Raw genomic sequence first — 140743 nt, forward strand, 5'->3', positions numbered from 1 at the left:
AACCGCGTAAGCTTGGGCAAGCTTCTTAACCTCCCCATGCCTCGATTTCCCCTTCTATGAAATAGAGATAATAATAGTACTCAACACATTGTGAGAATTAAATGGTGAGTGTATGTAAAACTCTCAATACCTGGTGAATAGTGCCCATAGTAAGTGGTATACAAATGTTAACTAGCATACTTAGTATTATTACCTCCGTCAGTGAACCAAGTACACAAAAAAGACTATGCACAGTCAGATTCATTATATAATACTGAAAAACAGAAAACAATTGAGTTAAAAACTTATGTACATCTACATGATGGAATACGCTGGAGCGGTTGTTAACAGCACTATCGATTAATCTGTATCATGATGGGGAAAAGAAAAACCGTTTAAGGTACAATGTCTTGTAACTAACAAGAGTATGTATAGTGTGACACCATTGGTATAAATAATGATGATGATGGCAGTGTTACAGTTGGATAGAGGAATGTTGAATGAATATGCATGAAGAAAAGGCTATAGGAATCAACTTGAAACTATTTAAATGTATTTATCTGGGTATAGAATTGGGGAAGATATTTTCATTTTAACATGTTTATCTTGGGGTGCCTGGGCGGCTCAGTTGGTTAAGAGTCTGACTCTTGTTTTTGGCTCAGGTCACAATCTCGTGGTTTGTGAGTTCAAGTCCCACATCAGCTCCGTGCTGACAATGCAGAGCCTGCTTGGGATTCTCTCTCTCCTTCTCTCTTCCCCTCCCCCACTCACTCCCTCTGTCTCTTTCTTTAAAATAAATAAACTTAAACATAAAAAAATATTTAAAAAAACATGTTTATCATTTTCCAATGAGCATTAAAAATGGTAAAGACAGAAATTATAAACCAGTGACTGGCCATGGCCAGGGGAGGGGACAGAGAAGGACCCTGGCAGTGGGTCCCTTGCCTCAGGACAGATGATCAGACTGCATCCATCACAGTGGTCAGGGTAGCCTAAGGGGCGCTGCAGGGGTCTCCAGGATGGGACTTGTGTTCTGCAGAGGTGGCAGTTGGAGACATACTTCATCCCTGCTGTAGTCTCACTGGCCTTGTTCCTTGTTAGGCTGATGGCTGGATCCTGCCTCTGTCCCTGCTTTTAACTAAATCTTTTAAGAAGGGAAAAAGAGAGGAAGTGGAGAGGGAAGGTGGGGAGAGAAGAAAGGAGAGGAAGGAGGGAGAGGGGAGGGGCAGAGAGGAAAGAGAAGGGTGAGAGATGCTGTGTCCCTGCATCACCATGGCCCCAGGAAGTGGGCCGAGAAGCTGCTCCTCAGCTCTGTCAGGAGTCGCCATGGAGACTGAGTGCTGGCCTCTTCATGATTAATACTCTGAGGCAGCTGTCTTCTTGGAGTCTTTTTAAATATATACACTATTATTTGAACACAATGATATTTAGAGCAGAAAGATCAAGGTGGGGGGTGGAGGAGGGGGCAGTAGCATTACCAGAATGATGACAGGGGCTGGGCCCTTCTTAGAAGAGAGAAGAGGGAGGCTCACGCCTCCCCCTTCTCCTCCTCCTCCCTCCTCCCACCCTGGATCCAGAGCTTCCAGTCTTATCCACCGCAGCATCAGTAACAGTGTCCCAGGAGCCTGCGCAGTGCCTGGCACAAGGCTGTACTCAATGAACATTTGATGAATGAATTTTTTCATTCATTAATTCATTCAGTAATTGTCTGTTCCATGCTTGTCCAGAAGGTAAACTCTGCTTCCCCAACCTTTTCCCATGGAAATCCCATGGAAATTTCCTCTCACTCTCCCCAAGGCCACACACACACACACACACACACACACACACACACACACACTACCACCAATGACAACTTCCACACTGGTTCCCAAGGACCTTGCGTTGCTTCTCCTCAGCACATGTCTGATGTGACCCACAGTGCTCCTATCCATCCTATCCATGGCAGTCACTCCATGGAACCTTTGCAGGGATGGACACCAGCCAGATCAAGTTTGTACATCATACCCTACTTGAAAAGCTAGAGGGATGTCATCCATCTAGGCAATCCTAGAGTGAATCCTTTTGTAAAATGAATAATCTTTTCCTAAATTATCTTGTGGAGTAGGCTAGCTAGTCCATCCTATCACTGAATAGAAGTGTGGTCTTGAGCAAGTTATTTAACCTTATCTAGTCTGTTCCTTTTTAAAAAAAAAAATATTGGGGCGCCTGGGTGGCGCAGTCGGTTAGGCGTCCGACTTCAGCCAGGTCACGATCTCGTGGTCCGTGAGTTCGAGCCCCGCGTCGGGCTCTGGGCTGATGGCTCAGAGCCTGGAGCCTGTTTCCGATTCTGTGTCTCCCTCTCTCTCTGCCCCTCCCCCGTTCATGCTCTGTCTCTCTCTGTCTCAAAAATAAAATAAACGTTGAAAAAAAAAATTAAAAAAAAAATATTTATTTATTTTGAGAGAGAGAGAGAGAAAGAGAAAGCACACCCAGGAGAGAGTGGGGGAGGGGCAGAGAGAAAGAGAGAGAGAGACAGAGAGACAGAGAGAGAATCTCAAGCAGGTTCTGGACTGTCAGTGCAGAGCCCACACAGGGCTCGATCTCATGAACTATGAGATCATGACCTGAGCTGAAATCAAGAGTCAGATGCTTAACCAACTGAGCCACCCAGGCACGCCTAGTCTGTTTCTTCATCTGTGAAATAGGTCTCCAATTCCTTATTCCATAGAGCTTTGGGATGATTAAATGATATGTTTACAAGATGCTCAAAGTGTGTGATTTCCCTTTTTCCCTTCCAGTTTGTGTTTTTATATTTAAAGTGCTGAATTAAAGTAGAACTCATAGGTCTAAGCTCCTCTTTCTTCCCCTCTCAAAGACCTTTATTCTATCTAGGCCCAGAATCTCTTTTAGAGCTGTTAAAATTTAGAGGTAAGAGGGGCTGAGCTGGGAAGGGCTATAAAATGCCCATTCTCTTTATAGTCCCCCCTTCTTCTCCTCAAGGAACCAAATACAGATGCAATTACCCTCCAGAGGTAATCATCCCATATGTGAGAGTGTGTGTATGCGTGTCCACTGAAGGTGAGTGGGTCAGAGATGGGTGTGTGGGCCAGCCCACACCCAGAATGCAAGCTGTGTTCCTCATTTCCTCTCCTATTCAGTCTTCCCTCCGCAGCCCTACTCCCAGGCCTGACCTGTAACAAGAAGTTGGAGTGACTTGGACCCTTATCAACACAGACCTAGCCCAACAGCCCTTGGCAGAGAGCAGCAAAGGTCTGGAAACTTGCCAAAGGAGTAGGGGAATTATCCATGACTAAGAAGGAGGAGGAATGCTGTGGCAGAGGGAAGAACAACAGAAGGGACGGGGAACCTGGGGCTGGCCAATCTGGCCCGACGGGGCAGCCTGGGGAGCCCTGGACACCGGCCTAGCCAAACCCCTCCATTCCTCCTCCCTCCCAGGCAGTAAGATGCCAGAATGGATTTGAGACATGTGTGCCCTGTGTGTCTGGTGTGGGCTCACCTGGCCTTGGCAATGCATTTGGATTACAATCAATCCCCTGGTCTGAAATAGTGTATAATGGAAGTAGTGATCTGTGTGTTTCATCCTTACAGATCTGTGCTGGGTTTCTGCATTTCCGACATGCAAACATGTGTGTAGCTAACATAGAATTATATCTGTGGCGTTTGTTAGGACATGCTGCTCATACATGACTCTTGAAAACCTTTGTATGATTTCCAGACATGGGGAGAAGGTGAGTGCAAGTGTGTCAGCATAGATTTTGCAAGTGATTATGTGATGGCATATTCTGTGACCATACTTGTGGGGTCATAGTAGAGTGGGGTTGGGGCAGTTAGGGATGGAGAAGGGTCTCAGGGTCCTGGTGGACTCAAAACCAAAATCTACCTCTGGCCCTTAGTAAGCACTTAAGGAAGGAATACTGTGTGAATGAACATTGAGAAAATGAACTCATGAATGAATGTTTGGATGATGGACATAGGGTGAAAGGCCTGAGAATTTGGTGAGGTTGGGGCATTTTTTGGCATTCTCTCAAAAATGAGAATACCAGTGGGCGAGAGAGGCTGGGAGATATACTGCAAATCATTCTGTAGCCCATCACCCCTGAATGGCTTTGTTCCTATTCCTAGGAAAGCAGAGAAAGAAGAGGGAACCCCAGCCCTGCCCTCCCCACTTCCAACTCCTAGAGTCCCAAGAACAGATGCTCTTTGTAAAGAAAAACATGCTATCCTGTGTATTGATTTAATCTCCTAATTTGGTTCCAGAAAGGAGTTAAGTGAACTATACAACAAAATAAAACCACAACTATTTAAAGAAAATAAGACAGAGGGAAAACCACAGCGGAAGATAGAAGAGATCAGGAGAGTAGGCAGGCTTCTTTGCTGGAACTGACTGACCTTCTGCAGCCAAGATTCACAGCCACCTTAAGATAAGGGTTTTTTTTTTTTTTTTTTTCCCCAGAAGAAAAAAATTCTTCTGGAAACAAAATTTTCCAATTAGTCCAGGTGCTGATTTCAGGGAAATATATCCTGTGGATTATCGGTGTGTTGCTGGGAACAGCATCCTTAGAGTAAAAGTCTAGGCAGAAAAAAAGTCTACAAAAGCATTTCATACCCTGTAGGTGAAGGAGGAGGGAGCAGGAATAGGCCCTACTTCTTTGGAAGACAATTTGCCAATTGTCTATCAAAATTCCACATACCCTGGACCCAGAATTACATTCATTGGAATTTATCCCACAGATATATTCGCATTTATATAGTCAAGAACGTTTAGTACAACAAGGTTGGTAAAAACCAAAGGTTGTAAGCTTCTACGTGCTCATGGATAGGGGACAAACAGACTTCCCTCATAATGGAGTACTAAGCAGCCTTAGAAAAGAATGACAAAGCTCTTTATGTTCAGACATGGAGCAATCTCTCAACTATTATAAATGGAAAAAAATTATATTGCAAGACAGTGAGTATGCCAGCATATGCATATTTTTTTCTGAAAGAATACACTAGACACTTAGATGTTGCTACTTCAGGAGGTATATGGGGAGGGAAGAGACTTTTACTTTTCAATTTAGAATATACCCTTTTGTACTAATTGATTTTTCCTCTCATCGGTAGCAAGCGTTATGGTCCTTTTTAATTGAATTGTTATTTTTCCTAGAACAAACTAAAGGAAAAAAAACTATTAAGAAAATGAAAAAACACACAGGTGGAAGCAAATAATGAATAATGGCAAACATCTCTGTAGTTTACTGTGTGCCCATGCGTAGCATTTAATATGCTCTAACCCAATTACTGTTTACAGTAAATTTATGAAGTAGGTACACATAGCTCCATTTCACAGGTGAGGAAACTGACATTCAGGGAGATTAAGTGACACAGGTTGTACGTAGCACAGAGTGGATTCAAATCCCCAACTGTGGAATCCAAAGCCCAGGCAGCTTTTCCTCGCCGACCCCCGGCCTCTGCCTGCAGGCGGGAAGTGCACTAACTGAACGCCGGGCCCCACGTGGCGCAGCGCCCCAGTCAGGCGCACCCGCGGCCTCGGCGCGCACGGGGCTCCACGCTCGGGGAGCGCGCGCGCACGCAGCGGCGCGGGCTCGGCGGCGGCGGCGGCGGCGACGTCACAGCCCGAGCTTTCCTTTTCGGGAGTCCCCGGCACACATCCTGTGTCCATGTTTGGGCATTTACGTCACGGCGGCAGGGCCGGGGCCTCCCGAAATGGCAGTGGCCCGGGGAGTCGGAAGCCCGGAGCCAGCGCGGCCGCTGCTATATAAGTGGGGGGGCCGCGGATCGGGGGAGCCCGGCTGCGCTTTGGAGAGGCGAGGAGCCGCCGCCCGAGGCGGGTCCCGGCTAGCAAGGGAGCCTCGACCCCGGGACCTCTTTCCCAGAGGTGAGCGCCTGGAGCCAGGAGCCCGGCCGCCTGGGTCTGTGAGGCGCAGGGCACCCCAACTACTGGCCTCCCCGTCACCCGCGCGCCAAGCCCAGCGGGCGAGGCCCCCGGCGCCCCGCAGCCGCCGCCGCGCCATGCTCCACCTTAGCGAGTTTTCCGGCCCCGACGCGCTCCTGGTCAAGTCCACCGAGGGCTGTTGCGCGGAACCCAGTACCGACTTGTCCCGGTTGCCCGGCAGAGACGCGCCGGCGGCAGCCGGCTACCCCGGAGGTAAGGAGAACGGCCGAGGGTGCTCAGACGGCGGCGCAGCGCGGGGGCGCATGGTGCCTGAAAACGGGCAGGGACGGAAACGCTAGAGCTGTGGGGGTAGGGGTGCTAGGAGGCTCGGGAGTCCTGGGGTGCTCACCCCCATTCCCTGCCCCACTGTGCCTCCAGCGCCTCCGCAGGAACCTGTGGGTGTATCAAGGCGTCCTTTTGCCCGTGCACGTGTGTTTTGCGTGTGCATGTTTGTGTGTGCGTCTTGGGGCGTATGCGGGCTCAGGCTGGATCAGAATGTGGAAAAGGCACCTTTTATGTGTCAGTGCGCCCCAAGGGCCCAATGGGTGGGGGCTTGCAGACTCCGGAGGCGCACCCTTTGATGTGCCCGGAGCTGATTCCTGCTCCCTCCTCAGCAGGCGACTTCTTGAGCTGGGCTTTGAGCAGCTGCGGCGCCGGGGGGGACTTAGCCGATTCCTGCTTCCTGGAGGGGCCTGCACCCACGCCCCCTCCTGGCCTCAGCTACAGCGGTAGCTTCTTCATCCAAGCAGTACCCGAACACCCGCACGACCCGGAGGCACTCTTCAACCTCATGTCGGGCATCCTAGGTCTGGCACCTTTCCCCGGCCCTGAGGCGGCAGCATCTCGGTCTCCGCTGGACGCCTCTTTTCCCGCAGGCCCCGACGCCTTGCTGCCGGGTCCAGCGGACCTTTACTCCCCGGATCTGGGCGCTGCCACCTTCCCAGAGGCGTTCTGGGAGGTCTCTCCCTCAGCAGGCGCCCCCTCACAGTGCCTGTATGAGCCTCAGCTCTCCCCACCCGACGTCAAGCCAGGCCTTCGGGCGCCTCCGGCCTCTCCAGCGCTGGACACTGCCTCGGCCTTCAAAGGCCCCTATGCTCCCTGGGAGCTACTTTCAGCTGGAGCCCCAGGGAGCTGTGGGTCACAAGGAGGTTACCAGGCGGCCCCCGACGCCCGCTTCCCCTCGATGGGGGCCAAGATTGAAGACCTGCTATCGATCAGCTGCCCGGCGGAGCTGCCAGCCGGCCCCGCCAACAGACTCTACCCCACGGGGGCTTACGACGCTTTCCCGCTGGCCCCGGGTGACTTAGGGGAGGTGGCCGAAGGCCTCCCAGGTCTCCTGACCCCTCCTAGCGGGGAGGGAGGGAGTAGCGGTGACAGTGGAGAGTTTCTGACCGCTACTCAGCCTCAGGTTTCCCCCCTAGGCCTCCGCAGCGCCGCGGCGGACTTCCCGAAACCTCTGGTGGCAGACATCCCTGGGAGCAGTGGGGTGCCTGAGCCTCCTGGGCCACCGCCGTCGGTCCCATTCCCCCCTACCAAGGCGCGGCGTAAGGGGCGCAGGGGCGGCAAGTGCAGCGCGCGCTGCTTCTGCCCGCGGCCGCATGCCAAGGCCTTTGCTTGCCCAGTGGAGAGCTGTGTGCGCAGCTTTGCGCGCTCCGACGAGCTCAACCGCCACCTGCGCATCCACACGGGCCACAAGCCCTTCCAGTGCCGCATCTGCCTACGCAACTTCAGCAGAAGCGACCACCTTACCACACACGTGCGCACTCACACGGGTGAGAAGCCTTTCGCCTGCGACGTGTGCGGCCGCCGCTTCGCGCGCAGTGATGAGAAGAAACGGCACAGCAAGGTGCACCTCAAGCAGAAGGCGCGCGCCGAGGAACGGCTCAAGGGCCTTGGCTTTTACTCTTTGGGCCTCTCTTTCGCCGCCCTGTGAGGGAGAAATGGGTTTGTAGGTTGGGGCGCCGCCTCCTGGCACGAAAGAGGCGACCTGGTCTGCCCCCCTCCCCTCTCCTCTTTCCGGCACGTCCCGGGGCCGGCCTCTGGTCCCCCTTCCAGTTCCCTTGAAGCGCCCGTCGTTCACGCCTCGTTCAGCACCAGCTCCGTGGACAGCTCCCGCGGTCCGGGCTCCAACTCCCGCGTTAGCCGCGCTATGAGGGAAGCCCTCTCACGCACTGAGCGGGCACTTCCTTGGGACTTAAGACAGTGTTTTGTAACTGGCTTGGCGCACGCCCCACGCCCCCCATTAGACACCCCCCCCCCCCAGAGGCAGGCTGGGGCAGCGCCGAGCCGGTCTCGCGCGGGATTTTGTACAGCAATGTCGTTTCCAGCAGCCATTGGATGTAACGTTTTGCTTTGGGGTTATTTCCTTTTGTTGTTGTTAATTTTTGTAAAGCAGACGCTACTCTCGAGCAGTTGACAAAACTGTTTATTTTTGCAATTAAAATTATTGTGCTAAAAGCTTACCGAATCTGCCATCCAAGCTTCTGACCCATTCCCCAACCACTCCCCCAGGAGAATATGTGCCAGAAGAGAAGGGAGATATGACGCCAATGGAATCATTATGCAGCTTCTGTCAGGCACTGTGGAACACAGTAGGCATTCAATAAATATGTACTGAATTAACAGATGCATTTAATCACAACTGACCTAAGGGCTCAAGGTGTTTCTGAAACTTGAGAGTGATTGAGAGGCTTAGGTGTTAAACATTGATCATATATTATCCTTAATCCTCACAATCCTGAAATTCCATTTCAAAGATGAGGCAGGAAAGTAGGTAACTTGCTGGGTAACCCAGCTAGGAACAAACAAGGTCAAACTCAGATCTATCTGGCTCCAGAGCCAGTGCTTTTTTACCAACCCCAGAATGGTGGCACCTCAGCTTAAGAGCAGTGTTTGGAAAGGCTTTCCTGCCAAGTGAAATAGGTTCCGCAACTAGAGGGAGCCCCAAGCAGTAGCGACAGCAACAGAAGACTGCAATATGTCAGTGCTGTTTGTGAACACCCAGAGTCTTGGGTATCACAGAGGCTCCAGCCAGTGCCTGTGCATCTGTATGAGAAGCACATGCTGTCATGGCCAAAAGGGATTCAGCGTTCAGCTAGACCATGGATGGGCAGAGCCAAGCCCAGCAAGGAGAGGGTGCTTTCCAGATTCTCACAGGCTAGTTGCTCACAAAGGATCTTTTCCAGGTGGCAGCAGCCCATTTACCATCCAGCCATGCACCTGCCACAGTCCCTTTTCCCTAGCTCTTCTTCCAGGTGAATCCTTCATGGCTTGAGGAGGGGGTTTGGAGCAAGAAGAGGGGAAAACATGATTTTGTGATGGAGAAGATGGGGAATGCATGCAACTTGCTCCCCCTTTACTCCCTGAGCTTACAACTCAAAAGCTTTTATACTCTTTCTGGCCACCTTGGGCACAACCTGGAACATTAAAAGCCTGCTCTGCCACCCTATCTCTCCTCCCCAGTAACTCCTCTCTGCTAAGGAAAGGATAGGGCCTGTCTTCAGGCTTTATTCTTTTCTCTTTTGCACTGAGCTATTCCTGAGTTAAGAATGCCTTACAGCCCTCTGATGCCAGATCAAGCCGGCTTCTGATCCTTTGGCTTCTTTGTCTCTTCACTGTCAGACATGCTCACCCTCCACCCCACAGTCAAGTGGACCAGAGACAAAACGATCAAGTCCGAGAATTCCACCCATTTGTTTCCCCAGGTATTAAGTACTTCCACATGGTTGAATATCTTGTATCTAATAGACCAATTTGTGGTAAAGGACTCCACTCCACATTACCTCTTCTAGAAGAGTTAGCATTTTTAAAAGTAGCCTGCAGAGGGCAATGTTTAACCCTGTAGAGAGGCTCAAATGGTGGACCATCAGGTATTGTAATAGGTAAGTGGCAGATTCGCAAAGACGTAAGATGATGATTTTCATTAGCTTACTATTGAAGTGACCATACCTTTCACTTATAGGTATGGACCACCTGACTTCATTTCCCATGCAATGTAAGGAAGAGCACAGAGGCTCAGATTTCAAGTAACTGATTGCAAACCATACAACCTAAGCAAAGAGAGAAGGGCAGACAGACTGTGGGTGGGTAGTGTCTAACCACCCCACCCTTACCCCCTTCATAGCATTCTGTCAGGTACCGTCACCTCTATCGCGCCCCTCTCTTGTCCTCACGCACACCTAGGCCAAAAAGCACGGATGAGAAAATTGAACCCCCACAGAAGTGACTTGATAGTGGTGCTGGTATCAGAGCCCTGCTTGACTCTAGAACTCCCAGCTGAAAAGCCCCTCCTGTCACTCCCAAGAGAAATTGTTCCATTTAGTGGACCTTCCTCTAGGGATTCTGAGGGAAGAGAATATTAGGCCAGGCCCACACAGAACTAGGGACTAACAGAGAGCTCTTTCCTTACTTGAGCCTCTTTTTCATCTGGCCCTCAAAATATGGGTGTTTTTCCAGACTTGGTTCCTAGCTCTCACCTTCCCTATTTCAGCAGTGTTTTTGGAAAGCACATTCACTTCAAGGCCTTTAGCTATCACTACTGCATAAATGACTTCTAAGCCAGCCAGCCCTGGTCTCTACCCCAGCTGTAGCCACTTGGTTGGACTAATGAACACTTCCATATGGGTGTCCCACTGCCATTTCAAATACTATCTGTCTAAAACCAAATCATTCTTCCATATACCCAATTTCTGCTAATGGTGACTATCATTTGTTTGGGTCCCTGGTCTCATCCAAATAACTTAACAGTTCTGTGGGATTCACCTTTGATCCCTCCTCCTGTATCCAGGCTGTCACTCAGACCTGTTGGACCTTCCTGGAGTTCTTCAGGGTCTTATCTACTCTCATTTATGGTACATATTTCCTTTTGTCTATTGTAATGTTTAGCTTGTGAGTTCATCTTCAGTGGGGATTTACCTGGGCAAAAATACTCCGTGGCCTGGCTTGAGGGTATGCTTTTCCTGAGCAGTTTTGTGTGTGCTTGTGCCATGCATCCTAAGAGTACCAACTGGTGGACATCAGTCTTTATGTTAATTTTCAGCCCACGGTTCCTATATCACACAGGAGTTGTGAGTTCAAACTCTAACCCATATTGTTATACATTCTCATAGGCAACTCCCCCAGTCAGAGCCCAGGTCAGAGCACATAAGCAATAAGCCTCCCTCCCCATATCTCCTGGGGTTAGTCATAGCACATCCCTTGCTTACATTTCTTGGTCTCATTTCTCTTCCCAGTTTTGGCCCATATAGATTTTCTTTCCTTTACTGCAATCTTGGTTAAGCGTTTCAGAGGTTTGTTATGTTTTGTGAATCAGTCCACATATTCTGTAGCAGGAGGGTCTTTGGCTTATCCATTCGACAATATTGATTAACACTGAAGCCAGAACATATTGGTTCCTCTATTAAAATGTTTCCCATGTTTATCTTCTCTTTGCCTGTTGCCAGTACCTCAGTCCATGCCACTCCCTGCACATACACAAATACTGTGGCTATGACAAGCACATAGAAGCACATTGATAATAACATGTAGTTGGACGGAACTTAGAAGAACAGAATTTCTGACCTCTCAATGTGTAGAGAAAGAAACTGAGGCCCAAGAGATTTAGGGATTTTCTTCAGGGCACACAGATGGTGGGAGACTGAAATGGGCCTTGAACCTGGGCCATCCAGTTCCAAGACCAGTGTATATCCCTGTATCTACTCGTTCCACAAGTATTATTGAGTGCCTACCATAGGCCAGGCCAGTGGCCCCTAACTTGTCTCCTTTCCAGTATACTTGAAGAACTCAACACAGACATTAGTAACAGTGGTCACTCTAATCCCCATTTTCACCGTGGAGAGACAGGGAAGAGTAATGAGAATCTTGATGAGGTGGGATATGGGGGAAGAGAGTGACAAAGCAACCTAGAATGCCTGCTATTTCTTCCCTCATCCCCCCACCCCCTGTGCCCTGTTTGAGACAAGCCTGCACTGTACCAAACTGCTCCCTGTGGTCCATCTTCCTCCATTCCACATTGCACATCACTACTGATGTAATTTCCCTAAACCATTGTTCATGGTGTTTTATCCCAACTGACCACAACTTCCCCCTTCCTACAAAAAATACACTGCAGTTAAAGCCTTACATGTCTGAGCCAAATTCATCTTCTACCCTCCTCTGTCATCCCTACTTTTGCTCTTTCCTCCCCCCCCCCGACCATGAATTATCCAAATCCTCCCACCCTGAGCTCCTTCAAGAGCAGAGACCATGTCTGATCCACATGTGTGGGCTCCATATCACCATGCCTACTGCCCAGCACATTCAAGGGCCTAATTATTGTGTGGATTCGTTGGCCAAAAAAAGGCCTAAAGTGCTAAAAGGGGAAAGGAAAAGAGAAGGGGGAAAGAGCAAGGAAGGAAGGTGGTTGGAGAGCATGAAGCTGAGAAAAGATCAGGAGGGAGAGTTGGGCAGAAGTAGGACTGAGGTCCTGATCCAAGTCATGGGGGTCTTATGAGTGGGACCACACTTTTGGCTGCTCTGTGCCTGTCCAGGTCTTGCTAAGCCCGTGATTCTCTACCTTAGCTCTGGGCCCCCAGATATGTCTGTCACTCAGCTCTTTCTCTTTTGGTTTTTCTGGCCCACATGGAGTGGGATTCAGTTTAACATTTTTAGAACTGTGGTTCCCATAACAACCAAGCAGGAATTGTTGTCTGTGAAATGTAGCACGAGCACACATGCGCACATGCACACATGCATACACACATATGCGCATGTGCACATACACATGCACAGCCCCCCATATATTCAAATGCATGCACACCCACATACATCCACATGAGCATTCACTAATAGACATTCACAACATGCAATGTACACCCACATGTATGCACATGCACACACTCACCTGTGCACATGCACACATGTGCATATGCACAGATATATACCTGCATGCATACATATATGCACAAAAGTGCATGCATACATACACAAGCATGTCCTGTATTATTTTTGCATATTCATAAGAAACATAGAATGAGGACGAACAAACATTACGAGAACAAAGATAGAACCAGACAATATATGGACATTTTTGGTTCTCTGCAAAAGCAGGTGGATTTAGGGAATCTGTACTTTAGAAGAGGAGGGTTCAGTAAGCCTAATACAGCAAAAGGGTTGCAGGAGGGCACTGTGTTTAAGCACAGACATTGGAGTTTATTGACTTGAGTTCAAATCCTGACTGTGCCATTCTTTGGGCTCTGAATTTTAGCTCCCCTGTCTGTAAAGTAGGAATAATAATATGCACTTGATAGATTTGTTAGGACAATTGAATGATATGCATAAAAATGCTTAGTATGATGCTTGGCACTTGGCCAAGAGGAGCTGTTATCATTTAGGTCTTAGAGGAAGTGATTTCCCACTTGCACTAAGAAGACTTTCTGAAGGAGGAAAAAAATTCAGCTAGGGGAAGGAAGAGAAAAGTGGGGAGGGGTGGGGGGGGTGGTAGTTTGACCTGATTGGCCACTATTCAGCCTGTCTTTCTTAAATTTGCCTATCCCCAAAAGCCACCAGGCAAGTTTACAAATTATCTTTCCTGATACTAAATGCCCAATGCCTTTGCCAGAGCAGGAGTAGGAGGGGGTCAAGGAAAGTCCCCATCAGCCTCTATTGGAGAATCCTGGGGCTATGCTGGATTCCTAGGCTGTTGCAGCCAGACTGCCCCTCTTAGCCCTGGTGCTCAACCCTGCCCAAGCTCGGCTCTGTGCCTTTGCCCAAGTACTGCCCCTAGCCTGAAATTCCATCTGTCCTTCTCCTCTTCTAAAGCCCAGCTCGCCCTGGGCTCGATAGCCCCAGCACCATGTCTGATTTCTCAGGCCCCACTGCAGCCCTGTGGACTTCCTCCAAGCCTGGAACAGCCAGATTGTTTCTACTTTGGCTGGATAGGCCTTAAGCCAAGGGCCAGGCCCTCCAGATGCTCCAGGCCTAGGGAGTTGGGCTTCTCTCCTAACCAAGTTCGAAGCGGGGGTGGGAGGTGGGGGGGGTGGGTAGGGAGATGGGGTGGAGTGGGTGGGAAGGAACCAGGGCTACAGACCACCGCCTCTTTTTTCCTCCTCTAGGTCCGGGATGGGATTTGTGAGGGGGACAGGTGCTCCTCGATGGCATCCTCAAGGGCAAAATTGGGTCCTGGGAAAGCAGCCACTCGAAGCTTTCCTGGTTCCCTAGGGATGCCCAGAGGAGATTGACTCAAGCAATCGCCGCCGAGACCACGCATCTGGCCGGAGGTCGCCGGGTGCACAACCTAGGGCGCGGCCCACGAGGCTGCTTAGTGACCGTGGCGCATATCCTAGGAGCATTGCAGCGCACCCGCCCTCTTCCTGACCCACAGAACCGCCCCCCTACGCCCGGGATCTGCCCCGGGTGGGAGCAGGCCCAAGCCGGAGTGGTAGGGCTAGGGCGGAGCGGTTTGAATTAAAGGTGGGCAGAAGAGGTGCCTGGGGTAGGGAGAGTGCACTGGGCGGTGCCGGGAGCCTGGAAGACCGGGACCAAGGAAGGGCTCGGCCAAGCGGTCCCTGCACCCCCAGGGCGGCGCCGCGGACCCCTCCCCCATCGAAGCCACCTTCAGCGGAAAACGTGGGGTCCCGGCGCAGCCGCTTCTGGCGGCATCTGCCGCTCCCCATCTCGCAGGAGAGCCCGCCCCGAAGGAGGGGCCGACTCCGCCCCACCTCCTCGCTGCCTCCCTCCCCCTTCTGTTCCTTTCCTCCGGCCGCGAGCCCCCTCCTCCTCCCACCTCCTCCTCCATCCTTCCCCCACCCGGTTTGTGTGCCCCTCCCGCTGCGACTGGCTGGGAGGCTCGGCCGCCCCCGCCCCGGGAGGGAGGCGGGGGCGCAAGCCGCGGCGGCCACCCGAGGCTGCGGAGGGGAACGAGATCCGAGGCCCCAGGGCGGCCCTGCATCTGGACACGGCACGCGGGGGCTGCCTGTGCACCCCCAGCCGAGGGCCGCGGGGCCTGGCCTCGCCGCGGGGTGGAGGAGGTAAGGGCGAGTCATGGGCGCGCTGCGGGACCGCTCCTGGAGAGAGAAGGCAGGGAGGACCCCAGTCGCTGCCTCCTCCTCCTCTTCCTTCTCCCCCACAGCCCTCGGGAGGCCCCCGAGGCTGCCGGACAGGGAGGGATTCTGGGCAGGCCAGGCCAGAGGCAAGGAAGGGGTTAATTTAAGGAATTAAAATCAGAACGTTTTGAGACCAGGCTTCCCATCCCCCCGGCTTCTCTCCAGTTGCTCCCCGCGCCAGGTTGGGGGGCGGGGGCGGGCTCCAGACCCCTCTGGGACTCTGGACCTTGGAGAGCAGGGCCAGAGGGAGGGAGGAAGGGGAGCGCCCTCAAACCCAGCCCTCTTCACCTGCTTCTCAAAAAGAGTGGGGGAGGGGCTTGGTGTTGAGGCCTGGCTGGGCACCTGTGCGGGTGTCTGAGGGTGGGAGGCTTTGGGTGTCTGTGTGCGTGCCGGCGTGCACGTGTGATAGTCAGGATGATCTGGAGGTGTGCATGTGTGTGCACGCATGTTTCTGTCTCCTCATATCCCAGTGCCTCCGCTGGTGACTACCCACAGTGATCTGGATGTGCGCGCCCCACTGCATTGCTTTGCATGTGAGTGTGTGGCACGGCGCCTGTGTGCACTTGCCATGGTGTGCCTGGGAGCGGGAGTGGGGCCTGCTCTCCTTAGGTCGAGTGTGCTGTGAGGGGCCCCAATGGTTTTCCGGGTGTGGGATCCAGGTGCTGGAGCCATGTGTGTGTGACCTTGGGAGGTGTGTGCATGTTTGCAGGAGCACAAGAGGGAAGGGGAGCTTAGGACAGAAAAGGCAGTGTCAGGGCTGCCGGGAAGCAGGGGACTGGATGCATTGACCCCTGTGGGTCTTCACTAGACTATAGTGATTGCCCTGGGAGGTACACAAGTGGGGACCACAGCCCCAGGTGTGGAGAGTCACAACCCCCTCCTTCTTGGGGATTTGGAGGGGGGGCATTCCTTTATTCTCCATCCACAGGAACACTTCCAGCTGCCTCCCCATCCTTAGAACACCTCCTCCACCTGCTGGCAGATGTCTCCTGAAAGCACTGAACTTAGGGCTTCATTTCTTTGGCCTGTAAAGCCATCTATTAACATCCAAATCCTCTTCCCCTCCTCTGCATGTGGATTTTAGATGGAAAGAGGGAGAAAGAGCTCTTGGGCCTAGAGGGCCAAGTGAGAGGGTAGAGGAGGTGCCAGAGACATGTTGGGGGAGTCGAGGGCAGGGTGGGTGACCATCAAAAACCAAACTCTGCTAACTTCTCGATTTTGCCTGATCTGAATTTAACAGAAAAAGAGAGAGGAAGTTTGGTGATGTCCACACAAATGTTTCTAGATTTAGGGATGCCTAGTATATTTTTGTTTTTGGAATATTTGTAGCTGGAAGGGGGTGGTAGTTGTTGAAAGGTAATTGCCATCCTGCCTTTGAATTCCCTGGACTTTCCTGCCTCTATGGAAGTGCCCCCACTCCCTTCATTCAATCAACAAATATTTACTGTGAATATTGTAGAGTTGGTGCAACATTCCCCTCCCAATTAGAAGTAACATACGTTGATATACTCTTAGTATGGGTTTTTTTTTTTTAATTTTTTTTTTAACGTTTATTTATTTTTGAGACAGAGAGAGACAGAGCATGAACGGGGGAGGGTCAGAGAGAGAGGGAGACACAGAATCTGAAACAGGCTCCAGGCTCTGAGCAGTCAGCACAGAGCCCGACGCGGGGCTCGAACTCACGGACCGCGAGATCGTGACCTGAGCCGAAGTCGGCCACTTAACCGACTGAGCCACCCAGGTGCCCCGTTAGTATGGGTTTTGAAATCAGGTAGTACTTGATCAGGTAGACTTACAAGTCAAATCCTGACTTGTAACTGTTTCAATTATTCAGTGGTGCAACAAACCACCTCAGAATGTAGGGGCTTAAAACAATAATGCTTTATTATTTTTCATGGTCTGTGTGTTGGCCATGACTATGGCCATGGCTGTGGGTTCACTTGGCACCTCTCAGCAGCATTCAGTTGAGGGACTGGCTGGAAAGGAACATCAAGGTGGTCTTTCATCCTTCAGGGTCTCTCTACATACAATATCTAATCATTCAGTAATTCAGCCGGAGTTTTTTTTTTTGTTTTTTTTTTTTTATGGCAGCTGTATCCCTAGAGAAATACTGTAAGAGGTTGTAAGCTCTAAGGTACAATTGCTTATCAAACCTCTGCTACTACATGGCCAACTTTTGAGTCAGTGTGGGAGGGCACAACATAAGGGCAAGAATCCTGGAAGCATGGTTCCAGGGAGGCCATCAGAGCAAAGTCTATTACAGTCACTTCCTGGCCTTGGGCAAATGATTTGGCCACTCTGAGCCTCATTTTCCTCCTAAAATAGAGACAATACCACCTATGTGGCAGCACTGTCATGAAGACTAAATGAGAAGCATGGTATCTGATCAGAATAATTAGTAGGTAAATGTTCACTGTTTAGATTATTAGACTGTAAGCGTCTTGAGGGCTTGACTGTCTTATTCATCCCTGTGTCTCCCAGTGGCTGGCATGGACCTTGTGTTTGATATCTTTTTGTCGGGTGGATAAAACAGAATGAAGCACAGAAGCCCTAAGCCTTGGAGCTCTGTTAGAGTGACAGAGGCAAGAAGACACAGCAAGTTCTTACTTCCCAGTGGGTGGGACGTAAGCCGAACCAGGGAAGCACTTGTAATTCCAGGTGATTCTTAGGTGGACTTAATTATAACCAGATTCATCCAGTTCCATGATAATGAGTGATAGAAATCACTTTGGTTACATGAAATCAATCAGTTCATCCATTATTCAGTGTGATTCCTCCAAGAATGATATACTGATGTCTGCTGTGGGTGAGAAAGGTGTGAGGGTGAATCATTTGCATTGTCCTTGCCTTCCAGTGTACGAATAGGGTGGGATCTGATGTGCAAACAAGTCCATGACCATCCAGCATGTGACACCTGTTACCGTATGTGAAGAGCTGTGGTAAGGAGTGATTCACGCTGTGATGTGATTTGAGCTGAAGGAGGGGGTCAAGGAAGGCTTCATGGAAAGGGTAGCATTTGAGGTGGCCCTGCAGAATTCACCATTTGGTGCAGGGAGTCCCAGGAAGAGGGACCAGCATGAGCCAAGATTTGAGGGTGTGACAGCACATGGTACTTCTCAGTGAAACTGAGCCCTGCAGGGCTCATTAAGGATGTACATGGGAAGCAGGACACAAAAGCTAGGCTGGCAAGGCTGTCTGGTGGTCTGGTCCTGGCCAGGCTTGAGGGCAGTCAAAGCAGGGTGGACTTTACCTCCCAGAAAATGGCCTGCCCTCAGAGATTTATTTTGGAAGAAGAGTGACACGACTGGATTGGCATTTTCAGAAAAAGCAGGAGGAGTTAGAGACTTCAGTTAGAAACAGTATCAACAGACCAGATAGAAGCGGATAATTATGGTCTGGGGGAGGGACTAGAGGAAATAAGAATCAAATATCTAGAAGGCAGTAGAACAAAAACCAGTGATTGATGAGGTCTGAAGAGGACTTTGAGAATGCAGAGGTGCCTTGGGGGTTGCATCCAGGGTGCTGAGTAGATAATGAAGATGTTGGTCAAGATGGGAAACAGGAGAAAGATGCGGGCTTGAAGGAATCATGTATTATGAGTACACTGTTAGCCACATTAAGCTCTGAGCCACCTACATTAAAATACCACCTTTTCATCGTCTCCCTCTCTACAGGCTGCTTCTAAGGAGCACTTAAAAAAAAAAAGATTGCTATAAATGTCAGGTCTAAGGCATGGGTTATGTATGCCTCATGCTAGTGGAAGTGATAGTAGAGATTAGAATTAGGTTATCTCTAAGAAGCATTTAAATATGTTCTGGTGTCTCTCACCTTAAAAATTCCTTCTGGAATCTCCCATGCTGCCTCTTCCCCTTCATAGTTGAGCTTCCTGTATGTACTCACTGTCTCCACCTCACTCTCCCCTCAGCCCCCATCAGCTGGGCTCATCAAAGAGGTCTTCCCTGAGGTCCCCAGTGGACCCTTGCCACCTCTGCTCTGACTGTGTCATCAACTCCTGTTGTTTACACTGTCATTTACACTACTGCCACTTCTTCCCTCCTTGACATCCTCTCTTCCAAAAGGTTTGCTGCCAGAATTCCCATTGCTGCTTCTGGTTCTTAGAAACTTCTTGGTTCTTCTCCCTCCCCTGCTTTTCTGAGGGTCCATCTTTATTACTCTGCTCTCCTCTCTCTGCACCCTCTCCCTGGTCCTACTCATCCACTTTTATGCTGAAGTTGCCAGACCTATATTTTTGGCTCCATATTGCAAACTATGTATCAACGACTATCTCTATTTCCAAGGCCCTCTGGAAACTCAAACTCATGGAATTTACAACCAGGCTCGTCTCTCCCCCAAACCTGCTTTCCTTCACTTTCCCTCCTACCTTAACCACAGCCCCATTTATCTACATGCTCAAAACCCAAACCTGAGCTTGATCTTCGACTCTTCCCTTTAGTATGAGCCACAATCATTCTGTCACCAAGCCTTCTTGACTCTCCTTCCTATGTTGCTCCCGTATCCATCCTTGTCCTCATTGCACTCCTGCTACCTTGGCTAACAATTTCTGCCTCCAACTGCCTTCTGCTTGACCTTGGCCCTCAGTAGTCCATTTTCTAAACTGTATATCTGATTAAGTCCTTGCCCTTCCTTCATTCCACAAACACTTACCCAAGCACCTGCCCCATGCCAGGCAGTGTTGGAAGTGCTGGGGAAGTAGCAGTGGTTGAGACAGAGCTTAGGGTTTAGTTCCCAGAGAGAGATGTTTTTTTTTTGCCTTTGCGCATCCTGTTTCCACTACTCAGAATGCCTTCCTTCTCTTCCCCCGATCTCATAATTACACTTCCTCACCTGACTCTACTCTTCCAGTCATTTAGATGCTACTGCCTCTGGGGGTTCCCCAATTCCTCAAGCTAAGTTGAGTGTAGAATCCCATGCTAGCCTCTTGCCCAGCATTTATTTTATTGCTGTATCATCTAATACCTTACTTAGTCTGTCCCAGGGAACCCCAAGCTGTTTGAAGGCAAGATCTCAAGATGTCCTCAGCATACCTAGCACAGCACCTGATAAAATTCATGGCCCAGAGCAGTGTATGTAAACATACACTGAATGAATTCATGTTTTAATAGAGCTCAGTAGAGAATGCTAGGCTAGAAATACAGATTTGTGAGATTATTAGGACTTTTGATTACAAGTGACAGAAATCCCACTCAAATTATTTTTTTGCAAAAAGGGATATGTACCAACTCATGTAACTGGAAAGAAGGGGGATGGGTGTGTTTGGGGTATGACTGTACCTGGGTTCTCAAAAATGTGGTGAGGACTCTTTCTAGCTTTTATTTTTTTTTATTTTATTTTATTTTTTTTTAAATTTTTTTTTCAACGTTTATTTATTTTTGGGACAGAGAGAGACAGAGCATGAACGGGGGAGGGGCAGAGAGAGAGGGAGACACAGAATCGGAAACAGGCTCCAGGCTCTGAGCCATCAGCCCAGAGCCTGACGCGGGGCTCGAACTCACGGACCGTGAGATCGTGACCTGGCTGAAGTCGGACGCTTAACCGACTGCGCCACCCAGGCGCCCCCTCTTTCTAGCTTTTAGCTCAGCTGCGCTCTGAGTGTGGCCATATTTTTCCCCCGCCATGCATGGGCTTTCTCCATGTAGTAGGTGGGGGTTACACAAGGCCATAGATAGCTTTAGCATCCTAATATGTAATTCCAGAGGAATAAGAGACTCCTCAGTCTTTCATTTATATTCCCAGTGAATGGCTCTGTTGGCTCAGCTTGAGGAATGTGTCCATTCCTGGGTCGTTCATTGTGGCCAAGGAGATGGGGGCACCATGGTTGACATGATTGGCTAGGCCTGGGTCATGCAGCCCTGTCAGAACCACATGGAATGGGGAGGGCCAGCTTACCAAAGAAAGAATGAGATGTATTACCGGAAGGTGAAGAAGACTTGCTGAGCAGATAAAAATACTAATATCCACTGCAGGAATTCTCAATGATTACATGGTAGTGGAAGCCATGAAAATGCAAGATAATCTGTGTTTCTGTCAGAGTCAGTGAGAATGTGACAGTAGACGGGAGCCAGAGAAGACACACATCTTGAAATGGTTGGTCTTGTTTGAGGAGATGAGATTCACACACCTGAAAGCCTTACAAAAAAAAAAAAAAGATCCTGTGGTTCATCCTGTAGAATCCTTCTACCTAATGCAAACCTTCAGCTGGATTTGAAAGAAAGTAGACTTGAGATAGGCATTTCAGAAAGATGGCAGGAGCATAACAGGTCCTGGGGATGGGGGCAAGGGGCAGGGCCAGGCTGAAAAAGGAGGCAGGTCTTAGGAACGCAGAGGTTGCTGATTTGAAGAGACTAGAATGCAAAGGAAAATCTCCAACTGTTCTGTCATGATACTCCTAATACAGGACTGTGATAGAATTTGAACGGGCAACACTTCTATTTTTCTTTTTCTTCCTCTTCTACCTCCCCCTGCCTCCATCACCTTCTTGCCTGCATCCAGGCAAAGCTTATGCTCATGCTGAGGGAGTACATACATCTAGGCAAAAATATTCCTAAGAATGATTCATAGTCCTTCCTCAGCTCCAGCATATGGAGGGAAACTGTGGGGCAGAAGTCCCTTCCTACTTCTACCTTGCACATCCACACATAGGCCTGCACCCCCAGACTTTCCCCTTTGTCAGAGCCTGGCTAGCAGGGTGCTGTGTAGGAAAAGGATGCTTCAAAAGTATATGGGGAGGGGACGGAACAGGTTGGCCAGTTCTGATCCCTGAAAGTGCCCCCACTGGAGGGCTCAGCACTTAGTTGGGATGGGCAGGTACCCACGGGTGCCCTGATACCAAGCTGACCATACATCACAGAATAACCCTGTTCCTGAACAGTTGTGTGTGTGTGTGAACTGAATTCTATTTATAACATCTCTGTCACTTTGCCAACTTCTTCAATTTTATCTATACTTATTAATCCATTCAGGTTTTCTACTTCTTCTTGAGTCAATTTTGATAATTTATATTTTCCTAGAAAAATATTCAGTTCATCCAGATTTTCAACAATTTGGGCCAAGAATTGTACCTGGTGGCATTTTAGTAATTAAAAAAAAAAATCTCTGTGTCAGTGGTTATATCCCTTTTCTCATTCACAGTGTTATGTATTTGTTTTCTTTCTTTCTTTTTTGCACTTTGAATAGATTTGCCACAAGACTATTTATTTTGTTGGTCTGTTCAGAGAACTCTCTTCTGGATTTCCCTCTCAAGGCTACTTTTTTGGTGTTAATATACCTAATGATAATGGTGATGGATGATAATGATTTTGATGTTAATATACCTAAACGATGGTGATGTTAGAACAGTGACTAAGTATTTAAAAAAATTTTTTTTAATGTTTATTTATTTTTAAGAGAGAGAGAGAGAGACAGAGCGTGAGTGGGGGAGGGGCAGAGAGAGAGAGGGAGACACAGAATCTGAAGCAGGCTCCAGGCTTTGAGCTGTCAGCACAGAGCCTGATGCGGGGCTCGAACCTGTGAACCATAAGATCATGACCTGAGCCAAAGTAGGATGCTTAACTGACTGAGCCACCCAGGCACCTGCTAAGTTGTTTTGTTTTGTTTTTTTTTTTAATTTAAGTCCTTGGCTTATAGATAACTAAGTTGTTTTTGGGTAAAATAAAACTTGGATTTGCTCAAAATTATCTAGTGGTGGGGGTGGGGGAAGTACAAAGCAGGGGAGCAGGTATAAAGATAAAACAGAAGCGTCATGAGTTGGTAACTGTTGAAGTTGGTTGATGGGGATATAACATAGTTTATCTTCATATTGTATTTTTTTTTAATTTTTTTTTTCAACATTTATTTATTTTTTGGGACAGAGAGAGACAGAGCATGAACGGGGGAGGGGCAGAGAGAGAGGGAGACACAGAATCGGAAACAGGCTCCAGGCTCTGAGCCATCAGCCCAGAGCCCGACGCGGGGCTCGAACTCATGGACCGCGAGATCGTGACCTGGCTGAAGTCGGACGCTTAACCGACTGCGCCACCCAGGCGCCCCTTCATATTGTATTTTTGAATATATGTGAAGATGTCCATAACAAAAAGTTGTGTCTTTTTAAAATTTTTTAATGTTTTATTGATTTTTTGAGAGAAAGACAGAGTACAAGCTGGGGAGGGGCAGAGAGAGAGGGAGTGTTTTGTTTTGTTTTGTTTTAATCCTTGTCTCACCATGCATACCAAAAATTTTTAGATGGATTTAAAACTCCATTGTATAAAAAGGAAACCATACAGCCTGAAGTATGTGTATGCTACCAAGTCATTGTCAGTTTATGGATGATTATTTGTTTAAGGCCCTTAATTAAAAACAATTTTTTTTAACATTTTTTATTTATTTTTGAGAGAGACAGAGACAGAGTGTGAGCGGGGGAGGGGCAGAGAGTGAGGGAGTCACAGAATCTGAAGCAGGCTCCAGGTTCCAAGCTGTCAGCACAGAGCCCGATGTGGGGCTCGAACTCACGAGCCATGAGATCGTGACCTGAGCTGAAGTCAGATGCTTAACCTACAGAGCCACCCAGGCGCCCCTAAGGCCCTTAATTTTAAAAAATTGTTATAGACTTTAAAAAAAAAGGTAATTACACAAAGTATGAAAGGAAAACATATATAACTGTTTATAAAATCTTCAGTAAGGCTGGACTTCCTAAGCATGATAACAAAATCAGAAATGCTAAAGATTTTTACTGAAGCCAACTATAAGCTTTATTATATCAGTAAAGACTGTAAACGAGCCAATTGACAGACTTGAGTAAAACATTCGTAGTATATAAATGACAAGGGATCAACATTATAAAAAGCCTTTGCAAATCAGTAAGAAAATATGAACGTTCAGTATAAAAATTAGCAAAGAATAGTACATAAGCAAGTCACCAAAGAAATATAAATGACTGCTCAATATGTGGGAAAAAAAATATCCAGCCATAATAATCAGAGAAATGCAAGCAAAACAGCCAGGCCACTTTTCGCTCTCAAATTGGCAAGAGTAAAGTGAGGCCAGGGGGCGCCTGGGTGGCTCAGTAGGTTAAACCTCTGACTCTTGATTTCTGCTCAGGTCACAATCTCGTGGTTCGCGAGTTCGAACCCCATATCGGGCTCCGCAGTGCGGAGCCTGCTTTGGATTCTCTCTCTCCCCCTCTCTCCCTCAAAATGAATAAATAAACTTAAAAAAGAGAGAGTACAGCGAGGCCAAAGGTGAAGCTGAGTTTGGCTGCAGTTGGTAGATGCTGGGAGCCATTGAAGGAGCATGAGTTCTCGGTAGACAGAGGAATCTGGTGCCTAATATGGGACGAGATAGAGCTCTGAGCTGAAGCCTGGGCCAGCAGTCTGGGTGTGAGGAAGAGCACAGAGCAGAAGAGAACTGATGGAGAAAATGAGCAGGTCTTGATGGTTAGCAGAGAGCAAAGTCAAGATGGCCAGTGGTGTGGTATGACTGGGAGGACAGTGGCACTGTTGAAGAGAACAGGGATGGACGCTGGGGAGCGGGTGAGGGGAAGTCCAAGGTTTGCTTTTTACACTGTGGGTCACTGTGTTAGTCTAGAGCTTCATTACTAGTGACTGGCCACTGACTCAGATGATTTAGGCTACAAAAATATTTGTTGCCTCACACAATTGACAAGTCCTGGATTAAAGTTTTAGGCAGATCTGGATCTGGATGCTCAAGGGAGGTCATCAGGAGCCTTGTTGTTCTTCTTGCCCAAGGAGGATAGAAGTGGCCACAAGCAGGGGCACCTGGGTGGCTCAGTCAGTTAAGCACCCAAGTTCGGCTCAGGTCATGATCTCACAGTGTGTGGGTTTGAGCCTCGTGTCAGGCCCTGTGCTGACAGCTCAGCACAGCTTTGAATTCTGTGTGTGTCTCTCTCTCTGCCCCTTCCCCCGCTCACACTCTGTCTCTCTCTAAAAATAAATAAACATTAAAAAAAAAAAAAAAAAAAAAAAAAAAAAGAAGTGGCCACAAGCAGCTCCAGGCTCACATTCTACCAGCTGAGCACAGGTCCTGGAGTGGCTATATTGGCCTGGAGTTTCGCGCTGTGACTGATGAACAGGCTAAGGTCATATGTGCTCCCCCAGAGCCCCACCCAAAGTGGGGGCAATGGTTCTCAAGGGAAAACTGGGGGTCCATCCACAAAGCAGGGCTGGAGCTGAACAGCAAAAACAATAAACGTCCTCTACATTCCATGTCTGAACAAGATCTACACAGACCCCCCCCACTTGTACAATTTTTTTAAATGTTTCTGTTTATGATAATGCAGCTATCCCTCACAAAACGTTAAACACACTTGTCCCATCTCCAGAAGGAGATGTTCCAAGTTCTCATCCACTTACCACATCTAGACCCAATTCAAGATCTTGGTGATGGGCTGTTTGGCAAGGTACTGAGCTAGCCACTCATGGTCTTTCAATTTACGGCCAGACTATGATGGAGGAAAGATCGGATAGCTGAAAGAACAAAACCCTCCCAGCTCAAGAGGGGAGATGAGGAAAAATGCTCAGTGGTCACAGACCCATAGCATGGTCCACATGCTTGACCAGTTGGCAAGGATGAGGTTCCCTGGCTCATCTATTTGGCTGCTATGGTTCTGCCATCTCGAGGAGCCTTCGTTGTTCTTCATGCTCTGTGCCACACACAAAAAGGGGCATTGTGGCGGGGCGGGGTGGGGGGGAGTCACCTCCCACTGACGGCAAGTTTAAGGAGTGAGGAACATTAGTAGCTGAGTAATCCCTGGCCTTTGTTTTCCAGGTTTGTGGGTTTTTCTGGCAATACAATCCCCTTAATCATTAGGAAGCTTTCAGTCAGTTTGCATTCAGTTGTCCCCAGAGCCATTAACCAAACTAGAGACCTCATTGGAAGTTGTAATTCGTGAATCAAGTCCCGGGTGATAGTGTTGGGGGAGGAGCAGGAGTTGTCTCTTAGCAACAGTTCTTGGTGCTCTGCCCTTCCCAGGAGCCATGGCTCTGTTGCCTCTAGCTAGGCCTCTGCAAAGGGCAATGCAAACCCCTAGTCTAGAGTTCATTTGTCCTCTCTCACTCAAGCTGTATCCCAGTGGAAGGCTCTTTTGATGAAAGCAACGATAACCTCTGTCGAGCTGGGAGGGCACAGCAGGAGGGGTTCTTGGAGAGCCTGAGGAGTCAAGAGCCTGTGAGGGCCCAGGTTTGTCTCTGTCTGTTTCCAGCCTCCCTGTCTTTGCTTGAGTTGACTTTAGCTAGAAGCAGAGAACTGGCTCTTAATTATCTGACTCTCAGCCATATTGGATTACTGGCCTCAGGCAGAAAGGGCCTCTCTAGGCAAAGCAGCATTTGCTTCCTGTCTGCTTTCAGATGTGCCCCTTTCAGCCAGAGTGTGTCTCTTTCTTGTCGGACCTTACTGAGGCCATGGGAAAGGCCACACCCCATATGGTGACATTTTTCTACAGGTCCCCTAAAGTTCCAGGTAGGAACATCAGCTGAGCTCGGGAGATAGTGCAAGAGTTTAATTAGCTGCTTTGCTGCTATGTAGTAGGGCTCACCAGCTTCTGAGGAGGGATCTGGTACTATCTTACTTCCCCACTTAATTCAGCTAATTCTTCCTTAGGGCCTATTCCTTTAAAACATTCAGTTTCTCACTCTAATTTCTGGCTTCGGACTTCTTTCTAGTGCAAGTGCCACAGACCCAACTCCAAATGGTCAAGAAAAAAGGGGAACTGATTGGCTCACCCAACTGAACAGACCAGAATCTCAAACAGTATCTGTGAGAAATCTGTCCATCTCAGCTCTGCTTCTCTGTATTGGCTTCATTCCCAGGAGGTTCCTCCCCAAAGAGACAAAGATAGCCCTTGCAGCTCTAGCCTTCCCCATCAGCTTAGAAACCTGAATGCAAAGAGGATGCTTTTCCCCAGTAGTTCCAGAAAAGTCCTGGAGGAATGACTCATTGACTCAACTTGGGCGATCTCTGCCCATCCCAGGACTCTGTTTGGCCAGGTCTATATTACTTTCTTACCCCTGGAGTCGGGGGTGGACCATCAACCCCCACTCAGACCACAGGGACTGAGAAAGTGGGGAAGGAAGGATGGTTCCCCAAGGGCAAAGCAGAATGATTTTACCAGGAGGACTGGGTTCTGGGCTGGTAAAGGGAACAGATGTTCACCCATATATCCATGTGGAAATGCCTGAAGGCAAAGGGAAGTCAAGAGCAAGTCAGGATAGAGAGGCAGAGCTGAGAGTTAGTGGCTTAAAGCTGGGAGTGAATGGGAGCAAACCAGACTGCTGGGGAGAGGGTAGGTATGAAGGTGGACCTCCCATCAGGAGACAGGAAGATTCAGAAGGCAGTAAGAAGAGGAGGTCAGAGAACCCAAATGGGGCAGCTTCATGGCAGCCTGTAAAGACAGACTGGTCATTAGTATGAGCGGTGGGACCAGTGGGGGAAGATCCTTGATGACAACTGGATTGATAAGCAGTGGTCTGTGACCCGGAGGAGCACAGGACAGCAGAGGGTGGTTGAAGGCAGTTAGGAAGAGGAGAGCAGTGACGAATAGGGTAGAGATTCCACAAGGCAGGAGTGGTGTGACCAGAAGCCAGAGATGAGGGAGGATGGGCAGCAGGAGTTGAGAGTGAGCAGGGTTAGGATGCCAGGAAGGGTGGTGTCTTGTGCTAGAAGCCTGAAGAGGACAAATACGGTGGCCCTTGGAGTAAAGGGCAGGGCAGGGGCACTTACTGGAGACCAACCTAGCAAAGAAATTTGAAAAAGGAGCTACGTGCCTAGCATGGCAGGGATGGGAGTATGTGGTACAGAAACAGGACAGGAACAAACAGGGACACACACACAGGTATCATCAGGTGAGGTGACAATTTGGTCACTGCAACATGGTACCAATAGTTTGTCTTGATGGGTATTTCCATCAAGGTGGAAATAACACCTTCTTTTAAGGATTTCTTAAAGTGTATTTATTTATTTGGAGAGACAGAGAGCGAGAGAGCAGTGTGTGTGCGTGAGCAGGGGAGGAACAGAGAGAGAGAGGTAAGGGAGAGAGAATCCCAAGCAGGCTGTGTGCTGTTAGCACTGAGCCCGATGTGGGGTTTGATCTCAAGAACCAGGAGATCATGACCTGAGCTGAAATCAAGAGTTGGGATGCTCAACCAACTGAGCCACCCAGATGCCCCAAAGATTTGTTTTCAGAGGTAACATACATACAGCCAAATACATACAGTACACTAACCTTATGTATACAGCTTGATTGTTTACGTATACACGTACTCACATGTAAAACCACCACTCATATCAAGATCTAGAGCATTTTCAGCATCACATGTGGTTCCCTCCTGCCCCTTCTCAGTTTATCGTCCCCAGGAGTAACTTCTATTCTGACTTCTGTCATGATCAATTTAGTCTGTTCTTGAATTCCATATGTATGGAATCCTCCAGTATGCACGCCCTCTGGCTCCTTTCATGCAACATAATATTGAATGGATTCATCCACGTTGTTGAATGTACCCGTGCTTCCTTTTCTTATTGCTGGATAAAATTCCATTATGAATATATTACAATTTATCCATTCTACCGGTGTTGGGCATTTGGGTTGTTCAAGTTGGAATATAGCTTGGAAGTGTTATACATAATAATAATGCCTTTCTCTCCCCTTCCTCCCCCCTTAAAGAATCCTCATTCTTTCTCACTCTCATACATGTACAGGCCCTCCCACCAGTACCGGAGCAGGCCAGCCTCCTCCAGGAGGTCAAGCCATTGGTATCCCCTCGCCCCTCCATTATGGGCATGGGTTTCCTGGGGAAGCACATTTCCTTACAGGTGGGGATACCACCCTCCTAAGTCTTACTCCCTCTCTTCTAGCCTCCTCGCCCCTGGCCGTGAGCGCCCTGGGCCTTCCTGACCTCGCAGGGGGGCTCGCCCGCAGCCCCCCATGAGCGCGCCCGGCTGACCGGCGGGCCGGCCGCGGTGGAGCCCAGGCCCCGCGGGGGCGGCGGGGCCATGGCCTCGCTGGACCTGCCGTACCGCTGCCCCCGCTGCGGGGAGCACAAGCGCTTCCGGAGCCTGTCGTCGCTGCGCGCGCACCTGGAGTACAGCCACACGTACGAGACGCTCTACATCCTCTCCAAGACCAACAGCATCTGCGACGGCGCCGCGGCCGCTGCAGCCGCCGCTGCCGCCGCCTCGGGCTTCCCGCTGACGCCCGAGCCCGCCGCCCTGCTGGCGGTGCCCGGCGCCCGGCGCGAGGTCTTCGAGAGCACGTCCTTCCAGGGCAAGGAGCAGGCGGCCGGGCCGTCGCCCGCTACGCCGCACCTGCTGCACCACCATCACCATCACGCGCCCCTCGCCCACTTTGCCGGCGACCTGGTTCCCGCCAGCCTGCCCTGCGAGGAGCTGGCTGAGCCCGGCCTCGTGCCCGCAGCCGCCGCGCGCTACGCGCTGAGAGAGATCGAAATCCCGCTGGGGGAGCTGTTCGCCCGCAAGTCCGTGGCCTCCTCGGCTTGCTCGACGCCGCCGCCCGGGCCGGGACCCGGGCCCGCCTCCGCCTCCCCCGCGTCCCCCTCACCCGCTGATGTGGCTTACGAGGAGGGCCTGGCGCGCCTCAAGATCCGTGCGCTGGAGAAGCTGGAGGTCGACCGGCGGCTGGAGCGGCTGAGCGAAGAGGTGGAGCAGAAGATCGCAGGCCAGGTGGGTCGGCTGCAAGCCGAGCTGGAACGCAAGGCGGCAGAGCTGGAGACGGCGCGACAGGAGAGTGCGCGGCTGGGGCGCGAGAAGGAGGAGCTGGAGGAGCGTGCTTCCGAGCTCTCGCGCCAGGTGGACGTGAGTGTGGAGCTGCTCGCCTCACTCAAGCAGGACCTGGTGCACAAGGAACAGGAGCTGAGCCGCAAGCAGCAGTGAGTGGCCCGCAGGGCCCTGTGGGCGGGTGTGCCCGTGTGTGTCACTGCCGCTGCCACCACTGTGACTGGGCCTGAGTGTGTCTGTGTTTGTGTCTGTGTGGCCATGGCTTTGTAATATGGCATCTATAGCCACAAGCCTGTAATGACGGTGTGGGTGGGGCCAAGAGTGTCATGAAGGTATGTGTTTGGGACTGTGAGTACATGTAAGTGTGACCACCGGCCTGCTGTGAAAATTGTTTCTCTCCCTTTCTGTCTCTCTAGCGAAGGCCAGCTCCTACATTGTGGCACCAGACCCTCTTCCTACTTTTGCCTACTCAAAGACATAGCGCAGTTCTGCTCTCCCCCTTTGCCATCACCAGACTTTCCTCGTCAACTGTATCATTCCTAAAAGCATCCAGACATAAGATCATTACTCCCATCTGCCCTAACCCCATTGCCCCCCTTAAGCTACAGCCCCTTTTCTCTCCTTCCAGAACAACTCCTTGAAAGTATTGTTTATATTCCTTGTCTCCAGTTTCCTTCCCCACTTTCCGTCTTCAATGCACTCTGATCAGATGTCCACCTCCACCACTGTCCTCTGTGTCACCAACGACTTTCATGTTGCCAAGGCCACTAGTCATCATCTCAGTGTCTCAGCCGCGTTGACACAGTGATAACCTTGAAACCCCTTTTTCACTTGGCATCCAGGACACTCTCCTGGAATGTCCTTCTTTTTTCCTGTCTGCTCCTCCTCGGTTTTCTTTGCTGGCTTCTTCTTATTTCCCTGGTCTTTAAATGTAGAATTTCGAAGTAGATGGAAGTTATTTATCTGTCCCCATTGTGACGTAAGCTCCACAGGGGCAGGGATTTTTCTCAGGCTTGTCCACTGCTGTGTCCCTAATACAGTGCCAAACACCTAGAAGGTGCCCAGTAAATGTTGAGTGGATGCATGACCAACTGTGAATCCTGAAGTCACTCTGAAGCATGCTGTGTGTACATGCACTTCCCGGAGGCTTCTGCGTCTGAGAATGGTTCTGAAAATGTGTGTGTGTGTGTGTGTGTGTGTGTTGGAATGTGTCGTTGGGACTGTGCCTGCCTCAGACTGCGTGTGTGCCTGCAAGTGAACTTGACACGTACATGAGTGTGCGTGGCTGTGTGCCCGTGAGCATTGCTGGAGGGAGGGGGTGGCTCTGAGTGTCACTGAGTATGACTGACTGTTTCGGTGGGGAGGAGGGGTGTCTGGCAGGAGTGTTGGGGCTGGGTCAGCGGGGTGTGAGTGTGTGACTCGGGGTGGATGTTCGCATTTCTGTATGTGCTGTCCTATGGGGCATTGTGCCTGGGCCTGTTCCGTGTGCACCCATGTGACCACAGGCAGCTGTGCCCGTGTCTCTCCCCACTGCTCGGGGTCCCCTCCGGAGGGTGGGTGGGCGGCCAGGCCGAGGCATGGGGGTAAGAGACTGCTCCGGGCCCAGGGAGGTGGTACAGATCGACCAGTTCCTGAAGGAGACGGCGGCGCGGGAGGCCAGTGCCAAGCTGCGGCTGCAGCAGTTCATCGAGGAGCTGCTCGAGCGGGCTGACCGGGCCGAGAGGCAGCTGCAGGTCATCAGCAGCAGCTGTGGCAGCACGCCCAGCGCCAGCCTGGGCCGTGGAGCGGGGGGAAGCGGTGCCGGGCCCGGACCCCGGGGTCCAGGCAGAATGGTGAGTGCCTGCCTGCCTTCCCCACTCCGCTTGCGCCCCTGCCCCGTGCAGCCTCACCTCACACACTGCCTGGCATCCCCCCCCCCCCCGCCCCCGTCATGCTCCATGCTTCCCTTCTTTGGCTCTTCCCCACGAGCAGACTGGAGGCCTGAAGTAGGGGCCCCTCTGATTGGGCAGACGTGCTGGCCCCTGATGCTGCGATCCAGTGAGGTGTGATCCAGCTGCTCCGGTTCTCAGGGGCCCGTCTCCACTCAAATGAGAGCCCGGGAGCCACAAGTCGGGGTCTGGGGTGCTGGGTGGGTGTGGGGAGGGGGCCGGGGAGCCTGCCTCTCTGGGCTGTCTGTCTGTCTATTTGTCCATCTTTCCCAACTTTTTTCCTTCTCTCTCCTCTCCCTCCTCTCTTCTCTCCATCTTGTGCCCTGTTTCTCCCGTTCCTTCTCACCCTTTTGCCTCCTCTGCCCCCTGCCTCTCCCTCCCGCTCTGGGGGCCCACAGCGAGAACACCACGCGGGCCCGGCCATGCCTAGTACATACGCCGTGTCAAGGCATGGCTCCTCTCCCAGCACAGGGTAAGCCTCGGGCCTGGCCCGCCCCACAGCCCACCCTCACCCTGGAAAGATCCACTGGCCCACTGGATGGCTGGCCCATCTGAGGCCTTGGCTCCTTGTCCTTTCCCCATATTCCTTGGGTCACCTATGTCTGCCTTTCCACACTGTTGGAAGGGGGCTCTTGGAAAGTAGGGGGAGTGGGTTGCCCTTGGCCGGTGGTAGGGGTGGCATGGGGAGTTTGGGCAGTCCTGGTGCCCCTCGCTCCTCACCGTCTGGTCCACCCCACCCCAGGGCCTCCAGCCGTGTCCCTGCTGCATCCCAGAGCTCAGGCTGCTATGACAGTGACAGTCTGGAGCTACCCCGGCCAGAAGAGGGGGCCCCCGAGGACAGTGGCCCTGGGGGCTTGAGCACACGGGCCCAGGCTGCCAACGGCGGCTCGGAGCGTACCCAGCCCCCTCGCAGCTCAGGCCTGCGGCGCCAGGCCATCCAGAACTGGCAGCGCAGACCCCGCCGACACAGCACGGAGGGGGAGGAGGGTGATGTCTCGGACGTGGGCTCCCGAACCACGGAGTCAGAGGCTGAGGGCCCCTCAGATGCCCCCCGCTCTGGGCCTGCTATGGCCGGGCCACTGAGCAGCTGCCGGCTCTCAGGTGAGTCCTGGGGAGGGTAGGCCAGAGAGGCCAGTCTTTCCTTGGTGCTGGGCCCTCTCAGGGGACACAGGGCTGAGGCGGTAAATCCCTTGGGCTCCCACACCTGTTTTCCCCCCTGTCCCAGACTCCCCACAGTGAGAATGACAAACTGTCCTACAAGTGCCCTGTGAGCTTGGGCAAGGAACTCACGTGACAGAGCAGGGCTGCAGCACAGGGGCGCTCAGGTTGGGTATTGCACAAGGATGCCACATCTCAGGGGTCCATTCACGTGGTGGGCTCGTTGACATTTACAGGAGAGTAGTTGAGTGTTAACTGCAGGCTGAAGTCCCAGAGCAGCAGGGAGAGCCCCCTTCTGTATATGGACAAGGCCATGTGCATATGTGGGTGGGTCAGGGTCGGGAGGTTAGAGGGCCGAGATCAGGTGCATGACTGCTGTAGAGTGAGTGCTCTGGGCAGCCTCACCCTGGCCTTCTGTTCACAGAGGCTGGGTTTCTAACCATCTGTACCCTCACCCTCCAAACCCTTCCCTACTCTTGACTCAGTTGCTACATCTAAGGGGTGAGTTTGGACTCTGTGATGATATAGGATCTTAAAAAGACAGTTTGCTTGAGGAAGGGTCACCTTTTTCTAATTTGTATAGAGATAGGGTGTTGCAGAGGAGGGGGAAGCAGAGGCCCCTTGTCCTTCCTCCCAAGTCACTGGCCCTCCAGCATGAGTCTTTCGTGACTATTCCTTCGGCAGCTCCTAGCCCCCTCCCCCCATCTCCCCACCCGCACCTCCACACTGGCCTTTGACCCTCCACACTGACTTTTGACCCTCTGGTACTGTGCAGCCCGCCCCGAGGGAGGCAGTGGGCGGGGTCGGCGAGCTGAGAGGGGCAGCCCCTCACGCTCCAACGAGGTCATCAGCCCAGAGATCCTCAAGATGCGAGCCGCCCTGTTCTGCATCTTCACCTATCTGGACACACGCACACTGCTGCACGCTGCCGAGGTCTGCCGGGACTGGCGCTTTGTGGCTCGTCACCCCGCGGTCTGGACACGGGTGCTGCTGGAGAATGCCCGCGTCTGTTCCAAGGTGCCTGTCCCTGTCCACTGCCCCTGCTGTGAACCCACCTTTCTCTCAGCAGAATCTGGCCCCTCAAGGTCAGGTCCTTGAAATGCTTACAATACCACAGCTTCAGCCTGACTCCCCACAATGCTCTCATGGGGCCTCCTGTCTAGGGGCTGGTCTGCCTCTAGGCAGGCAAGCACAGACCCCTTCATCCCCAGGTAACCCTTGTCTCCCTGCAGTTCCTGGCGATGCTGGCTCAGTGGTGCACCCAGGCCCACTCGCTGACGCTGCAGAACCTGAAGCCCCGGCAGCGGGGCAAGAAGGAGAGCAAGGAAGAATATGCCCGGAGTACCCGGTGAGCCCATGGCGGGTGGGCGGGTGGGTGTTGCAGGCTGCAGACCCAGAATTCCATTGGGGGTTGCTTCCCAGAGGGGGAGGTGGCCACAGGCAGTGCCCTGACCTCTTGGCCATCCCCAGAGGCTGCCTGGAAGCAGGGCTGGAGTCCCTGTTGAAGGCCGCTGGGGGGAACCTGCTGATCCTGCGCATCTCCCACTGTCCCAACATCCTCACTGACCGCTCACTCTGGCTGGCCAGCTGCTACTGCCGTGCCCTGCAGGCCGTCACCTACAGGTAGGTGCACACCACTAGACTCAAGGTCCACACCCTCTTGGCCTCGGGCCAAAGGGATCCCTGGGGTCTGCATACTCTTTCCCCAGGGGTCTTAGGCAAAGGGACTCAAGAGTTCTATGGTCCAAGGGAAGGGAGCAAAGGCCACTAGGGTGGGTGGTCTCACCTTTGTCTTTTCAACAGGAGTGCCACAGACCCCGTGGGCCACGAGGTCATTTGGGCTCTGGGTGCAGGCTGCAGAGAGATTGTCTCCCTCCAGGTGGCGCCACTTCACCCTTGGTGAGCCCTGGCAGGGGTCAGGTGGGGACAGGGTGGGGCTGGGGCTGGGGCTGAGGACTGAGCAGATCTGAGCCATTCCAAAAGCTGAATGGGGAGACAGATTCGCATTCATTAGTCGGTGTAAGTAAGTGTTGGGAGCAGGGCTTCCAAATCAGACAGGGGGTGATGCCCTGGCTTACTGGCAGTGAGATTTTGGGCAATCCAGTCATGTCTTAGTTTCTCAAGTGCAGAGTGAAGATGGTATTAGAGATCTTTCAGTTTTGGGAGGACTGTAGATGGCTCCAGTGAGATGTGTACATAAGGCCTGCAGGGGCCACAGTAGGTGTTCAGGCAACGCTAGCTAGAAATAGCCACATTTGTTTGAGCTGGTTTTTAGAGAATCCAGATCATTCACCGCTCTACTTGGAGTTCCTCAGACCAGGCGTTTTTGTCCCTGCGCTTTGTCCACCAAGCCCTCTCTCCACAGAACAACTCCTCCCAGGGCATCCAGTGTCCTTCGTGAACACCTGGCAGAACTTGGCACTGCTCCCCGCCTCCAGTCCTACTGCACCCTGTCCCAACCCCTGCTGTCATTTGCTTTGCGATAATTTCTCTATGTTTCAGTCCACACTGTACTCGCAGTTCTCAGTGTAGGGGCTATGAATGCCCATTTCCATATCTCTGGTTCGAAGTGCAAGCAGACGCCAGAGAACCTGCTGCCAGGGCGAAGATTGAGGGATGAAGTGTTCAGGGAAATAGAGAGTTTGATGTGGGTGGTGGGCAGAGGGGAGCAATGAGTGTGGAAAGGAAGGTTGGGGCAAGGTTAGGCAGGTCTGGCCTAAGGGGTTTAGATTTTTGCATTTCATCTAGAGAGTGCTTGGGAAGCCACTGGGGTATCTTAGATCTTAAAAACAGGATTATATCAGATTGGTTACCTTCTGTGTCCCTCCCTCCCCCAACTCCTTGAGGGAAGGGACCATGTTTATATTGTCCTGATGTATCCCCAGGGGCTAGTTCAGTTGTTGGCTGGAGTGGACACTTGAGGCCCATTTGTTGAATGACTGAGAGAATGTAGGAATGAATGACTCACTGTCAGCAGTGTGTAGGATTCTTCTAGATGAATCCAGATGAATGTGGATGGTGGCCTGAATTGAGAGGTCGAAGAGTTATCCAGGAATCAAAATCTGTAGGTCTTGGCAGGAGGTGAGGGAGGAAGAGTCAGGGATGATTCCAGGTTTCTAACTGGAGCAGCTGGGTGGTTGGCGGGGGCCCCAGCCTAAGGCGGGGCATGAAAGAGGAGCCGGCTTGGGGTGTCATGCAACCAGAAACTTCCTTGACAGCCTTCTCTCCGCCCCATTCTCCAGCCAGCAGCCCACGCGCTTCAGTAACCGCTGCCTGCAGATGATCGGCCGCTGTTGGCCCCACCTTCGGGCCCTGGGGGTTGGGGGTGCTGGCTGTGGGGTGCAGGGCCTGGCATCACTCGGTGAGTCCTTCCTTGGGACTGGGGTGGAGGGTGGTGGGAAGCAGGTGTGGGTGCAACACTGAAATCCCAGGGGGTTTGGGGCTGCAGCCTGGGTGGTGGCAGGAGCACCAAGGCACTGGGCGGGAGGCAGCCTGGGGAGTTTGTCAGCAGGACCTCCCCTCTTCCTCCCCCTTCCTAGCAAGAAACTGCATGCGGCTGCAGGTCCTGGAGCTGGACCATGTGTCGGAGATCACCCAGGAGGTGGCAGCTGAGGTCTGCCGGGAAGGCCTGAAGGGACTGGAGATGTTGGTGCTCACGGCCACCCCCGTCACCCCCAAGGCCCTGCTGCATTTCAACAGTGAGCGATGGGAATGCAGGAGGGGGGCTACCACTGTCACCACTTACTGTGCCACATCAGCAAGTAGCATAGCCAGCTCCCTGTCTGTCGCTCCTAGTCAGCAAGCCAGCACTGGGGGCAGACCAACCGGGACGCTAATCCTGGCTTTGCCACAAGTGTCTTCTGCGGGCAGTGTGGTGTTCAAGTCTTGCCAGCATCTGGTCCAAATGGTTTGGTTCAACATTTATTGCCCTATGCTCTACGTACGTTGGAGACATGAGCTGTACAATGCCATCTGCCCCACATGAGCCTCTGGCCAAGGGCAGAGGCAGAACAGACAGGTTAGGAGCACAGGTTCTGGAGCTGGACTGACCTAGGTCTCAATTTTGGCTCTACTGCTTATTAGCTGTGTGACTGGGCAAGTTACTGTACTTCTCTGGATTCTGTATCCCCTTCTTCTAAGCTGACCCTCTGGAGTGGGTGGGAGGGTGAGGACCATTCTCAGGGTGAAGACTCCTTTCTCCATGGTGTAGACTCCATGCCTCCTCTGAGCCCACCTCCCTCTAGCCACCTACTTCACTCCTGGCCACTCCTCCACCTTCACTGAGGACATGGGTGTCCAGCTCAGGCTGCTCACACTCCTTCAGGGCAATGTCTTGGACAGGAGCTGCCCTCCGACCCCCCCCCCCCACCCCCACAACTGGAGCAGCCTTCTGGGCACAGCCAGCACAGTTGAGTCACCACCGGCACCCAGTGTCATCGCCCTGAGGATCTGCAGTAACCACCGAGTGGCTCCTCAGCTCCTCAGGCTGCTGGGGCAGGCCTCCCCTTCCTGAGGCCCTGGTCACACCTACATCGTCAGCACTGAAGGCTCCCTGACTTTCTTATTATTTCTAGGATCCTCTTCTTCCTTCCCCATCAGCCTCATGGCCTGGCCCTGGACTGACCACCAGAACTGCTCAACCTCTAAAATCATGACCTCCAGAACCTTCTCAGCCACCTGATTTTCTTCTTCCTCCTCCACTGACTTCATGGCAACATCTAGTCCCTTAAGCCCTCTGCTCCCAACTTGTTTGCTGCCTGTCCCCTCCTCCATGCTCCAGAGAAGAGCCATCAGCCTCACCTCAGCCACTCTGTCCTTTTAATTCATTTCCAGATGCCCAGGCCATGGCACAGCTGTCCCCTCTGCCAGGGAAGTTCCTAGAGCCCCTGCACAATTGGCTGCTTCCCACTCATCCTCCCAGAGTTCACTGCAGCCTCTGCTCTATGACCTTGCCCTCCTCCTCCCCTGCATTCCCGTGTGGTTGATCCCCTGGGTGCCACCAGTGTGCTCTCCTCTAGGTGGTTCCCAATGCCTGGCACGTGACCATCTCTGTAGGGTTTTGATTTCATGAATTAGCGATAGAAGAGCAGCCCCATTGTCCAAGCCAAACATGAGCCATCACCTTATTACCCACCTTTTCCCAGGCATTTGCCGGAACCTCAAGTCCATCGTGGTCCAGATTGGGATTGCTGATTATTTCAAAGAGCCCAGCAGTCCTGAGGCCCAGAAGCTGTTTGAGGACATGGTGACAAAACTCCAGGTAAGGAGTTGGCTCTTAGGCCAACCAAAACCCCAGGTGGCATCCCTGGGCTGGGGTTGGTGACCTGGGTGTGTGATGGGAGGGCCCCACTTGCCTCGACCTGAGGGGAACTAACCAGGGTTCGGTCTACAGGCCCTACGACGGAGGCCCGGCTTCTCTAAGATCCTGCACATCAAGGTGGACGGCGGCTGCTAACCCGGGGTGGGGGGCGGCAGGGCCCCTGCCGGCCCCACACCAGGGCACTCTCTTTGGACCTCCAGAGGGACCCTGATTTGGACTAGACCTTCGGAGGCCTTGTGTTATCCCTAGCTTCCAGGGAGGGGTTGACAGTTTCCTGTCCTCCTCTTGGGACAGCGGAGCAACGGGCCTGATGTCGGGCACTGGCTCTTCAGGGCAGGGGCTTGGACAGAAGCTGCCCTCCGACCCCCACTCCACCCCCAACTGGAGCAGCCTTCTGGGCACAGCCAGGAAGGAGCTGAGTCACCACCAGCACCCGGTGTCATCGCCCCGAGGATGTGCCATAATCACTGAGTGGCTCCTCGGCTGCTTGGGTTGCTGGGGCAGGCCTCCCCTTGTCAGGGGCCTCTGCTAGTCCCCAGGCCAGACGGGGCTCCCCAAAGCAGCTCAGACTTGGCAAGAAGGGCTCTTTTCCTCCCCCTGCCCTGTTCCAGCCCTCTGTGGGGCACCCCCATCAGACAGCCTGCCGAGGCTCTGGGTCCACATTCTCCAGGGATAACACAGACAGGCCTTGGGGGTCTGGGAATGTGGTCAGCCAAAAGTGGGGGGCAGGGGGCAGTGAGGTAGTGGAATGGGCTTGGAATGGCAAAACATTCATCTAGAACTTTTCCCCAGGATACTGAAACTACCACTCCCAAAGTGGGGAAATTGCCAAGTAGAGAAAACTTAGTTTTTATTGCTGTAGAAACAAGACCCCTCCTCCCAACCACCACATACCCCCATGGCACACCAGAGCTAAATTCAGAGCTAAAAGGTGCATGTTTCTATACCTTCCACCAATCCTGAGCCTCTGGCGAGGCAAGGAACCAGCTCTGGAAATTTTATCAGCAGTGAGAAGCAGTTCCTGTCCTCAAGAAACAACTTCTATTCCAGGTGCTTGGGCAGCAATGGAATGGCCTTTGGATCTCCAGTGCTGTGGTGGGAGGGAGTCACTGGGCTGCCTTCTGTGCTGGGGTCCGGAGGAGGCCAGGAGGGTGGTTTGGGCTGCTTCCTTTTCTGGCTAGCTTGCTTGAAGATGTAGCCTTGGTAGGGAACCAGACGCATGAGGCCAAGAATGAGGAAGAGCACCCTCATCAGACTTGCCTCCCTCCCCAGTCTCCACTGGCCCTATGGACTGGGGGCTATGCTGGAGTTCTTTAGCCTAGGGGCAGTGCTGGGGCCTGAGCCACAGCCATTTGGCTTAGAAGTCACAGAACGCAAGCAGGTTTTCACAGACTTGCACGGTTCCAGCAAGACCAGGTTCTGGCACTAAGGCTCCAAAGACTCAGGTCTCCCCGGTTCCTACTCTCAGAACCCTCACGGTGGTGTAGAGGCCACGGGTCCTGCCAACATTCATTTGGAAAGTTCTTTCAAACATTAGCCTCAATCCATCTTAGGGTTTCCTTCTCTCCTATACAGGACCAGCTTTGCCCTAACCATTAGGTTGCTGGTCCTGGCTGGGGCTGGACTCCTCTAGTTCCTCAGCCCTTTGCAGTGACCCAACTTTCTGCCACAGCCTGGCTTAGACATCAAGACCCAGCCTGGGTTACCCTGTAATGAGTCCTCCAGAGCAGGGACCCCACAGGCTCAGCATCCAGCTCCCCTGGCTCCACACCCAGCTCTGTCCCAGCTCTTGTTGATGACTTTTCCTCCCGTGGCTTATTCTGGCCTTGCCCTTTGAAGACCCCAAATACCAAGGGTGTCATGTTGGCAATTCCCTGTCCAGTCGTGCACAAAGCCTTGGCTGTGTGGCATCCCCCACTCCAGAGCGGCTGGCTCCACTGGCTCCCACCTCCCCGGCCTTGTCCCCCGGAGTCACAGGAAGAAGCACAACTTTTCTGTGTCCTCCAGGGACCTGGAAAAGATATGAGGGTACCCTGGGTGCATCTGTCCTGCCTTGCCAACTGCACCCTTTACAGCTCCCGCTTGAGACCTTAGGACCGGAGGTGCTGCCCACCCATGCCCCCGTTCCCCACCCCCCCCCCCCCCCCAATCTCCTGGACAAAGCACAAAGGGATGCCCTGCTTGGCCTGAGCTTGCCTTACTGAGGGATTTTTCTGCCCCAGGAAGCTTCCATCCCTGAATAGAAGGCTTTGGGTAATTTCTCCCAGGGTGGGCAGCCACTGGAATGTCAGGAAAGGAGGTCAGGGTGCATGGGCAGTGAGCTAGAGTGGGAGAAAGTGCTGAAAGAACTGATTCCAGGAGTAGGTTCATTCACCCACTCCACCCACCCATCCACCCATCCTTGCAACAGCCCTGACCACCACCAGCACTGGGGGCAGAAGAGTGAACAGGGCCTCCCCTCTCCTGGCTGGCAGGAAGTTTGGCCAGCAAGTCCCCACCTTGTATTTGCCAGCTTAGTGTGTGTGTAAAGGATGTGTGGGAGTACGTATTGCACAGGCTCCTGCCGACGGGAACGATGGGTCACAGCGTGTTCTACCGCACAGCTGCCCCTGGGGCTGACAGACTCCTGCACCCTGGACTTCACGTGTGCTGAGAACCAGAAAGTTGCAGGCCCCCTGTCCCCCAGCTCAGCTATTTTTTGACTCTCGGCGGGATGAGCCCTGCTGCTGTGCGGGGAGCTCGTCTGCAGGCCTGTTCCATTTGTTCACTTCTTTGGCAACCACGCAGCAGGCTGAGGATGGAAAACAGGGACGGAGGGCCTGGCCATCCCTGAGGCACTTATCCCTCACTCACTCAAAGGAGAATCCTCCTCCTCCATCTCACACCTAGTAAGATGCAAGGGAGAGGAGTACCTGAGAGACCCAATCAAGGCAGGCCCTGCTCGGGGGTCCCAGGCACACGCAGAGGTCCCATGGGCCCCAGCACTTGGTGTCCCTACCACCTCTCCCTGTTATATAGCCTGCAATGGTAGGCTAACTCCTCAGGCTTTGCTTGGGCTGCTTCCCCATGGCACCAGCAGGGAACAAAGGAGATGCTGTGTATGTCTGACCCCCCGGGGAGAGGAAATGTGCTGCCCAGAACCATGGCTTTTCACTGGCCGAGAAACCACCTAAGGAGCAAGGCAGTCCAGGATTTCCTGGTCCTGTGAGTGGTTTGAGCCGGCCTCTCATGGGAAGTCCTTCAACAACGAAAAAGCCACCTCCTTCCCAACGCCTGCTGCTCCAAGGTTTGGCTCCATCCTTTCCCTTTGGGTTCTGCTTGTTCCCCTGGTCCTTTGGGCCATGGGTGGGAAGCTGCCCAGTCAGTCCCTAAGTCCCTCTAAGGCACTAAGCTGAAGACCTTTCCAGAGTGACTATTGGTGCCAAAGACCCAATTCTTGGTGGACTTGGGTTGAAGACGGGAGATGGTGAGCGGGTGCCGGGCCCACGTGCCCAGAGGAGTTAACTCAAACTGATGGGATCTGTCTAGCCCATCAGTCCTTGAGGAGTAGAATTCCCTCCCCCAGGGGCCTGGCGGCACTTCTCCTTAACCCTGGTGGTCATGCTTTCTCACCCAGCCTTGTTCCAGGCCCGCATTTCTGTATATACTGCTGTGTATCGTGTGTATGTATTTATTCCTGGACAAGTGTATTCATCTGCAGCCTTTGCCTGAGGATAAGGTTTAGGACTGGGTGAAGACCAGAATACCAGGGCCGACTAAGGCAACCAGCTCCTATTTCTTCCCCAACCCCCCGGGACCCTGGCCAGTCCCAAGACTGCCCTGACAATCAGGCAGGCTTCCCCACCATGAGCCCAAGCCTTGTCTGCCATTGCTGGCATGGCTCCAGGAGGCTTGGCCTCGGGCTCCCTGGCCTCAGCCCTGCCCTAGCAGGGGTCCTGCTTTTAGGTGCAGAGGCCTGAGGTGACCTAGGCTTGCCTCATGACTGGCACCGGTAGGCCTGGCTCTAGTGGGCACCGCTAGCGGGGACCTCCACAAGTGGCCCCCGGGCCTGCCTTCCCCGCACAGCCAGGCTGCAATGCGCCTGAGCCGTGAGAGGGTAGCTCCCCCCACCCCCAGCAAATGAGGTGGAGGGGTGGAGAGCATTTTTTGGTTTTGTTTCTGAAGTGGTGCCTGTACCTCCAGCCCCCAGGGGGCCTTCCCTGGCCCCACTTCTCTGCCCCACCCAGGCATCACCATCCCAGCACTTTGCTCCACATTATCCACAGATGCCCTGTGCCGAATGTACCTGAGTGTATGTATTTAAAAGGACTCACATGGGCATCAGAGAATTTATGACTTTGTATCCAATAAAAAGGTGGTGAAACTGGAATATCTGCTGGGGAAGTAAATGGTAGGTGGCCGTATTTGTCCATCTGCGTCACCAAGCCTTTCTGCAGCTAAACTGCACTGAGGCAGGAAGTGGCTGGATGACCTGAATGGCATCAACAGAGTGAATAAAGCATTAGGAAGACCTGTCAGGACTGCAGACGTCGCTGAAAGCCATGCAGGTCACTATCCCTGTCCCAGTTCACTCAGCGTCTGCATGCAGACAAAAAACCTTGGGGTGTCGTTTCTGATTCAGCTGGGAGACGCCATCTTTAAGGACAACCCCTGCACAAGGACGAAAGGAGCAGCGGGCACTGTCCAGTCCCTCAATGGCTTGGCCACCTCTGCCGGAAGTTCTAGCCAGCCAATAAGGTTTAGCCTGGGAGAGACCAAACTGCCCGTCACTGGCCTCGACTACCCCAGCTTGCAAAATGAAGTCGTGCCACTGATTATTACTCAGGTCTTGAAAGATTTAAAGCCAGTAAAAAGACCAGGTGCTTAGGCTTAAATTGTGAGTGGCTCTAGCATCAAACAGGTAGATGAGCATAACTCTGAGCCAGCTACTTTTATGTTCGTAACAAAGGTAGAGCAGCTGAGGCTCAGAAAAATTAGTTTACCCAGAGACTATCAAGTTAGAAGGGAGGTCAGACTCCACAGTCAGGACCTGATCACCACCCCATCCCTGCTTTTGAGTCCATCTAACCAAGAGGGGATCAGACTCAAGAGACTTTCTTTCCAATCACCTTCCAGTTGCAGGCAGCAAAAGCTTCCATGGCTCAAAGTGACATAGTTACTCACCTCTACCTTCAACAGTTACTAACTACAGCTAGCTGCAGGCCAGCTCTGAGGACTAGTATAAACGAGAACGCAGTCAAACCCTGCTGGTTTCTAGTTGATCTGTGGTGGCCACTGCAAACCTCCATTGGTCAGAAGAAAGCAAAAGGAACCTCCAAGACCACTGGTGGTCAAACAGAGAAGACCACGTGGGTGCTCCTTCAGCCACCTCTCCTCAATGGACTTTTAAGATAATCACTACAGAATTTAAAGGGAACGTGGCCTCTTTATACATTCCTCCGAGAGATCTTGAGTAAGAGAGACCAGGACACTGAGCCAAAAAGAATATACAAGTGGAAGGAGCAAGCAACGTAATAGAATACATTGACTCAAACCCACAGAAGTCCTCGGAGCACTGCCTGGCAAGGCCAGGGCTAAACAAGATGATGTCAGAAGAAAAGGAAGGGACTCCACATCTCCTAACTACTTCTGGGACTAAGAGAGCGCTCAGAGTGAAACTTCTGGACGGAGGCCCCTCAGGTGGAGCTCTGCTGGCAGAGTGGACCCTCTGCCTTAAAAACCAGATGCTGCTGAGGACTCAGTCCGATAGGAGAGAAGAAAACTTTTCCATCTGTCAGGTGAGTACATACGAAAGTAAAATCCTGAGCTGGAGTCAAGACATTTAGCAGTAAAAGTCCGGTGCCCAAATAATTTGCAAAGTGAATTCTAAGTCTTAAGCTTTATTTAAATAACCTCAGTGAGAACAGAGTGGGCCAATTATGACCCCTTCCTTGTAATACCAACTAACCAAGATGGGGAGAGTAAGCATACCCTGCAGCCAGCCTGCCGGCCACTCATGAGGGACCGGGTGCCTCTCAGTGGGGGCGGCCCCGGCCCCGGCCCCGGCCCGCAGCTGGGGGAGCGTCCACCGTTGAGCGAGGGTTTTTGATGGTTTCATCTACCGACACGATAAGGCAGGCAGCCTCAGAGGCTGCGGTCAGGGCATTGATGCGCACCATAGCTGGCTCCCACACGAAGGCCTCAAAGTTGTCAGCAATGTCCTCGTTGTTGATGTCCACTCCATACCACATGCCCCCCTGAAAGAGCAGGAGAGGAGGGGAGGTTAATAAGGAACTACTCTCAAGTTTCTTCTTGCAAATCCTCCCAAAGACAAGGTCGTTAGGAAACCTCATACTCTGAACTTGCCAGCATTTCCCTAAGAAAGACGGCATCTGTCTGGCATCACACAAAGAACCTGAAAGTGCAGGTCTTCTCTTCCCACTTGTGCCCCCAACGACCACCCCCTTCAAACCCTAGACATGCTGCTCACACAAGAGCTCTGGGCCCTCCTCTAGGCAACGTGCCGTGTTTTGGGGAGGTCCAGTCCTCAGGTCACCCGAGGACCATGTATATCACACCACAGTTCTCAAGAGGAACACTTTCCAATCCCTTATCTCGCTGCTTCCATCAGTCCCCACTTCGGATGAGGGAATGGAGATGCAAAGGAGTGAAGGGACTCTCTTAAAATCCTAACAAAGGCAGAAGCAAGGTCACGGAGCGCTGCTGTCACAGTACTGAGCACTTAACAAATATCTCTAAACAAATGTTTGCTAAATAGCAAACGAACACATTTAAGTTCTCACAGAGATCACAACTTAAGAGATGGTAGCGCCGTGGCTGGACCGCCCAGCAGCAGGGCTCTGGCATGCCTCGCCACCACTGGGAAACCCAGTAACGTGCTCAGCGTGTGCTTCCAGGGAGGAGGCTGCAGGGTCCCCCTGGTTCCTCTGATGGCACCACAAGGAGCTATGATTATACTCTTGGTAGAAGCACTGAAGAAACCCTGGAGGCTCCAGTCCTGGCACTGTGGCTTTCCCTCTGCCCTCAGAGGAGACACAGTTGAGTCGGTACTAGGTTTAGTTCCAGCCCTGTCATGGGCCTGAACACTCTATGGAGCCTGAGTAAGCATAGCACACACTCAAAATTTAGCCCCATGCACCCAATCCCTGGACTCAAGGAGAAGGACCCACCTGAGCATGCCGAGCTCGCAGCTTGTTGAGGATGTTTGTGGCATCAAAGCCAGCATTGTCACACAGCTGGCGTGGGATAATTTCCAAGGCCTTGGCATATGCCCCAATTAACAGCTGCTGTTTTCCTGGAACGGTCCTTGAGTAATCCCGCAGGTACTTGGAGAGCTCCATCTCAATGGCGCCGCCACCAGCCACCACTGAATCGTTCTGCAGAGACCAGACCCACCTCTTAATGCTAACAGGCCCCTGGCTCAAGGTCCAGCCACAGCGGAGTTGGACCAGCCAGTCAAAAGGTCCTCCCAGCACAGAAAGGGAGTAGTTCCTCATTCCAAATCCCAGGAAGCCTAGATGTGGCTCTTGTCTAGCACATTCCAACCTCCATCTGGTGGACCTTATGGTTTCTGACCATCTCCAAGGTCACCTTGGACCTCAAGGGCATTGGTACAATCACTGGGATGGCTAAGGACAGTAGCTCCACTGTTTGTTCACGAGAACAAGTCTTAGCCTTTAAGGCAGCATGATCTATTTTGAGAGACTGAGGCTGCCTATGATTTGTGAGGCAATCAGGGCTAACAGGCCACCCAGGGAAGGATAAGTTATATATGGCAGAAATCACCACAAAGATCCAGGAAACCCCGTCTACTACCTTGATGGCCCTCCTGACAATCATGATGGCGTCGTGCAGGGACCGCTCCGTCTCCTCCATGAACTGCTCAGCACCACCACGGAGGATGATAGTACAAGTCTTGGCCTTGGGGCAGCCAGTGAAGAAATTATACCTACACCCAGGATCAAATCATACATGTAAACTTCTTTCTGCTGCCAACCTGTTGTGTATGACCTCACCACGTTCGCCCAACACTCAACAGCTGCTCTTTTGTTCCTCACTAGGGTTTCCAATCCTACTCTTGAAGAGTTTTGGGGAAGGTCTGGGGCTGTAACCCTAGGGCAGAAGATACTGTAGAGTCAGACTTTAGACCCAACTTGACCTGCTCTCCTGAAATACTTTATATCTGAGTTCTTTATGTCCCAAAAGGTGAGACCTCAAAAAAGAGCGGCACATGTTGTATACCACACCCAAAAGATGTCAGAAGGCCAGACCCAGGCAGGTCTCGTGAGCTCTGCCAGCAGGCAGCCCAGGCCTATGGCTTACTTACCTCTCGCCCCCAATCTGGGTCTCTTCAAAGACCTGGCAGCGGCCCAGCACATCTGCTGACAGAGCATTCACACTGGTCTGGATGGAGCCTCCACAGGCCTGAGAAGCACAAGATCAGATCACCTTCACGTGAAGTCAGAAGAGAGCTTCCTGCCACCTAGTCTCAAACGCCAATTCCCATGCTAGACCCTGCCACAGTGCCCCAGGACTCCCTGCACTGGACAACCTCCCATTTACCTTCCTAAAAGAGGAGAAAACAAAACAGAACAAAGACCTACGAAGGGCAAGCAAGCCTGGTCAAAAGATGGAGACCTTTTACTTCACCCAACACCCACGCCCCCAAACTAGTGTGCCTTGGGCCGAACAACTAAAGTTAGGATCAGTGCTTTAGACCTAACATATCTTGTGGAGATGCTCAAAAAGAAAAAGGAGAAATGTGGCTGAAAACATCAGTACTTGAACTGATCTAGCTGATAAGAACATCACTGCTAGGTTCCCTCACCAATCAGATTTCCTGACTTGCTCTGGTTACACCGAGCACATGCACATGGGATTGGAGTGCTTCACAGCAAAAAAAAAAAAAAAAAAAAAAGAAAATTAAAAGGTTTAGACAGGCCTAGTCACAGGCCAACCTGACAGTGCATTCCAGTATACCCGTAGTAAATTAAAACCCCTCCAGGGCCACAAAAGCCAAGAAGCAGCCTGTGAATGTTTAGTTACCATCATTGTCCTCTTCAGATCCTCCTCTGGCACTCGGCCAGCACAGAACATGTCCCTGTCAGCAAAGTACTGGGTGGCCACATCCCCGATAGGGAGTTTGGACAAGACGACTTTGGCTCCAGAGTGATGGATCCTCTCTAACTTGTCATAGAGAATGTTCCACTCAGCATCAACAATTGCCTGATAATCCTGAAGAGAGACCCAGAAAAGGATAAGGATGCTTGGGGAGAGGAGGGGCGTGAAGGGCAGGGGGAGATTAGCATATATGGTAGGCTAAAATATACTCCCCAAAATAAAACGTGATGTATTTGGGAATTAAAAAGGGTAAACAAAATAGCCTCTCCCCAGTCCAAGTAACAAGAACCCTACATGAGAACTCAGGAATCACCTAAAACTTTCAGACACCAAAGTAGAAAGAAACCCCAGGACTGGGAGTTACTCCACAGCTGGTATGCCAAGGTGTGAGAAATAGTTTAGCTTGGCAGAGTGGAAGATTCCTCTAAGATGCTGTACCCATGGAGTTCCCAATAACAAGATCCATTCCCTCCAGAGGCCACTGTGTTTTGGTGACACATTACCCAACAGCACCTACTTATAGCTGGATGACACTGCTACTCGAGATAGCCTTGGTATTATCAGTGATGGGAGCACACCTGTCCCTACAGTGTGGGACCCAGTGTAGGAGGAGAGGGGCCCTCAACTGCCCAGGTAAGAGGAATCAAAACACTGGGCTCAGTGTATGGTGGAGGGCAGCTGCCAGCCCCTTCCCTGGGGCCAGAGAATATTTCAGCAGGTCTCCCCTATCTAAGTCTCCTCAGGTCCCTATCCAAGTCTCTTCACTCACAGAGAGAAGAGTGAGAAAAGAAGTGGGCCTAGTATTTGGACATCAACATATTCAGGGGGACAGGAGGAGAATGGGGCTCATAAGGAGCCTGAGAAACAGCTGGGCCCAAGAGAGCCACAAAGACCCAAATTTTGGCCCAGAACGCTGACCAACTCCATGCCTCTAGCCAGCTGGTGGGGCCTACCTCAACTGTGTGGACTCTGATTTCAGCATTATCTTTCTCAGCTTTCAGCTCAAGCTCAACATTTAAAAGGGCAATCATTGGATTATTGTACTTTTTGGGTTGCATTTCAAACCCAGCGTAAGAGAAAGTCTTCTTGAACGCGACGCCAGCTACTAGCTGGGACTCCTGTTTAAAAAAACAAACAGTTAACAGTTCAGTCACTACTGGCATGAAATGAAATCAAGCTAGTGCTGTGCTAGACTAACATGTGTCCATTTCTGCAAACATGAAAGAGTTAACCACGTCTTTATTTCACTGTTACAACAAAGCCTTTCCACTTTCATAAAAGCTAGGAAAAATACAAAACATATTTTGGTTATCCCTTCAGTATAAAGAAAATCAATCATTCAGCTTACAGGGACTAAGCATGGGAAAGGCCTGTTTGGGCTATTTTCTAAGACTGGCCTTCAAAGCAGGAGCCAAGGGCTAAAACTGAATGTATTTACCGACAGTGCCAGGCAAGGAACCAGGCATTTATGAATAAGGCACAGGCCTCTTCAATCCCAACTCACCCCCCAGTCTTCTACTGGACACACCTACACACGCTCCTACTGCACGCGCACACACACAGTCCTGTGTGCAGCATTCTAGGTCCTTCCTCTTCCCAGGAGATGAAGCCAAAAGATCTTAGGAGTCAGAAATTCCCTGTACAGTTCCCAAGCCACCATTGTGGCTTCCTGTGGGTTGGATTTAACAGCAGGGCATACATAGTAAGAAAGCATGTTGCACTTGGGACTGACTTTAGGACTATCTAAAGACCTGGGTTCAAATCTCAGATCTCTTTCTTGCTAAATGACCAAGTCTTTTCCCACACGATAAAAAAGGGTATTTCCATTCAATACCTCTATGTTCTCTGCCAGTGCTAATCTAGAATACTGTCGTCTATCAGTGAACACATACGTGCATCATTCAAATTCACAGCCTCCAATTCACACCTCAGGGGGTGATGCCTGAGACAAATCAAGAGGAGCAGAAATCAGTCAAATAGAAAATGGAAAGGATGTTCCCAAGAGGCAGAGGCAGTGTGGTGGCATCAAAGAGTGCATTTGCCGTTGTGGGAATGTAAGGTAGAAGGCAGAGGCCAGTTTAGGAGAATCTTACAGGCTCTGTTAAGGCCTACCTCTTATTCTGTACGCAATGTGGAATCCCAAAAGGCTTTACACACAGGACAGAGTAAATTGTGGAGCTTCGCCTTTCAACAGAAAATAGGATTGATTTAGGGGACATAAGACTGGAGGAAGGGTGACGACTGCCAGGACAATGGTCTTGGGAATAAGTAAAAAGACAGCTTGAAGAAATAAAGAGTAAATTGGTAGACAAAATAAGACAATGGTGACTGAAAGGTTGTGGGAGTTGGGAAAGATTTTCAAAGATAATCCTGGATTTCTGGTGAGTGACTGAGTCAATGGTGGCGATACCAACTCGTCAAGAAACACAGAAAACGGTTTCAGGTTTGGAGAATGAGATAATGAGTTCAGTAGCAGATACAAGAGCATGAGATTCAAGGGAGAGTTAAGGGCTGAAGATACACATCAGGAAGTTCTGTTAATCCTGAGAATAAGTCAATAATCACTACTACCATTTATCGAATTCTGTGTGTCAGGTTTTGTGTTAAAGGTTTTACATGCATTTAAGGAATGGGGAATAGTCTGAGGAAAGTGGGTTGGAGACCCTGGCCTTCTCACTAGATAAATTAGTTTTATTTGTTTATTTTATGAGAGAAAGGGAGAGGGAAGGGGGTGGGAGAGAGACAGCGCACGTGAGCCCATGCGTGAATGAGAGGGGCAAAGTGCAAGAGAATGTTAAATAGCCTCCATGCTCAGTGCAGAGCCTGATACGGGATTTGATCCGATGACCCTGGGATCATGACCTGACTGAAATCAAGAGTCAGATGCTCTATTGACTGAGCCACCCAGATGCCCCAAATTATTGTTTAAAAAAAAAAAAAAAAAAAATTTTTATTCATTTTTGAGAAAGAGAGAGCGCAAGTGGGAGAGGGGCGGAGAGGGGCAGAGAGGGGCAAAGAAAGACAGAGAGAGAGAGAGAGAGAGAGAGAGAATCTGAAGCCAGGCTCCAGGCTCTGAGCTGTCAGCACAGAGCCCGATGCAGGGCTTGAACTCATGAACCTCAAGATTATGACCTGAGCCGAAGTCGGATGCTTAACCAACTCAGCCACCCAGGCACCCCCACCAAATTATTATTTTTGATCCCTAGTTGAGTGAATTGGCCAATCTAATCTCAAGAGTCCAGGGAAATAGGAAGGCCCAGGAGAAGATGGATGACTGCTACCAAAGTAATGGGTAAAGACAAAGTCAGTAAGCCATGATGGGCCAAGAAAGCACTGGTACCTGGGGCCAAAGACAGGGGAGTAACTCAGATGACCTCCAAATTCCTCACAAGTTTTATTACAGAAAGAGAACCTCAGTCCACTGACATGTGCCATGACAGGAGAAAGGACAACAGAGTGGGAATGCAACTCAGAAGGGTAAAAGTCAAAGAACAGAAAAGTGAAGGGCCAGGCTATAATATTTGAAGCAGGTCTTGCCCCATCCAAATCCCTTCAAGCTGGGTCACCAAGATAGAGAAAATTAAGAAGTAGGGCAGGCCAGAGTGGAGAAAGGCCAAAGCAGCATAGAGATACCAACAGAATGCTTCCAGACAGATACTACTGTGTTAAAAAAGAACAAGTTAGTTAGGTTGTGCAATGCAGTAGCCATGAACCACATGTTGCTATTTAAATTTAAATAAATAAAAATTAAATTAAAAATTTAGTTCTTCAGTTGTACTAACTGCATTTCAAGTGCTTGGTAGCCACACATGGCCAGTGGCTACCATAAAATGGACAGCACAGACATGTAACAGTTCTACCGTGACAGGAAGTTCTATTGGACAGCAATGAATTAAAAGCCCCACATGCTGATATGGATCAAATTCTAAAATAAGTTGTTAATGGCGCCTGGGTGGCTCTGTCAGTTGAGTGTCCAATATTGGCTAGGGTCATGATCTCATGGTTCACGAGTTTGAGCCCCATGTGGGCTCTGTGCTGTCAGCTCAGAGCCTGGAGCCTGTTTCAGATTTTGTGTGTGTCTCTCTCTCTGGCCCTCCATTGCTTATCCTCTGTCTAAAATAAATAAACATTAAAAAAGTTAAGTTGTTAAACGGACAAAAGTGAGTTACAGAATACTATGTATTATAAATAAGCACTTGTGTTTAGGAAAGCAGTATTTACATATGTATTTACAGATGCGTAAAACAATTCTGGAAGCACCTGCTCATACACACACACACACACACACACACACACACACACACACTCACTTATTAGTGGTTGTATCTGGGGCAGGAGTGGTGAATGGGATGTTTATTTTTTTCCTTTAGGATTCTTTTTACATTTAGAACTATGTATCATCTATCCAAAATAAATGAATAAAAGAAGGGACATGGTCATGACAGCTTGGGCATGTCACTTGGAGAATGGACTGAGAAGTACTTCTCAGGCTTATTAACTGAGAGGGTCATAGATAATTTATCAGATGGAGCTAGTCCCATCCCCTCCCACATTACACTAAGATTCTAACAATCAACTAGTTCAAACTGCTGTTCTGCTGACAAGTAAATATAGGTCCACAGAAATTACAAAATGTTTCTACAGTCACAGCCTGCAGTGACAGTATGGGGAATACAACTCCAGTCTGACTTCCAGCTCAACACGCATTCTATTCCTGTAACATGTGTTCATCTCCTGTACCAACCTGTGTGAAGGGTCAATATGAAAGCATAAGGCTTCCTAGGGAGGCTGTAGCAGGCTTACCTCTAGGGCACCACCCTGCACCTTTTTGATTCCAATCATTTTAAGCTGCAACAGATCATCGAGCATCATCACCGCATCCACCACCATCTTAGCGAAGAAGGCTTTCTGCTGGGAAATCAGCTTGGAGCTCAGAGCGGTCATGGCACACTTCTCCAGCAGCTTCCTCTGCTCCCTGGGACACAAGGATAGGTGGGACTTGTGTCAGGTCTGGAAAGCCCCTTGTCTGAGTCTATTGCAATGTGTAGGGGGCTTCTGTTCTAGCCTCTAAACTCAGCCCACATCAACTTCATCTTCTACAATCTTTAGGGCAAATTATCATTGACAGATGGTGACTGCAGTCAAAGACCTTGTATGTGACAGCTTTAAAATTACAGTCTACAGCCTCTTTTGTGCTGTGAGCTGGGGCACAGCCAAGGGTCTAGCAAGAGCCAAATAGCCCCAGGCCCATATAGGGTGGCAACACGCTTCTACATCCAATTTGGCCACAAAAAGTCAAGGCTCTGACAAAGCCCGCTGCAAACTTACACTTTGTCTTCCTTCTTCACGGTCACAGCAATCTCTTTGATCTTGTTAACTGCCTGCCAAGAACAGAAGCCGAGTGAGTCCCTGGTGCCAAAGGCAAATTGGAGAGGTGGGTCCCAGTCTCTCTTGCCACTCTCCAATCTGTTTACTCCCAAATTGTAAGCATTTCCACTCTGCAGCTGAAACACACTTCTGAGTCTTGTTGCTGCCCGGAAACACACAGCCCTATGGTTTAGAAAACTCCCAGTGACAAATATACAGTAGGTATAGTTCTGAAGAATCATCAGGGTATTTCCAGGACTTAATTCTGAATATGCAAGGAACACTAAAACAGATGAGTGGAAACAAGCTAGGACACTCGATTGGGCCAAACCTTCTGGCTTAAGAAAAACACTCATGACAACTGCTAGCACTTTATATATTATTAGACATGTTATGTATGGCATATATATCTGTATGTTAAACTTAGTATCTTTTCAAAAGCACATCTCATATGTGATCTCATGTTACCACCCTGAACCAGAGATATTTAAGGGAGAAAGTAAAGCCTAGAGGGACCGACTTGCCTAAGATCACACAATGAAGGTCAAAGGTCAATAAAAGCAGGGTCTCAAGATACGTGTCATGAGGAACTTTAGATAAAACAAAAAACCTCTCACTTATTGAGTCAGTCAGGAAACCTGAGGCTTAAAGAGATTAAGGAAATATCTAGTCAAATAGCTACCGAATGGCAGAACAGAGATTCATAGGGAGAAAATGTCCAGGGAACCCTGTTACCTCTCTCTATACTCCGCTAAAGGTATTATCCTGAGAAACACAAGGCTAAGGTAGCCAGTATTCCCATACCAACTGGGTGGCAGTGCGGAAAGCTCGGATGATGATCTGTGGGTGCAAACCTTCCTCCACATAGGGTTTCACCTGCTTCAGAAACTCTGCAGCCAGCAGGGTCACTGAGGTGGTGCCGTCACCGACCTGGAAGAGGATGACAGGAAATTCACATTTCTCACAGTGAGGAATAAGGCCTGAGACTCCATTTTTAGGCAACCTACCCATTTAAACTAGGGACTGTTTAAATGGGTGTGAAATGTTTTTTCTGGAAGCGTAGGTGATTGCAATGAGTACAAGGAAGGTGACAATAGTTAGGTATCCATCCCATCAAATGGCTCTGGGCTACAAAATGAATTCCTCAGCCAGGCCCATTCTCCAAAGAGGGCTGATTTTGACAAAGTTCTTCAGGATATGAAATCATATACACAGACTAACCAACAATTTATTTATTACATACAGGCACTATGATGATTAAGACAATCCCAGTCATGCTTATAATACAATACTTATGTGTCTGGTAACAAGAGGCATGAGACAAATATTCTTCAAGGAGCACAAAGTACTACAGGAGTTTACATAAAGATAATTTACAGCCAAATCCTACTAAAACAAACCTTCCAGGACCAGCCAAAGTCCTTTATATTTTAAATACTGTTTGGAATTGACAGATGACTAGTCTGCTAACCTTTCTAATGTAGTAATATTCCACAATGGGATCTAAACCCTTCATTTATTTATTTAAGAATTTTATTTATTTCTGAGAAAGGGAGACAGAATGCAAACTGGGGAAGGGCAGAGAGAGAGGCACAGAATCCAAAGGAGGCTTCAGGCTCCGAGCTGTTAGCATAGAGCCGGATGCGGGGCTTGAACTCACAAACCGTGAGATCAGGACCTGAGCCAGAGTCCGACACTTAACTGACTAAACCAATCAGGCGCCCCTCTAAACCCTATTTTTAATGAGGGAGAAGAAGAACTAAAACTAGCTTACCTCTGATTTGGCAGAAATTTATGTTCAGCTCACTTATGTCCATTGTGTAATGTGAGGGACTCTCAAAGAGGGAAAAAGTGTTACTGTGGTAAAGGGTATAAGCTGCCAAATTCCTGGCCAGAAAGGTTTTAGTCAGTAACAGGTCAAATTCAGACTCTTCCCACTTTAATTTCATATAAGCCATACTGTTTTGTAGGCTACTGGGTCCTAATACACCTTTTTATATAACTTCAGAACCTATCTGTAATACTGTAAAATGCAAATCCGTTTCTGTCAACATTTAGTATCAAGACTCCAGTGTTAGAAATGTTTTAAAAGATAGACTGGTCAATGCCACAGTATTGTACACTTAAAAATGGCTAAAGTGAGGGACGCCTGGGTGGCTCAGAAGGTTAAGCAGCCAACTCTTGATCTCAGCTCAGGTCTTGGTATCAGGGTTGTGAGTTCAAGCCCTGCACTGGGTTCCACGCTGGATGTGAAGCCTACTTAAAAAAAACAAAAAAAAAAAAACCAAACCTGAAGTGGTAAATTTTATGTTATCTATATTTTACCAATATTAAAAAAAAAAAAAGATAAACTGGAAACCTTAAAGTTTCCAGCCCCATCTTAAAAGGTGACTAACACATGAGAGCTTAAACTATTTACCAGGTAACTGAAAGGAGCCTGGTCCTAAGATCTCAGCTACATGTAGTGAAAGAGTATGAATTAAAAAAAAAATTTTTTTAACATTTATTTATTTTTGAGAGACAGAGTATGAGCAGGGGAGGGGCAGAGAGAGAGGGAGACACAGAATTCAAAGCAGGCTGCAGGCCCCAAGCTGTCAGCACAGAGCCCAACGTGGGGCCTGAACTTACAAACCGCGAGATCGTGACCTGAGCCAAAGTCGGATGCTTAACCAACTGAGCCACCCAGGCGCCCCAAGAGTATGAATTTAGAAGATTAACTTCATCTAAATACTTTACAATTTATAAGCACGTACTACTTATGACATCATAACTTTAGATATATAATCAAAAACCTTTTAAGACAGAAGAGCAAAGGAGCAAGCAGGCATGTGTTTCAACCTTCACTTAAACACATACGCTTGATCTTCCCACCTCAGCATCTTGGGACTTGGCAATGTCCACTAACGTCTTTGCTGCAGGATGGACAACATCAAGGAGTTTCAGAATTGTGGCCCCATCATTAGAAATCGTTGCTTTGCCTTAAAAGGAACAAACACAAAGTAAAAATTTAAAGACCTTTTCTCCAGTTGGACTTGGAGCCCAAGCACACTTTACTGGGATGGGGCAGAGGAGATCATGGCATAAATAAACTGATCTTTTTATAGATTTAGCTCTGTGCACAAAGGGCCACCTGAAATCACAAACTTCTGAAGACCATGAGCTACCGATTTTTCTCTGAACAGCATTTAGCATACATTGAACTGGATGTAGAAAATACTAAATGAGAATGAGAAACCATTTAGATATTCTTGACATAGCTGATACCTACTATTGTCTCACATGTCAGTTAATATACTAAAACACGAGGGGGAATTCTGTCTTGGTAATATGATACAATGGGAATGACCAAAGTTAACTCAGATAGTTCTCTTTCATGTTTCCAGGCTGCATCTCTCTATGAGGCAACATGTTCCTGAGCCCAACTTCTTCCGTATATCCCTGTAGGGTCCAGCATTCAGGACAATGTATGAAATGGAACCATCTCCTAGCGAGCAATCCCTCAGAGACCTTAAAAGCAGTGGAATTTCTGATACCAACTTCTGCTAGCCCCAGCACTCCCCAGGAGTCTCCTCTTCTGCACACTGGCCTGAGGAACCCTGCAGACTTACCTCGGCCATCTACGATCAGCTTGTCCATGCCACGAGGGCCCAGGGTGGTTCTTACAGCTTCTGCAATCACCTGGCAGGCACTGATGTTACTTACAAGCTGGGGGATGCCTTGGGAGCTATCAGTCCCCTCTTTCAACAGGATAACTGGTGTGGGCTACAGAAGAAAGCAATTGACTGCTTTTAATAATCATCTACTACAATGAAATTCAAGGAGGGAGGGGAAAAGAAAAGTGTTCTCATCTCTCTCATAACAGAAATACCTGGAGGCCTTTTGTTATTTTTTTATTTGAGAGAGAAAGCACATGCACGCACAAGTGCAGGAGCAGGCTCCACGCTCAGCGCTGAGCCTGACTCAGGATTTGATCCCACAGCCCTGGGACCATGACCTGAGCCGAAATCGAGAGTCAGACGCTCAACCAACTGAGCCACCCAGGCACCCCTCTGGAGGCCTTTAAAACCATATTCCCACTGTCCACCACATAGATTTCTTAACCAGACTCTACATCCAGAGATACCGCCAGGACTACAACATACCCTACAGGCGTTGCTAGAAAATGGTCATGAGAAGCACGATTTAGTCTAAAAGAACAAATCAAATACTGTGTTCTCCAGCGCTCGGCTGGACGAGCATAGCCTTTTCAACTTCTGACACTATTCCCTGTGTTGAAGAATTAGGTCAGAGCACAGGAGGAAGAAGCCCAATGTTCACCCTCTGGCAAAGCAACCACTTATCTGCATTACAGCTTAATCCTAGGGAAGTTGATGGGGCACTGATGCAAAACACGAGGCGCCAGCAGCTTCAGGTGGTGTCCTGGAGATGCCCAGGCAGGCAGCTTTACCACAACGCTCAGCTGGAGAGCAGGGAAGCAGCATGTTGTCCCGCCTCACAAAACCAGTCTAATTCATACAGCAGTGTTTCCATTCTCGTGCTGGTTCCACAGAGCTTCCTTGTGACCAATCTCCAACCAAATGTCCCACAGAAGTTTTTCCCTATTTTGCATGCCAGTCTTTTTTTGTTTTGTTTATTTATTTTTGAGACAGAGAGAGACAGAACATGAACGGGGGAGGGTCAGAGAGAGGGAGGGAGACACAGAATCTGAAACAGGCTCCAGGCTCTGAGCTGTCAGCACAGAGCCCGACGCGGGGCTTGAACTCACGAACTGCAAGATCATGATCTGAGCCGAAGTCGGACGCTTAACCGACTGAGCAGGCGCCCCTGCATGCCAGTCTTGAGAACAATCACTATCCCCAAAGGGGCTTAATTGGCAGACCTGCAGAAACTCTGGGAAGACAGGGATACCCTCGTAAAGGCCTGCTTAGCTGCCTCCGCTCCAGTGACCATTAGCCTGACAGTAATTCCTCAGCTTAGCAAACTAGAGTCGGTATCAAAACCTGTGCCTTCAGAGATGAGCTCATAAACCAGATTCAGTCTTCCCTGTGTCTGTGACTAATTTTGTATGTGTGAAACAAAACAGTGAAGATAAAAACTGTTTTAAAACTTGTTATGCTATGTGTGTGCTATTAGGCTGCAACTTAAAATTTACTTCTTACCACAAATTGCCATAACAAGTTTGAAAGCCACTGCCCAGGCCCACCCCTGTGGGTGCTTCAGGTATCTGAGCAGGAAAGGAAAGCACAAGGTTGTGTCAACTCAACAATAAGGAGTCAGGGATTCACACACCAGAAAGTCTAGTGACCCATGAGGCTGACTCCATATTCACTGGCCAATTCCTGAAAAAGTTCAACTCCTCTGGCTAGTGTAGCAGGAGGGCAGTGGGTAGACAGAAGACTGGAAAAGGGCTGAAGAGGCAGGTGAGAACCAGATGGCATACTCAATTGTAGATCATGGTAAGGAGTGTAGATTTTATTCCTACAAAAGGAAGGCCTGGAAAACCTTTTAGCAGAGGAATGGCATGTTCTTTTTTTAATGTTAATTTTGAGACAGAAGAGAAAGCGGAAGCACATGCGCCTGAGTGAGCAGGGTAGGGGCAGAGAAAGAGAGAGAGAGATTCCCAAGCAGGCTCAGCTCTGTTAGCGAAGAGCCCCTGTGCTGATGCGGGGATTCACCTCACATACAGAGAGATCATGACCTGAGCCAAAACCAAGAATTGGACACTTAACCAACCAAGCCACCCAAGGTGCCCCACGAATGGCATGTTCTGATTTACATTTATCTACATAAAATACAAAGAGAGAGAAAGCAGGAGGCAAGATGTAATATGTAAGTGCTTAAAAGAGGGCTGGAAAGATGTGCATCGAATGCTAACGAGTAAGAGTGGAGGTAAAGAGTGTTCTGACACTTTGTATTATATGTTTTGTTTTAATTTTTTTCTAATGAACAAACTTTTTTTTTTTTTTTTTTAAGGAACGCCTGAGACAGGATGCCTAGGTGGCTTGGTTGGTTAAGTGTCCAACTCTAGAGTTTGGCTCACTCAGGTCATGATCTCACAGTTTGTGAGATAAAGCCCCACATCAGGCTCCACTCTGACAGCACAGAGCCTGCCTGCTTGGGATTCTCTCTCTCTGCCCCTCCCCTGCTAACGGGCGTGTTCTCTCTCTCAAAATACTAAACTTAAAAAAAAAAAAAAAAAAGCAACTTTAGTAAGAATGCCTGTCAGATAATCCCCTAAATCTGGGGTCAGGCATGGGCTGGAGGGAAAATTCCTCCCCTTTCACCAGTGTCCCAGGTCTGGAGGCAAGAAATGGCTTCTTTGGCCAAACTTCTTTCAAGCCTCTTCCACCTTTTGTAAGGAAAAAGGTGTCCCCACCTTCTCCTAGTCCTGCTAAATTATTCCTCATGGCAGCCCCCAAGCTTCCTTGCTTCATCCTTGCCCCAGACAGTCTTACATTTCAAAACAAAAACTAACTTGGGTCTCAAGTTCACCTTATTGCCTTCAACAAATTTTCACCTCTCCAACAGGCTAACATCAATGCATGTAAAGATTTTTTTCTCACCCCCCCCTAAACTGGACCCCTATTTATAAGAGCTACCCTGGCACCTTCTGCCAAAACCACTTTCTTGGGGCACCTGGCTGGCTTGGTTGGTAGAGCATGTGACTCTTGATCTCGAGGTCATGAGTTTGAGCCCCATGTTGGCTGTAGAGTTTACTTACTTAAAAAAAAAAAAAAAAAAAAAAAAATATATATATATATATATACATATACACTGTGTACATACATATGCATGTGTATATATATATGTATATATGTGTGTATATATATATATATATATATAAAGACATTTTAAAAAACAAAAGTTTCTTATCAACAGGCCAGCGATTCACCAGAGCCCCAATTCTTCTAACATATTTTCTCAACAGCAGCCAATAGGGGCACCCCGAACAGAGGATCCCGTAATTCCCTCTTTGCTTCCTCTTGGCGTAATTTTTATATCACCATCAATCTTAAAGCATGACCTTCCCAAAGGTAAGGACTATAGGAATCTCAATTTGTGGAGAGCCTAGATTTGGCCACATAGAAAGCAATATACAGCAGCTTATGGTGTTAAAAATTCAACTTTACATATACTTGCACATGTTTCATTCAAACCATGAACTAAGATAGCACCAGCTTCTAATTTTTGGAAAAGCACTGGCAGTGTGGTGACACCAAATCCACAGAGAGTTCTTAAATACAAAGCAAGGAGCAGCTGCCCACAGTCCCTTTGTTCCCTATGCTTTGTAGGCCCTACAGAAGTCTCACATTCCAAAAGGAGAGATATAAACAGCTAATACCACAAGGAAAAAGAGCAGGGGTCAGTTCAGGAAAAACCCGAGTGTGGTGGAGCATCCCAGTAAAGGGTTTTATCACCAGACAGAAGAACCTTGGTCCTGATCCTCAGTTCTTTCAATGCCAACCAAAACTCTTATGGTAGCCTTGTCAGCAGGATAGATTACAGGGAGGAAAGGAAGCAAACCACTACCTAGCAGAATAGCTAACATTTGCCAATTGCTTATTGATGCCGGGCACTTCATATGTATTAGCTCAATGAATCCCTTCTAACACACTGAAGGCCACAAATTTAACATGCTCAAAGTCACACACACATAGTAGGTGGCCCAGCTGAAGTTACAAAACTAGGCATTCAGTGCGGCTCCAGAGCCCTTACTCTCAAGGGCTCTGCTGACTCTGCACAGAAGATGAAGCCGACTTCAAGAAAAGGTAATGCTGAAGAGGGACTGAAAAAGGGCAGTACTGGAGGTATAAAGGGGAGAAAGTACAGATAAATCCTAGGTTCCTTCTCTGTGGGTACAACTGGATTCACAGGACATTCCCTAACAGAACACTTCATATGTATCAGCTTGACATCTACCAGGACAGGAAAAAGCAGCAGAAGCCCAGAAAAGAACAGAGAACTTCCTCTGACTGATAGAAATGAGTTAATTGCCAAGTGCACTACAGGGAGCAGTAAGTATCCCAGTCAGCGTTTTGCCTCAAACACCTTCTTAAACGCTGGCCCTGTTCAACAGCAACTCAAGAGATAGCAGGAGGCTTGGGAATCCATGGAAGTTATCTACAACTGAGATGGCACAACAAGATGATGCAGAAGTGGGGCGGGGGGCGGCCCTGCAGGATTCATCGAGACCCCCAATTCAAGAAAACGAAACCCAGAGTTAGATGGCCAACTAAGAAAAGCCTGGCCCGAGGCCAAATCCGGAAGGGCAAGACAGGGTTGGAATCAGAACCCGGGTCCTTCCACCTCTGATGTGCTGTCCCCATCTGCCCTCTCCATTCTCCCGGCTGAGGAGCTGCACCCGCAACAACCAGCTGGGTACGGTATATTCAGCAGGCGCTCAATACGCGTTTACTTAAGCAATGAACGAGTGTTAAAGTACAAACCAAGTCTGTTTCCATTTATGTGGCAGCAGGCGGGCTGACCGACCGGCAAGCAACCCTAGTTGAGCCCTTCCGCTCAGCCCAACACAAGGTCCCCACGCTGCCTCGGCCCTGTTCTAGGAAGCACACGTTTTTACATCCTACATTTCCCTAGGCACCAGTGCTTCCCAGTCGGCCCGCCGACCGCGTATGCACGCTCAAGTCGGGACTCATTTAACACGGGTTTCAATTGCGGGGGGCTCCAAAAACCGGGTCCCCTCAGCCGACTTGCGGCCCCGAAGCAGCTTGGGACTTGTAGTCCCCAGTCGGCCACACCAGAACCTTCCCTCCAGCCCCACGAAGTCCTCGCCCAGGGCCCATGCTCCGTGCTCCGGCCGAAACAGGCCGCGGAGAGCCGGGGTCGCCCACAGACAAGGGGTGGGGGCAAAGACAGAGTTAGTAGGCAGCGGAGGGCTCTATGGAACTGACCCCGGCCGGGCGGTGCCACCCAGGGGCCAGATGGCAGCGGATGGCGACAGATAGGCGAAACGCCACTCACCATCATTTTGGAAGTTCGTTTAGTGGCCCGCTACACCTTCTCTCTTCTCCGCGTCGGGGCCGCCCAGCAACCCCACAATCCCCCGCGCCAGAGAAATCCCCAGAAGCTTCGCCGAGCCGTTGGCTCGGGAGAGGAAGGGGACGGGCCACTTCCGCTACTCTATGGTTTGCTACCACAGAGTCAGTACGGCTAGAAAGGCCAGAGGCTGGGCCTCTGAGAGAGAGGCGTTGGTTACCGAAGGGTCGCAGGATTGTGGTTATGCATTTCTCTTTGAGTATGTAGACTCCTTGCTCGGCTCGCATTACCCACTAAACCCTCATTCCTTCCCCCACCTCCGAAAGCCAGACCAAGGAACACAGTAAGCACATTTATTGAACGCTATGGGACAGGCTTATGGTAAACAAGGAAATAAGCACCTGGTGAGAGATCTCATAAGCCCTTCCAATCCTATGACGTTGGTACTGTTATGTCTATTTTGTAGATGAAGGAACTGAAGCTGAGAGGTTATGAAAGGTGTCCACGGTCACAGTTGTACACTAAATGGTAGAGAAGCAGACGTGGGCACCAGGCACCTGGCCCCAAATCCCGTTTTCTGGCTCTTCACTGACCAGAGCCTCCTCGAGGGTGGGGATCATCCAGCCGCGACCCTAGCGCGCAAGCGCTGGTGGAACTTGTCAGAGGACGAGCGGAGGGGAGGTCGCGGGAGACCACCTGGGCGCTAGACGAATGCCTTCCCAAGGAGGGAGGTGAGGAGGAGGAAAGCACAGCTGGGAGAAGCAAATCGTCATCTTGCGAGGCGGCCGCAGGGAGGATCCAGCCAAGACCGCAAAGCTGACGGCCACGACTTTCCTGGGCTGAAGTGAGTCCAGCGGGGCGCCCACCTCCAGTGCTCTTTCCTCCCCGCCCGCCAGCCAGCCCGCCAGCCCGCGCAATCCTGCAGTCGAATCCAAACTAAGAAACGCTGGGGCGCGGGTTGGGAGGGGTGGCAGTTGCTGTTAGGAATTTAGGCCAATCAGTCCTAGGCCCCACTTCTCTCGACCAATAGGAAGTGGGCTAAGGCGCAGAGGCGGAAAGTGTAGCTACAGGAACAGGCATCAGAGCCAATCAGCCGTCAGCCTCGTTCCTGTCCGCCAACCAGCGGCAAGAGCGGGTCTGGGGGCGGGAGGCCGGAGCAGCTGTCAGGCTGAAGTCCAGCGAGCTAGCACGGTGGGGCGGCTGGAAGAAGCGCGGCGCCGGGCCGGGCCCTGGAGATGGTCCCCGGCGCCGCGGGCTGGTGTTGTCTCGTGCTCTGGCTCCCCGCATACGTCGCGGCCCACGGTGAGCGGAACGGGCAGGGCTGCGGGGCGGGGCTGGCCGTCTAGCTTGCTCGCGTCTCGGGCCGGGAGTCACGGGTCACCTTGGGACCCCGCGAGTTCGAGGCAGGGCAGATCTAGGGACGGGCGACTGGAGTGGTGGGTGCTGGCCCCCAGGGACGTGAGCAGGGCGCGGCCTGAGGCTGGGCTCTGAGTCCTCAGCTCCCCACGTCGAAGCAAGACTCCTCTCCACGCCCCCAGTAGTGCCGGCCCAGATGGCTGAAGGGGCGACCAGGAGAAGGAACAAGGGACAGTTAGAGATATTCCAAGCTGGAGATAGTATGTGAGCCCTCACATACATATACAGGAACACACATTCTTACACGTGGGCCCCCACGTACAAGCACACACGTACACACACAACCTGTTTGCACCTAAAGGAGCACATAAGTATATACACCCATACACATATGTGAGCACATACATATACCACACTTGATTTACACAGATCAGCAGATGCAAAGGCCAGGCAAGATGTGTGTGGTAAGGAGGAGGGGTTTAGTGTTAAAGGCGGCTCATTGGAAATATATCTGTATCTCATGGGAAGTCCCCACTCTCAGGATGAAAGGCTGTAAAGCCCAATGCCAAGCCAATGGAACTCTATCTGGTCTCTGTGATTTGGGCAGTAGAGGACAGCTAAAGCCACAATCAGTCCTAACCCCCTGACACACAGTAGTGGCTTCATAGTTTGTTGACTATTTGACCAGCTTCCACACTTCCACATTCCTCTATCTCTCTGGGCTAAGGCAACCAAGGATTCAAGTCCAGGCAAAACATCAAACTTTAGTGCTGTAGAGAGGATCCCACACCCCAGAAAAATCTGGTTGTTCTGGAAATTCTCTCCCTCAGTGCGACTGAGCTGAAAATAGTTGTTCACTCCTTCAACAACCTTTATTGAGCACCCACATATCCTAGCCACTGTTACATAATGTGGATACAGCATTGAACTAAGCTACAAAACTGTGGGTTTTGCCTTAGTGGAAGAGACAGACATTAAACAATTCTGAATAGTGTATAATTACAAATTATGTTGAAAGTGTCAATGGAGAAAAAGTACATTTTGAATGGGCATAGGGAAAGGGCAGTGATAGGGCAGAGGGGTTTCTCTAGAAAGTGACATCTAAGCTATGACCTAACCAAAGAGCAGAAGTGAGCCAGGTGAAGAGGTAGAGCTGGGTTGGGGGCAAGGGTAGGAAGGCTCCAGATAGAGGGAACAGTTGCAAGAAGATGCAGAGGTGAAGAAATTGAAAGGAGGCCAGAAAGGAGTAGATAAGGTTGTAGTAGTAGCCAAGGGCAGATGGAACAGGACCCTGCAAAGGGTAGTTGTTGAAGGGTACTGAAGCCATAAGAGTGGTGACTTGATCATATTTGCTTTAAGATATTTCAAGAAGACCCCTGGCTGTTGTTTGGGGAATGGATGGTAGAGAGCAAGAATGGAGGCAGATAAACCAATTAAGAAGCTGGACCAGTCAGGACAAGAAATGATAGTGGCTGGACTAAGAGGATGGCAATGGAACCAGAGTCAACTTTTAAGTTTTAGTACAAATTGTTTTATACCTAGGCTACCACATCGCCACCTTGAAACTCTCAGGTCCACTTCAGAACAAAGAGGGATGGATCCTCGGAACACAAGAGCTCTCACTCTTCCTGGCTCATCAGTGCAGCAGCAGCAGCTGTTATCTCTGGGGTTACTAACACTATCTGCATCAGTTCTATCCTCCCCAGGACAGAGATCATCTATCTCACCCACCTGGAGGACTCACTTGGCTGAAGCTGGGTCCCTGAGCCCAGATTATAGCCAGCCCAGTTGTACGCAAGTGGTCCATGACCTGAACCTGAACCAGCTTGTTCCCTGGAAGTTTCTTACCTGTACTCTATCTTTCAGGCTTACGCATCCATGATTATTTGTACTTCCAAGTGCTGAGTCCTGGAGACATTCGATACATCTTCACGGCCACACCTGCCAAGGACTTTGGTGGTATCTTTGTAAGTTCAGGGAGACCCTTTGTCTCTGCTCCTGTCTCCACCCCACTAAGTCAAGGTGACCGTCTCATCCCTTCAACCAATACCTGACTGCTAGGACAGGGAAGGGTGCACAATCCAGGCCTGCCCTCCAGGGGCTGCTGTGCAGGAGGGAAGGGCTTCCAGCTAGCTATTCCCCGGGGTGTAATACAGACTTGGGCACCAGACAGAGAGAAGCTGTCTTCTCTGGGGACATGAAATCGTGAAAAACCAAGGGCTCTGCTAGCTGTCTCTGCACTATGTGGCTTACGGCAAATTACTTCCCCTTTCTGGATCCTACCAACTCCCCTACATATCTCATGAAAAGGCACCGTGGAGTAGGACAACTAGATAAGCCTTTGTGAGAATTTAGTAAAAATACTCCAGTGCCCAGCACACAGAAACCACTCTATGTTTCCTTCAACTTTGTGAGGAACCGGTAGAATGGGATGGTCAGCCTGGTCCTACAACAGGCATGTCTCCTCACGCTCTGACCTAAATGTCTTTCAGCACACAAGGTATGAGCAGATTCATCTTGTCCCTGCGGAACCTTCAGAGGCCTGTGGAGAACTCAGCAACGGTTTCTTCATCCAGGACCAGATCGCTCTGGTGGAGAGAGGGTAAGGAGCGGACAGACACAGGCACAAGAGGAGGGCAGGTGTAGGTTAGATTCTGAGATCAGTGTTGGGAGTGGTGCTTTGAAATAGCGGTTCTTAAATAATTCATGTTTTTAATGGTCTTTAAGAGATGTCTTAAGATTACCCATGCCTTTTGGCCATTTACGTATGAGCCTTTACAAAAAATTCTCCACGGTTCTTCTCTCATCCTTCCGGTGTGACAGTCTGGAGGAGGGGTAGCTAGGACCCTGCCTTTCCTTTGGTCTCATCACCACCTCTTCCAGGGGCTGCTCCTTCCTCTCCAAGACACGGGTGGTGCAGGAGCACGGCGGGCGGGCAGTGATCATCTCTGACAACGCGGTTGATAATGACAGCTTCTACGTGGAGATGATCCAGGACAGTACCCAGCGCACAGCTGACATCCCTGCCCTCTTCCTGCTCGGCCGAGATGGGTGAGGGCTCCTTGTCTCTGGCTGTATCAGCACCAGGCTGGGTGCCATGACTTGGGGAGGTCAAGGGCAATCACCAGTCCCTTCCCACAAGCCTCTGTTGGAGGGCCGAGTCCTTGGGCCAAAAATGTTGGAGGGCCCCAGTTGAAGGGCCAAGTCCTTGGGCTCTGGAACTCCCAGAGTGATGGGGACAATGGGGTATGATGGGGTGCTGAGAAAGTGACCATCGCCACCTTTCTTCATGCCCTCCCAGCTACATGATCCGCCGTTCCCTGGAACAGCATGGGCTGCCATGGGCCATCATTTCCATCCCAGTCAATGTCACCAGCATCCCCACCTTTGAGCTGCTGCAACCGCCCTGGACCTTCTGGTAGAAGAGTTGGTCCCACACACCAGCCATAAACAACTCTGGGCTGGGAAGGGGAAATCCAGGAATTCTGCTATTTGGGATTTGGGGATAGCATTTGAGGACAGGTGGAGCCGGGTAGGGGAAAAAGGCTTTGGCCTTGGCTATGCTAAGAAAAGCTGTGCCACTGGCTTTCCCTTCCTTGGGGTCCCCAAATGTCTCATGCTATGGGAATAGACAAGAGCCAGGCCCCAGAGCTTCTGGACTAGAATCTGGAACACGGGCTAAGGGCAGGTGGCCTGAGAGCCATCTGTGACCTGTCACATCCCACCTGGCTCTCGCCTCCCCTTCCCAGGGTCTCTTCAGTGTACTTCACAGCAGCTGCTGGAGTGGTGTTTGAGGAATTAATAAACCCTCACTGACTTTTTAGCAATAAAGCCTCTCATCAGGGTTGCAACTGTGTCCTAGAATAAGAGCATGCAGGGTGGGAGGGGCCTTCACTCTCTCATCTGGTCCCATGCCCCTGCTTTGAAGGGAGGAAACTGAGGCCCACAGAGGGTAAATGACTTGCTCAAGGTCCTTTAGAACCAGTGCTTAGGCTGCTAATCTTGGATCCCAGCACACTCTACCTCCTGCTCAAGAACTCAGGAAGCTGTAGTTCAGTTCCCTGAGAAGACTCCTCTGATAGCCTGGTCCTGGGGATCCACGCTGGACCTCAGAGGAGGTCCTTGCTCTTGGCATTTACACAGCATTGTAGATGTGACCAGGGAGGAGCCTGCTGGGGGGCTGCAGCTCCCATCTCCTGCTATTGCCTGGTCTAAAACTATGTGCCTCTGTGCCAACTATGTGATTGCTGCATGCCTCAGACAGCTTGTCAAGTCATTCTACACAAAGCATTCCTGCAGAGGCCTGTCACCACTCACACTTTATTGAGAACAGTGGGCAGGCGGGGGCATGAGGGGTGCTGGCTACTGTGAAGAACCCAATAGGCCAGACAGGTGAGCTCCACCTGGCTCATGATCTAGGATAGAGCCTATGGGGTGGGCACCTGCCCTCTCAGATATCCCTCAGCAGGGGGTTGTGGCAGCCCCCGCCCAGGGAAAGTAGGCAAAGAAATCGCAAGTGATAGGCTATAGTTCCCACAGCATCCAACCCAAGAGTGAGGGGTAGTACTAATCTGGGGGTGGAGGGGCAGGTGACACAGACAGGGCTTATCTCAGAATATCTAGCCTAGCTCCTCTAGGTTTCTGGAAGACTTCAGTGTTCTTCTGTGGAGACCCTAACGATGGAGATTGAGGCCGGGAGAGCTCCTCACTGACCCATGTTAAACTGATACCAGGGAAGCCTCTTGAGCATCTGAAATTAAGGAGCACAGGCCTGTCATCACTCAGTCTCAGCCATGCTGCTAGAGTCCTCAGTGGGAAAGGAGTGTGAAGAAGGGGTCATCTCCCCACATGCCCCTCTTGAGAGAGGCAGAGGCCTCTTACACACCCCCACGTGGCCAGCTACTGTGCCAGGGCCTGAGAGGCAAGGCACAAGGTACAGAGATTCTGGAATCTGGGGAAGGGGTTATACTCTCCACTCCCCTGGATGTCCAAATAGTGGGGGTGGGGAGAGGAAGGTATTCCCCTGGTTCAGTGTCCCCAGCACAGAGCCTTAGGGAAGGTGCTCTGGAGACCCAGTTGCTCCTTCCTGCCTCTCCTAGCTGTGCCAGCAGGAGGCAGTTGCCTTAGCAGCCACAAAGGTGGGAGTGGGGAAGAAGGTGAAGGCATCTCACCCCTCCCCTTTCTTCTTCAGTGCCGTCAGGCCGATCTCTTGTTACCCCCGTCTGTAGTAGGTAGAAAGCCGTGAAGCCTCAGGTGGACAGGGAAGCATGGCCATGGGGCCAAGTGGAAGAAACACTGTTTCTGACCTCTGTTGGAGTTGCTCGCCGACTGGAGTGGATACCTCAGTGTGTGTGTGTTTTGAGGGGGCAGCACTGAGAGGCTCAGTGACCACGCAGAGCCTGAGCCACTCAGCAGTAGTGTCCAGGGCATGAGGTCTAGTGGGGGGTGGCGTGCCTAAGGTCCAGCTTCTGTACTACTCTCTGGCAGAAACAGAGCTGGAATGGAGGGGGGGAAGCAGGCAACGGGAGTGGGGGAGTTCCTTCCAAGCCTCCTCTCTGGGGGAAGTCCCCCTTTTCCTGCAGGGTCTGGGGCAGGCCCCTTCCAGGCAGGGTGACATCACACATCGGTCATCTCATCCCCCAGCTCTGCATCCTCTGGCTCTCCTTCCTCCTCTTCATCCTCCTCCTCCTCCGAGGTCACGTTGGGTTCATCAGCCTCTGCCAGGCATTTGGGGCAGGAACAGACAAACAGATAGTTCTCCCTGCAGGAGATGGGGGGTGGGGGTGGTGGTGAGGGTGAAGTCAGGCAGTAACCAGGATGGAGCCTCCCAGAGCCCAGCCACCCACCACATCCCAGCTGGCACCTGAGGATCTTGTGGCGGCTGTGGCGGCTGCGCTCCCGCTGACAGCAGTCTAAGTAGCTGATACAGATTTCCTGGAGGGCAGAGAAGTGGTAGAGTCTGACAGTCTGTGCTGTCTCTTAGATGGGATCAGGGCCTCCCCAACCACTGTCCCATCTCCCAGGAGCTAGGCCCTCATTCATTTCCCTGTGCTCTCAGAAGGCCACCAAGAGGCTCAAACAACCTATGTCTGAGACAGAGAGGGGACAGTGGTTAGCCTCAGGCCACGACTATAGGCAGCCAATGGCTAAGGTCTGTGGCCATTGTCAGAGGTTATCTTGACATGGTGCTACTAGCTCTGGAAGAAGATTCAACCAGGCTCTGCGCACTGTGCTAACAGCCAGGACTCCAAACCCCAAACCCACACGTGCACCCATAGCCCATGCTACGAAGAGCCATCTCTTGTTTTCTTGGAAGCTGTGGATTTGTTGATCAAAAGGTGGCTGGGGACAAGAACCTGGGCATGCACTTGTCTCTGAATCACTGCTCTGAGGTTTTCTGGTTATTTTTTTTGAAGAATTGGGGGTACTGTGGGTTTGAGCATAACCATGGGTAAAAAGACTCCTGCCCTGGGTCATGTGGGGATCAGCTGAACAGCCTGAACTTGGGGCTCTAGCCACTGTTGCTTCCAATCCCTGGAGAGAACTTGCAGGGCCCACCCCCCACAGCTCCTAGCCCTCTCACCTCTCCTGGCTTGATATCCTCCAAGGCCGTGACATGCAAAAGGAAGTTGTTTTCTGGGAAGGAGGTCTCTGCATTGGGGACACAGCTGTGGTTACCTGGGTCACAAGAGGCAAGAAATAAGGACTGCTAATAAAAATAACAGCCTCAACTTGCAAAGAACTGGGTCCCATCCTTCCTTGTTTTCTGATCCCTGCTAGGGCTACAGAGGTCCTGGAACCCAAATTTCCTGACTCCCTCCATCCAGTGCTCTTTCCTAAAGACCACAGAGCACAGGCACAAATGCACTTCCTCTTGCCACCCCCTCCCACCTGCCATCACTGCCCTTGCTGTCCTCAGCACTGGGCAACTTGTTCTCAATTGTGTTCCTAGTATCCCACAAAGGGAAGGACAGGGCCGTGAAAGGGACCCCATGCCAGACAATTAACTCAGTTGGCAACTGGATGTCTGGTAACAGCTGAGCCAGTCCCCCTGCGAGCCTAGTTTGGGAGGGGTAGCATGCCCCAGACCTTGGGAGGGCTGACAATGAGGAAACCAGAGGGGGGAGGCTGAGATCTGGAAAAGACAGTTGTGTGATTGGCTCTGCTCTTCCCTGTTAGGTGCTGATGAGACCACCCTTCTAGCCTAAACTCCCTCCTCCCAGGAGCCTGAGGGCAGTGGTTGTGCAAGGCCAATGCTTCTCTTTGCAAGGAACAGAGCTCTGTGTCCTGCCTTAGCACAGGGCCTGGCCCACTGGAAGGTTTTATATATAAACATATATTAAGGCACAAGCAATCCAATGAATGAATGAATGAATGAAAAACTGATGCAACAAAAAGTCCCAGGAGAATCCCCAAGGAAGCCCAGACCTAATCCTGATCCCAGACTCCTCCCCACCAGCCTAAAAGGGGCTGAGAGAGATGTACCCCTCCTCAATGCCGGGACTCACAGCAGCTCTGAAGCACAAAGAGGCCAGATCCTTCACAGTTAAGAAACTCTCCAGTTGCTGTAAGACAGTAACATTGTAGATGTTATTCTATCCATTTTACAGGTGGAAAAAGAAAACTAGACTTACAAGGATAGGCACTGGTTCCACTGTCTTGCCACCCAGTCACTACCATTTCATCTAAACTTGCTTCCAGGAGGCATAAACCTTGCTTTTCTATAAATGACATCACCTTACTTGTCCAGCACCCCCCTCCCCCAGCATCCAGACTCTATATGGATCTCAGGGTCATGTCTTATCTTATTTGTCCTGTGGATAGATGTGAAGCTTCCTATAGGCACATAGGGATTACCTTCCCCAACCATTAGCTCAGAACCCCCTCGGGGAAAGACTGTGTGTCTGGCTAGGGGGTCATTCAAGGTTGGGTGAGACCAAGGCTCCATCTCACCAACCTGCCTCGATGTCCTTGTACAGCTGGTCAATGAAGGCGTCCAGCTGCTCTCGGTCCTGAGGCTTCAACTCCAGAGCGTCACAGGCATGGACCCACTGGCTCAGGGAGCTGGGGGTCCCAGGCATCCATGGTTGGAGAGAAGGAGGCCCAGCTCCCAGGGCTCTCCACCTCCAGACAGGTTAAGCCCATTTCTTTCTCCAGGGCAGGGGCCCATCTTCCCCAAAAGACCAAGGCTCCCAGGAGCAAACTACCACCTCAGTCTTTCTGACTCCCACCACTGCATCCAGTCCAGCTCTCCTGCCACAGAATCAAACCCTAATCTTGAAAGGAAGTGTGGCTACCTTCCTCTGTCAATCTCCCGCCCAAGCCCTGACAGACAAGTGCAATAGCTTTGGAACATTCTCTCCTAACCTGGTCCCAATTCCTTGGCCATTGGTCCCAACAAGAGCAAAGAGAGACCGGAATCCATCTGGTGTGAACCACTGTGGGGAGAAAGAAAAATGAGCGCTCAGATTACAGCCACTCGCTTTTTCTCCTGAAACAACTCTCTGTTCAGGAAGTCTTCTGTGAGTCAATCCCATCCCAACTTCACACCAAGTCAGTCTTGGCTTAACTCTCTGAGTAGGAGATGCTGACCCGGTTGCTCCTGGAGAGCTGGAATGACCAGGAGGTCACTGGTCCCACCTTCCCCATGCTCACCTGGCTGAGCGCCTCCTCATAAAGGGCCTCTGTGAAGAGTCTCCGTAGAAGTTCCAGCTGGCCCTGGTTTAGGGGAAGCAGGGAGAGACCTGTATCCTGGGGATTTCCCACTAGCACCCAGGCAGGGCCCAGAAGACCAGGTAAGGAAAAGAAAAGGGGCCAGCTCTGTAGAATGAACTTTCCCTGAAGGCAAAGGAAGGCCACAGAGTTCTTACTTCCAAAGAACCTTGGCAGTCTGTTGGCCTGTTCCAAGCCAGAGTGGGGAACCCCAAATTCCTATTTTCCAGGAGGGCTGAGGCAACCTGGCTTCAGATGACTGTCCTCGCGACCACCTTCCAGGCTCCCTGACCTGGCCTCCAGACAAGCTTGACGACCCCCTCCTCTCCTCAGAATAAATGCAGGAAGGCCCACCCCAGCTGCCCTTGAAACCCTGCCTGCACCTTCAGGCAGCTCCTGCGTGGAAGTCTGCTGTCCTCAGTGAGAATGTGTAATCTTTGGGTGGGAGTGGGCAGTCAGCACATTGGCAGCTAAAATGCTATTTCACGCCTGCTCCCTGACCCTCCACTTTCCATTATACTGACTTACCCGCCACTATCCTATCATGAGATTCTGCCTTACCATGTCAGGGCACCCGACCCCTCCTTCCTGTTCACCCCACTTCTCAACTTTCGGTCCCTGTTAGGTCACAAAGTTAAATAGTGGCAAGAGGATAGGTTCTCTGAATAGATTTTTGGCTCCAGGCTCTGTGGCTGCCAAAGGACCAAATGTGGAGCTCCCCTCAGGTAGCCACAGAACATCCAAGGCTATTGGGATGAGGGGATCATGGGGGAAGACTGACCTTGAATTTGTCCCCCAGGAGTTTGTGGACAATCTCCTCCTCCTCATTGGCTGTTTTATTACAGAACTGGGAAAAGAGCCTGATCCAACGATCTTTATCCTTAGCCTGCAGGGAACAAATATACTTCAGGATCACATTCGCATATGCCTGGGCGTGCACGCGTGTGCACGCACGGACTCAGGGACACCCATCTCCTTGCTGTCCCTCATACCCAGGCGGGAGAGTAGCCTGTGATTCTAAAGCCTCTGCCATCAGCGAAACACCATCACACATGAGATTCTAGGTAGACCCTTCCTTGGCCTGGGGACTTCCTTCCCATCCTGCCCACACCCAACCATCTCCCCAACTGGGCCAGGCTGGCCAGTTCAACAACACTTGGAAAAAGAGGAGAATGGGGTTGTGGAGCTCCAATACTAACAGAATGGGTTGGAGTGGCTTCTCTCACTTTACATAAGAGGCAATCCTGAGAAAGTGGCACCTGTAAATTGAATGTGTGAACTGTTGCTGCACAGGAGGTCCTCTCCTAGATCAGAGGCTGCAGGAAAGATGAGTCTCCTGCCAGATTTATGGTTAGCTGCTCCTGAGTTTACACAGCAAGCAGCTCTCCTTTGGAAAGCGCAGAGGGAACTCTGCATCCAAGCCAGGGACTTGACGTGAGGAGGAGACTGAGGCCAAAGGGCACATGAGGCCAGAAGGGGCTTCCGTGGGAGGTCTGGGTGGGCTTACCTGCTTCACTGTGGCCACCATCCGTGCCATCAACATGATGCTTGCAGTCTCGGGGGGGTAGTGAACACTCCTGGGGAGAAAGAAAAAGATTTGGTCTGGAAATCCCCTCCCCAGTAGCTGTGTTCAGGGAAGCCCAGTCTGATCACTACAGAGAATCCTTTCTATCAACTCTATTTATAACCAAAGAGAGATGTCATTGGCAAGGATGAGGGCAGGCCTTTACCGCCCCATGGGCTTAATGGGGCTCTTCCTGGGAGTGTGTAAAATGCTGAGGGTAGTGGGACTGGCGGCTCACACTGAAGGCAGGGGGTTGGGTGATGTGACTTCTGTTTAACCCTAAGACTGGAGGAAAGATCTGGGGATGGCAGTTTAAAAAAGATGACTGCATCTGCTGATCTCAGGCGGGCAGGCAGGTCGAGAGGGAGGATAAAGGGAAGAAGAGATGAAATGCTACCCACCTCCAGGCCTCCTGTAGCTTATTGAGAGGATGCAGGGGGTCGTCCTGGGAGGGCCCTGGGCACAGGACCTGATGGTACTGCTCGGCGGCCGCCAGCCGACACTCCGCACTGCAGTACATCACCTGGTGGAGTGGGTGGAGGTCAACACCCTAGGATCTGGCCATGGGGTGAGGCACAGACCTTCCTTAGTGGTACTCACCTCCTCTGACTGCACTCCTTCTACGAACAGCCCCTGAGCAGTAGCTCAGTGACATCGTAAGATGAGAAAGCACACACCGCCCGGGGGCATGTGAGAGGGGCACCCAGGCTTGTCGAACTATGGGAAGGAGAGAGCTTTCAAGTAGAGGGAAGAGCCCCTGCCAGGCTCCTGGGAAGAGGGCAAGTTCCCACTGAACCAATTTTCTAGATAGCGGGACCGGGACAGGGAGAACACAACTGGAATAGTTACAGCCTTTTGAATGTCTTACCCTACATTATGGCTCTCAGGGGCCACGAGCAGGTCTGTTGTCATTCCTGTCTCCCCAAAGAGGACTTCGGCTAAGCCTTCTCCCACCAGCTCCCTTTCAGGTGCACTCCCCAGGGATGCTCACCTGGCAGTGGGGACAGTGCTGGTGGAGGTCCTTGCGCACGGCACACAGCTCAGGGTGAGGCAGAACCTGGCCCGGTTTCCCAGTCAGCCTCTGGGCATTCTCCTCTGCCTTCTCCAGTGCCCGAAGGCAGTGGTCACAGGCTGAGGGAGAGAGCCCCATGTGACAATGTAAGTGTCTTTAGAGCAGGGGCCACATTTTGTCTTTTTCACAGAAGCATCCCTAGGGCTAAAGATAGTGCCTGACACTTGGTAGGTGCTCAACAAATGTTTGGGAAGTAAGTGAATGAACAACTGTGTTAAAGAACAGAATGGGTGCATGATTTCACATGCATTCAAAAGCAGATTGGGATTTAGTCTATAGGGCTCCCCTCCTAACCCCCAGACTGAGCTTTCCCCACATTCTGGAGCCAACTGACCCTCCTTTCATGTTTGTCTCTAGCCTAAGAAAAGTGTGAAAAAACCACGTGTCTGGAAAAGCTAAGGGCATCCTACTTGCTTCTGACCCCTAACTCAGCCTGTTTTGACCAAGGGGCGAGTGGCCTCCTCTTGGTGGAGAGCTGCCCTTTGGCACAGAGCCCTTCCACATGATATCCAATCCCTGATACTGCAGGTCACACTGAGTTCTGCCTGCCTGACAGTCCTCCCCCAGGAAGCAGGCTGGAAGAGCCCATCCCTCGCTCACTCCCAGCCCCAAATGGCCTAAGACTAGAGACAAGCATGATTCTCAGGCACGGTTCTCCAAGATGAGCTTTTCTCCCAACACCTGAATTCCCAGAGACATCAGCTAGTGGGAATGTATGTAGCTCTCTTCCATGCATACAGGCAGCTGGCCCAGCAGCCATGAGGAGTGGACGAGATGTGCTCACCTCGGTAGCGATAAAGTGCATTCCAGAGAAACTGTGCAGCCACCAGGGGCTGTTCTACAAAGATGGTCTCCCCTTTCCGGATCAGCTGTGTGGCAAATAGGCCCTTTCCCTAAAAGGGAGAGAAGGAATAGGATGGCCATAAGGAAAGAAAGCTCCCAGAGGGCTTCCCAGCATCACCCCCCGCCACGCCTCCCTCTCAGGAGAGGCCTCTGCCTTGGGAGGGTTCATGGAACATGGTCACCTCCCCCCCCCCCCCCCGCCCACCAACTGCCTCCTCTGGAAATGTAGCTCTGACCTACTTTCAGTCACATCTCTTTCAGCCTGCTCAGAGCAGAGGGACTGGGATGGGGAGGGAGCCACACTGTCAGCCAGAGGAGAATTTTTGGAATGGCCAGAGCAGGGCCAAGTCTCACGGCAGGCTGGAGCCTCCTGTACTAGCAGCCGGTAACGACAGGGCAGTTTTCTTCGAGTCACCCATGTGTCCCTCCAGGATCCTGGCGGTGACACCACTGCTCAGGGTTGCAAAGGACTCCTATGCCACAGGAGAGAGGGAGGCCTCGCCTGTGGGAGAATGTGCCCTATCTCCCTGGTCGATGGGGAACTCACCAAGTTCTCAGAGTTATGCTGAAAGGAAGGGTGAATCCTAGCACCAACCCTAACACTACTTGCTGTGAACCTTGGAGCCAACTGCTTCACTTCTTTTTCTTTTTCTTTTTTTTTAAGTTCATTTATTTAAGTAACCTCTACACCCAACGTGGAGCTCAAACCCATGACCCCGAGACCATGAGCCACACACTCCACTGACTGAGCCAGCCAGGCACCCCAGTTGCTTCACTTCTTGGCAATGGTTTCACATATGAAAAGCATCATAATGATACCTCCCAGGTAGTTTCCAGGATGCCATGATAAAGCACAGGTGAATGTACCTTATGAGCTTTAGCTCCTTATTACTCTAAGTGAGATGATAAGTGGGCAGCATGGGCATCATTTGGACACCTGTTAGAAATGCAGAATCTCAGGCCATGCCCTAGACCTGCTGCATGAGAATGTGCATTTTAACAAGATGCCCAGGTGATTCAAATGCACGTTAAAGTCTGAGGAACTCTGGTCTAAAGCACTGTAAACATCATGTAAGGCATGAAGGATGAGAAAACAACTGCTGAATTGCTATTTCTCAGATGTGCAAAGGGACTCAGGAGACAGCTTCAGAACCCTGGCAGTTGCTGGCTCTGCCGGGCACTTGTTCCCACTATTCACTTAGAGAAGAGGGGTGGTGCCCCTGCCAGCACTGAACTGTCACAAGAAGAGAAAGAAATTAAAAAAAAGATTTGACATAGCAGTAAAACGTCCTGTCATGTGGCCTCTCAGGTAGCTCCCTGTTTCCTTCTAGCATTGGCACTGTGGCTAGATAGCAGCACCTCCCAAAGTCAGAGAGGCAGGGATGTGTAGACCAGGAGAGCCCTGAGCAGAGGGGGACAGCTGGAACAAAACCTCTGGCCAAAGCCGTTGATGCACCCTTGGTTGTCTTCTTAGAACCCCACCTCCATGCCTTTTAGCCCTGGACCCAATCTGGCAAAATGAAAACATGGCCTTATTTTATGGGACAAAGGAGTATGAACATGGACCCACATTATCGCTGACAATCTCAAATCTCAACATTGGGCAAATATCAATGTCTTTCCCTCTCTTTCTGGAGGATCAGATGCAGAAAATATTTGGTAATCAAAATAAAGGGAACAGAATCAGAGCTGTTCCTTTATGAAACCACTCATCCCCCAAACATAAGGCAGGGTTCCAAGAATGCCACTCTCATTAAATATTAATTACCAAGAGGCTTGGAGAAAGCTTATGCCTTGAGTGGAAAGGGCATAAACTTGCAAAGATATTTCCAATTTGAAAAATAAATTTTAGAAAAAAGATTGTGCAAAACTCTAAGACCATGTAGTAAACTTTAAGAGCTTTACTAAATGGATAATTTTCTAGAAAAATACAAATTACCAGAACTGAATTCAAAAGGAAGGAAAGCTAGAGAAAGAAGCAGTGCTGGTATCTGGCTGACCCACACCAGTATGGCATTCTGGTTGGCATCCACTGTCTTTGGTCAGACAGTATCATGTTCTGTCCCTGGCAGAGTAGTTGGTAAATCTTTGAAAGATCATTCCTGCCAATATCGATAGAAGGAATACAGAAAATAGTCAAAAACAACCCCCATGTGAGGCCCCTAGTCCATATGGTTCATGAGCCAGCTCCCTCAAACCAAAGAATAAGTAACTCTCATGCTATTTAAAAACTATTTAGTAACAGAGAAAAAATGGAAAGCTTCTCCATTTTACCAAAAAACAAGCATAACTGTGATGCAGTAACCTGAGGAAGATAGCACAAAGAAAAAAACGTCACAAACCAATCTCGCTTGATGAACATAGATGCAAAAAGCCTGGAGTAAACCACCTTGTCAGCATGTCTGGGTGTGTATGTGATTTTCTCCAGCAGAAGATCGTGTGTGGGAATAGAGAGAGCAGCCAGCTCATTCTTCCAGAGGTGGGGTTTGACAGAAGGCTGGGACAGGACAGCTGGGCAAGCAGAGTGGCTGAAGTGATGAGGTCAGAGGAAGAAATAAAGAAGAGAGGGGCTGAGAGATAGGGGACTTAGTGAAGGGAAAGGTCAGTGTCTCTGCCTGCAAGGAGTGATGGAACTGGGATACCATCAAACTGAGCCAATCAAGAACAGAGGTGGAGACAGAGATGTGAGCAGCTGAAGAGGCCAAGGATATTGGGGAGCTGCTTTACCACAGAAGGAAAGGAATGCTCCAGATGCACTGGAGAGGAAAGAAGGCAATGGAAGGTTGGGGTGGGGAGAGCAGGAGGCAGATGACTAGAAGGCTGACATCTTGGGCAGGGACCAGGTATATGCACTGCTGGTATACATGATAAATTATTCAACCTCATCAGTAAACACAGACTTGTAAATTAAAACAAAGTGATACCATTTTGCACGTATCAACTGGCAAAGTTAACTAGTAAAGAAAATACTCCGATGAAGAGAACAAAAGGATGTGTGCACAGAAACTGAGCTCCAGGACCTTTGCCCTCAGGGATGAAAAATAAAATACAACGCAAAAGTGCATAAATAAGGAGGTGGCTGAATGAACTGTGGCAATCCCTTGAAACAGACTATTACTCAACTCTTAAAAATATGTATAAATAGGTTTATTGATGTTGATTTCCTGCTGCATCAAACAGAGGTTCCTAAAATTGTGACTTTAGTATCCACATATTTGCACAAGTATAGGATTACGAGTGATTTTTATCTTCTCTTTCCTTACATGCATTTAGAGTATTTTTCTACAATTAACTTTTAAAACACGATAATATAACCACAAAACCATATTGCTTTCCTGTTTCAATGCTTCAAATGCTCCCACGGGCTTCGAGCTCTAGTCCAAATTCCTTAGCATCCCAAGGCCTTTGTGAGGGGTCCTGGCCTCTCTCCCCACCCCATTCCCAAATCTCACTCAGAAAGTTCCCCGAGGGCCCACTCACTACCCTCACTACCCTCTGCTCAGCCAGTCCCCGCCCACCACCCCCACGGCCCAGCAGCAGAGTACTCCAGCCTGGACCAAAAGGCCCGGCGCCCACCCGGCCCCGCCTGGAGCAGCAGGAGCAGGGCAGCCGGAGGGCGCACCGGGTCCCGTAGGGAGGGGGCGCGCACGGAGACTACGGAGACTTCGGAGCCCACCGATTCACCGCGTGACCGCCCCGGAAGCCTGCGCGCGGGGACAGACGGGGAGCCCCCGGGCCGCGAGGAGGGGCTGAGCCGCAGAGTCGGAACGGCTCAGGAGCTTCTAGGCTCCGGGCCTAGGGTCCCGCGAGGCTCTCTCCAAGGCCGGACACGGTAGGTGCCCCTGGCGGGTCTGCCTCGGCCTCACCTTAGCGCTGCTTACGAATCGGACTTCCACGGCGACCGGAGCCCGACCCGACACACCCACGCAGAAGGAGAACACGTCGCACATGGAGGCCGCCATCTTGGGCGCGCCTCCGCCTTCTGACCCTTGACCTCGCCTCGACCCGGGGGGCCCCGCCCCTCTCTGGCCCCGCCCCCGGCGAGTGTGTCTCCAGGCTGCTAGGGTTTGCGCGCTAGCAAGTACGAATTGGGAAATTGGGATCCCTTTAATCTGTGTTTAGGTCGATTGGTTCGATGGCTGGATGTCGCTGGGTCCGCGTTTTTTACATCTGTGCAGTTCTGCGTCTGTGTCTTCGTACGTACCTATGTATCATAGCCGGTGCGTGTGTGTATAGTTTTGATGTATCTGTGTCCAGTTCGTGTTTTGGTGTCTGTTGTCTCTGTCCGCCCAGTGTCCCGTCTAGAGTCAGGCACTCTGGATCCAGCCATGGGGTGGGACAGCGGCCGGCCAACTTATACCCTCTCTGACCTTCTACCTGAAAGGAACGACTAGCTTGCCCTACCTCCCCATCTACAAAGTCGGGCGCAAGAATTCCCTTCTCCTTGGGCCTTCTGGCAGCGGGGCAGACAGCCCTTCGACAGATCAAGCTGGACTTGTGCTTCTCTCAGACCCTTCAGGGGCTTAAGGGACTTTGCAGCCTAGGGGTGGTAGAAGGGGGTAGATGGTGGAGCTCAGGTCTGAGGACCCCTGAAATTGTGTGAAGTGAGTGTACATATACATATTGTCCTGGGAACAGCAGAAGGCCCTGTTCTCATTCAGGACCCCAAAAAGCTGGAACCACTGACTTACAGCATCTGTCCCCACAGCCAAGTCTGACAACCATGCGTCGTTTCCTTGTCCTCCAATTGATTCTGTGCTCCTTGAAAAAGGATGTGTCTGCTTCTGTTATGGTCTCATGGTCATATTGGGGGATTGGGTAGGCCCTAGTAACTGTTGAATAGGTTAACTGTTGATTTTTTTTAAAATTATTTTTAAAAGGTGAGTCAATTGAGGAGGCAGGTGCTGGAAGTGGTAGATGCAGGTAGATTCCTTTGATTAACAGAGTGGACTTTGGGTCCAGCATTAGGAAGGATTTCCCTGAAGACAGGGGGAGAGAAGAGTTCTTGAAGCTGGACCCTGGCCTCAAGCCTGTGGCCTAGTGTCTAGGAGAAGATGGTCTACCACCACTTGGAGGCATGTGGTTTTTCACCTCTGCTCCCTGCCCTTCCTGTCTCCCTCAGAACACAGCAGACAGCAGTGGGGACCGTGCCTTCTGTCACCGGCAGGTGGCAGGGCAGGCCTCCTTTCACCAGCTCCCCTCTACCCAGAAGCCATTGGAGATTCTAAATCAATACTCTGAACAGAGGCCTGCCCAGGAATGTAGAGCACTAGAGAAATGAGCTCTGGAATTGCTGGTGACTGGCCTCACAGGGGTAGGCTATCAGCAGGCTTCTTAGAAACGGAGCAGATTCCTGGGAAGGAAAGGGAACCATGAGTTAGGGGCTTGAAGGGGAAAAATTATAACTGTCTCATGGAAATACAGCAGCGTTTGTGAAAAAATGCCTGCTTTGGCAAAGGCAGAGCCAAATTTCTCTGTACAATGATGGAGAGGGGTCAAAGTGGGTAGCTAGAGGGAAAAAGATGGGGTCAGGGAAGCATGTCTGTGCCTAAGCAGACAATTGGGGCTGAGCTCCTAAAAGTGGTAGCAGTTCAGACAAAACCAGAAAACTTTGGGAAACTCTGAAGTAGGCTAAATGGTTTACCTTTCCCTCCTCTTTACTCTCATATCCACCATCTCTGGTGGGGAAGAGGCTTCTAGGCCCAAATACTGATTCAAGGAAGCCCCTTCTCCACAGGCAAGCCAGGAAAAGATTAATCCCTGGAGGGGCCAGTTCAGTTGCAAGCACCACACCCCCAGGTGAAGGGAACTTATAAACCTTAACACTTGCTGAACACTTAGCACTGGGCCTGGCACCCCGTAACAGCTTTACAGACATCCTGTCAGCTCTGGGAAGAGTAAATTGTCAATGCACCCATTATACAGATGAAGAAAAAAGGCTCAGAAGTTCCCGTGGGTGTCCCCAGGAAGAACTAGCCCAGACAGCCTGGGTTGAGCCTTTGTCCCAGTCCTCAGCTGTCCACTCCTGACTCAGTGTCTTCTCTCTGGATGCTGCTGTCAGAGCTGCTGGAGGGCTCATCCTGGGAGGCAGCCATGGCAGACACAGCTGGTAGCTTCAGCCTTTGCTGCTTCTGATACTTGACCCTGCGGTTTTGGAACCAGACCCTCACCTATAATTGGAGGCAATGGTCAGAAATTAGAATGTGACCAGCAGTTCCCACTGCTTCCCCCATTCCCACAGTGGCCCCTGATCTCTGGTCCACATTTGATCTTCCTTCTAAAGGAAGCATCTCCTTCAAAACACCCTTCCCTATAATTTTAGACACATTCATTCATCCAACAAGTATTTATGGAGCTCCTACTATGTACTAGGCACCATCCTAGGTGATGGTGATACAGTGGTGAGCAAGAGAGGTATGGTCCCTGACCTCATGGAAGTCACAGTCCAGAGAGAGAGAGAGAAATAAATATGGAAACAAATCCATAAACACAAATGTGAGTATGAACAGGGGTCTGGCCCTCCCTGAGGAAGCAGCACTTACGCTAAGGTTCACCGGATCAGAGGCCAGTTTTTTTTAAATTTTTTTTTTCAACGTTTATTTATTTTTGGGACAGAGAGAGACAGAGCATGAACGGGGGAGGGGCAGAGAGAGAGGGAGACACAGAATCGGAAGCAGGCTCCAGGCTCTGAGCCATCAGCCCAGAACCTGACGCGGGGCTCGAACTCACGGACCGCGAGATCGTGACCTGGCTGAAGTCGGACGCTTAACCGACTGCGCCACCCAGGCGCCCCCAGAGGCCAGTTTAATGGGAACAGAGAAAAGCAGGCTGGGGCAGGGGACAACCTGTAGGAAGGCTCTGTGGTAGAACCAAGCTTGGTGTGTTGGAGGACCAAAAAGAAAGAGACTGGCTGAAATAGCTGAGAGTGAGATGGGGAAGTGAAGGAAGGGAAAATGGAGAGGTCAGCAGAGCCCAGATCACCTAGGACTATGGAGGCTATGGATAAGGAGTGTCAGCTTTCAGGCTACTAAATGGGATGTGACATAGTCCTGTTTGCATCTCAAGTGAATTGCACATCTGGCTGCTCTGTGAAGAAAGGATGAAAGGAGATGCAGGGAGACAGCTGGGGGCTATTGCAATGATCCAGAAAGAGCTGGGACTGGTGTGAACTACGGGCAATGGAAAAAAATGAAGCGATTCCAGCTGTACTTTGAGGGTAGAGGTGACAAGGCTTGCCGATGCAATGGAAGTGGGAGAGAAGGAAGAATGTAGGATGACTTGGTATTTTGAGCAACTGGATGGATGGTGGGACCATGAGTAGGGAAAGGAACAGATCTGGAGAGAAAAAGGTCACAAATTGAAGTTTAGACTTAAGTTGAAATGCATACCCAGGAAACATCCAAGTGGAGACCTCAAGAGGGTAGATAGAGGCATGCCTGGGTGGCTCAGTTGGTTAAGCGTCTGACTCTTGATCTCACCTCGGGTCATGATCTCACGGTTGGTGGGATCAAACCTGCGTATGCTGTATACTGACAGTGTGGAGCCTGCTTGGGAGTCTCTGTCTCCGCCCCTCCCCCACAAACGTGTATGTGTGCTCTCTCAAAATAAACAAACTTTAAAAAAAAAGAAGGTAGGGGTGCCTGGCTGACTCAGTCAAGAAGAGCATGCAACTCATGATCTTGGGGTTGTGAGTTTGAGCCCCATGTTGGGTGTAGAGATTACTTAAATAAAACAAATAAAATTAAAAAAAAGAAGGTAGATAAATGTACAAGTTAGGAAAAAAAGGAGTGAGCTAAGATACAAATCTGGGAGTTGTTGGCTTATAGATGGTATTTAAAAGCATGGGAATAAATGATGGGGCACCTGGGTGGCTCAGTTGGTTGAGCATCCAACTTCAGCTCAGGTCATGATCTCACCGTTGGTGAGTTCGAGCCCCGCGTCCGGCTCAGCCTGGAGTCCGCTTTGGATTCTGTGTCTCCCTCTCTCTGCCCCTCCCCTGCTCATGCTCAGTTTCTCTCTCTCTCTCTCTCTCAAAAATGAATAAACATTAAAAAAATAATAAAATAAAATAAAATAAAATAAAATAAAATAAAATAAAATAAAATCGTGGGAATAAATGAGATCAGCTACAGAGACAATTTGAGGTCACAAAGAGTACCCTACAAAGTTGACACAGAGGAAGTGGCCAGAGAGCTGGAAAACCAAGAATGTGGTGTCCAAAAGCCAAGAGAAGAATGTGTTTACATAAGAGGAGAGGTCAACTGTACTGAGTGGGGAATAAGACGAGGAAAGCATCTGTTGACTTTGGCAACATGGAGGTCATTAAGAGACCTGGAGGAGAAGTTTTGATGGAATGGTAGGGAAAGAATTCATATCAGAATGAGTTAAGTAGATGGGAAGTGAGGACATGGAGTGACTATAACAAATTCATGGGAAGTTTGCTTATGAAAAGAGCAGAAAAGTGGTGTAGTAGCTCAAGTGAAGTATAGGGTTCTAGTGAATATTTATTATTATTTTTAATATTTAGTCCCTTGAACACACTTAACTTCATGGTCAGCTCCCTTTTTAACATGGAAACATAAGTTCTAGGTTAATACTAGGTTAACATAGTTGTTCCCATTATGTGATTTCAAACGGGACTACTTTCCTCATTCATGTAGGAAGTGTGCCAGTGATTAGGGCCTGTCTCCCTCAGTGACCTGGCACAGAGGAAGAAGGCCCATGTCTTCCCCTCAACCTCACCCAGGGCCTTCTGGAGAGCAGTGTCTGCCCCCAGGCACAGCCCTGACCCCACAGGGGTCCCTGCTCCCACCTGGTTCTCCGTAAGGTTGAGCTGGGCTGCCAGCTGGGCTCTCTTCTTCCCCACTAGATTGTGCTGTTTTGTAAACACTTTCTCCAACTCTTCCAGCTGCTTCAAGTTAAACATGGTTCGAACCCTCTTTTGAGGTCTCTCAGTGTCCTGAAGTTCCTCGGCTGGAGCCCAGTCTGGAGTGCCCCAGAGGCCTGAGCAGTGAGCCAGCTCTAAGCCTAAAAAGCAGATACACACACACACACACACACACACACACACACACACACACACACACACGTATTTAGGTATTAAATATGCATAAAATACCCCTGGAAGAATAAAGAGACTGGTGTCATTGGCTTCTTGTGGGGTGGAGTTAACCAGGTGACTGGGGGACAGGAATATAAGGGGAAACTCTTCTCCATCTGTCTTAGGAAACATTGTGGAGTTTGAACTGTAGGAATGGATTACCTATGCAAAAACTAACTTGAAACTGAGGGGCACCTGGGTGGCTCAGTCAGCTGAGCACCCAACTCTTGGTTTTGGCTCAGGCCACGATCTCACGGTTTGTGGGATTTGTGCTGAGTCAGGCTCTGCGCTGACAGCCTGGAACCTGCTTGGGATTCTCTCCTTCTCTCTCTCTCTCTCTCTCTCTCTCTCTCTCTCTCTCTCTGCCCCATACCTGCTCAAGCACACACTCTCAAACAAACATACATTAAAAAAAAAACTAATTTGAAAATGAGATTAACTGTAATACAAAGCAGTAAGCTGCAATTCAGACCTCAGCTGTGTGAGGCAGTTAGGGAAAGTTGTTTTGGAAACTTGGGCATGTCGCTCAGATGCAGTGGCACGAATCTGGATAGGGTTGAGAGCCTAGGCTTTCTCTCAAGGGAAGGGTGGAGAAATGCCCAGCTGAAAGGGGTGGAAATGCAGAATGGAGAGAACCCAGGAAGTAGGCACCAGGTAAGATTATGTTACATGGATCTTGGTATGGGTTGACAAGGCTTGCGTTAATCTTGCTCCTGTTTTCCTCAAGGGGAGGTGAGGAACCGTGAATCAGATTGCCAAAAATGGCAAAAGCTCCTGTGGGTGGATGTAAATGCTAGAGGAGAACGTTAGGTACACAGTTAAATTCTCCTTGGGGTTTAAGTGCCTGAGCCCCAGAGCCCGAGGTTCCTCTTTTAAGAACGGGTTACGCAAGCAGACTCAGAGAGCAGTTAAGTGTGGGGCTTTATGCTCACCCGGACTGGGCGTGAGCGGTGGAGGCAGTACTGGGGTGCCGGCATTTGCCAGCTAACAGCTCTTCGATGAACCTCACCACCGCAGCAGCCGCTTCTCCCAGCTAACTGGGCCGTGCGTTCCAGAAGAGAGCTAGTTTGGGGAAGAGTCTAAGCTAACAGTCGTTATTCAAAGGGGCTGTGGAAGGAGCGAGAGACTAATTCTCCAGAAGGGACGCTCTGCAGCTCCAGGGCTGGTCTTGTCCCAGTCTTCCGAGGCCCCCTCTGACCTTCCCCGCACCTTCTGCTCTGCACCCGCGCGCTCACACACATCTCCCCCCACCTCAGCAGCGTGCGTGCGGGGGAAGCCTCGTGCAGTGGTCTGTTCTCGGCCAGTCCCTCTCTTGGGCTTCGGGTTCAAGGGCAAGGTGAAGGGTCATTGGCCCCCTTCCCACCGACCGTGCGTGGTTCTCAAAACTCAGGGACGTCTCTATCCTGTGCCCGCTGTCGCGGCTGCCACGCTTCGGCCGCCCGCCCGGTTCCCGGGCGCCCGAGCAGCTCGTACCTGTGACGCCGAGGCCCTGGACGCCGAGGCCCTGGAGGCCGAAGAGGTGAGCCACGCGGAGCCCCGTCCGGGGCAGCTGGGGGCACGGCTGGTAGAGACTCACGCTCAGGTAGGCCGGCAGCCACGTCGCGGGAAACCGGGAGGGAGCCGAGCCGAGGTCCGCGGCGACGCCGGACATTGGGGCGGCGGCGGGGGGCGCGCGGCGGGCAGGCCTGGCCAGGATGGCCTCGACGGAGAAGGAAGACTCGAGGCGCCCGGGAGCGCGGGGCCTGCCTGGACCCGCGGGGCGGCGCTGGAGCTCCGAGGTCTCGTCTCCTGCGCCCGGGGGAGCGGGCGGCCGGCTGCCTCGCGGCACTGGGCTGGGCATGGCGCGGCCCCTGCCCTGTCGGGCACAGGGAGTGAAGCCACGGCCTGTGGGCAGCCGTGCAGGGAGCGCGAGGGACGAGGGGGAGCACCACGCAAAAGGGAGAGAGACTTGTTGGCCAGGAGCATTCCCGGCGATGGACGAGGGCTCTTAAATTTGGCGAGGCGGGGCGGGGCCGGGGTCGGCCTTTTCTTCCAGCCGCCTAGGCGGGGCCACCAGCGCGCTGCGAAGCCCCCACCCTCCAAAGCCGGTCAAGCCGCCAAGTCAAGGTGGGCACTCCCTCCCTTACTCCGTATTTAAAAATGCCCTTCTTGGTGCGGTCGGAAAAGGACCCTAGCTCGCTGCAGCTTCACCTGGGGCTAAGCAGACTTTACATACATACATACATACATACATACATACATACATACATACATACATACGTAAAATCTAATTTAAATATATTGATAAATACAGTGAAAAGTAAATTTCCCATCCTGTCCCCCAGCCACTCAGTTTCCTTGAGTGGAGACACTTCCATGGTTACCAGTTTCTTTTGGATTTTTCCAGGAACTTTCCTCTGTCTAAAAAGGTGGAAGGGGAAAAAACTGTAACAGTTCCAGGTTAAGAAATACTCTTTATTACCAATACATAGGAGTTACTACAAAACTCCTTGAGTTCTGTAGGTGTAGGGCCGGCATTTGTATCCCTGGTTTACAGATGAATAATGAGTACTTCTAGCTGTTGTCCTTGGGCAAATTACAAGTTACTGTTTGTGTTTCCTTACCTGTAACGTGGATGGTAATAGTAGCTATCTCACGGCGTTGCTGTGTGGATTACCTGAGCTAATGCATGTAAAGCATTTAGAACTGGCCTGGTGCTTGGTGATGGTTGTGCTGGGATTGTGGAGCTCCGAGGGCTTCTTGCTTCCCAGGCTCCTACTGCATTCTGCCTCCTCAAATCAATGCCTAACTTTGAAACTACTCAGTCGAAGGCAGTTCCATGTCATTGTCAACAGGCATCAGCTATTTAGGACACAAATATGCCTCTGTCTGCTCTGCCATGTGGGGGACCAGGGGAACCTTGCTGGAGTGAGCAGCTACCTGTCCTCTGTCGTTCCTACTCAGCAAATACCGGCCCCACCTTCTGGACAGTACCCCAAGCAGCCTGGAAGCTGAGATTGTGGGTGAAATCATCAGTGGGTGGTCCAGATAGTCCCAGTGTAGCCTTACTGTGGAGGGGGGGGGGGGCTAAGTCAGAGATGAGGGAACACAGTGACAGCTCTGGGGAAGGATGGGTGAGATGCAAACTCAGAAGACAGGGTCTCACTTACCTGAGGTCAGACTTACTGGGGCAATCAAGTGAAAGTTCTGGAGGACCCCTTCCCCCCATAACTCCCAAATTCTACACACACCACTCCATTTCTCAACATATTTGCTTTTAAGGAGATTTTTCTCTAAGAGGGAGGGGCTATGTCACCCCCCCCCAGGACTCCCCCCCCCCCCACGCCAATGGCAGTATCAAGGTGCCAACAGCATGCCTATGAGGAGGGACATGGGCACCCACTTCTCCAGACCCATAAAGACAATAACAGCTCATGTTGTTAGGGGTCATTGGAGCACAGGGATAGAAAATGTGGATTTGGGGCTTCTTTCTCTCCTGTGTGTGCACACTCTCTCTCTCTCTCTCTCTTAAATAGATAAACTTGAAAAAAAATGTGGATTTTGGGGTTGGATAAACCTATATTTACATCTCCATCATTTCTATTATTGGCATAGTGGAGACTGGTTTCTAGCAAATCTTTGTTTTGATCCATACTCTCAAGTCACCTCCTAAATTTCCTCACCTGGGAGACTAGAGTGATGATTTAGGGCAGTGCTTCTCATGCATCAGGATCACCTACAACATTCATAACACAGATTACTGGGCACCATCCTGAGAGTTTCTGATTCAGTAATGTAGGTGCTGCTTAAAAATATTAATTTTAAACAGTTTCTTAGGTGATGCTGATGCTGTTGATCTCGGAACTGTACATTGAGAACCAATGACCAAGGTGATGGTATTTATGAAGTCTTATCTTGGTATCTTTGGTAGCTGGCATAGTGACTGAAAAATAATAAGTGAAAAATTGCGCTTTTTTTGAATATTAAAAAAATCTATCTAATGTTCAGTAAATCTTAGCTTTTCTCTAGGTCTAGATTACAATTATAAATTCTATTCTTCATCCTAATTAAAAATTTACTGTTGTCTACATCCCCTGATTGTGTATATACTAAAACATAATGTAACATTAATTTTTTTAAAAATCTGTCATTTCTGTGACTTTGGATAAGTGGATTATTCACTCCAAGCCTCTAATTTCTTGTAAAATGGGAATGATTTATTAAGTGAGAAAATAATACCCACCTGATGGGATTGGTACACGAATTAAATCAGATGGTGTTTTTAGTTAAATGGTAACTATTATGGGGAGGAGAGAGGCTATTTACATTGGTAGATGTGTTGGGCTAAACTTCTTAAAAGTGTTCAGTGAGAGATAGGATGAGGACAGATTTATAGGGCCAAGGGTCTGGTTTGTGTCACTTTATGCACTGAGACTCTCAATGGGCTAATCTGCAGCAGCAGGCATCCTGGAATTAGGGGGAGTTGACAAAGAACAAGAAAAAACTTGTTGGAAAAAGATGGAAGGCTTAAGAACATTTTAAGTCTATTTGTGCTGATTTTTTGGTAAAGAATGTACTCACTGTGTCTCTAGCTCTGGAGTTAGTACACAATTCACTGTCCAGTACATAGTTATCTGTTTTCTGTTATTTCACTTAGGCTATAAATTCCTCTAAGGACAGGTATTAATTTTCTCAATTTAAATATTACTAAAAAGAGCAAGAGAGGTTAACAGACTGTCTGTATTTAAATCTCTTAGCTATGTGTCATTTAGCAAAATGTGGTTTTAATTTGCAATTATTTCCCTGAAGATGTTTATGTTCAGCATCTTTTCATAAGTTTATCAACCACTTGGGTATCCTTTTTTGTGTGAAGTGCCTGTTAAGTGCTTTGCTTATTTTTACATTCGGTTACTATCTTTTCTTTATTCATTTGTAGGATGGTTTACATATAGATAGATATTTTGGGATCAAGTTCTTTGTTGCACTGTAAAGAGAAGAAAATATCTTCTCCCATTCTGGGGTCTGCCTTTTCATTCTTTTATTGTTGGTCTTTTTATGAACAAAAATTACCAATTTTAATAAAGTTTAATTATCTGCTTTTGTGTCCTTTAAAAGAAACCTTTCCCTGCCCCTAGTCATGAAGATACTCTCCTGTTATTTTTTCTTTCCTTGTTATTTTGGCTTTTACATTTAGGTCTGGAATTGATTTTTGTGTAGCTGTTAGGGAAAAGATTTTTAAAGGATGAGTCAAAGGGTGCCTGGGTGGCTCAGTCAGTTGAGCGTCCAACTCTTGGTTTCGGCTCAGAAACCACATTCGATCTCACATTTTGTGGGTTCGAGCCCTGCATCGGGCTCTACACTGACAGTGCTGAGTCTGCTTGGGATTCTCCTCTCTATCACTCTGCCCTCCCCCCCACTCTCTCTCTGTCTCTCTCAAAGTGAATAAATAAACTTAAAAAAAATTAAAGGATGAGTCAAAATCTGAAGCTATAAATGAAAGTATTGATTGATTCAAATACACAAAAATTTAAAAATTAATTGTAATGATGGCTTGTAACTGTACTTTTTGTTTTCTACATGATAAGAGATTAATACATTTAAAGAAAAAACAATTTCTATGTAAAAGCTAGTATTATTCTAACTTCGGTTTGTAACTGCAAATCTTGCTTTATACATAATTTAAGAAACTAGCACATTTAAAATATTTATTTATGTTTTTTGGCATACAATATATAAAGATGTAATTTTGTGGCAAAAACAACTGAAAAGAGATGGAAACAAAGCTGTAAAGGAGCAGAGTTTTTGTAATATTATTGAAGTTAAGCTGGTATAAATTCAAATTAGAGTGTTATAACTTTAGGATGTTTAATATAATCCTGATGGTAACCATAAAGAAAATAGTTGTAGAGTATACAGAAAAGGAAATGAGAAATGAATTTAAACAATTCACTACAAAAAAAAATCAACCAGACACAAAATAAGACAGTAATGCTGGAAATGAGGGACAAAATAGCTATTATAAGGCATATAGAAAATGAATAGCACAATGACAGATGTAAGGCCCTCCTTATTGGTAATTACTTTAAATGTAAATGGATTAAACTTCCCAATCAAAAAACAGAGATTATATCCCATCCAATGAGAAAAGAACTTCTTTGATTTTTCCCAAGGGTCGTCAGACATACTCCACTAAATATGGTCTACCAACTGGACAAAAGCAGTGCTTTTTTTTTTTTAAGGGGGTGGGTACTGCATAGGGAGAAAAGCTCTACATGTGCATTTCTTCTTGTTTGAGATTCACAAATTCCCTTTATATAATGGTCTATCAATGTGCTGTACTTCGTGTATGAACATAAAAATATCAAAGGTGAATTTTGGAATTAATCTAGTTATGTCCTCCAGAGAGAACAGAAATAGGTTAAAGAGAGATAATTACATAGAAGTGGTTTAATAAACAGTTTAGTATCATACCTGATTCATTCTTACTCAGGTCATGGAAGTGACTTTCTGAAGATGGGGCTGAATGAAATATGGCCAATCAATTTATTCACAGACCTTGACCTTGGTTTAGTTGAAGTCATATGCATATGTCCATCCATATTGTATACCAATGGAGTTGAATCTTAGTTTTAACATGACTTAAATGTAAGCCTTGAAACAGTGCAGCCTTGGAAAGGGCAGTACATCAACCAATAGTCAAGACACCTGGGTTCCAGTACCAGCTCTGCCAACAGGTTTTGTGACTTTGGGTAAAATCATAATAATTATTGAGCAGTTGTTAGGCTTTGAGAAACTGAACTAGGTATTTTATCATATTAAATCTTAATAGCCACTTTGTAAATCAAATAATACCTTTACTTTGTACAGGTGAGGAAATTAAAACTCTGAGAAGCTGATTAACAATAGCCAAGATCACTCAGCTGGTAAATGACAAAACTAGGGTTTGACACAAGCTTTTCTCTACACTAAAGTATTTCCATCATTTAATCTTTTGAGTCTTAGTTTATTTCCTTGTAGATGTGAAGCTCTGTATCCTTTGTAAATTTGATGTTTTTTGATTTCAGTGTAAATATTTAAATGTAATATTCTGTTCTTTTTTTATTAGTAGTATCCATTTTATGACTGTTGGTAGATATTTTTCTTAGTTTGTATTATCTCTATTGAAAATTTACTTCAGTCAGATTTATCAAATTATGAAATCCTTATTTGGGTTGGCTTAATATTCCGTAGCATCATGGTTTAATTTTACATTTGTTATATTTGTAAAAGAAAGTTAAATATTACAGAATTTGGCTCCTGCAGTCAAAAACTACAAGTACCTTTTGCTGAAAGTAGAGATGAAAGCAACTTCTATCCCCTCCAGCAGGAGATACCTAGTTATGTCCTCCAGAGAGGATGTTCCTCAGAAGGATGTTCCTCATATTTGTTCGCCCAAAGGGTAGGGGAATAGAAGCACCTACAATCATTTGCCAAACTCCTCCTCACTTTCGCTATCACTTTGGTCTGGTGCCTAAAGATAAAATTGTTATTGTGTATATGGGGACAAAAAGGGCATATTTATAGATAGATGAAAACAAATGATCCAAATCTATTATATCAACACTATATCTCACTGGAGATCCAAAGACACAAGGAAATTGAAAGTGGGACAATAGAATAAGATATTACATGCAAATAGTAACCAAAAAAGAGCAGGTGTGGATATACTAATATCAGGCAAAATAGATTATAAACCAAAAAAGGTTATAAGAGACAAATAAGGACATTATATATTACACAAAGTTCAACATAGCAAGAAGTTTAATGCAAATAGTTACGTACTTTGTGACGGACCAAAATATATGAAGCAAAAACTGATAGAATTGAAGGGAGAAATGCACAGTTTTACAGTAAAAGCTGGAGGCTTCTATAACCTACTCACAATAACGTATAGAACAACCAGACAGAAGATAAGTAGAGAAATAGAAGACTTAACACAATAAAACTATTAAATCTAACAGACATATATAGACCACTCTACCTAACAACAGAATTCACATTTTTTTTCTCAAGTGCACATGGAACATTTTCTAAGATAGACTATATATTAGGTCACAAATTAAGTCTCAATAGATTTTAAAATATAGATTTTAAAAGTATCTCCTCCGACAGCAATGAGATGAAGTTAGAAGTGAATAAAAAAAGGAAAGCTGGAAAATTCACAAAAAAACTAAGCCACACACTTTTAAACAAACAATAAATAAAAACAAAAATCATGAGGGATATGAGAAAATCTTAGAGATGAACAAAAATGAAACATAACATACCAAAACTCATAGGATTCAATGAAAGTGCTACCAAGGGGGGAATTTATAATTATAAATGCTTACATTCAAAAGAGAGATCTCAGATCAACAGCATAATTTTCAACTTAAGGAAATAGAAAAAGAAGAATAAACTAAAACCAAAGATAACAGAAGGAAGGAAATAATAAAGATTAAAACAGAGATAAATGAAATAGAGGATAGAAAAGCAATAGAGAAGATTAATGAAACCAAAAGTTGATTCTTCAAAAGATCAACAAAATTGCCAAACCTTTAGCTAGATGGACTAAGAAGAAAAGTCAAGACTCAAATTACTAAATGAGAAATGAAGATGGGACATTATTACCAATTTTATAGAAATAAAAGGATTATGAGACAATACTATGAACAATTGTATGCCAAAGTTGGATAACCTATATGAAATGGACAAGTTCCTAGAAACACACAACCTACCAAGACTAAATCACAAAGAAATAGAAAATTGGAATAGACCTATAACTAGTAAGAAGATTGAATCAGTATTCAGAGATCTTCAAACAAAGAAAACCTCTGGACCTGATGACTTCACAGGGGAATTCTACCAAGAAGTACTAATACAATCCTTCTCAAACTTTTCTAAAAAACTGAAGAGGAGGGAACACTTCCTCATTTTTGTGATGTCAGCATTACCTGATACAGGATAGCCAAACAAAGACACTACAAGAAAACTACAGTCTAATATTCCTGATGAACACAGGTGCAAAAACCTCAACAAAATATTAGCAAACAGAATTCTGTAGCATATTAAAAGGTTATACACCATGACTAAGTGGGATTTATTACTGGAATGCAAGGATGGTTCAACATATGGAAATTGATGAATATAATTCACCACATCAACATGCAGGGGGTAAAACACATTATCATCTCAATTGATGCAGAAAAAGTATTTGATAAAATTTAGCACACTTCACACTTTCATGATAAACACTCAACAAACTAGGGATAGAAGGAAACTATCTCAGCATAGTAAGAATCATAGAATAAAAATGCATAGTAAACATTATATTCAATGATGAAAGACTTTCCCTCTAAAATCAGGATCAAGGCTTTCACCACTTGTATTCAAAACACGACTAGAAGGGGCGCCTGGGTGGCTCTGTCAGTTAAGTGTTGGACTTGGGCTCAGGTTATGATCTCACGGTATATGGGTTCAAGCCCTGTGTCCAGCTCTGTGCTGACAACATGGAGGCCTCTTGGGATTCTCTCTCTCTGCCGTTCCCCTATTCACGCTGTCTCTTTCTCTCTCAAAATAAATAAACTTAAAAAATTTAAAAACAAAAACAGAATACAACTGTTGGGGCACCTGGCTGGTTCAGTTGGAAGAACATGTAGTTCTTGATCTCAGAGTCATGAGTTTGAACCCCCATTGGTGTAGAGATTACTAAAAAATTTCCAACAAGAAATAAGGGGTGCCTGGGTGGCTCAGTTGGTTAAGCATCCAACTCTTAGTTTTGGCTGGGGTCATGATCTCATGGTTCATGTGATCAAGCCCCACATCAGGCTGCTGCATGCTGACAGCACAGAACCTGCTTGGGATTCTCTCCCTCTCTCTTTGCCCTTCCCCTGCTTGTGTTATCTCTCTCTCTCAAAAATAAATAAACTTAAAAAAAAAAAAGAAACAAAAGGCATCCAAAGTGAAAAAGAAGTAAAATATCTCTGTTTGCAGATAATATGACTTTATATGTGGAAAACTCTAAAGATTCCACACAAAAAAACTTGTTAGAATAAATCATGAATTTAACAGAGTAGCGGAATCAAAGTCAACACATGAAAATAATTTGCATTTCTATACACAAACAATGAACAATCTGAAAACAAATTATAAAAACAATCCCATTTACAGTAGCATCAAAATGAATAAAATACTTAGGAATTAACTTAACCAAGGAGGTGAAAGACTTGTACAATGAAAACTAGAAAGCATTGCTGAAAGAATTGGAGAAGACACAAATGGAAATAGATTCTATGTTCATGGATTGGAAGGCAATATTGTTAAAATGTCAATGCTACCCAAAGTGATCTGTAGATTCAATGCCTTTTAAAATCCCAATGATGTTTTTCACAGAAATGGAAAACCCATCTTAAAATTTGTATGGAATTTCCAGTGACCCTGTATAGCCAAATCGATACTGAAAAAGAAGAAAAACACTGGAGGACTTCTACTTCCTGATTTCAAAACTTAGTTCAAAGATACAGTAATAAAATCAGAGTGGTATTGGCATAAAGCAGACATATAGACCCATAGAATAGAATAGAGAGCCCAGAATTAAACCCTTATGTATATGGCCAAATGATTCTTGACAAGGACTCCAAGACCATTAAATGGGTAAAAAACAGTCTTTTCAACAAATGGTACTGGGAAAACTGTATATCCACATGCAAAATAATGAAGGTGGACCCTTACCCAACACCACATACAAAAATTAACTAAAAATTGCTCAAAGACCTAAATGTAAGACCTAAAACAATAAAACTCTTAGAAGAAAACATAAGACAAAGGCTTCACAACATTGTATTTGGCAGTGATTTCCTGACTATAACACAAAAGGAAAAATAGACAAATTGGACTTCGTGAAAATTTTTAGTAATTTGTGCATCAAAACACAACTATCAACATGCCCTTGTTGTGATGAGTACTGGGTGTTGGACGAAAGTATTGAATCACTATATTGTACACCTGAAACTAATATTACACTGTATGTTAACTGGAATTTAAATAAAAACTTAAAAAAAAGACACTATCAACACAGTAAAAAGACAACCCACAGAATGGGAGAAAATATTGGTAAATCATATATCTGATAAGACAATTATAGCTAAGATATATAAAGAACTATTACAATTCAATAATAAAAAAGCAACCCAATTAAAAAATAGGCAAAGGATCTGAGTAGATGTTTCACCAACGATGTGCAAATGGCCAATGACCATGTGAAAAGATGTTCAACATCGCTAAACATTAGGGAAATGCAAATCAAAACTGCAGTGAGATACCACCTCATACCCAGTAGGATGGCCACTACCCAAAAGACAGGAAACAAGTGCTGGTGAGGATGTAGAGACATTGGAAACCTCGTGCACTGTTGATGGGAATGTAAAAGGTAAAGCTGCTATGGAAAACAGTATGACAGTTCCTCAAAAAAGTAAAAATAGAATTACCATATGGCCCAGCAATTCCACTTCTTGGTTTTTACCCAAAAGAATTGACAGCAGGGTCTGGAAGAGATATTTGTACACCCATGTACACAGAAGCATTATTCACAAGAGCTAAAACATGGAAGCAACCTGTGTCCATCAGTGGTTGAATGGATTAGCAAAATGTGGTATACACACCCAATGGAATATTATTCAGCCTTAAAAAGGAAAGAAATTCTGCCATACACTATAACATGGATGAAACTTGAGGACAATATACTCAATAAAGTAAGCACAGAATGACAAATACTATATGATTCCGTTTATATGAAGTACATGTTCAAAATCATAAAGACAATGTATAATGGTGGTTTCCAGGAGACGGTGATGGGGAGTACAGGGAGTTACCATCTAATGGGTAAAGAGTTTTAGTTATACAAGATGAAGAGTCATGGGGATTGGTAGGGATGATGGTTCTACAACCATGTGAGTGAATTTAATACCTCTGGACTTCACACTTAAAGATGGTAATACAACAACAGAAAAAAGTGGGAAAAAAGACAATGGAGACGTCTCTTCAATGTATTGAGAGAGATTATCCATCTAGAAGTTTATATCCTATAATTTGGATAACTATAATTATATATCATAATACTAAACATAAACATAAAGTGACAATTTTATGTCATTTAACATATTAAGCTATTATTCAAGAGAGAGGTAAAAATGGAAGCATTTTCAGACATACAAAGACCAAGAGAGTTTGCTGCCCAAAGACCCTTCTTTATAAGAGACATGTTAAAGAGTAGATTAGCAAGAAAAAACAAAACTCAAAAGGCACACACAAAAAAGCATAGAGGTTTTTTAATCTGTCAATAAATTTTCATGAACTATTAATTATTAAGAATAATGTTTTTAAATTACAAAATTAAAATTTCAACAGCAATAATAAAATTGGGCATATTAAACAATGGGCCTGTTAAAAGGTTATTGTCATGATCAGGAGAAGAATTAAAAATATTGACTAATTTTATTTGTTAGTAGCAAAAATAATAGTTAAGATTGTATATTAAAAATTCATGGACAAAGACTAAAAGAACAGAAATACAATACATGCTTTGAAACCAGCAAAGGGTTTATTTTATTTTTTAAAGATTAGAAATTGATTTTTATTTTTTTAAAGTTCATTTATTTATTTTGAGAGAGAGAGAGAGAAGGGGAGGGGCAGAGAGAGAGGAAGAGAGAATCCCAAACACTGTCAGTGCAGAGCCCTGAGCAGAACTCGAACTCACAAACTGTGAGATCATGACCTGAGCGGAGATCAAGAGTCAGACGTTTAACTGACTGAGCCACCCAGGTGCCCCCAAAACAGCAAAGGGTCTTAAAAGGGGAGCAGTGTGGATGTGGAAATTTTTATCATTTTTCTAGAAGGTAATAAAGGAGACAAATTTTTTAAAAAAGAACCGTAAACAGAAAATACAAAGAAATTGGAGAAAAAAAGTCCAAATCAAATAGCATTCACACAACATGAAAGAGAACCTTACCCTATGTTTAACTGAGATGAGTGTTTCTAAACCAGAAAGAGATGGTAGGTCAGGATAGCTTTCCTAACTCATGGTTCTTGAATTTGCTCTTTAAGATGTTTTAGTGAAGAGCTATATATATATATGAAAATACTATTCTCACGATCTCTGCCTGAAGAATCTACTGGAAAAAAAACTTTCAGACAACCAAAAATGACAGGACAGAAGACAGCATAAAGGATAGTGGCAATGATCATCAGTGGTCCCTATTATCACAAACCTGAATCTGATCAAGTCTTTAGATCTAACTGCCAAGTCACAGGAAATACAGTGACCAGAGCAACATGTTTAAACACCACAGGGATGCAATCACAAAATCCAGAGTACAGAGAGGGACAGGGAGAGGGAGGGGGCATAGAGAGAGGGAGAGAGAGAATCCCACACCTAACAGTGCAGAGCCTGACGTGTGGCTCGATCCCTCAAACCATGAGATCATGACCTGAGCTGACCCAAGAGTCAGATGCTTAACCGACTGAGCCACCTAGGCGCCCCACTATCTATCTTCATCAATAAATAAATCGTAAGAAAAAAAAAGATGAAGAGAGAACCTATAAGTTAACAGTCACAAGAGACATATTAACCAATTGCAATTATTAGACCTTATTAGGAGTCAAAGAAACTGTATAAATATTTATGAGGTAATTGAGGAAATTTGAATACTGGAAATTGAATGACATGAAAGATTATTGTTTTATTTTTTTAGGGATTGTAATGGTATATTTAAAAAAATTTTTTTAATGTTTATTTAAAGAGACAGAAAGAGACAAAGCATGAGCATGGGAGGGGCAGAGAGAGGGGGAGACACAGAATCTGAAGCAGCTCCAGGCTCTGAGCTGTCAGCACAGAGCTGGACGTGGGGCTGGAACTCATAAACCGCGAGATCATGACCGGAGCCAAAGTTGGACACTTAACCCACTGAGCCACCCAGGTGCCCCTGTAACGGTATATTTTTAAGGTATGTTAGTGATATTTCTTTAGGTTGTATATAATAAGTCCTTATGGTTTAGAAAAACCTGCTGCACTATTTACACATGAAAATATATGGCATCACAATTTGCTTCAAAGCAATCTGGGATGGGTGATTGGCCAACACATGGTTGGCAATGAGTTGAAAATTGTTGAAACTGGCTGATGAGTGTATGGAGTTTCATTATAGTAGTTTTTCTGCTTTTGTTTATATTTAAAAATTTCTGTAACAAAAAGCTACAATAAAAATAAAGACTAGCAATAAATGAATTGTGTTCAACATAAGTATGTAGGAAAAAACCAATAGGGGAAAAAGCTAAAGAAAATAGAGGGAAAATTCAGATAAGAACAAAAAGTAATGAAATAGAAAAAAAAGATACAGTTAATAGAAAAAGATGGTACAGTTGAGAAGATCAACAAAATCCAAAATGGTTCTTTGGAAGAGATAATAAAATAAACCACTATGAATATTTATCAAGAGTAAAAAGAGAAAAGGTATAATAAAAATTATTTGGAATGATGACAGAGTAGGCTGGAAATAAAATAGAGATTATTCCATTCAAGACAAAAATCGTAAACCAATTATCCTATGATGCTAAAGTGCTAAGATGTTAAGTCAAATCTTAGCAATTTGAATTTGGTCATTTATATAAAAATAATCATAATCAAGTAGGGTTTGTCCTGAAAAGGTAAGGAATTTCAACATCATAAAATCTCTTAAGGAATATACCATATTAACAGGCTTTCGGGTTGCGCTGCCAGGTGTCCAAGAGGTTCTCTGAGTTCCCACTCAAGTACATCTGCAATTCAAAATGCCGCACCCATCCCCCCAAACTCAGCCCTCCAACCCTAGTAACTCCCAAGTCTTTTCTGAGGTGGATGTTGGAGGGGAACAAGTTGGTTGAATTGTCTTAGAATTGCTTGCAGATATTGTACCCAAGACTGCAGAAAAATTTTGTGCATGTGTACAGGAGACAAAGGTATTGGACCCACCACTGGGAAACCTCTCCATTTTGAAGGATGCCCTTTCCATCAGATTATTAAGAAATTTATGATTCAGGGTGGGGACTTCTCAAATCAAAATGTGACAGGTCGAGAAAGTATTTACGGTGAAAAATTTGAGGTGAAATTAAGAGAAAGTATTTACGGTGAAAATTTTATAATAAAAATATTATAAGCATGATCAGGAAGATTTATCGAGCATGGCAAATGCAGGTTGCAAATACAAATGGTTCTCAGTTCTTTATCACAACAGTTTCCCTCTCCTCATTTGGATGGGAAACATGTGATACTTGGCCAAGTAATTAAAGGAATGGGTGTGGCAAGGATACTGGAAAATGTAGAAGTGAAAGGTGTAAAACCTGCCAAATTGTGTGTTATTGCAGAATGCAAAGAATTGAAGGAAGGGGATGATTGGAGCATATCTCCAAAAGATGGTTCTGATGACAGTCATCCAGGTTTCCCTGAGGATGCAGATATAGATTTAAAAGATATAGATAAAATGTTACTAATAACAGAAGACTTAAAAATATTGGAAATACTTTTCTTCAAATCCCAGAACTGGGAGATGGCCATTAAAAAAATATATGAAAGTTTTAAGATATGTGGAAGGTTCAAAGACTTATTGAGAAAGCAGATAGGTTGAAGCTGCACCGACAGCTTTAAGCTGCGAGCTGAATATTGGTGCTTGTAAACTGAAGATGTCAAGTTGGCAGGGAGCAATTGGCAGTTGTTTGGAGGCTCTTGAAATAGACCCATCAAATACCAAATCATGGTACTATAGAGCTCAGGGATGGCAAGGATTAAAAGAATAGATCAAGCATTGGCTGACCTTTTTGTTTTTAATATTTATTTATTTTTGAGAGAGGGAGAGAGACAGACCACGAGCAAGGTAGGGGCAGAGAGAGAGGGAGGTACAGAACCCATCTGAAGCAGGCTCCAGGCTCTGAGCTATCAGCACAGTGCCTGATGTGGGGCTTGAACTCATGGACCATGAGATTTTACCTGAGCTGAAGTTGGATGCTTAATCGACTGAGCCACCCAGGTGCCCCAAGCATTGACTGATCTTAAGAAAGCTCAGGAGATAGCACTGGAAAATAAAGCTATCCAGGCAGAACTGTTGAAAGCCAAAGAAAAGACAAAGGCACATAAAGATAGGGAGAAGGCAGCATATGCAAAAATGCCTAATAAGGAATTCAGCTTTACTTAAATATTATGCATTGATTGTATAAAGACAATAAGAAGTTTTAAGATTTTTCTCTGTTACAGATGACCCTTGATGTGTTTCCTTTGATACTTCAGTTTCCCAATGTTTACAGCTTAGGAATACTGAAAAGGGTTCAATCTTATTAAAACAGAGTTTCACACACACATACACACAAAAGGAATACACCATATTAACAGATTAAAGAAAAATATATAACATTCTTAATAGATGCAGAAGGAGCATTTGATCAATTTTATACAATCATTTAAAAATGTAAAGTTTTAGTAAACTTAAGGGTAAAAGGTTGTCATCAAAGTGGTATTGCATATAAACAGGTTGAAGAAAAAACTATAATGATCTTATAGGTCTAGAAAATTTTTTTTTATAAAATTCAACATAAATTCATTTAAAAATTATACCTTTTACCAAACTAAAGGGTAAAAACCTACTGCAAAGATCATATTTAGAAATGAGACTGCAGAAGCAGTGTCAATTAAAGTCAGGAATAAGACATATATATCCACTACCATAGAGTCTATTTATCATCGTACTGGCAATCTTAGCCAATGCAATAAGACGCAAAAAGAAAGATATAAGAATTAGAAACGGAGAGACCAAACTACTCTTATTTGTAGACAATATGATTATCTACAGAGAAAGTTGATGCAAATCCACAGAGAAAGTTTTCTGGAAACATGATCAGTATATAAGAATTGGTAAAGGTAAATATTATTAGCGAATGTAGCTGAAAATATATCTCACTTGTAACTGCCTCATAAACTATAAGATACATAGGAATACACTTAAGAGATGTGCAAAATGTTTAAAGAGAAAGTTAGTATTGAAGGACATGAAATAAGACTTGAATATATGGATAGGAAGACTCAAAGTCAAAAGATGACAATTCTTCTCCAAATTATCTTAAAATGAAATGAAATGAGAATTTTTAAAATTTATGGAATTGTACAACTTGACAAATTGATTCAAAAAAACTGTATAAGGAAGCACCAAGAATATCTAAGAGTATGAATAAAATGAACAAGATGAAAGAACTCGCCTTACCCAATAGCAACACTTCTTATAAAGCTGGAGTGATAAACACGGTGTGATATTGGTATAGGGATAGATGAATGGGCCAGTGGAACAGAATGGAGAGCCCTGACCCTATAACAACCTTCCAAGTATAAACATGGCTGCTTCACTTCTACTTTTCACATCTCATGCAAATTTCTCCTATGGCCAACTCCAGCCCAGTACCATACAGGAAAGGGAATTCTAGGAAGTAGGATTCCAACTTAGCTAAGTTGGCACAGTACAAAGCCACCGCAGCCCACCCTTTGTCAACTTGGCATCCATAAATACCCGTTTTCACTACATTTAACCTTGAAATGAAGTTTAAAAGCCAATGATAGCCAAATTGTGCCTCTACTTAACATGATGCATCTATCCCTTGCACAATGAAAGCCTATCAGATAATTGGTTAACCATATGGAGAAATAAAAAGTACATTCTTAATGCTCCCCGCCAAAAGAGGATATAAAGTCTCTTTATTCATAGTTCAGTGTTGTTCATTTCTCTTATAACTGAGTCACATTTCTCCTGTGATATCCTGTAAATTAATTACTGACAAATAATGTTAAAAACTTATTCAGACAGTAGAGGAATGGGGAGGGGAAAGAAATTTTTTTATTAAAACACAAAAATATTTACATTGAAATAAGAAGAAAAGTTTCATCCTCATTTCTGCAGCTGATTGTGTTGTTTTAGCTGGTATTTATAAATCCTCTTCCACTTCCCATTCATATTCTCTTCTTGGTGAGGTGACCTTTGTTTCTGGTCTGGACTATTAACACTTCTTCCTGTATTGGGTTGTAGCAGTTTTTCCATTGACATTAATCACAGGAAATGGGAATGCCAAGAGGCTCCCCATTCTCCCCTTTGGAAGTCAAGACTAGTCACCCCAGACAATACAATAAACTTCTTTTTTGCCTGTTGATTCACTGGCAAGAGAAGTTCAAAGTAGCCGGGGCCAGACTCAACATCCAGTTTAGTGCAACCACTGCTGTGTTCTCTGTGGGAATATTTCTCTTTTGGGAACTAATACTTTTATGTTTTTTTAATTTTTTTTAATGTTTATTTTTGAGACAGAGAGAGACAGAGCATGAATGGGGGAGGGTCAGAGAGGGAGACACGGAATCTGAAGCAGGCTCCAGGCTCCGAGCTGTCAGCACAAAGCCCAACGCGGGGCTCGAACTCACAGACCGTGAGATCATGACCTGAGGCGGAGTCGGAAGCTCAACCGACTGAGCCACTCAGGGGCCCCGGGAACTAATACTTTTAGATCAGCAGAACTCAATGTTTCAGAGACAGAAAGCAACATTTTTGCTAGAGAAGCACTGTGTGTTTTATTGAGGGAAGCTGTTCTCATTTCTAACCTCTGCTTCTTGATCCATGAACCACTGCTTTGGGAGAAACAGCAGTATACATCAGTTGCTGATTTAGAGAACATCTTGCATCCTGAAGGACATTACCTAAGCCCTGCAAGGTGTTGCCACACAGGTAGTTCTGTAACTGAGTCTTGAAAAGGCCATTCTATTGTTCTCTCAGGCCAGCTGCTTCAGGATACATGGTAAGACCAGTAGATTCCATAAGCTTGAGCCTGTTGCCACTATTCTTGAATGTAAAAGAAATTTTTCTGTCAGCCGTAGAAAATTTCAGGTCCCTTACATTGACCTTGAGATGGGAATTTAGAGCCCCAACTCATCATATTCTTTCCCCAAGTTCTTCAGGGCATTTTAAGAATCCACCAATCTTATTCTAATTATATTCAAGCAACTACTTGGTCAATCAAAGCACTGACTTCTATAGGCACCAAATTACAATTGTCTACAGGTGATCATTTTTCTCCCATTCTGTGACATGGAGTACTAGTGATCCCTATACCCCTGGTAGCCCTTGGTAATCCTTGGCAAGGGTCATTTATGCCTTTAAATCTAATTAGATCACAGAATCAATGGATAATCTGGCAGGCAGTGGGGAAGGAAAGATGGATGTGAAATGGGGGAGCAAGGACAAATTGGAACCCAGGAAGAAGAGCAAGAATGAGCTAGAAACTGCTTCAGTCTCACACCGCCTCTAAGCCTCTAACTTTGTTAATTCAGATGACCTGCAGAAGAATCTGGTCCTTTGTTTTAGAACTAAATCCACAACTAGCCCAGGAGTTGGGGGAAACTGTAGAGGCTCTGATGGGAAATAAAGGAGCTTTGTGCCCATCTGCTTTCTCCCATTTCCCCCACCAGCAAGGTGAGCCAGCAAATCTGTCATAATGCATGAGCCACCACAGGGCCTGCCTTCCACAGTGTAAACATGACAGCTGCTACTTCACTTCTGTTGCCAATCTGTAGCATGCAGATTTCTCCCGTGGCCAGCCCTAGCCCAGAACCATGCAGGGAAGGAAATTCTGGGAAACGTAGTCCTAGCTTAGCCAAGTTGACACAATATAAAGCCACTACACTATTTATAAAAAGGTTTAAAACATATATAACTGAAGCCATAAATATGTGGTATGAGTATAAAGACATTCTTGAGCATGAAAAATATGATAACTAAGGGTGAGCTCTGGGGAGGAGGAAGGGAACAGGAATAGGGAGGGCACACAGGCCATCAATTTTCTGTAATCTTTTATCTCTTAAAACAAAACAACTGTAGGGGCGCCTGGGTGGCGCAGTCGGTTAAGCGTCCGACTTCAGCCAGGTCACGATCTCGCGGTCCGTGAGTTCGAGCCCCGCGTCAGGCTCTGGGCTGATGGCTCAGAGCCCGGAGCCTGTTTCCGATTCTGTGTCTCCCTCTCTCTCTCTGCCCCTCCCCCGTTCATGCTCTGTCTCTCTCTGTCCCAAAAATAAATAAACGTTGAAAAAAAACAAAACAACTGTAGTAAAAATGTTTGATACAGTACGTGGTGGTGGACGTAATGATATTCTTTTTTTAAATTTATACTTGCCTATAGGTCTGAAACGTTGAGAGGAGGAAAAGGAGGGGGGAAATGGTAATAATAATAATTGCTGATAGTTACTGATCACTTAGGCTTTGCACTTGGGTTATGCCACTTAGGTAGAGAATGGGTTTCTTTCTCTGGATTGAGGGAAGAAGCACAGCTGTAGACACGAACATTTTGACCCCTTTTCAGGATCCCAGAGCTCCTGGGGACCTGGAAAGATGGAGATGTGTTAATGGGGGAGCCCCTCTGCTGCCCTTACTCCCAACATCCTTGAGAATTCTTGTCCCTTTTCTCCTTTTGCCCTCTCTTGTGCAGGGTCTCTCCATCTCTCTTGCTCTCTCAACTTTCCAAAGTTTTTGCGTCCAGAAGAAAGGTGCTAAGTGGGGGCAAGTGCAGGTCTTGGGAGCTACAATGCAGGGCACACACACATCAGGCCTTAAGTCAAGCCCAGCCCACAGGATGAGAGGGCCCGAGGCTACTGTGGGGAAGCCACACACCTCCTCCCCCCTGCCCGGCTGTCTCAGCTCCAACCCACACCTGTTCCTCCCCTCATCTACTCCTCCCGCCTCCGCTTGCACCTGACAGGCCAAGAGCAAACAAGGTTGTTGTTTGTTCCTCTCTTCGTGCAATGCACAGTCACACAGGGAGGCACCATATATGCTGGCAACACACATTGCACTTTGCAGTTACCTACTGTTTCCTAACTTTTTTGTGTGTACGCTGCTTTTAAGACTTTCTCTGAAATCCTATGCTCTTCAATTAGACTGAAGTCAACAAACATCTGTTTGTTTGAGGCCTGTTTTATGTGCGGGGTCAATGAGGGGTACAAAGGAATGAAGAACACAGTTTCTTCCCATTGGGAACTCACAATCTCACGACGGGGGAGATTCTATGGGAGTATGAAGTGCAGAGAGTATAACTTCAGAGAATCAGGAAGGCTCCTTAGAGGAAGCTCTCCTCTGCAGACAACCTTCAAAGAGAGGAAAGCCTATGAAGGGAAGGAGTGGGTGAGATTAGGCAGAAAGAAAACGCTGTGAGAGAAGAGACAGGGGCTAGTTAGTATGGGCCCCTTGGGGGACTGTCAGCTGGACAGAGGGAAGAAGGGGGAATGATCAGAGAAGAACAACCCTCGTGCAATGACGGTAGTTTGTGTTCTACCCACTTAGAGTACTTTAGAGCTGATTGGGCCGTTGGCAAACTAGCCAAAGCCCTTTCTTGTACTAAAAAGGAAGGACATTGAGGCCCAACTAAATGGGGAGTGATTTGCACAAAAGGCAAAACTGGGTCCAGGATTCAGCTTCCAGATCACTCTATCAGCTTCCAGATAAAATCAGCACTTTATTTGTCTTTTTATCCATCAGCCGTGCCTGCCACAGTGCCTAGCACGTAGTAGGCACAAACCTATTTGCTGAAGTGAGTTCTGTTTCTCTAGTTTCAGAATTCTGTTTCTCCAGAAACTTATTCCTTCAGTTTCTGAAGAAATGGACAAGAAAGAGGGATGGTCCTCTACCCAACCCTGTTATACCACAGGCACCGTGCAGGGTGCATATTGATGCTATCTTCTTGATCCCCACAGTCTTGCTGTTATTCCCACTTCACAGACAAGGAAACTGCATCTGGAGAGCTAGGTGGTTTGTTTACAGGTAGTCAAGTATCTGAATTCAAATCCAAGTCCATCTGACTCTAAATTCCATGACGAGGGTGTCAGAGGAAATGGTTGGAATTGAGTTTCATTGAATTGATTTTTACTCCATGCCCACAGCTCTTGGGGCAGGATTTTTTTCCTTTGGGGTAAATGGGGAAATAGCATTGTAGTAGAAGAGTATGTGTGAGAGAGGGTGAACCCTTTTAGGGACTACCTTGCTTTAACTGCTCATAACTGACAACACCAAACAAAGGTGTTGGTTCTTTTTTTAAGGTCGCTGCCCTTCAGTCTTTAGTTCCTCTCTGCATGAGGGGCATTCAAACCCCATCTGAGGATCCAGAAACTCAGAGATATTGACAAAATGGAAAGACAAAAAGAATTGGATTATGGCATATGTGACCTCTCCAAGTGTCTTATAATCAGATGGAGTTGGAGAGGGCAGAGGATGGGAGAACCATCTAGAAAGAGGTTTCTGTGTTTAGAAGAAAGGAAAATAGAGATAGTGGTGGTGATTGTGTGTGTGTGTGTCTTGCAGGTAAGTGTTGGGTGGTGTTGGGCAGGGGGAGAACAGATCTGTCACAGGCTCTGTGTACCAGCCCAGACCTCCCCTCATCCCCCAGGCAAGTTTCTGGGGTTCTCACCAAGCCTTTGCCGCTCCCTACTAAAGCTAGGGATGTTGAGTCAAGGGTTGGGGAAAGGTTGGAAGAGAACTGAGTGGGAAGGAGCACTGAAAGTCCCAGGGAAGCTCATTTTCCAGGCCAGGTGCAGAGGCTGGGCCTTGCTGCCAGCTGGAGGTCTAGGAGTGGGGCGGGGGCTCTGGCTGCCTGTTTGTTCAGCACTGAACTGAGATTCCTGTTAGGAAATGCCCTTGTTTGTGCCCAGACTGATTTGTTTGCTGTTCACACTTACATGGAGAGCTGCTCCTTGGAGTCCTGGCTTCAAACATAGAGGTAGGCGTGGGAAGGGGGAACATGGTTGGAACCCAGAGCCTACAGGGTCCAGAGAATAACCTGGGAAAACAAATGTCTACAGCTTCTGGTGAGGAGAGGGAGGGCTGGACCTCACTGGAAGCTCAGCCCTGACTTCTTTCTTTCCAGAGAAGAGCCATGTGGGGCTTGCCCAAAGAGGAGTCCCGACTCAGGAATCATTTGGAGTTTGGCTTCCTCACTCCCCGTGGGAACTGTCTGGTGGGGAGCAAAACATCTTAATGCAAGTTCCACCTTGGGATGCTGATTTAGTTGGTCTGGGGTGTGGCCAGGGCATCAGGACTTATAAAACCTTCCCAGGTGATTCCAACTGTGCAGCTAAGGTGAGAACCACTGTTCCAGAGTCTACATGCTTCTCAAACCTTCACATGCATATGAATCGCCGTGGGATCTTGTTAAATTGTAGATCTGCATCAGTAGGCCTGGGTTGGCTCCTTAGCATCTGCGTTTCTAACAGACTCCAGGGTGATGCTAGTGCTGCTGGCCTAGGGACCATACTTTGAATGGCAAGGCTCTCTACCCGCTTTGGACTTCTCATTCCAATTGCCCTCATTGCTCAGAAGGAAGGAGGTAGAACCATGAACCCCAAAGCTTCCTGCACCTGTTCACCTGGCCCACTCTTTTCCCACTACCTTACTTGGTAAGTAAGCAACAGACCTCACAGACACTGGCCAAGGCCAGTCATTCTCAGAGTCTCCGTGGACCAGACAGATCCCTGACCCTACCTGAGACGAACCAATTCAACTAGCTCCAGCTGGGAGTATAGCAGAGGGCAGGAGGAAAAGCAACAGGAACAGCCTTCTCTGTCCTCTTGGGAAAGTAGGCCTGATGGGCATACAGGACACAAACATTCTGTGGTAGGGTATGGTTCTAACGATGGCTGTAATAATATTTTCCTCCCATATAATCTGTTACAAGGAGGCCTTGTCACTTCCCCAGCCACTCTTCTTGGATCTAGGCTAGACCTATGACTTGTTTTAGTCTGTAGAATGTAGAGAAAGTGACACTGTGTAATTTCTAAGGCTGGGCCTAATGATCTGAAGTGTTCCCTTTGCCATTCAGGATGCTCACTCTCAGGATCCAGTTTCCATTTAAGAAGCCCGAGCTAGTCACGTGGAGAGTTTGAGAGAGGTCCCAGACTTCCAGCCAACCCTTCACCAGAAGATGCTGACCTGGGGGAAGGCAGAGGAGGCAAGGATAGGACCCTGTTTGCTTTCCCTTTTCCCTGGGAAGGCAGTGTGGTGGAGCAAAAGAATGGTCTCAGAAGTCAGACAGACCTAGGCTTACATTAGGCGTGTGCACAGTCACATAGTGAGAGTTTGGGGAGACTCACACCTCCTCATCTGTCCCCATCCCGCTCCCCTTGCAGCTTTTCCCATCCCAGAAGATGGCAACTTCATCCCTTTAGCTGTTCAGGCCAAAAAACTCAGGCTTCCTTGGATCCAGCCTTTCTCTCATCCTCATATCCAGTCCATCAGCATAATTCTTATAAAGCCCTACCTTTCAAATATAGCCAGAATCAGACTTCATCCAGCCACTTCCACTGCTACCACAGGGGGGCTGAGCCTCTTGTCTTTTGTTGCGATCACTACAAGAGCTACCTATCTGTGTCTTTGCTCCCATCCTTGCCCCTTTCCAGTCTCCAGCCCAGCAGCCAGGGTAGTTTTGGTAAATGGGCTTAGAGCAGGTCACTTCTTTGCTAAATATCCTCCAATGACTTCCCAAGTCATCCCAGGTAGAGACTGACAAGGCCCTCGAGAGCTCTTCTCTCTCTAATCTCATCCACTACTATTCAGCACCCCTCACCCCATATGTACGCACACACTCTGCTCTAGCCACACTGGCCTTCTGGCTTTCCCTTGACCAAATCAATACTTCTTTACAAATAAGGAACACAAGACTCAGAAAGGAGGGTAAGCCACCTATCAAGGTGATACAGCTAGTACATGGCTGAAGAGAGGGACACTCCTTCCTGCCTCCAAGCTCCTCTGGCTCTGACCTTACATTGTCCACCCTTCCTCAGGGAACTTATAGCCTCAGCCTGGGGGGTGGGGATGCTTCTGGAGCTTTTCTGGGCTGGTGTTTCTCTGCTGGCTGGGATGACATTTGAACTTGGTGCTGAGGAGGATCCTGTGTGCTCCCTGCCTGGGTAGGCTGTGCCCAGAAACAGAACAGGTGGGCTCATGATGCTGGCCACTGGCCTGTGTGTGCAGAACCCAGAATCAGGCCTGCACCTGCTCTGGGGCTCAAGGTTCCTGGGAGGCAGGACCCGGTTTTCTCAAGTCTCTGGAAAGCTCCTCGTACAATGCCCTGGAGAATTTAAGCCCTCTGTTTCAGCAGTGGTTTGTAGAGTTCTCGACTTGCTGTCAGGAAACCTAGGCTCTGGTCTGGCCCTGTATCTAACTTGCTGTGTGACAAGATGCAGGAAAGTCACTTAGGCCCCTTGCAAAGTGAGGTGATAGCCTCAAGGGGGTGCTGATTCCATTTACGGAGGCACCAATTTGCTTTTTAAATGCCTATGCCTTCTGGGCACGGTCCCAGCGAGGCCACGAGAATGCTCCTGGACGCGAGAGGTGGAGGGTGCCTAGAACGGGCAGATTGAAGGGCAGGGCCTACGGCAAGTGTCTCTAGCGGCAGGCAGCAGGGGGCGCGCGCAGACCGTGTGATGCGGGAGGCGGCAAGGCCCCTTACGTAGGAGCCTAAGAGGATCAGTTTGGCCTGTAGACCCCTCAGAAGCTCCAGGACAAGAAGCCTGAGTCGAGGAGGAGGGGCGCAGCGCTGTGTCCGGAGGGCAGTAGAGCACAGGCGGGAGAAAGGAAGCGGTGAGGGCGCTGACCACCGCTGCTCTCACTGCTCTCGGGCTGGTTGTGGTCAACACTTTCTCACTGCGGGGGGAGAAACAAGCACCCCCCACCTTCCAGGCGAGAGAATGTAACTGCAGGAGATAACCAAATGTCAAAACGAAAAATATCTCATTTTTCATCTGATTCCTCTCCCGACCCTGGAGGGGTGAGGGGCAAGGGAAGCGACCCTCGCTCCTACGCAGTCCCAGCTGGGAGGTGGCAGCGTGTAGTACATAGGGGACCCCATTTTCCTGCTCCCACACCACAATCCTGGCCAGCCTCAAATGTCCAAGGCCCTTCTGTCCTGTCAGTAAAGGTTCTTTTCTGATTCCAAAACTAATATATACATGTTGCATAAAAATAAAGCGATACTGAAATTACCATTAAAATGAAAGCCTTCCCATAATCCCCTAGCAAAATAACCACCGTGAGCGTCATTTTTCAGGTTTATTTCTATTCTGTACATACACTAACATAAATATTTATTACAATGATTTTTACAAAAATCATTGACTCAAACTGTAACACTGTTCTTTAACTTGCTTCATTTTTCATTTAGCGTTGGACACCATGTCGGTATATATATAGTTGCACCTCACTTTTAATAAGTGGTTGTGCAGCATGCTTGATATACCTGAGGCAGCCAGCTGCTGATAGGCCTTACGTTGGTTTTCCATGTCCCCTCAGGACAAGCATCCCTACTGGCACTGTGTTCCCTGCAAGTTACTATTTAGGAGAGATTCTTTTTTTTTTTTTTTATTAAAAAATTTTTTTTAAGTTTATTTATTTTGAGAGAGACACAGAGCGAGCAGGGAAGGGGCAGGGAGAGAGAGGAAGAGAGAGAATCTCAAGTGGGTTCCACACTGTCAGTGCGGAGCCCGATGTGGGGCTTGAACGCACCAACTGTGAGATCATGACCTGAGCCGAAACCACAAGTTGGAGGCTTAACCGACTGAGCCACCCAGGCACCCCCTATTTAGGAGAAATTCTTAAAAGTTCACTTTCTGGGATAAGAGATCGGCTCATTTGAATATTGGCTGATGTTGCTATGCTGCACTCCACAAGCTGAATGCCTGGCCAGTATGTTCACCCACAGCGAGGGCAAGTTCCTGGTGGGTTTAGCCACAACCTCTCTGTAGGTGAGGCTGGAACCCCTCCACTCGTGGAACTGGTAGTTGCCTGACCTGGTCACTTCTGGAGGTTCCAGCAGCTCACTAAGGAACTTAGGGGAGGGTGAAAAGGAAGGGGGCACACAGGTCAGGGAACTGGATTTGTTTGTTCAATTCAGAAATGTCAATGGTATGGGAAAGGACTTCATTACCTACAAAAAGAGCAGTGATAAAGCACTGGTTTTATCTCCCAAGGTGGAGGCTGGGGGGGTGGCGCAGAGGAGCCAGTCCTCTGTGTGAGGCACCAGTGAGGGTCCCTGGGAGGGAAACTGTATCACTCTTGAGGGAAAGGCACAGGTGCCTTAGGGACCAGCCACTACTTTTTCAAGCTCCAGCATCTGTCTGGAGGTGGAGGGAAAGTCTATCCCTGGCCAAACCTCCCAGCTCCAACATATAGCCTGTCTTTAAAGGAGAAGACAGATGGCTAAGGTCCCTCCCAGAGGGATCCCAAGACCAAATCAGGTGCTAAACTGGTTCAAAAAGCCTCTGAGCTGCAGAAATCCTGGAGGGCTTTCTGGAGGAAAAGGTTGGCAGCTATTTGTGCCTTCGTGAACGGGCAAGATTTGGAACCGCTGAGAATCCTGAGCAAAGGCGTTTGTAGAAGCGATCAGTCTGTTCAGGGAACAGGAAGGAGCAGGGATTGAGGGTGAGTTGGGTGGGCAGGGCAGAGGAGCTCTAGCTAGGGATGTGGGAGAGGCTGGAGTGGGGCTATCCCACAGAAGCAAGAAGAGGATTTGCTCAGGAGTTTTAGATTGTCCTTCCAACCTCTGGGGCCCTGGAAGATCTGGCTTAAGACTCTGGACATGTCCCCTGGGGCTGCTGGAAGCCTGTCAAAGGCTTGCTTCCCTGAGCAGCCCAGGACTCAGAGCTTGGGCGACGGTCAACGCCAAGCAGCGCAGTCCCCTGGACACCAGGAGGCGCCATGCCCCGCTGGGCTGGCTCGGGGCTGCTCCGCCCCGGGGACCGCTGGTGCGGCCGAAAATCTGCGGCCTACCACTCTCGTCTTCATATCTCCACTCTTGGCTCTTTTTCCTTCCCCAAACCCAGCTAGGGGTTCCTCGCGCCAGCCGGCAGACGGTGAACTAGGGGTGCGGGGAGAGGGGAGGTTTAGAACCAGCCCTGGAAGGCGAGTCAACGAGGGTCCGAGGGACTAGAGGAGACCATGCCTGGGTTTCCCCCACTCGCCTTCCCTCTTCCCGTTCCTCCCCCCTTTCCCTGCCTCGTAACCCCTCTCCAGCCCTGCTCTCTCTCCCGCCCCCCCCCCCCCCCCCCGCTCTCTCTCCTTTTCGCACCTTGACCTTTTGTACCAAGCCAATTTTTATGGGAGTTCGTCCTCCACGTGTAAGCTTATTAAGGAAAGGGTGCAAAATTCTTAACATTGGAAGGGAGAAAAAATTGCTTTGCTCCTCCGCCTGGTGCCTGTCCCCTTGGAGCGGCCCCCACCTGCTGGCGGGCCCGGGCGGCCAAGCCTCCCCAGGGGCTCGCGCAGAGCCCCACCACCCCGGCGGGGGAGGGGGCCCCGGCCTCCCCCGCCACCCAGCCTCTCGCAGCAGAGTCGCGGCCTGGCCGGCGCTGCCGCGGGCAGAATCGAGGACGGGGGATTGAGGCGGCCGCTGCGTGTTTGCCCAGTGTCCGCCCCCGCCGCCGCCGGCCCTAATCTCCGATACACTTGCGAGTTGGTTTCCTGCCCCGGGGCCCCGGCTTCCCGAGCAAACAGGCCGAGCGCGGCGCTGCATCAGAAATGTGGCATTTGAGCCGCACCGCGGGAGGAAAGCCGGAGCGCGGCCTGTGGGGGTAATTGCCCTTCTCCGCCACTAATCCTCCCGCCCTGCCCCTCCCGCCGGCTGCGGCCCATTGATTAGCGCGGAAGGCTAGGGCTCAGCCCAGCCCCGGGAGGGGAGACCCGCTCCACACCCTGCGCCTAGAATGCAGTCACGACCCTCTCCCCGTCCCTCACTCCTCTGATCCCCCGGCCCCTCTCCAGCCGGACTTGGAGGCGGAGAATGTCCCTGGAAAGGGCATTGAGGTTGCCTGGGGAAAGATGGGTAGAGGGAGGAGGGGAACACTTGTCCAGGCACACCCCAGGCCGAGGGAAGTGAGACCCTCAGACCACGCTGTACTAAGCAAGGTCAGGGAGGGGTTGCAGAGGATCCACAGGGGCCCGGCTGGACTTGACATCCTGAGAGCCCCGGTATGGAGCTGGGGGTTGGGAGGTTCCTGTGTACTCAAACCACCAGTGCTTCTGCAGTGGCCAGGGCCTGCTTCCTATGGTCTGCCCAGAGGGCCCTAGGCCTCGTGGAGGCCTCATTCAGTCATTCATTCACTGAGGGAGGTGGAGTGCAGAGCCCCATGTGCTTCCAGTGGGAAATAGACATGGACCCTTCTACAAGTCCTTAATGAGAGAGGTCAGTGCCGGGGAAGAGAGAAATAGAGTAATATGAGAGCCTTTGTGGGCAGAGGAACTGAGCGATGGCCTCACAGGGACAAGACTTACCAGCTGGGGTGAGTTTTCTTCCCTCTCACTTCCAGACCTCCAGCACGCACCCTTTCCTCTCCCAGAACAGCCACGCTAGGCCAAGAAAAATGAGGCTTGACCTTCTGAGCGACCTCCCTGGGCCTAAGCTGACAGTTCAAAGCTTGGCTTCTCTGTGTAGGGGCAAGTCTTGTTGCTGCAGTCCTTAAGGGTGCCAGGAGCAGGACCTTGGAGCAGAGGCCTCCTCCAACACCCTGAGGCCCAGGGAAGGAAAGCTAGGGCTGGGGGCAGAGGCTGGGGTAGGGCAAGCATAGGGCTGCAGAAATGGAACGTACAAGCAGAGATGTAGGAGAGAAAACAGGCTAAAAGGACTGGACAGAGACCTAGAACCTCATGCCTAGGTGCCTCCCCTCCCCACACCCTTGCACAGGGCCAGGACTAGGGTGAGGTAAGAAGGGCACAAATTTAAGGAGGCACTCCCTCTCAAGGTCATGCCAATGCAGGGTCAGCACCTGAGAGAGAGTGCCTCCTTGCCTCACCTTGGTCTCATGCCTGCCCTCATTGTCCTAAGTGAGCCCTCCCCTGGCCAAAGGGAGCTCCAGTTACTGCCCATGACCTGCTGATTTGCCTCATAGCCTGAGGCACATCAGGCACATCACCCTGACGTTATCTTCACTATTCACTTGGTTGGTACTGACTGTCTCCCAGCTGGGATGGTGCTGCCCAAGGCAGTGACCACATCCCTCGAAGTCCTACGTAGACAGTGAGTGCTAAATGTAGCTGATGAATGAATAAATGCCCCCAGAATCTTCCACCCTCCTCACCCCAAGTGTGAATTTTTCCCTCTAGACATGGCCAGCTGCAGCGGCCACCCTGGGGTTGCTTGCTTTACCTTGAACTCCATTTAATCCTCAGGCCTTCTGCCTGAGCGTGAATTTGCACATCTGGTATGTGTTTGTTCTCACATCCTCTGATATTAAGCGCTGCTTCTCTCTCCAGTCAGACACTGACTCCCCAAGGACAGAGCCCAAGTCTGGCCTGGAATTCCTTATCTGGCCTGCAGCACTCAGCCCAGGGTGACACTCAGTATGTGCTATATGCTGAACCCCGGGGCATCTGAAGCCTGGACAAGTCCTAACCCCTTATTTGTGGTTGAGGAGAGGGTGATCCGGGTCACATGTCTCTGCAGTGACAGAGCTGACCTAAAGCCAGAGTCCCGCGTCTCAGAAGCAGTGGAATCTCCTCCTCACGTTTAGTAATTGCATCAGGCAAATTATGAGGGCACAACACCGCCTTATGCATGTGGGCGTGGGCTGGTGGGGGCTTCTCAGCTTTCTCATATCATACCAGGTGCATGGCCACCAGCTCCAGTGAATGTGACAGAGCACGTGCGAATGGGTGGGCGTGTATGCGATGTCTGCCGGGGGTGTGTGTGTGTGTGTCTGGTGTCTGCTGTGAATGGATGTGTGTGTGCCTGGGGAGGTGTGTGTATGTGGTGTCAGTGGAGGGTGTGTGTGGATTCCGTTGGGCATGAGTGTAGGTTGGTGGGGGGGGGGGTGTTGGCTGTGTGTGTCTGCTGAGTGTGGGCGTGTAATGTAGTATCTCTTGGGTTCTGTCTGTGTGTTTGTAGTGTTTGCTGAGGGTGAGGGTGAGTGGTATCTGTGGGGTGTGTCTGCAGAGGGTGTGCAGTGCTGGCTGGGATGTATGTGTGTAATGTCTGCTCTGTGTGCATGTAGGTGGCTGTCGTGCCTGCAGGCTGTATTATGATGCTGCCTTCCGGAAACTTCTGTGTAAAATGCCTAATGACATCCCCAGATCAGTTACCCTATGCCTGGGCTGGCTAGGGAGACATGCACAGAGGGTCTGGGAGTCCAGTGTCTCGGGAGGTCAGGAAGCTGAAAGACAGCAGTAACTATTGTGACCAGGGTGCATGGAAACCCAGACGGGGACAGGTGCTGGCTGCAGTAAGTGGACAGAGGCAGTGCCAGGAGGCCTCAAATCCGATTGAATACAGATGGCAAGGCCCCACGCAGCACACAGATCCCAGGGCAGGGAAGGGGACTGGACATGTCAAGTCTGGACCTGAATCCAGGCAACACTTTCAGTCTCAGGATGATTTAGAAGGAGAGGAGTGCTGGGGGAAGGCTGAGCTGAGATGGTTGGGGCAGGTGGGTTAGAAAAGTAAGCCAGCTCTTGGGGCGCCTGGGTGGCTCAGTCGGTTAAGCGGCCAACTTCGGCTCAGGTCATGATCTCATGGTTCGTGAGTTTGAGCCCCTCGTCGGGCTCTGTGCTGACAGCTCAGAGCCTGGACCCTGTTTCAGATTCTGTGTCTCCCTCTCTCTCTCTGACCCTCCCCCATTCATGCTCTGTCTCAAAAGTAAATAAACGTTAAAAAAAAATTAAAAAAAAAAAAAAAGAAAAGTAAGCCAGCTCTGGATGGCTAGCCCCATTGGCATCTTTCTGGGTAGAGGCAGCTCCATATTCTACAGGGCACAGGACTCAGTGAAGAAAGAAAGAGTTGGATTTCAGCCCCACTGCCCACCTGGCCCTTGTGCAGTGTACAACCTGCCAGACTGTACACAGTGGCCCTGGGTCTTGGCCTGCGAACCTGCAAGTTCTGCTTCTTCTGAAGCAGAAAAGAGGATGTTCTCCTCAGGCTTTGGAGGAGAGGAAGGCCTGACTGACTGGGGTGGGGATAGCTTTGGAGCAGGATAGCTGGAGGCCTATTGGCTGGGCATCCTCTCTCCCGGGCTGGCCTTCACAGTGAAGGCAGGGCAGAAGGGACTAGCAGTCTAGAAGCTTATTGTTCCACAGAGTGCCAGAATAACCACTTATTGCCCACAGAAGAGCTATGACAGGGAAGAGACTACAAAAAAAATAGAAAGAGGGCGGACCGAAAAGAGCAAGGAGTCTGATAGAGGAGAGGAGAAGCCTCCAAACAGTAACCTGAGTCACCAAGATGACCCAGAACTAGATTTGTAACCTCCTTTCTGGTCTCAGTTTTGTCATCTGATTCTGGGAGTTGGAATAAAATGATTTTAAGGTTCTTTCTCCCATGACTCTAACCACAGACAGAACTGGCCCGGCCTTGGGCTGCCCCAGATGAAGGTCACGCTAGTTCCCGTCCCCATTCACAGGGACATGGCGCGGGGGTGGGGTGGCGGTGGGAGTGGGGAGTAAGGATGGCTCAGTGCAGTCCATCCCCAGGCTGAAAACCCAGCCCAGAGTCCCATCTTGCTGTCTGAAACACCATGTTCATGTGTGAGCAAAGACTTGAAAGGACTGTTACAGACTTTTAGCTCCAAGGAAGGCCGTGTCTTTCTAACTCAATCCTAGAATTAAATTTGGAGGTCACATCTGTAGACTTTCAAGGCTGAGATTCTGGGAAATTCCAGCCAGACTCCAGAGCTGATGTGAGTGGCTTATGACCATTTTTTTGGTTCCTGGGGCCTAGAGGACAGAGAAGGACAAGAGGCAGAGAATTCGGGCCTTTGGAGGTCATGAGAAGGTGGAGGTGGAGGTGGAGGACCCATCCGGCTGCTTCAGTGCTGAGGAGGGAGGAGGGGGTGATGAGCAAGATTTTTCACCCCTTCAGTAAAACAAACAAAAAAATTATTTCTCCTATTTCCTTCTCTGAGATTAATGATAAACTGTCTGTCCCCTAAAAGAAAATGATAAAGACTCTAATTTTACTTGGAGGCTTAGAAATGCCATTTCTACGCAAAACAGGGAGCCCATAATCAGACTTGAGCGGGGCAGAGCTTTGATAGAAAATGTTTTCCTCTCTCCCTCTATTTCTTCCCCTCCTTTCCCTCGCAAAGCAAGATGCCCGACAGCTAAGAACAATGCTCAATAAAGTGAAATAATATTTTAGTCAAAATAGGCCGAGACTGCTCCCAGCCAACTGTAAATTAGCATTTTGAGGGCAAATATGCAGACAATTTGAGATAATGAAGCCTGATTATTCAATCCAATGAATGTTAACTAGGGAGCAGAGGCTCCAGTGCCTTATCTCACTCCCTTCGATTTATTTTTTTTAATCGTTTCACATTTGAACTCTTTATTTGTTTCTGTTTTATGCGCCCCCTCCTTCAGACACACACACACACATGCGCGTGCACACACACACTCCCTCCCTTCTTCCTCTCCTGCGCTTCTGCCTAGGCTGCTGAAGAGGACCATGGGAAATGGTCAGTCTGTCCACCTAGGTTCCCCGCCTGGCCTTCTGATCAGCTCAGCAAGCCCCACGGAGCACCCATTATATGCATGACCATTTGTGGAGTCAGAGGGGGTGGAGGGAGAGTCAGAGGGGGTGGAGAGGAGTCAGAGGGAGTCAGATGTGCACTAAACAGATGGATGACACAGGCCCTGCTTCTCAGAGCTTACAGCAGGGCTGGGTACAGAATGTGGGGAAGTCACAGAGGTTTATAAAGGAATATTCCTGGTGTGTGTGAGGTGTGGGAATCGAGGCGGCAGGGGGTAGACATGAAATCGGAAACAACAGGAGGAATTCCTTTTAAGGCCTTCAACCCACCTTCCCTGAAAGGTCCCAAGGGAGCTTCGTACACTCCCCCCCTCCCCCCCTCCCCAGGAGTTATGTGTGGAAATCTTTCTTAAATTATTCTTCATTCCAGGCAGGACTAGATTCATAGTTTGCAGGGACCAGTGCAAAATGAAAATGCAGGGCCCCTGGTTAAAAAATTATTGAGGGGCACCTGGGTGGCTCAGTCAGTTAAGCATCTGACTTCAGCTCAGGTCATGGTCTCATGATTCATGAGATTGAGTCCTGCATCAGATCCTCTGATGTCTTTGGATCCTCTGTCTCCCTCTCTCTTTTCCCCTCCCCTGTGCTCTCTCTCTCTCTCTCAGAAATAAACCAACATTAAAAAAAAATTATTGAGAATTCCCAGACGGTGATGGCAGAGCACTAAACCAAGCATGGGGGGCTTCTTCTGACCATGGGGCCTGGGCAACCATGCAGGACAGATACCCATGCTGCTGGCCCTGGCTCTAGGAGCAATGGGTGGATGCAATCTAAGAAGGCTTTCTGGAGGAGGAATAAGGCAGGACCCCCCCCCCCTTCCCACCAGCTGTCAGCACAGCTATGTTTCCACCTGGCAGTGGCTGTTCTCCAGCCCAGAAGTGATGTTTACTTGGTGGTGGAGAGAACAGCTTCCAACTGGGTGAGGGATGCCCCATGCTCTGATGCTCACCTGAGCCTCAGCTTCCTCTTTTGGCCTTGGCCCTGCTCTTTGCCTCATCAGTGCCTGCCTCCCATTCCTGCCCCTTTTCCCATGGGCTCTTGCCCCCGTGCCAGGCCTGTAGCTCCCCTTCCCTCTGTGCCCATTGAGTACGTATGGTGTATGCAGCAGGAAAGCTCCTCCCAGTCATGGCTTCACCCCTTCTCTGCCCTCCTTCTCAGCATGCCCACTCCCCACCACACCCCCAGCTCGCAGCAGGCCCTGTTCACCATGCCCAAACCCCTCAGTGTGTCTGCTCGTGCCAGGATCCTCACCTGGAAGCTCTTCCTTCAGCCCCCTCCCACCCACGCCCATCTACTCTGTTCCCATGCCTCTCTTCACACGCAGCCAAAAGGGCTTTGGTGTCAAGCAGCCTGCTTCTGTGCCCCGCTCTGCCCTTTACCTGCATGTGCTCTTGGGCGCATTATTTCTGAGCCTTGGTTCCCTGTAAGTGGGGACGTACTAAATAAACCCTGTCTCCTGAGGTAGGTGGAACAATGGAATGAGCCGGTACAGGGCGCAGCCCTCTTAAACGTACATATGTTAGCTTACCACTCTGGGAAGCCAGAGGGGGAGCTGCCCTCTCAGAACTGCTGTGCCGTTTGGTGTCCCCAACATGTATTGAGTCCCACGGTCTTGCACCGTTTCTTCCACCTGGTGGAGCTTTCCCCAGATGGGGTGGTGGACACTGAGGGCGGGCTCCTTCAACCTCCCTGCCATCTCCTTTTTGCCTGGAGGTGTTGTAAAATGAAAAACTACATTTCCCAGAACCCCTTGCAGCCAGGGTTCTGGAAGTGAATAGGATTCCACCAGTCGGTTATACCTTGAAATATGGAAGGTAGACATGAGCCTGAGGCTGTTTCCTGCCTCTGGTTGTTTCTGGCCTTTTGTTTGTTTGTTTTCTGCAGATTCATTCTCTAGCTTCTCCGTGTCATGAGGCAATGACAGTGGTGACAATGTCAGTAGTCACTCAATTCTGATATTGTGATCTCTGTATTGCAGACACAATGGTTTTAAACCCATAGTTCAAGGGATGGTTTCAGAGGTGGTGGTGCCGCTGAGGTCAGTTCAGAATTCTTCTGTAAATTATTCCTGGATGTTCAGGTTAGAAACCTCTATACTGGCCCCTCCAACAATTTTGAAAGTACTTGATTCTCTGTATTAAATATCTCCTTGGTTAACATGCCCAGAGGGGTTTTCTCTGCAGAGCCTTGCACAGGTGCAAGCAAACCAGGCCTTCTCTTTCTTCTAGACACCTGCAGCACAGCACCTAACATAGGTCTCCTTCTCCTAACGAAAGCTTCTTCATACCAGCAGACCTGGCACTGCGACCGGCCTCTGAGCTGCCCAGCTCATGTGCTGGTCAATGCCTGTTTGCACTGGCATTCATTTCCTGCCCTTCCCCTGCACTGTTCTGCATGCAGGGAGCCACTCCTGCAAATTACATTTCTCGGGCCACTCTGTCCACTGGTTTCCTGTTGCATTCAACTAATGTAAGGCACTGGAAGGCAGAAAGAGGGAACAGGCCAGATTATTTCTTGTCTTCTCTCTCCCTCTGCTAACAGTGGCATCTATTCTGTGCTTCCAACTTCCATCAGACACTCCCGGCAAAGGCCTCCGGCTCCCAGCTGTTGGCCCCTCCAGAGTTGTAGCTCTGACCTGGCAGTCCCAGCTCTGGGCTCCGGGGGACGCCCTCTCCTCCACTGTCCAGCTCCAGGGGCAGTAGCAGCTTCTTGCAATTATTAATCTTGAAGTTGCCTCACCTTCCCATTTTCAGCTCTTCCAACACTCCTGTTACTGGGTTCTCAAATTAATTCCCTCCGGAGTGAGCCACCTGGTGTGAGTGGGTTTCCTGCCGCCGCATTCCTCAAACTGGCAGGTAGCAGGGCCCTGAGCCACATCTTCCATCTTCATGGACACAGTCCGTCTACAAGGCCTGCCCGGCCAGCCTGCCCTGCCTGGCCCAGCCAGGGGAAACGTCTGGGCAGAGTCCTTCGGGGTCCCGTTCCCCTGCTGGGGAGTGGGGGGCTGGGGAGGAGCCAGGGTGAATGGCAGCTTTCGCCAACACCTCACTCTTCTCTTCTCGACATGTTTACTCACAGGCTGTCTGGAAAGTGAGAATCCTCCCTAATGGATGTTTCACCCAATTAAATAATTAACTCAGAGTGTTGCTAAGCATCCTCAGCAAATGTCTTCCCGTCCTGGAGGCTTCCTCATGCCAGGCCGTGGCTGCTGCCAGCCAGGGCCTGGCCTGTACTGACAAAGAAAAGGCTGGTGGGAGGAGCCAGGAAGCTGGGGGTGGGGGTGCGGTGCCCCCAAAGTTTCCAGGCAGAGATGAGGGAGATGAGTGCCCTGGGGAGAGAAGGCCAGGAGGGGCGCTTAGAATAGGGAGGCTGAGGCTCATAGGAGGGGCAGTAGACCACAGACTAAGGTGCCTACAGGGGAGAGGCTAAGGTTCGTTCATACTGTGGAATATCACTCAGTCCTTAAAAGAAGTGAAATAAGTTTACATGGCATGGACATCAAAAGATCTCCAAGATACCATAAATTAAAAAAAAATGCAGGCACCATGCATTAAATGCAGTTTAATTTAGTATAAGTAACAACTAATGTGCACTTGAATGCATGTACCTGCACATCTATGAAAGAGGGCCAGAAGGAGGCACACCCAACTGCCCCCAGGGGAGACCCTCGTGCCTGTGAGTGGGGTGAGGAGAGGTGACTGTTCTCCTGTGGCTCTCTGCACGTCTGGAATGCTCGACTCTTACAACTGGAATGTGTTCTACCACTTCTATAATTAAAACAAAAAAATATATAGTGAAGAATACTGTTAGAAATTTAAAAAAAAATAGCTGTGTTAAAAAACTGGCACAGAGCAGGATGTAGGAGTTATGATAAATGAAGAAAATAGATTCTTAACCCCAGGGAATCTAGATTCTTGAATCAGTATTTTCCAATCATTTTGGCCTCATGTCATAGCAAGAAGTAGATTTTCGGCAGATCCGAGCACACGTATATATTTGAAACAGAAATTCCACAAAATGATGTTTCTATTTGGTACATATCCTGCACCCTAGTATTTTCTATTCTTTTCTAATTTTCCTTTAAAAATGCTAGTTGTGATCCTCCAAATAGGTTTCATGAGTATTAATGGGTCCCAAGCTACAGTTTGGAAGACACTGCCTAAACTGGGGGGTCTCTTAGGAAAGTCTTGGCCACCAGGCACCCCTTCCCCTCATGGAGAGATTTTCTTACTTGGCATGACCACAGGATGGCAGCGCTGGCTGCATCTGCTACCAGCACACAGGTCTGTCTTTGAACCATTATGAACCAGAATCAATCCTTTATGAACCAGAACTGAACCATCGCCTACTAATCATGAAAGAAAGAAAGAAAGAAAGAAAGAAAGAAAGAAAGAAAGAAAGAAGAAGGAGGGAGGGAAGAAGAGAGAGAGAGAGAGAACCAAAAACATTCCACAAGAGTGAGACCTTCTCCCCTGAGGTAGGCTACTCTTTTTTTTTTTTTATTTTTAAAGATTTAACATTTATTTATTTTTGAGAGACAGAGACAGAGCGTGAGCAGGGGAGGGGCAGAGACACAGGGAGACACAGAATCCGAAGCAGGCTCCAGGCTCTGAGCTGTCAGCCCAGAGCCCTACGCAGGGCTCAAACCCATGAACCATGAGGTCATGACCTGAGCTGAAGTCAGACTTAACAAACTGGTGCCCTCAGGTGCCCTGAGGTAGCCCAGTCCTAAAGGTGGAAACCAAATTCTACCCAAATTCAAAACCCAGGTCCTCACCACTAGCTGTGTGGCCTTGGGCAAGTTTCTTAACCTCTGTGCATCTCAGTGTTTCTTCATCTGTAAAACGGGCATAGATAAAAATACTTCCTTCCCTCAAGGAGTTGTAAAGATCACCACAGTGCCAATGGTCAGTAAGTGTAAGCTATTACTATTATACTGCTTTCCCTCCTGATTGCTCCTGCTGTGAAGGTGGGGCGGGTGGGCCAGGGGGAAGTGCTTTAGAGGTCAATTGACTGCAGAAATGAATGAAATCCGGGAGAGCCCATTTCCACCCTCTCCTCTCGGCCAGCTCTGCGGGCTGAAGCGGTGGGGGTGAGGGGAGATGGAGTGTGGCGGTCTCTGATGGGGCTGATAAGCCATGACTCCCGTTCCCTTGTGACCGCGCCCTGGGGCTTGACCACTGCCCCTGACTCCCCGCTCCCACACCCGCCCAGAACCAAGCCTATCTCGCGATCACGGGCACCCAAGCCAGGACTCGCCCCTCCCCCTCCCCCCCCCCCCCCCCCCCGACTCTGACCTCGGGTGAGGGACAGACACCCAAGATCTACCTCTAAACGGCTCACTTCACCCTTTTCCTGGCGGTCCAAACACCCCAGCGAAGGTGGGGCGCCGCCTCTGGCCCCCCTGTGCACCTCGGTTCCTCCCCTCCACCAGGTGCGTGGCTCAGGTCAGCCTCCCTCCTCCCCTCTCCAGCCCAGCGAAAGGCTCCTTAATACCCCGCTCCTGAAAACCCTTTCCCTGGCCTGGCTCCTGTGCACACCCCCAGACAGGCCTAGCTCAACCATCACTGGACCCTGAAGCCTTCAACTGGGTCGTCTTCTGAATATTAGGGCATGGTGTTTTCAACTTAGAAACTTGAAAACAGCATCTGAAAGTCTTAAAAGTAACCTTCAGGACGGCTATGTTTCTTCTTTTGGAATTACCTCATATGAGACAAAGAACAAAAGGGTAGAACAAATCCAGTGTAAGGTAAATTGACACTTCTGGGTATGCGGTTTCGAGGTTTGACAAATGCAGAGAGCCTGTAACCACCACCGAAGCCAAGATGTAGAATATTCCCATCACCCTCCAAAATGTCCTCCTTCTGTCTCCTTTTACTCAGCCTCCCCTCCACCCAACCCAACAACCACTCCTTTGTACTTCTTCCCTGTAGTTTTCCCTTTTCCAGAAATGTCTGGAAATAGAATGCTAGAGCATGTAGCCTTTTAAGTGTGTCTTCTTTCACTCAGCACAATGCGTTGGAGGTTCACTCATGTTGTTGCATGTATTAATAGTTTGTTCCTTTTCACTGCTAAGCAGTATTCTCCTGTGTGGGTGTACCACAGTTTGCATATCCCTTACAAGTTAACAGATATTTGGACAGTTTCTGGGTTGGGGCTATGATTTAAAAAGCTGCTATTTGTACATTGGTACAGGTTTTTGCAAGAGCATAAGTTTTCACATGTCATGGGTAAATACCGAAGAGTGGGATTGCTAGGTCATATGCAAATTATTTAAAAGGAAAGAAAGAGAGCAAATCTCCTTCCCAGGCTTTTGGCTCTCCAGGCAACTGCCATTACCTTTTTCTTTGTATTTTTCCAAAGATGTGGAGGGGGGGGGGGAGAGGGAAAGAGAGAGAGAACATATAATGTTAAAAAAAATGGGGTGCCTGGGTGGCTCAGTTGGTTGAGCATCAACTTCAGATCAGGTCATGATCCATAGTTGTGAGTTCGAGTCCCACATTTGGCTCACTGCTGTTGACATGGAGCCTGCTTCAGATCCTCTGTCCCCCTCTCTCTCTGCACCTCCCAGCCCATGCTCTGTCTCTCAAAAATAAATAAACATTTAAAAACACACACACACACACACACACAACAAAAAACCCCCCACAAATATCAGATAATGCACATATTTTGCTTTTGTTGCCTTTTTCATTCAATGGATCTTGAAGGTTATTCCCTCTTAATTCATATACTTCTGTCTCACTCTTTCCCATAGCTCCATGGTAGTCCATATATGGAGGTACCATGCCTTATTTATTGATTTCTAATTTTTTTGAACTTGTTGTAATGAACATCCCTGTATATGTTTCATGTGCCAGTGTTGAGCACAACTATGGGGTAAGTCACAGGTGGAGTCCCTATGAGAATAACATACACCCTCATCACTGGTTGCTCCCCTCCTTCCCTCCTCCTCTGACCATAGCCCCCACCACACCAGTGAAACTGCCCTCACCAAGGCCACCACTGGCCCTACATCCCTTGTCCTCCTGGATTCTCTGAGGCAGGCAATGTTGTAGACCCTGCCCTTCTGTTTGAAATATTCCTTTCAGGGGCTTCTGGTTTCTCTTGGTTCCCCACATCTCTCATAGTCTCTTCTCCCTTTCCCCTTCCCCCCAGCCGTTCTGCAGACCCTCAGCAGGATCCACTCAGCTCTCTCCTGTCCTCCACATCTTCAGTCACACTTGCTTTCAGGTAGCTCTCATTTTATGTCCATAGTTCTGACCTTTGTTCTCAGCTGTAGTCAACTTCCTGCCCACCCTGTGAGACTGACACCCTAAACCTGACACTGCATCTCTCTACCCTCCAAAGCTTGTCCTCACCTGCTTGCTCTGGCTTTATTTATGGGTCTGCTATGCTGCCAGGAAACTGGGAGACTTTGTGTCCCCCTCTCATGCACAGACATGTACTGTATCCGCTCACTCTCCCATTAATCAGTCACCAAAAGTTGCCTTTCTCATGGTTCTTTCTCTTCTAATCCTAGGATCAATCACCCTGGGACTCTGCTTCCCATAACAATGTGCCAGGCCCTGTGCAAGAATTACCAATCAAATGTACACCTCACACAGCCTTATAAGAAAGATTCTTGGGGCGCCTAGGTGGCTCAGTTGGTTAAGTATCCAACTCTTGATTTTGGCTCAGGTCATGATCTCAAGGTTGTGGGATCAAGCCCCACATCAGGCTTTCCTCTGGGCATGGAGCCTACTTAAGATTCTCTCTCCCTCTCCCTCTGCCCCCTCCCCTGCTCACACACTGTCTCTCAAAATACATAAATAAACTTAAAAAAAAAAAAGATTGTCGTTTAAAGCTCAGATTCAGTAACACATCTAGCAAGTGGTGGACCCAAGGTCCCAAGCAGTCCGGAGCCTGTGCTTGTGACTACACTGTTGTACCCCCTTACTCAGTGAGATTGTCTTAGTCTAGATTGGCTGGCCTCCAGACTTACCAAGTCCAACTGACACTTAACTCACAGATAGATCTTCCCAAGATATTGCTCTAATTACACCACAGCTCTGATGAAATACCTTCCCTGCCTCCAAATAGAGCCCTGATGTCAGGCTTGCCATTCAAGGCCCTCCATGCACTGGGCCCAACCTGTGCGTCTCACCCACCATGTGCACCTGAGTCTCCAGCTGTTCTGATGCGTCTTCTCATTCCCACATGTCCTTCTTGGCTCACACATTCCTTGCTGGGGGTGCCATCACCCTCATCTCAACCAGAGCAAATCTATCCCCTCCTTTATGGCTTAGCTAAATGCCACTTCCCCCAAAGTTCCCCACATCACAGAGAAAGTACTGCCTTAGAAAGGGAATACCTCAACTCTTGCCCCCAGGCTTCTCTCCTCTTCACCATGAATCCAACCTCTGCTCCTGCTCCAACTGGTCCTGTCTTCACAGAGATCTAATTTTAGAAATTAAGCTGGACTGAAACCAGTTTGGCCCAAATCAAGCTGAACAGCATAGCTATTTGGTCAAAATAATAATAATATTCTAGAGTCATTTAAAATTCAATTTATTTATTTTTGGATAAAGAATAGACTTACATTGTTAAAAATTTTAAAGATAAAAGGGGTACAAAGTAAACTCTTTCCCCTTTCCGTCTCCCAGCCACCTACTTCTTTTCCTCACAGGAAACAAGTATTATTAGTATCTTGTGTATTTTCTCAGACATATTGTATGGTGGGCTTTTAAAAATGTCCAAAAATTCTTTGATTATCCCTCCTTTGAGCATGGGCTGGGCTTAGTGAGTTGCTTGTGGTGTTGTAGACTTCTAAGACTAGGGCATCAAAGGCATTGCAGCCTCCCCCTTCCTGTGCTCTCCTACAGGACATTCAAGCAGCCCTCTGGGGAGACAGGGAACTGGGGCCCCCTGCCAACAGCCACGAGAGGAAGCCATCCTGGAAGCAGAGCCTCCAGCCTCAGACAAGCCTTCAGATAATCACAGTGCCCACTGACATTTGACCACAGCCTCATAAGACACCATGAGCCAAAACCTGAGCTGCTCCCCGCTGAGCTGCTCCCAAATTTCTGGCCCACAGAAAGTGTGACATAACACAATTGAGTCTTGTTGTTCACAGCAGTTGGTTCTATAAAGTCACCAAGAACACTGACTTCTCGAATACTGAACCGTTGCTCTTAGGGTAAATATGCGGTTAGGTTCCTGTTAGCCTCTGGTCACATTTCCAACTGATCAATATGTAGCCTTGTTTCATGTGTATTTCTGTTTAAGAATACTGTATTTAATATATATTGTTGATTCATTAACATTGAACTCATGGCCAACTGCACCAGAACTCATGTCTGAACAAAGGTTATATAATGCACGTTTTCTCCGTAAGCTTTCTTGTGCTAAAGAACACTAGACAGCACGGAAGCCCTGCACTGGGGAGCCATTTTAAGTTGTGAAATCACCAACAGAAAGTATAGAAAAACATGGCACTACACAGACATGAGAGCTGAAACAAGAAGGCGGAGCATCACCTTGTTCAGTCTCAGCTGGGAATGTGTGTATAGGGCAACCTAAAATTTTCCTTGCTCTGCGCCTGTCTGCAAATGACCATGAAAGCACTTCAAGTCTTGATTTTGGGCTTACAAATTAATTTTAGCGAGTAAGCTCGCAAATACAGAATACATGAATAATGGGGATTCACTGTAAATATCTGTTGTTTTAGACCACTAAGAATTGGGGTAATTTGCTCTGCAGCAGGAGCTATAAAGAACATATATCCTAATATGCATGCTATGATTCCACTTCTTGCAGAATAATGATACATGCATAGGAAAGGATTGGGGACCAAGAGTACCAGTATAAGCGACTTCGGGTGTGTGGAATTATGGGTGTTTTCTAAAGTGCCTTTGTTTGATGGTGTATTCTGATTTTTCCTGAAATAACTGTGTATTGTTTTATGATAAGAAACCATAACAAAACATTTAAATATATATTGTTAGAGGTTGTGTTTGTTCCAATTAGTTGCCTATCATTGGGCAATTATTTTTGCAATAAATCCCATATTGGGAGACATTTATTTGACCTAACCAATCCCTTTTTGGATATTTAAGTACTTTCATCCCTTCTCAAAACGGATTACCTCTGGTCACATTGTTTGGGGCCACACGTTATACTACCTCCTCTTTCACCCCTGTTGTCCTTTATCTTCAACCTCCACCCCTTGATCCCTTTCCAGACCTTGCTTTGGTCTTTTCCATGAAAACAAGCAACCCTCTTATTTCCCCAGTAATGTGTACATTCACAGCTTCTTCCCCTTCCTCATCTCCAAACCCTCGGTCCACTTTAGTACTCCTCTTCCTGGCACCATTCAGCAAAACTGTTCCCCCAGTCTCCTTGTAGCTAAGTCTAACAGACCCTTCTTGGGGCCTTTATTACCCTGGGACTTCCTGCTGCTGGCCCCTGCCTCCTTCTTCTGGGTTTCCACACACTTTCTCCCTTTTTCCCTGTCTGCCTGCTCCTCTGTGGCCCCGTCAGAGCCAATGCTCTTGGGCCTGCTCTCTCCTTGGCCCTCTTCCCTCCTCGTTCTACACCCCCTGTCTGGGGAACACACTCACCCCTTGGCTTCAGTTATGTCTGTATGTGAGGGGCTCCCACCAGGTCCCATCAGCTGTCTGATGTTGGGCCTGTATGAGCTCCGGCCTGTATGTCAGCTGTCCTCTGGGCCTCTCACTTGGAGGTCTCAGATTCACTACACTGGGCTTGTCCGCACAGGGCCCATCATCTCCCTCCCCTAGTCTCTCCAGTCTCTTCTTCTCTGTCCCCATTTCAGTTTCTCATGTGAGGACTTAGGAGTCACTTCCCCCTCTTCCTCAACCTCCACATAGTGCCTGGCACTCAGGACACTCAATTAGTATTAATGACTTTAATCAACCCCAAGCCTAGTTGATTCCACCTTCTGAATGACGGGAGAAGCTGTTGGCCTCCCTCCACCATCTTCTTTTGTCTGTTGTTTCTCTGTTTCTCCCTGACGCTATGGGACCTATCTCAGAGGCAGCAGAGTTGTGATCCCAGGGCACCTTACTTAACAAGATGCTATGGGAGAATGAAATCCAGCCTGCTCTCAGGGCACCAAGCTACCAAGCTGTGGGACCTGGCAAGGGTTTACCCTCACACTTCCCTAGCCCCGCCCTCTTCCATCCAGGGGGAAGGGGTGCCTTTTAAGCTGCACATCCTCAGGGCTGCATCAGAAGGGACACTTCTTTCCACACGCTGAAAAGCGAGATGAGATCCCTCCATGCCCAGCGTCTAGTCCAGCAGGCTGCATGCCCACCTTACATTTGCTTGGCACCGGCACCGCTGGCTGAGCCCAGGAGAAAAGGGGCTTCTGCCTTCCGGGAGGTCCCATCGGGCTGCGAGCCAGGATAGGAGGGAGGAACTGCGAGGAAAAAGGGTGGAGGGGGGGTGTGCATGGTGGAAATGTGGGGGCAGTGGGATGGCCAGGGTCTAGAAGAGGAGGGGATGACTAATTTCCTCGCCGCTTGCTGACTTCCCGAAAGGGCAGCCTTGCTGATAGGGGCAAAACGACCTTATTCAGCGGAAACACTGGAGTCCAAGCCCTGTTCAGGCCAGCCACTGTGGGAGCGCGGCCACAGGAAGGAACTGTAGTTCTTCAAATCGCCAGCAGAGGGAGACCTGAGTTCGCCTCTGCTCCGTGCGGGGCGGGGTATGTGTGGTAGGCTCCGATGGGAAGGTTCGCCTATGGTACAGAATGTGGGGAGCAAGTATGAGGGAGCAATGAGCTGCCTTTCACGCTTCTCTCCTGTATGCCACCCCAAACTCAGGAATACAGGAGGGGAGAGGTGTGGTGGTACTCAGAGAAAGTGAGTGGGGTTTGAACCTGTGGAACGTGAGGTCCTGACGGATATCCGATGGGAGACGCGTACTGGGCAACTAGTATACAGTTCTGGAGCTTTGGGGAAGACGGGAGGGGGGGCGGTTAAACATGCAGATTTGGGGTCATGTTGCAATAAGTGCAATGTCTGAAGTAGCTGAGATTGCATAGGGAGCATGAGCACGAGGCAAGCCAAAGGCAGAGGACTGGAGAGCATCAGTATCTTTTTAAGGGGCTGGGAAGAGAGAGGGTGGGCATATCAGCGAAGTTGTAGAATAACCAAGGGAGAGTGTGGTGGATGACAAGGGATGAGAGAATTTTAAAGTAGATGAGTGTCCCCATTGCCAGCCCTCTAAAGAAGAGACTTTGGGGACCCCTGGGTGGCTCAGTCAGTTGAGCATCCAATTTCGGCTCAGGTCATGATCTCAGAGTTCATGAGTTCGAACCCTGCATTGGGCTCACTATGGTCAGTGCAGAGCCTGCTTTGGATCCTGTCTCCCCTCTCTCTGCTCTTTCCCCACTCATGAGTGCATGTGCACGCTCTCTCTCTCTCTCTCAAAAATAAGTAAAACATTAAAAAAGGGGGGGGGGCACCTGAGTGGCTCAGTCTGTTAAGCGTCTGACTCTGATTTTGGCTCAGGTCATGATCTCACAGTTTGTGGGTTTGAGCCCTGCATCAGGCTCTGTGCAGACAGTGCAGAGCCTGCTTGGGATTCTCTCTCTGCCTCTCTCTCTCTCTCTCTCTCTCTCTCTCTCTCTCACACACACACACAAAATAAATACACTTAAAAAAATAAAATAAATAAAAGAGACTTTGCCAGCCTGGTCCCAGGATCTGTATAATGTATGGTCCAGAGGGTGGGAAAAGAGATAAAATCAAGAGGCTGGAGAGAAGATGGGGCCCTTAGCTAGAGAGGTAAGTACTTAATAGAAACAATACATTAAAAAACAAACACAGGGGCGCCTGGGTGGCGCAGTCGGTTGGGCGTCCGACTTCAGCCAGGTCACGATCTCGCGGTCCGTGAGTTCGAGCCCCGCGTCGGGCTCTGTGCTGATGGCTCAGAGCCTGGAGCCTGTTTCCGATTCTGTGTCTCCCCCTCTCTCTGCCCCTCCCCCGTTCATGCTCTGTCTCTCTCTCTCCCAAAAATAAATAAACGTTGAAAAAAAAAAATTTTAATAAAAAAAAAAATAAATAAAAAAATAAAAAACAAACACATGGGGCGCCTGGGTGGCGCAGTCGGTTAAGCGTCCGACTTCAGCCAGGTCACGATCTCGCGGTCCGTGAGTTCGAGCCCCGCGTCAGGCTCTGGGCTGATGGCTCGGAGCCTGGAGCCTGTTTCAGATTCTGTGTCTCCCTCTCTCTCTGCCCCTCTCCCGTTCATGCTCTGTCTCTCTCTGTCCCAAAAATAAATAAACGTTGAAAAAAAATTAAAAACAACAACAACAACAACAACAACACACACACACACACACACACACACACACACAAACACAAAAAACCTTCCTTAACAAAAGGAAACTCCCAGGAATCAAGAACAAACTTCATGGTAAAATACTGAAGTCATTCCTATAACATGTAAGACCAAGAAAAAATGTGCTTTATTGCTGTCATTATTCAACATTGTAGTGTAGATCCTACTTTGACAAGAAGACACAAAGAAAGTACAATTTTTGGAAAGGAAGAAACCAGAATATCATTATTTGCAGATGTTGTTATGTACCCAGAAAAGAGGGATACCTGAAAAATTATTATAACTAACAAGAGAATTAAGTGGCCAATACAAGATCAACATACAAGAATCAACAGTTCTTCTACATACCGATAGTAAGTGATTAAAAAACATAAAGGTTGGGGTGCCTGGGTGGCTCAGTCAGTTAAGCATCTGACATGATTTCATGAGTTTGTGAGTTCAAGCCCTGCTTTGGGCTGTCTGCTGTCAGCACAGAGCCCACTTTGGATCCTCTGTCCCCTTCTGTCTCCGCCTCTCCCCTGCTTGCACACGCACTCTCTCTCTCTCTCTCTCTCTCTCTCTCTTTCTAAAAAATAAACAAACATTCAAAAACAAAACAAAACAAACCATGAAGATCAAAACATACCATTTCTAGTAGCGACTAGAAACTATAAAATACTGTACCTATACACTTAACAGTAGTTAAAATGGTAAATTTTATGTTATGTATATTTTGCACAATAAAAACAAAAATAAATACAATAACTAGGATTTACTTTTTTTAAAAAGTGTACCACCCATATAAAGAAAACTCTAAAGCATTGCTTAAAAGAAAAGAAGAGGGGCGCCTGGGTGGCTCGTAAGTTGAGCATCAGACTTTGGCTCAGGTCATGATCTCACAGTTGGTGGGTTTGAGTCCTGCATTGGGCTCTGTGCTAACGGCTCAGAGCCTGGAGCCTGCTTCAGATTCTGTGTCTTCCTCTCTCTGTCCCTTCCCCACTCACACTCTGTCTCTCGCTCTCAAAAATAAACATTAAAAAAAAAAAAAGTTTAAAAAAATAAATAAAAAAAGAAAAGAAATGTGAAATAAGTGGAGAGACATACCATGTTCCCAGATGCCATTATTGTTTGTTATTTTAATTCTGTTTTTACATGAATTAGACATTACTAGAATCATTTTATACAGGCAACAATACCTGCTTGTTTACCGATTTCTTTGCTCACCATTCCTTCTTGAATCTCTGATTTTCCTTCTAGGATTTTCCCCTTCTTCCTGAAAGAACATTCGTTAGCAGTCCCTTAATACAGGTTTATTAGTGCTAAACGTCAGTTTTTGTTTATTTAGATACGTCCCTAATTCACATCATTCTTCAAAGACAGTTTTGCTGAATATATAATTCAATCCTGGCAGTTACTTCCTTTTAATCCTTTAGTACATTATTTTGCTATTTTCTGTATTCCACTCTTGCTGTTGAGAAATCTTCGTCAGCTTAATCGTTGTTTACTTGTAGGTGATATGACTTTCCTTTCTGATTGCCTTAAAAAAATTTTTTTTTTGCCTTAAAAATTTTTTTTATGGAAAATTTCAAACATACCCCAAAGTAGAGAGAAGAGTTTAATGAACTTCCACATTCCCAACATCTGGCATCAACAGTTAAGGATATTTTGTCAATAGTGTTTCCTCTATTCTGCCTCCCCTTCCCTGAGGCATTTTGTTTTGTTTTTGCTGGAGTATTTAAAGCAAATTCCATGGGTGCCTGGCTGGCTCAGTCAGTAGAACATGTGACTCTTGATCTCAGGGCCTTGAGTTCAAGCACCTTGTTAGGTGTAGAGCTTACTTAAAAAAAAAAAAAAGTTAAAAAAGAGCAAATTCCAGATATACATAAGGATTAGATTGTGTTGTTGATAACTCAGGATTTTTTGCTTTATTTTATTTTTGCTAATCTCTTAATATCATCTAATTCCTCATGCATGTTCAAATTTCTCTGATTGTCTCAAAAAGGTCTTTTTACAGTTGGTTTGTTTGACTCAGCATCCAGAGTCCACATCATGCATTTGGTTGATGTGGCTATTAAGTCTCTTTTCATCTATCACAGCCCCACTCCACCTCCTTTTTTATGCCATTCATGTCTTGATTAAAAATAGGCCATTTGTCTTGTGGAATATCCACAATCAGGATTTGTCTGATTGCTTCCTCATGGTGTCATCTCACTTGTTCCTCTAGCTCCTGTATTTCCCATAAATTGGTAGTTCACTCTAGAGAGTTGATTAGATTTAGGTTATTTTGGCAAAATGCTGTCGTAGATGGCATTCCAGTTGCATTATGCTAAGAAGCATAATTGTGTTTGGTTATTGCACTTTGATGTTAAATGCATCCATTACTGAATTGGAGGGCACAAAATGGTTATTTCCTCCTAATTCTATCATTCCTTCTCCATTTATTAGTTGGAATTAATCTATTAGAAAATTTTCGTCAACTACTTGATTGAAATGCACTTGATGTCATATCAAGGTAACTAATGAAGGGTATGTGTGTGAGATTATCAAATTATGGAAGTTTGTGTATTTAATGTGCTCAATAAAATACAGCCATTATTATTTTAGATGCTGAGATTATCCCATCTTTAGTCCTTTCAGTTTGGCTCCTGTAACTTTTTGGCATTACTCTGGTAGTCATTGACAACTTTATTACTTTATGAGTCAATTAAATCTCCTAGGTCCATCTTGTATATTTCCTGCCTCAGATATGGAATCAGCCATTTTTCCAGGGAACGCTGGTTCCTTTTAGTGAGAATGATATTTAGAGAGCAAACTTTGGTTGTTAAGGGTGCTTATTGCTACCAGGTTGTCATTTCTACAGAGGACAGAGCTGGAAAATACCTATTATTTAGAAAGAAAAGGAAATAGTGAGTTCATATCTATGTTTCCAATTCAATTTTAAGATTACAAAGGTTTTCAACTGAACTTTTCAACTTTTTATTTTTTATTTTTTTATTTTTGGGACAGAGAGAGACAGAGCATGAACGGGGGAGGGGCAGAGAGAGAGGGAGACACAGAATCGGAAACAGGCTCCAGGCTCCGAGCCATCAGCCCAGAGCCTGACGCGGGGCTCGAACTCACGGACCGCGAGATCGTGACCTGGCTGAAGTCGGACGCTTAACCGACTGCGCCACCCAGGCGCCCCATCAACTGAACTTTTAAAAACTTTAATCTCTGGCTGCTTTTACAACTCTGTCTTTAGTATTCTTCAGTTTCCTTATAAGCATCTGGGGTGGATTTCTTTTTATTTATTCTGCTTGCTATCATATGGTGCATCCTGTGTTGTGAGTTCATATATTTCATCAGTTCTGGAATACTCTTCCTTCTCCTCTTCACATATTGCTTCTCCTACATTCTTTCCATAATGCCTTCCTGTGATTTCTCTCTTTTTTTAATGCTCATTTATTTAATTTATTTTTGAGAGAGAGAGAGAGAGAAAGAGAGAGAGAGAAAACATGCAAGCAGGGGAGGGGCAGAGAGAGAGGGAGAATCCAAAGCAGGTTGCAGGCTCCAAGCTGTCAGAGGAGAGCCCAATGACTTGGGGCTCTAATGCAAGAACTGTGTGAATATGACCTGAGCTTAAGTCAGACACTTAAGGACTGAGCCACTCAGGTGACCCCGTCTTATGATTTCTTTCTTTTTTTTAATGTTTATTTTTGAGAGAGAGAGACAGAGCATGAGCAGGGGAGGGGCAGAGAGAGAGGAAGACAGAATCTGAAGCAGGCTCCAGGCTCTGAGCTGTCAGCACAGAGCCCAACGTGGGGCTCAAACTCATGAACCATCAGTTCATGACCTGAGCTGAAGTCTGATACTTAACCACCTGAGCTACCCAGGCACACCCTGCGATTTCAATTAGACAAATGACAGGTCCTTTCATTCTGTACACCATAACTCTTATATCCTAAGGATATAAGTTTCTCTTTGCTGTGTTTTAAGTAATTTTAAGTAATTCCGTCAACAATTTCTTCATGATTTCTCTTTTCAGCTGCGTCTAATCTGTGTTTTTTAATATTCAGTGTACTCGGTGAGGTGCTTTTTTATTGTGGTATTGTTTATCAAAAAACTAGAGTAAGATTACGTTTCATCATTAGATGAACACCTAAGTAAATTATTATATATACATAAAATGAATACTATGAAATCACTTACATGATATTTATAAAATTTCAAAATGCATAAACAAAAAACAACAAAAGAGGGGTTGCTCTAGACTAAGAGAAATTTAAGAAACACAATTACCAAATTCAGTATGTGAGTCCTAATGCAAATAGACCGACTATCAAAAAAGACATTTTGAGACAACTGGGGAAATTTGAATATGACCTACTATTACAGAAATCCAAGGAATTATTGTTAAATGTGATAATGACATTACATCTTTGTAAGAAAACATTGACATATTTTAGAGATGCATTAAGTGTAGAATTTATTTAAAATACTTCAGTAGCAGCACACACACACACACACACACACAGACACACACACACACACAAGGAAAAGATGAAGTAAGTTTGACAAAGGTTTGATAATTGTTGAATGTGGGTAATACTCATATGGGAATTCATTAAACTGTTCTCCCCACTCTTTGGGTGTATTTGAAATTGTCCAAGAAAAAGTCCTAGTCAATATATATGGAGGCAAATAAATAGAAACAGGCCTTGAAGAGCTCCAGGCAATCTGTTAATAATAGTTACCTATGGTGCAGGAGACAGCTAGGTAGGGTGGGGGCTAAGGCAGAGTTTCACTCTTTATATACATCAGTATGGTTTGATTTCTTCTTTTTTTCTGGTACAATGAGAATATACTTACATGTTACTTCCGTAAATTCCCTGTTAAGAAGGAAGTTGTCTGCATTGTCAATTGCCTTGGAGAGGCCAAGGCGGGACTGCAGAGTCCACTCAATTTGGCAACCAGAGGCTATTGATGACTTTAAGAAGAACTGCGGGTGGGGTGGATGGCAGGCTGCAGGGATGAAGGGACGCCAGCATCGAGGTGGGAAGCTCACCTATGAAAAGCGTCAGAAGGGCAAGGAAGACAGCAGATAGGAGCAGGTGAGTAAAGTTTCCAGTAAGACGGAGTTTGGGAGCAAAGACATCTGCCTGAGCCAGGTGTGAGGGATGAGATATGGTCCTGAACGGGAAAACAGGAAACTAGAAACAGAGTCTGAAGGATCAGGAACAGGTTGAGAAAGGTAGATGGGTCAGGGTGATTTGTTCAGGAAGCATCCTGTGAATATCATTCCAGGGCATTAGTGGCTCATTTCTCTGAGTGTGTGTGATGGCTGGGGTGGGGGCTGAAAGCATTGGGGCCTGACTACGGAGCAGGGTCATTGACATTGAATGGTGACCCTTGTTTAGGACGGGTGCAGGGGAGATTCAGGGGCCAGGTTGAGAGAGCTGTCAGAAATGGGTGAAGTGATGCCTCTTAGAATCCAGTTGAACAAGGAAGGGAATGAGGAAGGAAGTCACCTGATACCATACCTGGCACATAGTAGATACTCAACCAATACTTGCTGACTGTTTTCAAGGGATTAGAAGCCTCAATAAGATTGAAGAGCAAGTGTTGTGAGACTAAGCGTGTAGGGGCTGGAGGAACAGGAGGTTGTGGTCACAAAGTGGTGTATTGAGAGGTTATGGTATCAACACTGGGATGGTTTTGGTCGTGACCAAAGCTCAGCTATGGCTTGATGGAGTGGGTTGGGGGACAAGGTCTGTTTAGGAAATCACAGAACAGTGAGGATTTATGAGTGTTAGAAGATCTTAAGAACTGAAGTGCCCTCCCCTTCCTACCAGGTCTCAGCTTTTCTACACTTCTGTCTCTGGCTTTCTTATGTGTTGGTCTTTGATCGCATGTTCTCCTTTGTCTGTGCTTTCACTCACCCTTCAGTTAACTTCCTGGCTGAGTCGGAGCCCATCTGAGCTTCTGGGCACCCCTCAGGCAGTTACAACACATCAGTAGTGCTCTTCCATCCGCCTCAGGATCTGCTGTCGCCTGACTCCTAGATCTCGTGCCTGTGCACAGGCTATTCCTCACGTCCTGGAGTTTCCTGTGATCATGTGAACACCTGTTTGCCTGCTCATAGAGAAAGAGGCCATTTACAGTTAGAATGATTCGGTGTTTTATGGTTGTTCACACCCTGTGACTTGCCAAAACATTTTCATAAGCACCATTTTTTCTGCTGCTCACATTATCTCAGGAAGTTAAAATGATAAAGGAAATATTAACAGAGGGAGTCTGGTGGTGGGGCTTGGCACAGAACTATGGAGACCCTGTAGGTCAGAGTCTGAGCTTTAGATTTGCTGGGCCAGACACTTGAATTTCGTAGGGTCCCCAAAGTGAGCAGTCTCACCAGGACCGATTCACACCGGCCAAACTGATAAGAGATTGATATACAAGCCAGATCTAAACTTTTATTTACAGTAAGGGATATATTTTTCTTTTTAAAAAAATGTCTATTTATTTATTTTGAGAGAGAGAGAGAGAGCCTGTGTGAGCGAGAGAGTTGGGAGAGACACAGAGAGAGGGAGACAGAGAATCCCAAGAAGGCTTCATGCTGCAAGCGAAGAGCCCAATGCAGGGCTTGATCCCACAAATCGTGAGATCTTGACCTGTGCTGAAATCAAGAGCCAGATGCTTAACCGACTGAGCCACCCATGCACCACCAGAGTAAATTCTTCAAAAGGTGCCTCCTATATCTATAATCCTTCCCCAAGAGATCTCATCCAGGTTCGTGGCTGGAAAAGCCACATATGCCCTGATGACTCCCAAATATGTTTCTCTAGGCCCAGTCTATTCTATTCCTTACCTATCCAATGGTCTAGTTTACCTCTCCTTTGACTAATAGACATCTCTTGACTGTTCCAATTCTGCCAAGATGAGAATTCACTTGGGCTGCTGGCCTCCTCCCCAAACTAAACATAGGAGGAATTATAGAGAGCAGTATGAAATCCAGGAAATAGCAACAACAAAGAAGAAACGCCTGGGGAGCTAAAAGCCTCTTTAGAACAAAATTGCACGTGCGTGCGTGCGGGCGTGTGTGTGTGCGTGTGTGTAGAGTAGTTGCAGCCTGAGGCAGAGGTGACAGTAATCATAAGGATAAAAGAAAAGTAATGGACTTTCTGTTCTTGCCTCTCCCACACCTTTGCATCAGACAGACATTGCCTCTCTCTGTAGAACTGCAGAGGCAGTGGCTCAGGCCACTGGTCAGCGTGTCCATGGGAATGAACTCAGAACAGCATGAAAGCCCTATCAGGGTCAAGAGTAGATAAATTAGGGGAACAACTGTCTTTGAGTGTATCCTCACTCCTTTACTCTTTGCCCTCCAAATCCCCAGGCTGGCCCTTCCAATCAGGAAACGCAGCTTCCTTCCAGCCCAGGGGGGAGGGGAGGAATAAAACCAAGACCCCAAGGAGTTTGGGGCCAGGTGAAGACAAGCAGACGTGATGCCATGTGATTGTGTGGTGCTTGGGGTGCCCCACTAGAGATCGGAGTCCCTGTTCTCTCCTTGAACTTAATAGGCTAAGAGACACTGAGTGGCCTTCTGTCCCTCCCCAAAAGGCTGTATGGAGCAGAGTAGGGAATACCCTCAGGGAATATAGTCCCACAAGCCTAAGTAGTGGTACACTCAAGGCATAAAATTAAACCAAAAGAAAAGCAAAATGCATCACATGTAACATCAGAAGAAACAGGAGGACAGAAGCAGGAGAATTAGTACAGATGGACCAGGGATTTCAAATCAGCTCTACAAATATACAAAAGTAGTATTAGCACTATAAAGCAAAAACCAGAAAAAGTTTAGAAGAGCCAAATGAAAATATTAGGTAAGAAAAAGATAGTAGTTGAAATAAAGAGCACAATAAGTGAGATATATAACCGATGAAAAATAAATTAATTAGAGAATATCATTTTGAGAAACACTCCAAAAAGGACTCATTAAAGAATGAGGAGATAGGGGCACCTGGGTGGCTCAGTCGGTTAAGTGTCCGACTTCAGCTCAGGTCATGATCTCATGATTCATGGGTTTGAGACTCGCATTGGGCTCTGTGCTGACAACTCAGAGCCTGGAGCCTGCTTCAGATTCTGTGTCTCCCTCTCTCTGCCCCTCTCCTGCTTACACTCTGTCCCTTTCTAAAATAAATAAAAAATAAAAAATAATTAAAAAAAAGAATGAGGAGATAAAAAAAATAAAATTGGGAGATCAGGAAGGTAGAAGTAAATGCCCACATGTATAACAGGAATTCAGAAGGAAAAAATGAAAATGCATGGAAGAATCTATTTGAAGAAATAATAGACACACATTTTCCAGGTTTGAAAAGAATGAATGGCTTCAGATTGGAAGGGCTACAGAGTGGAAAATAAAAGAGAGAAGGGGAAAACCCATACAAGATACCAGATGGTAAAATCTAAAAATACCAAAGAGAAAACTTGAAAAGTATTAGATCGACATTAGATCTCTCCGTTGCAACACTGGGCGTAAGAAGATAGTGGAATAATATTTCTTAAGTACCAGAAGAAAATAATTTTGAACTTGAAGTTTTATATCCAGCCAGGTTGTCATTCAAACGTGAAAAAAATTCTAAGGCAACGAGGTCTTAAAATGCTTCTCATAAAAAGAGCCACATGAGAAAACATCTCTGGAGTGCCAGAAAGCAAGGATGCATGAAAAGGTAAATGGAATGATTCCAAATGGTTTATCCTAATATATAAAGCAAGTTGTTTACAAAATGTTAACAATTATTAAATATAGGTGGAGGGATATATTGATGTTTATTGAATTTACTTTTCTAGAAGTTTGGGAATTTTCATAACAAAAATGTTTAAAACATTTTGGAGGCAATACGCAAATATGAAGAGATACAAATCCAGGAGACTTTGCAAGAAATAGAGTAAGAGTGATTTGATACATTGGTGAAATTTCTGTTGTCTAAACAACAACAGCAAGAACAACAAACTTAAGACTGAGAAAAGGAAATAGAGGAAGTATACCCATAATAGTCCCAAATTAATATTCTAGACAATACTAAATTGATAGTAGATTGGAAGTAGATAGAAATTTGGGAAATGCCTAAGTTCTTGGAAATTAAACAATATATTCTTTAAAAAATTTTTATTTATTTGTTCATTCATTCATTCATTCATTCATTCATTTATTTTACATCCAAGTTAGTTAGCATATAGTGCAACAATTTCAGGAGTAGATTCCTTAATGCCCCTTATTCTTTTAGCCCATCCGCCTCCACAACCCTCTGTTTGTTCTGTATATTTAGCAGTGTCTTATAAACAACACATTTTGACATAACCCATGGTTCAAAGAAAAAATCACAAGGAAAATTATTTTTGAATTGAATAAAAAAGAAAACTTGGGGTGCCTAGATGGCTCTGTTGGTTAGGCATCCGACTCTTGATTTCAGCTCAGGTCATGATCTCAGGGTTCATGGGTTCAGGCTCTGTGTTGGGCTCCATGCTGACAGTGCAAAACCTGCTTGGAATTCTCTCTCCCCCTCTCTGACTT

The 140743-nt window shown here is 48.2% G+C and overlaps 6 protein-coding genes and 1 pseudogene across 7 annotated transcripts; 4 read left to right on the top strand and 3 right to left on the bottom strand.

The window, feature by feature from the left end:
• Positions 1-5618: 5618 nt before the first annotated feature.
• EGR4 (early growth response 4) lies at positions 5619-8379 on the top strand. 2 transcript variants are annotated; one of them, XM_086700841.1, is made up of 2 exons: positions 5619-6130; positions 6532-8379. In XM_086700841.1, the coding sequence occupies exons 1-2, from the start codon at positions 5689-5691 to the stop codon at positions 7848-7850; spliced, it is 1761 nt and encodes a 586-aa protein (XP_086556967.1). In that variant the 5' UTR covers positions 5619-5688; the 3' UTR covers positions 7851-8379. The 2 variants fall into 2 exon arrangements, with proteins under 2 accessions (XP_086556967.1, XP_086556968.1); XM_086700842.1 differs by having other exon boundaries at positions 5925-6130; positions 6535-8379.
• A 6106-nt stretch (positions 8380-14485) lies between these two features.
• On the top strand, positions 14486-42511 carry FBXO41 (F-box protein 41). The gene is made up of 13 exons (XM_086700843.1): positions 14486-14922; positions 28858-29888; positions 31343-31568; positions 32063-32136; positions 32407-32765; positions 33598-33839; positions 34055-34170; positions 34293-34445; positions 34626-34721; positions 36065-36183; positions 36362-36520; positions 37967-38082; positions 38215-42511. Exons 2-13 carry the CDS (start codon positions 28996-28998, stop codon positions 38275-38277), a joined length of 2616 nt encoding a protein of 871 aa, XP_086556969.1. The 5' UTR covers positions 14486-14922; positions 28858-28995; the 3' UTR covers positions 38278-42511.
• Positions 42512-44005: 1494 nt separating this feature from the next.
• On the bottom strand, positions 44006-61767 carry CCT7 (chaperonin containing TCP1 subunit 7). The gene is made up of 12 exons (XM_025931718.2): positions 61612-61767; positions 56238-56391; positions 55501-55607; positions 53434-53559; positions 52591-52643; positions 52066-52237; positions 48216-48380; positions 47188-47376; positions 46469-46566; positions 45958-46090; positions 45312-45518; positions 44006-44378 (listed from the first exon to the last, which is right to left on the bottom strand). The coding sequence occupies exons 1-12, from the start codon at positions 61615-61617 to the stop codon at positions 44157-44159; spliced, it is 1632 nt and encodes a 543-aa protein (XP_025787503.1). The 5' UTR covers positions 61618-61767; the 3' UTR covers positions 44006-44156.
• Positions 61768-62767: 1000 nt separating this feature from the next.
• PRADC1 (protease associated domain containing 1) lies at positions 62768-66829 on the top strand. The gene is made up of 5 exons (XM_025932466.2): positions 62768-62928; positions 64849-64949; positions 65475-65584; positions 65866-66033; positions 66284-66829. Exons 1-5 carry the CDS (start codon positions 62862-62864, stop codon positions 66402-66404), a joined length of 567 nt encoding a protein of 188 aa, XP_025788251.1. The 5' UTR covers positions 62768-62861; the 3' UTR covers positions 66405-66829.
• Positions 66830-67272: 443 nt separating this feature from the next.
• On the bottom strand, positions 67273-79177 carry SMYD5 (SMYD family member 5). The gene is made up of 13 exons (XM_025932417.2): positions 79040-79177; positions 75115-75223; positions 74250-74389; positions 73660-73781; positions 73202-73271; positions 72476-72580; positions 71638-71700; positions 71350-71420; positions 70940-71046; positions 70491-70547; positions 69566-69660; positions 68846-68916; positions 67273-68743 (listed from the first exon to the last, which is right to left on the bottom strand). Exons 1-13 carry the CDS (start codon positions 79133-79135, stop codon positions 68599-68601), a joined length of 1251 nt encoding a protein of 416 aa, XP_025788202.1. The 5' UTR covers positions 79136-79177; the 3' UTR covers positions 67273-68598.
• Positions 79178-79740: 563 nt separating this feature from the next.
• Positions 79741-86225, bottom strand: NOTO (notochord homeobox). Its single transcript, XM_086700844.1, has 3 exons — positions 85747-86225; positions 83986-84200; positions 79741-81343 (listed from the first exon to the last, which is right to left on the bottom strand). The coding sequence occupies exons 1-3, from the start codon at positions 86111-86113 to the stop codon at positions 81185-81187; spliced, it is 741 nt and encodes a 246-aa protein (XP_086556970.1). The 5' UTR covers positions 86114-86225; the 3' UTR covers positions 79741-81184.
• A 12868-nt stretch (positions 86226-99093) lies between these two features.
• LOC112869678 (peptidyl-prolyl cis-trans isomerase D pseudogene) lies at positions 99094-100490 on the top strand (annotated as a pseudogene).
• Positions 100491-140743: the final 40253 nt, after the last annotated feature.

Source organism: Puma concolor, chromosome A3 (assembly GCF_028749965.1).
Source record: "Puma concolor isolate L17-30 chromosome A3, mPumCon1.1.hap2, whole genome shotgun sequence".
NCBI lineage: Eukaryota > Metazoa > Chordata > Mammalia > Carnivora > Felidae > Puma > Puma concolor.

Bases quoted from the DNA above. Each gene is read 5' to 3' on its own strand.
- EGR4 (XM_086700841.1), top strand. From the start codon at position 5,689: ATGGCAGTGGCCCGGGGAGTCGGAAGCCCGGAGCCAGCGCGGCCGCTG. The intron at 6,131-6,531 runs GTAAGGAGAACG...CTCCCTCCTCAG, and splicing joins GGCAGCCGGCTACCCCGGAG to CAGGCGACTTCTTGAGCTGG.
- FBXO41 (XM_086700843.1), top strand. From the start codon at position 28,996: ATGGCCTCGCTGGACCTGCCGTACCGCTGCCCCCGCTGCGGGGAGCAC. The intron at 31,569-32,062 runs GTGAGTGCCTGC...GGGGGCCCACAG, and splicing joins CCCGGGGTCCAGGCAGAATG to CGAGAACACCACGCGGGCCC. The intron at 34,446-34,625 runs GTAGGTGCACAC...TCTTTTCAACAG, and splicing joins CTGCAGGCCGTCACCTACAG to GAGTGCCACAGACCCCGTGG.
- CCT7 (XM_025931718.2), bottom strand. The intron at 53,560-55,500 runs GTGGGAAGATCA...ATCCTCTTCCAG, and splicing joins CCAAGTCCCAAGATGCTGAG to GTCGGTGACGGCACCACCTC. The intron at 48,381-52,065 runs GTAAGCCTGCTA...TTTTTTAAACAG, and splicing joins TGCAGGGTGGTGCCCTAGAG to GAGTCCCAGCTAGTAGCTGG.
- PRADC1 (XM_025932466.2), top strand. From the start codon at position 62,862: ATGGTCCCCGGCGCCGCGGGCTGGTGTTGTCTCGTGCTCTGGCTCCCC. The intron at 62,929-64,848 runs GTGAGCGGAACG...TCTATCTTTCAG, and splicing joins CGCATACGTCGCGGCCCACG to GCTTACGCATCCATGATTAT. The intron at 64,950-65,474 runs GTAAGTTCAGGG...AATGTCTTTCAG, and splicing joins AGGACTTTGGTGGTATCTTT to CACACAAGGTATGAGCAGAT.
- SMYD5 (XM_025932417.2), bottom strand. From the start codon at position 79,135: ATGGCGGCCTCCATGTGCGACGTGTTCTCCTTCTGCGTGGGTGTGTCG. The intron at 75,224-79,039 runs GTGAGGCCGAGG...TCTCCCTTTTAG, and splicing joins GATTCGTAAGCAGCGCTAAG to GGAAAGGGCCTATTTGCCAC. The intron at 68,917-69,565 runs GTGAGAGGGCTA...TCTGCCCTCCAG, and splicing joins AGGATATCAAGCCAGGAGAG to GAAATCTGTATCAGCTACTT.
- NOTO (XM_086700844.1), bottom strand. From the start codon at position 86,113: ATGCCCAGCCCAGTGCCGCGAGGCAGCCGGCCGCCCGCTCCCCCGGGC. The intron at 84,201-85,746 runs GTACGAGCTGCT...TCTGCTTTTTAG, and splicing joins CCAGGGCCTCGGCGTCACAG to GCTTAGAGCTGGCTCACTGC. The intron at 81,344-83,985 runs GTGGGAGCAGGG...CTCCAATTATAG, and splicing joins TCAACCTTACGGAGAACCAG to GTGAGGGTCTGGTTCCAAAA.